General features: G+C 43.0%; 1 protein-coding gene across 3 annotated transcripts; it reads left to right on the top strand.

Annotated features, from left to right (window-relative positions):
- Window positions 1-2,616: 2,616 nt before the first annotated feature.
- MBD2 (methyl-CpG binding domain protein 2) lies at window positions 2,617-70,452 on the top strand. Of its 3 annotated transcripts, XM_025273438.2 has the most exons (7): window positions 2,672-3,313; window positions 18,662-18,821; window positions 36,809-36,946; window positions 60,873-60,963; window positions 62,259-62,436; window positions 67,221-67,359; window positions 69,980-70,452. In XM_025273438.2, exons 1-6 carry the CDS (start codon window positions 2,763-2,765, stop codon window positions 67,345-67,347), a joined length of 1,245 nt encoding a protein of 414 aa, XP_025129223.2. In that variant the 5' UTR covers window positions 2,672-2,762; the 3' UTR covers window positions 67,348-67,359; window positions 69,980-70,452. The 3 variants fall into 3 exon arrangements, 1 of the variants encoding a protein (XP_025129223.2); XR_006547783.1 differs by lacking the exons at window positions 60,873-60,963; window positions 62,259-62,436; window positions 67,221-67,359; window positions 69,980-70,452 and adding an exon at window positions 20,701-21,041 and having other exon boundaries at window positions 2,617-3,313; window positions 36,809-36,931; XR_006547782.1 differs by lacking the exons at window positions 36,809-36,946; window positions 60,873-60,963; window positions 62,259-62,436; window positions 67,221-67,359; window positions 69,980-70,452 and adding exons at window positions 20,701-21,041; window positions 33,730-34,876 and having other exon boundaries at window positions 2,617-3,313.
- The last annotated feature ends 73,727 nt before the right edge of the window (window positions 70,453-144,179 follow it).

Below are 144,179 nucleotides of genomic sequence, written 5' to 3' on the forward strand. Positions count from 1 at the left end.
AAGGAAACGGCACCCCACTCCAGTACTCTTGACTGGAAAAATCCCATGGATGGAGGAGCCTGGTAGGCTACAGTCCATGGGGTTGCAAAGACTTGGACACAACTGAGCGGCTTCACTTTCTTTCTTTCTTTAAAACTAGCCACTACTTCACATTCTTTGAAGTTTCATTCCCTGAATTTGTTCCATTTTTCTCAATAAAAATGCAAACTAACACCTATTTTCTTGAAAACTACATTACTGTAGTGGCTTAATCTCAGCTCTCCCTGGAAATAATGCAAGGAGAATATTTTAAAGAATAGTCTTCCAGGGGTGACAGCTGGTGTTTCAGCACCTGCTTCTACACCTGAGAGTAAGAGAGCCAAGGTGATTAAATCTCAGTTGTTTGTTTAATTGGCCAGATTTCATACATAATCCGCTCTGGTGTTGTCTTTCACTTTTTCCATAAGGTGAAGTTAGCAAGAACTTTTCCACTGTAAGAGAGATAAAAATTGAAAAACTTGGTCACAGCTTTCTTGCCTCAGAAAGACAATGTTGCTATTCTTCAAAGGGTGATAGAAAATGCATTCACCCAGGGTTATAAAAGGGTTATTATTTGTCCAGTATTTTAAGGGAAACAAAAGGATCTATCTCTTAGGTGTTAGCATTTATCCACAATACTTTTAGGTGTCAATCTAGTCCCTGCAAGAATTTAATGTTTTCTTAATTAGATAATTTTCTTCCTTTAGTGGTAGAATAATTACGTACTTTTGTTTGTTTTTATCCTTTGGTTTATGGTATCACAGCAGAAAAATTCAAGTTTGACCAGAAAAGCTTCTGAAATGCCCTAAATGAGTTTTTTCTTAACTAAGGGAGCACCCTACTTTATCTAGTGGGATTTAGCAAATACAATCTGGTAGTAGAAGTCAGAGCAATTATCTTAAATTGATAGTAATTTACTCTTTTAGACATGTTTTTATATCCATTGCATCATTTGATCCACAGCCTTGTTAGACACAGCATGGAAAGGTAAGAATTTCCAACAGTATATCTTTTCCCATCTATTATCTCAATAATTAAGTGTGAAAGTCAACCCCTTCCTCCTACAGGGTGTTTGTTATCCAAATTTTTTTTTTTTTTGGTCGCACCACATGGCTTGGGGATCTTGGGTTCATGATTGGGAATCGAATCCTGTCCCCTAGCAGTGGAAGTAGAGTCCTAACCACCAGACTGCCAGGGGATTCCCTGTTATCCAAACTTTGATCTCATAAATCTCTGACTTTAACTCCTTCACCTGAGCCATAAATGTATGTGTTCCTTATGATTCAGTTCTTGATTCCTCTCTTTTCTTTAAATTATCTTTAAATTTTAAATTAATTATTAATTTACCATGCATGCTCTTCCTTGGAGATCTTATTTACTTGCAGGGTTCCCTTCAATTGTCACTTTCACAAGTTGACTTCTAAATGCGGATCTTCAGAACTGACCTCTCTCCTGAGAACTTGACTTTCCAACTCTTTGCTAGACACAGTTCTAGACAGACTTCTTGGAAGAAGCTATAGCTTAACGTATCTCAACTCAAAGACATTAAAAGCAGTCTAAGGTCAGGCTCAGAGGCAAGTGTGTGTGCTTGAGTTGGTGTTTGTCTTAATAAACTCCAGAAGCAAATCAAATAAATAGAGATTTTCCACTACTTTATGTTCATCAGTTTTTTTCTATCCATTAAACTTGGCCCTCAACTTTTAGGTCCTGTATGTTCAAAATCTGAAGATAGCGTAACACTATTTTCAGTAACCCAACATTTCATAATGTATTCAAAAGGTTAAACAAACAGAAGTTGTGCTCCTCTGAAATGGAAATCAGTTTTCTTAATCAATTTGGTTTTACTCTTTAAAAATCACTCCTGAATAGTTGGCAGGTGCAAGTGAATTCCACGCAGATTCCTTAAAGCTAGTGATTAGATTAAATGGGTCTTTTAGCATCAAGGTGCGTTAACGAAGCCAAAGGCCATGGATATTTGTCAAAGGTCATTAGAAAACGAAGTATAAGTTTAAGAAAAGATCCTAAGAAGTTTGGTCAATTCTAGGTGGATTCAGGAATTCTGGTCATGTAGGAACTGGAGGGAACTTTCCGGGCTGTCATTTCCCTTCCTATGGCCTTACAAAGTTCTGGGATGATAATCAATCCAGAATTCTAAAGTTCTGAAAGCCGGACTCTGGAGGCTAGTGATACTCTGCTATGAGGACACTTCAACTCACTCCATCAACCTGAGCTCCCCGGCAAGCTATGACGTCGAGGCAGGAAAAGGTATCTCCTGTTCATTAAATGAACAGTCGAGGTGGTAAATATAAAATAAGAGATACACTTTGTTGCTCATTAACTGGGAAGCAGACGTAGGTGAGATTGCACCGTGAGCGAGGGTAACCCACTCGAAACAAAGGAACCACAGGCCCCCTGACGTCTCTCTGCCTGCAGCCCTGGGCCTCGACCATGCGCCGCGTGGGGGCGGGGGGCCGGAAGGGCGCGGCCGGAGGCGCGGTGGGTGGGGCCGCGGGAGGGGGCGTGTCCTCGAGGAGGCGGGGACAAGATGGCCGCCCGGGCCGCTCGGAGGACCTGAGAGGCGGTGGCGGAGGCCCCGCCCCCCGGCGGGAGGGCCGCTCTGTGCGCGCCCGCTCTATGATGCTTGCGCGCGTCCCCCGCGCGCCGCGCCGCGGGCGGGGCGGGTCTCCGGGATTCCAAGGGCTCGGTTACGGAAGAAGCGCAGCGCCGGCTGGGGAGGGGGCTGGATGCGCGCGCACCCGGGGGGAGGCCGCTGCTGCCCGGAGCAGGAGGAGGGGGAGAGCGCGGCGGGCGGCAGCGGCGCTGGCGGCGGCTCCGCCATCGAGCAGGGGGGCCCGGGCTGCGCGCTCGCCCCGTCCCCGGTGAGCGGCGCGCGCAGGGAGGGCGCGCGGGGCGGCGGCCGTGGCCGGGGGCGGTGGAAGCCGGCGGGCCGGGGCGGCGGCGGCGGCGGCGTCTGTGGCCGTGGCCGGGGCCGGGGCCGTGGCCGGGGACGGGGCCGGGGCCGGGGCCGGGGCCGCGGCCGTCCCCCGAGCGGCGGCGGCGGCCTTGGCGGCGACGGCGGCGGCGGCGGAGGCGGCGGAGGAGGCGGCGGCGGCGCCCCCCGGCGGGAGCCGGTCCCTTTCCCGTCGGGGAGCGCGGGGCCAGGGCCCCGGGGACCCCGGGCCGCGGAGAGCGGGAAGAGGATGGACTGCCCGGCCCTCCCCCCCGGATGGAAGAAGGAGGAAGTGATCCGAAAATCTGGGCTCAGCGCCGGCAAGAGCGATGTCTACTACTTCAGGTACCGCCTTGGGGGGCGGCGGGGTCAGCCCGGGGTCGGGGAGTCGAGCTCTGACGTGGGTAGGGGGGTGTCAGCAGGACAGCGGATGGGCCCGGGGCGGGCCCGCCCGGTGATCGGAGGCCCGGGCCCTTTGCTGAGAGGTGACCCCCCACGCCAACCCCCCAGTGCAGTGACAGTCACAGCGTCCGAATGATGCGAGCCCCTCGGAGGGCGTCTTCATGGGGTAGGGTCCCGGGGAGTGATGGTTTGAGGGGGAGGAAAACAGGGTTATACTGCCAGGGATGACTGGTCCACCGAAGGGTTAAAAGAAGGTGCAATTCATCGAAACTATAAAACCAGCTACTGTTGGCTGCCGTCCCAAGCCCGTCCCAGATTCATCATCGCAGAGTGTTTAATCACGCACACGTGGAAGAAAGGAGCCATCTATGACAGTAAACCAGGTTTTAGTTACTTTGTTGGGATCCCCGGGGCAGTGTCATACAAAGTCACCATTGGGGATGCCGGTAGTTTTCTTGGAACCGCCCTTGTTGTTGCAGAATTCACTCTCCTTTGGAAGCAGACACTGTGGTCAGTTTTCAGGCTCCTGGACCAGAGTGTGTCCTCCCAGGGGACATTTGGCACTGTCTGGGGACGTTTTTGGCTGTCACACCATGGAAGGGGGATGCTGCTGACATGTAATGGGTAGAGACCAGGGATGCTGCTAAACATTCTGTAATACATAGGGCAGCCTTCACTGCAAAGAATTAACTGGCCCAAAATGTCACAAGTGCGGGATTGAGAAATCTTGGTCCGAACGATGAAAGGTTTTCAGCTTGATCCTGTGGTCATGCTGTCCGTGTCGTTAGTTTGGATGACCCAGTAAGCTCAGGACAGGGTCTGTGGCTCTTGATACCAGTGGAATTTTCTTAACAAATTTGCTAACTTTTCTTATAAACTGTCCCATTTCTAGAAGAGAACATAAACATGTTATACTCAGTGGCTTGGAGAGCAGCGTTTGTGGGTTCATTGAGTCATTTTCAGGGACTATACAGAGGTGTGGGAGTAGTTGTCATCTGCCATTTAACCATCAGAGTGTGTTAGGAAGGATTTCCTGTTTTCTGACATCAAGTAGGTTTGATTCATTACCCTTGGGAAAAATGTGTGTGTGTGTGTGTGTGTGTGTGTGTGTGTGTGTATTATAATACACACACACATGCACACACAAAATACCATGTTTATGAATTGAGAATACTCTTAAATAGATTTAAGAGGTTAAAAAATCTGTACATGTATATGTGCATACGTGTACTTGTATACATACATCCAAGTATGATCACTGCTGGCATAAAATGTAAATACAAACACATTCCTGATGATTGCTCAAATATATGGATGAGGAATTTTAGTAAAATTATTTCACCTATTGAAGTAAAAAAAAAAAGAAAGTGGTATTGTTATTAGAGTTTGTTTTGACGTTTAATCTGAGACCACTCATCTTGAAATCTTAAATGATGCTTAGAAAGCTTATTTTAAACATACAAAGGCACTAATCGTGTTTTGTATTTCCCCATCATTACATATTAAATTATACTTGGGTAGTACTGTTACTTTGGAGCAAATTGCTACTCCTCTCAGGCTCGCTTGTCTCATGTAGTGCTTTTCACGGTTGTGCATCTTTCCATTAACAGCGCCTTTTGTTTTCTTTCTAATCGAGTAGCTTGCCTACACTTCTTCAGGGAAGTCTGTTTTGATGTCTTGTAGCCAACGATGTTTGACAAGAATATTCCGTGTCTGGGATTGACCTCCTTGAGGAATGGGTGACCAGTCTGTTCTCAGTAGAGCATCTTCAGCTTTGAATTTCACCCCTTTTGACTTTTTCCTGGGATATGCTTTGTTTGGTTTTGGGATGATGTATTCAAACTAACTTGGTTCTTGCAGAGCTTTTTTTGTTGCAGTTCTTGCAGCAGCTGGAAAAGTTATTTCAAAAAGGCAGATTGCCGTAGCGCTCCTTCTGGCGTGTGCTCACCTTTGTGTATGGGTGTGTCATCAATTTTTGATGTTAAGTTTTTTATGTTAATAGATTATTTTATGATAGAAAAACTGATATAATCAATTTGAAAGTCTCTTTATGAGACAGTGCAGAATGATGTGCTATTTTTTGTCTGTGCGAAATGAAAACACACGTCGGATAGATTTGTGCCCCATGCACTTAGTTCAGGGCTGGAGGGAGTGTTGTCTGTCGTCGGTTGTCTGCCTACAAAGCCCAGTTACACTACAGAATTTCCTTCTGAGAGGTTACGAGGCAGGAGGACCCAGACAGTGTGATGTGACGCCTGTGATACAGTGCTTCCTCTGACTTTGACTTCTGCTTTCAATGATGGATGACGGAAGTTACCTACTCATGTTAGAGGTGAACACGTAGGGCTTCCTTGCCGGTCCAGTGGTTAAGACACTGCCGTTCCACTGCAGGTGGCCTGCCTCCCGTCCCTGGTCGGGGAGCTAAGATCCTACATGCTGCGTGGCGTGGCAAATTAAAAAAACATCAAACACACTATTTTTCAATCCACAGTGTCAGTGCTTTGCATATTAGCATCCCTATATACATGCCACTCATTAAAAAGCGAATAGCTCGCCCAGTTCTGGCCATTATCTGTTAATATGCAGGTTGCGTTAACTCTTCCGTTGGTGACTATGAACACCTGCACACAGTTGTTCGCACAGATTCTAATAATGCTAACTCCTTATTTAGCTTGCCCCTGGGGAGATTAAACAAATCTGTGCCTGTTAACAGAGGGTGTGTCTTACACTTATTAATCGGACTTAAATTAAGCTCATTTGAGAAAGCCTCAAATTTTGATAGAATTTTTCTTTTTTTTCCTCTTTCCTGAGATTGCCAGGTTCTAATAGGAAGGTGTGCCTCTGGTTGCCAGTTAAGCAGTGTAGTTATGTCTTCCGTCAGGATTACTGGTAGTGCTGGGGCAGTTTGTATATTATCATCCAAAGTTTGTTTTCTAAAAGGGTGTGGCTTGATCAAGTGTTGGATCTATTGATAGAGTTTCTGAAAAAGTTCATTGCCATCATATGAGCCGATTATTTCAACGATACTTTTCTTACTGGTCTACTTGATTCCTGTCATTTCTAGCTTTTGGTTCTGTGCACTTGCAGATTTGTATTTTTTGAAATATCGTTTTCCTGGGCAAAGGAACCTTTTAGTAGCTGCCTTATGCCTTTTTGAAAATCAGTTGTCTTTCTTTGAGCTCTGTATCAATATCCTGTTGGGTTCTAGACTACTGGTTATAAGTAGGTTAAAGGCCTGAGAGTTAGGGTAAACAGCTACAGCTGCTGCCATAAAGTATGATCTGGTTGGGTATTGGAAACAAAATAGTAACCGTTTTTGACTCTTGTATCAAATTATGATGCATTTACACCTGATCACTTCTCTGAAAAGATAAAATGGAACCAGAGGACATTTGAAATAATCACCAGGGAGTAGGTGCGTGATGAAAGACTAAAGAGATTTCACCTTGATCTGCAAAGAAGAGGACTCAGAGGCAATATAATTGAGAGCTTTAAGTCATGAGTGAGATGTTGAAGGTAGGAGTCTCTAGGGAAGGCAGCAGGGCCCGGGGTGGAGAGGTCTGGAGTTGGTACCCACCTCTGCAGTTACCGACGCAGCCCTGAGCATGTCACTTATTTCCCAGGGCTGTGGTTTCTCCGTTTATGACGTGGATAGTGTGTTTGTACCTGTGCCTCAATAGTGGGCTCAATTCTAGAGCAGTCAGATAAATATATAGCTCTCTTAAAACTTTGCATACATTTAAGGACTAATTAGAGGAAATTTAACTCATTAACTCAAGTTCATTAACTCAAATTGTATGGGCTGAACATATAAATAGGTTTTAAAAAGTTGGCATATCTCATTTGTTGTGAAAGGCTGGTATGCTCTTTGAAGCCATGAATTCTGAATCATTGAGGATGTCAAAGTTCAAATAGGGCCTGTCTGTCTTTTTTTTTGTCTTAAAAATATAGACTCTTCTACACAGTCTTTGTAGAAGAGTCTTGGAAAAAACTAGCTCAGTGGACCAAGGGTCACAGTTCTTAATTGAAGTCTCATTGGTGTTCAGTGAACTGTCATTGGTAACATTTTCTTTCTGGTCATCACCATGGAGTTAAATGTGGCGTCTCCTGTATTACTGTCTTGTTCATTTCCCCAGAACGTGTCTTCCTCCCCATTCCCCAGACATAGTGCTAAACACACAGATGCCAAATAAGTGTTTACCCATTGATATGACGCTTAAAACTTCGCGAAACAAGGCTTAAAGGACTTCCTTGCCTTTGCTTTGTTACTATGCTGTACAGTTATCTTCATTTTACAGGTGCGGAGTTAGGCCAGGGAAGCTAAGTGCTGCTTGAGGTACTGCTAGAAGGTGCAGGGTTAGAATCCTGACCCGGGTGCCTCAACCCCCCACAACTCGAAACCACCCTGCACTGCTGCTGCCTCGAGAGATCCTGAGCTGTATGCTCAAGCATTGCGACTTGGGCTTCCCTGGTGGCTCAGCCTGTAAAGAATCTGCCCGCAATGCAGGAGATGTGGGTTCGATCCCTGGGTTGGGAAGATCCCCTGGAGAAGGGAATGGCAACCCACTCCAGTATTCTTGGAGAATTCTATGGAGAATTCCATAGATAGGAGTCTAGTGGGCTACAGTCCATGGGGTCGCAAAGAGTCCGACCAGACTGAGCAGCTAACACTTTCACTTTCAAGTATTGCAACATCTCATGCTTAATCTACTTTGTTAAGCTTGGGGTACAGCTAAACTAACGTATTTATTTACTGTTATGCCTGCATCCTGAAGTTGACAAGGGGTACATTTTAAATCCTATTTTGTAGTGAAGCCATTGAACCAAAAGAATCTTCCAAGTTCTGTATAATATCGAAGGGGGAAAAAGCGGAAAAATTGTGATAAATTAAGCAAAAAGCTTTGTTTCTTTCAGAGTTGAGACACAGTTGAAATAAACTACAGACCAATTTTTTTAAAAAGCATTTTTTTCTTGGGTAATAGAAGTGACCATTTTGTTAAGAAATATTTCTTTCTCTTTTTCTTGTTCACCCTAGGATTGCCCCTCTTATTTATCAGATATTCCGATAGGCAACACATTACCTAAGGAGCCTTTTAAAAGCTTTCACTTAAATTGGAAGAAATCACATTGTAACTTGCAGGCTCAGTGTGGTTTATGAGGTAGTTTTATATAGTTCCTGCAAAAAGCTTTATTAGTTTCTTTCAGAATTGAGACCCAGTTGAAATGTACTACAGATTAAAAAAAAAAAATCCTTTAGCTGGAGAAAGAAACAATATGCAATATTTATTAAATGCTTATTGCATAATTGAAAGTTTGCCTTGCTTTTAGTTTCTTGATAATGCTTCTTATCAAACTAATGTTAGCTTTTTCTGATTGAAGCCTGGATCCAGAAATAACGTAGAAATATAGAGCCTAAGTATGGTGGAAATTGTGCTCGGATACTTCTTTCTTAGCTGTACCATCACATCTTTTTGTGATGCGCTAGAGGGATTTTTGTTAGGTTGCAGCCTTACCATCTGTCCTGCATCTGATTTTTAGAGTCTGACATGCAAAGTCTCACCTGCCAGGAGGCTCATAATACCTGTAATGAAGGAAATACTTAGCTGAAAAGGAACTGATACACATACATTCTAAAAATAATCTCTAACAGAAATTGATATATGATCTTTTTTCAGATTGGTTTTAAAATTTCACTTGGGAGATTTAGTCACGATTTTTTTCATAATTTAATTGATGAAACAAGCAGGCGATTTGCAAAGTTGATGGTGACTGTTTTGTTTTTGTTTTACACTTTATAGTGGGACTAATAAAGATTCATAAACTTTAGCTTGTGTTTGAGGTTTCTCAGACCTGCAGGATGAATTAGAAATAAATCATCAGCTCTTTTTTCATGCACTTACTGTTTGACTTGATAGAAATTCCCCTTGCAGCTCTTGTCTCTTGGTCTTTTGTTGGTGTTTGCCATTGCCACTAAGGAATAACTAGAAATTGAAAATGAAGTTTAACTTAATTTACTTCCTAAAAACTAAAACTTCTCAAGGAAGGAGAATAGAACTATGAAATAGGGTAAAATTTGAATAATATATGTGTATCTTTTGATTTTGCCTTATCTTACTATAAATTCAAACTTATTTGTTTGGAAACTGAACTATATATAAGCAGTTTAAGTAAATGCAAATGATAGTAAATGTAATTTAAAATTAGATCCTAAAATCGAGTACTTATCATTTGTCAGGAACAATTATTAGTGATTTACAAATGTTAGAAAGAAAAGCATCATCCTCTTGATGATTTTTGAATAATGTATCTTGGAATTGTTTTCTTTTTATACTGGAAGGCTCCATAGATTAAAACAAAGATGAATGTCCTTAGAATTATTTTTAACATGTATGCAGGGATGTATGTATCTCTTAAAAAAAAGAAAGATCTTTTTTGGAGGCCCCTAGCAGAAATGGGCAATATAATACAAAAGTGGACATATGAAATACATGTTGCAACTTTTTACTCTTAGATACTACAGACTGTAAATTTACTATGTCAGATTACCATAGCAGTTTCTGAATGCTTTCTTTTCACTTCCGTCCTTACTTAAATACTGTGTTTGAAGTAGGTCTGTCCATAAACTCTCTTGCATAGACCTGGCTTAATAGAAAAGTAGGGACTCTGAATCAGAAGACTGGGACTTGAGTCTTGCTTTACTGTTTTCATGTGGACAGATTTTTAAACTTCTGTAAGCTTCCAATTCCTCATCTATAAATTAGGGATAAGAATTCTGCTTCATGGAATTTTTTGAGATTAAATAAAAATACGTGTAAGGCATCCAACAAATATAGTAGGTGGTCAGATCAGTAAAATCTCTTCGCTTAATTACCCAACATAAATAGAGGTATGTGCTTGTTGATTACGTGAAGATTCCCAATATTTTATTGTATTTTGAAATGTGAATAGGGTAGAGCTTAGGTTATACATGTTCATAAGAGTTTTTAAAAAATATTCCATAGTTCCCCCTGATTATAAAAATAACCTATGTTCAGTGTGGAAAATTGGGAAGATATTGAAGAGTATATAAAGAGAAATGACTGTCTTTATATAGTTCTAAAGAGAATCACTGTTACTATTTTGATATAATATTTTGACTTTCATCCTGCTTCCTGGATATGTTTGTCTGTGCACACACATAGACACACACACACCCCCCCACACACGTATTTATGTTCTTTTATAGTTCCTTTTATTTTGGAGGAATCCATAGATTAAAGCAAGGATAGTTAGTGTTAGTTGCTCAGTTGTGTCCGACTCTTTTGAGCCCGTGGACTGTATAGCCTGCCAGGCTTCTCTGTCTTCGGAATTCTCCAGGCAGGAATACTGGAGTGGGTTGTCATGCCCTCCTCCAGGGGATCTTCTCAACCCAGGGATCAAATCCAGGTTTCCCACTTTGCATGCTGATTCTTTACCATCCGAGCCACCAGGGAATAAATGAACTTAAAATTCTTTTTAACACGTATACACTGGTGTGTGCATTTCTTTTAAACAGCCTTTCCCAGGGACCCTTAGCCTCTTTTTAAAAGAATAGTTTGTTTTTTTGGGTGTTCTTATCTGCTAAGTCACTTAAGTCGTGTCCGACTGTATGCAACTCCATAGACGGCAGCTCGCCAGGCTCCCCTGTCCCTGGGATTCTCCAGGCAAGAACACTGGAGTGGGTTGCCATTTCCTTCTCCAATACATGAAAGTGAAAAGTGAAAGTGAAGTCGCTCAGTCGTGCCAGACTCTTAGTGACCCCATGGACTGCAGCCTACCAGGCTCCTCTGTCCATGGGATTTTCCAGGCAAGAGTACTGGAGTGGGGTGCCATTGCCTTCTCCGATTTTAAAGAAAGTAACCAGTGTTTTTCCTTTTTCAGAAAGCGAGTGCTTATGGCAGTGGGATGAGATTTTGGGAGAATTCTACATCCATTCATTCATTTTTTAAATTTTTTAGTGGCCCACCCTGACTTTTTAACTGTTTTCTTAACCATGATACAGAGATAATAGAATTTGCTACCAGTCATATACTCTTTGCATATAATTCTTGTTAAATAAATACTAGTTTATGGAATGATTGGTACAGAATTCAAATTCTACTGAAGATCTTTCATACCATTTAAAATTATGTGGTGATTCCTTAATTACTTAAGTTGAAGGAAAACATGGAATGTTGTCACATCTTAAGAGTAGCCAGATTGTTAATATAATAAAATTTTTTCCTTACTGATACTTTAATTCTCCACCCAAAACCCCACCCCAACAGTTAGGGAAATTATTTCATGCTTAAATTTACTTGCCTAGGCTTTTCATATTTTTAAAAAACTGCTTTTTGATTTTTAGGGGGAATTAGCCTGTATTCTTCAATGTTTATATTTTAAAATTGTTACTATAGAACATTTCAAACATACATAGAAATAGAATTAAATACAAAACTACCAAGTATCCAGTTAACAGTTGTCACCCTTGTTCCATCCACACTCAAATCTACTACCCCTGACTCAGCCTTCATTGTTTTGAAGCACATTTGACATTCTGTCATTTCATTTGTTAAATAACTGCACTTCAATATGCTATTTAGAGAAGGCAGTGGCACCCCACTCCAGTACTCTTGCCTGGAAAATCCCATGGACACAGGAGCCTGGTGGGCTGCAGTCCATGGGGTCACTACAAGTCAGACACGACTGAGCAACTTCACTTTCACTTTTCATTTTCATGCATCAGAGGAGGAAATGGCAACCCGCTCCAGTGTTCTTGCCTGGAGAATCCCAGGGACGGGGGAGCCTGGTGGGCTGCTGTCTATAGGGTCGCACAGAGTGAGACACGACTGAAGCGACTTAGCAGCAGCAGCAATATGCTATTTGTGAAGATAGAATTTAAACTTGTAGACGTTTTACAGCTATACAGAGCTCAGTATTTCAAACTAGAATACAAGAGAAGCCAGCAGGCAATTCATGATTATTTATGTAATTGCTGTTGTTCATACTTTGTTCTATTAAGGTGTTATGGAAGAGGCATAGGATGGACTGGGCTTCCCTGGTGGCTCAGTGGTAAAGAATCTGCCTGCCAGTGCATGAGACAGAGTTCAGTCCCAGGGTCAGGAAGATCCCCTGGAGAAGGACATGGCAACCCCCTCCGGTATTCTTGCCTAGGCCCATTGGCAGAGGAGCCTGGTGGACTGCAGTCCATGGGGTTGCACCACTCAGCCACTAAACAACAGTGAGGTGGATTAGTGTTTCTGGACTCTTGGGAATTTGGGGTGGCAACATGAATGCTGGACCAAGCGAAAGACGTGGTTTGTATAGGGCTGAAGAGCGAGATTATTCAGCCTGTTGATTCAGCATAGACTTGAATAAACCAGTGTGGCAGGGGCAAAAGTCACTGGGTAAGAGAAGTGCAGAGTAGGGTTGAAAGGTTAGGAGAAGATTAAATGAAAAAGAATCTCAGATGCAGGGCTGAGATGTTTGGCTCCCTTTTGCTATTGGGTTGAAGTCCATTGAAGGCTTTTAAACTGGACCTGGGGTGATAGTGGTATTTGAGGAGGAACAATCTGGAAGGTTTAGGAGGCAAAGAGACTAGTGAGTAGAAAATCAGCCTATTGTAGTGGTTGAGATTTGGGGTGATGAAGACTTGATTTAGGCAGTGGCAGTGGGAATGGAGAAGGAAATGGCAAGCCACTCCAATGTTCTTGCCTGGAGAATCCCAGGGATGGGGGAGCCTGGTGGGCTGCTGTCTGTGGGGTCAGACACAACTGAAGTGCCTTAGCAGCAGCAGCAGCAGTGGAAATGGAAGAGGAAGGATGGATTCAAAGGTGATTACGAAGGAATTGGATTTCGTAATTGATGAGAGATAGGAGATAATAAGTAGGATACTAAGTAGGTAACTTCTTCCTGGGGCAGACTGTAGAGTGGGGCTGAGGACAGTTGATTTTAGGAAAGACCTACCCCTAAAGTTTAGGAGGAAAGAAGTCGAGGGGGGCTGGGGCTGACTTTAGATAGATTTTCCTCTGTGTGTGTCATGTGGTTTTGAGGGGGAAAAATGGTATATATATTTTCAAATTAATTGGTTTGGCAGTTTTCTGATTGTGCCGAGGTACAAAAAGATCATTTTAATTTCAGAGTTTTAGTATTAGCTAAAATTTGAATTCTGGAGACGATTGTTGTTTCAAGTTAGAGAAATCTTTCTTTCAGTTCTTACACTTTTGTAAGTAACAAGTAAACTTGAACACTTAAAGGGATTAAAAAAAATAGAAAGTTGATTATTTCTTTATTCTCAGCCTTTTCCATTGCTGTAGCTTATAGGATTCTTCTTATCCCCCGAAAAGCCCTTCCTGAAGTTCCTTGAGAGTGGCGAGCCTTGGATCTTGGTCTTGAGCCCCGACCTAACTGCGTGGCCATCCACAGCGTCCTTTGCTGTCTCAGGCCAGTCCGTCTTCCTCGGCTCTGGTTGCCGCCGTCCCCGCAGGTCATCCTGGTGCGGACTGGTTTGAAGAGATACTTGTGTTTGCTCAGACCTCTGGGCTCCTCACAATGGTTTCACTGAAGCATCATGATTATCCGTGTTCCAGAGTACCATGAAAGCACGTGTTCTGCTCTGCCACTTATTTTCAGAGCGCAGTTGCACGTGCCCGCAGTGGGTCTTCAGAAGAGTTAATTCTCAAATCATAGACCGGCAGTCGTCTAAGGTGATGCAGATGAGTTGATAGACTGACATCATGGGAGTACTACTGAGCTTTTTTTTTTTTTAATGTATTCTTTTTAAAAAAAAATTTAAGCTTGGTTGTGCGGGGTCTTCATGGTTGCCTTCAGGCTTCCCCTGCTCGCGGCGTGGCAGCTGCTCTGTGCAGAGGCTAGGCTTGAGGTGCGTGGGCCCTAGTCGCAGCCCAGGCCCAGGAGCGCAGGCTCAGGAGCTGAAGTGCACAGGATTAGTTCCTCCACCGCGTGTGGAATCCTCCCGAACCAGGATCAAACCTGTGTCCCCTGCTTTGGCAGGCGGATTCTTACCCACCGCGCCACCGGAGAAGTCTGGGAATACTGTTTAGTTAAGGTGGCTGTTATTTAAGTCTTTCTGAGATCCCAGTAAAGTTTTTTTAGATTTGAAGGTCAGATGCCAAATAAAATTTCTTTCTTTTTGATAATCTGTAGTTGGAAACGTCTCAGGTAGAATTAGGTTTAAGAAGTGCTTTAAATCAACTGTACTTCAGTAAAAAAAAAAAAAAAAAAGTTAAAAAAAAAACTTGCTTTAAACAGCTTAATCAAAATGAAACAAGCAAAGACATAATTCTAGTGATGGAATGTTCTTATATGAACTGGAAAAATGTAACTCATGCTTTTAATTTTCATTGATAATTACTTTTCTTCAGGGTATTTAGTGGGGAGGACAAGTAAAGGTGAGATCACAGGTCGGTTCAGGATAGGCAGATTAAGGGGGCAGTTGGTAGGGAATTTTTTTGTGGTTGAAAGTGAAATACTAGTATTTCATTACTGGGACTAGAAGTAATCGCTTTGGGCAGAGAAAACTGAAAATGACTAATATCCTTCACTAGTCTACTAGAGTTTAAAAAAAAAAAAGTAATTTCCCTGAGTTGCAGTTTGATGCTTTTAGAATAAAAGCTTAGTCACGTTAAGTCGTGGGGTGTCTGGCTGTTAGCTGACAGCAGCCATCTTGGAGAGCAGGCAGATGATGACTTAGTCACTCCAGCGACCCACAGTCATTTTGTTTATCTGGCCTTGACTTCCTCGGCCACTTCCAGAGTCGTTTTGCTGCTGTGAAGACGGCCCCTACCTGACGGACAGAATTTCTGCTTCCCCTTAAGCTCCCATGGTCCTTGCCTTTCTACTGGGCTTGCCTTCGTCTCCTGCAGAGGAAGGTCCCTGGTCTTGAAGTCCGCTGGGGCAGCCAGGTTGACTCTCCTTAAAGCCTCGAGCGCAAGCTCTGGCAGTTACGGGCAGGAAGGCAGCCTGTACCGTGTTCTGAAGGCAGCAGCGTGTGAGACCGGCGCTTACAGCTGTGCAGCGCACATGCTTCTGCGTGTATGTCAAGTTGTTCAGCGGAATCTTGTTTACCAGTAGCTGGAGTATCTGGTTATACGACTGTGTGGCTATTACAGCTTAATTAAAATTAATTGTAATTATATTAAAGTGACATAATAACAGGGTACTCTTTACCAGTTTTTCACTAAACTTGGAAGTTTTTTTTTAGTAGTATTTCCTTTGTTACGTAGTGTCAAATTAACCATGAGAAAATTTTCCAGTTCAGTATTTTAAATTCCAGGCAATATATTAATGTTTTAAATAAGCATAGACTTTTCTGTTCCCATTGTGTCTGCGAATCAAAACCATGTTCTTAACTCTTCATCTGATATTGTTCAGTCACTGAGTCGTGTCCAACTCTTTGCAACCTCATGGACTGCCGCACGCCAGGCTGTGTCCTCCACTCTTCCCCTGAGTTTGCTCAAAGTCATATCCATGGAGTCGGTGATGCTATCTAACTATGTCATCCTCTGCCTCCCTCTTCTCCTTTTGCCTTCAGTCTTTCCCAGCAGCAGGGTCTTTTCCAGTGAGTCTGCTTTTCACATCAGGTGGCCCTTTGGAGCTTCAGCTTCAGCATCAGTTCTTCCAGTGACTATTTGGGGTTGATTTCCTTTAGGATTGACTGGTTTGATCTCCTTCTGTCCAAAGAGACTCTCCAGAGTCTTCTCTAGCACCACAGTTTGAAAGCTTGAGTTCTTTGGCACTCAGCCTTCTTAATGGTCCAACCCTCACATCTGTACAATTCTACTGGAAAAATCATAGCTTTGACCACATGGACCTTTGTTGGGAAAGTGATGTCTCTGCTTTTTAATATGCTGTCTAGGTTGGTCATAGCTTTCCTTCCAAGGACCACGCATCTTTTAATTTCATGGCTGCAGTCATTGTTTGCATTGATTTTTTTTTTTTTAGCCCAAGGGAATAAAATGTCACTGCTTCCACTCTTTCCCCTTCTGTTTGCTATGGAGTGATGGGACTGATACCATCTATCTTAGTGTTAAGTGTTTTGAACGTTGTGTTTCAAGCCAGCTTTTTCACTCTCCTGTTTCACCATTTTTGCTCTCAGAAGTTACTTTAATACTAGCCTATATAAGTTTTGTTTGAGAGTTTTAATAAGGGACATAGTAATTTTGGGTTGTTTGACTAATCAAGGAAATGTGTAGATTGTAATAAAGTAGAATTGAGGGATAGTAGAATTATTTCTAACTGGGCTTACAGAATCACAGATAACTTCACGGTTGCAGTGACATTCTACCTGGGCCTGGAGGATTTAATAGTTTTATGATAGGCAGAATATTGCTTATGTTCACCCTTCCTCCTGGAAAGACATAGCTGGAAGTCAAAGGTACATGGCATGTTTTTGGTGTCATTGAGTTTAGAATGTGGGGTGTCTTGACGTCTGGTAGGAAAAAGTCAGGAAAAAGTATTTGAACAGTTGGAAGGCTTTTGATGTTTTACCAAGAAGGCCAAGCTGTTGTGCCAGCATTGAAGAGTCTCTGAATATTTAGAACTTGGTACTGGCCGTGTGGGCTGAGGCATGGCGCCCTGAACACTGTTTGTGGTCTGCTAGCCGGAAGATGAATTGCTGGGTAGACAGTGATGCTGCGACACATGATGCTCCAGAGGATCAGGTTGGGGGATGAAGTTTGCAGTGGCCAGAGGTGATTCAGATTTAGACAGTATTGAGGGTTGTGTGCTCTTTTATTCTGTGATCTTGACCATGTCTGGAGATCTGTCCCAGAATGGGAGTTGAAGTTCGTTTACACATAACTGTGTATTCTCTCCTCTGCTGTGTTCTGGTTGCTCCTTGCTTCCTTCTATTCTGTTATGTACTGGTCTTAACTGGTTGTTATCTTCATCTGTGGGCTGAATTCTATACCTTGAATTGTGTTTCAGGAATAGCCACGTCATATGATTGTGGAAAAAGAACGTTGATACGATCTTCAGCTGTCTTGAGGTCTGTGGTGGCTGGTGGAGTCTGTGGCAGACTGGGGTGTGTTGCTTCCGACGTGACCCCGAGAGAAGTTTTTGCTATTCCAGGGAAATGTAAATTGCTTGGTTTTCCAGCCTTTTCTCTTTTGTCTCTGGGTTGAATTATTTTTCTTTTATTGTGGTCAGTTGGAGCAAGGTTAAGTTCTCAGTATGACATGTTGGCTTTTTTGAAAGGTTTTCTAGAATTCTCACAATTCTCTTCTGGTGCCATAGCTCACTGAAGTTTATTCTAGCACATTTTGGGTCAGACAATTTATTAGATAAGACTTTGGGGCGTTCTTCCTCTGAATTTTTTCTTACAGTTTAGTGCCACATGGGAAATTTTTTTGTTTTAGGAAAGATTAGTTTAGTTCAAGCCTCTGTATAATTCTGGCACTTTTGTAATATTCCAGCTTTGACAGTTTTTCTTACAAAAAGTAAGTTATTCTTGATACACTTCTCTCAGATAGGAGTTAGGCTAACAAAAGTCACGTCAGCATGATACAAACACATTAGCAAATGTTTACCTTGTTTTTTCTCCTTTTAGTAACATGAGGCAGCATTTATTATTGTCAGAATTCAGGTTTTTTTTCCTGTTGTGCTTTGAGTTCAAATCGGTAGCCCAAAGGTTATATGGATTACAGGTGGTGTGTGTGTGTGGTGTGTGGTGTGTGGTGTGTGTGTGTTTGGCTGTGCTCCATGGCTTGTGGGATCTTGGTTCCTCTACCAGGGATAGAACCCAGGCCCCGTGCAGTGGAAGCATGGAGTTTTAACCGCTGGACCACCAGGGAAGTCCCTAAGTGTGCTTTTAACAGGAATTGTTGACATCAGAACAATTTGTTTTGAAGTTCTTTCTAGTTACTCTTGGCATTGTGTACATGTAATACAGGAAAAAAAGCATTTCAAAAATCAGTCTGGAAAATGGGTAAAATAGAAGCCATTTGCAGTGTGTGCTGTGCGTGCTCTTTGGGTTGGCGTTCTGTCAGTGGCTGCTGGGTGAGTGGCCAGCGGGATAACCTGTATTCACATCTGCTGTGTGTTCCAGCAGTGTGTCTAGGGGTGGTATGGTAGGTGGCAGACTCACTGTCTCTTTCTTTAGGAAGTTAAGATGTTCCTTTAAAACTTTTAATATTTCTTTGGAAAAAAATAAACATATGTAAAGCCATGATGTGATACTAATTGGGAGCAGAAAGGCAGGCAAGAAAAGGTTTAGGTAGCGATCTGGGGTATATATTGTTGCCTTTTGTACAATTAATGTTATCTTTCTTCTAGTCCGAGTGGTAAGAAGTTCAGAAGCAAACCTCAGTTGGCAAGGTATCTGGGAAATACTGTTGACCTCAGCAGTTTTGACTTCAGAACTGGAAAGATGATGCCTAGTAAATTACAGAAGAACAAACAGAGACTGCGGAATGATCCTCTCAATCAGAATAAGGTGGGTTAATCAGATGGGTGCTGTTTCAGAAGCTCTCCCCAAAGTCTGTTACGTTGTTTTGTGTCACTGGAGTTTTGGTTGTCTGAATGCCCCAGTTTTGTTTTTGTTTTTTTTTTTTTTCCTTCCTTCTCCCCACTGCAAAGCAGTTTAACTTAATAAATCTGATTAATTTTCTGGCAGTTGGCTTACAAAGAGAGAGAGCCTAAGTAATGATGTTGAAAACAACATTTCAGTATCTCCCTAGGCCAACATATATCATACTCTGGGCCCATTGGGACTGTTGACAAAAAATATTCTGTTGATATTAATTGTCTGCTTTTTGCCCCCCGTTAAAATAGTTCGTGTTGCCCATAAAGAGGCAAAAGTTTATTGTGGTGCAAGTACCCTTACCACATAGTTTATTTATATGTCCCTGTTAATTTTCAGGATTAGGATTTGAGAAAGAACCATTTTTATTATGACTTTTCGATGGTATTGAAGAATAATATTCCTTTAGGAGTAATATTCACATTCTAATACTGTGATTGGAGATTTTTCCATTAGCTCTTACCCTTAGTGAGTTGCTTAGTTGATGATATATAAGAATTTACATGAGTAGTATTTGAATTATGCTAATTTAATTGTATTAAAGCCCCCAAAGAAAGTGCCCACCTCCCCCTGTCCCCCAAACAACTAATCTTATAACCACCCCCTCCACCCAGTTTTTTTTCCTGTAAATTTCAGAGAAACACGTGTTACGTGTGTTACCACACGATTGTCTTACAATGACTGTGAAAGCAGTGGAGGGAAGAGGAAGGACCTTCTTTCTAGGATGTGACTGGTGTGGGCGTGCGCGCCCCCTGGGAGCGCGGTGTGTGTTTGAGGACCGGGAGCCTGCGTGTCGCAGGGCGGGCCGTGGGTCCAGGCAGTCATGCGCTCATGCTCTGGCTCTGCCTCTTCCTCGCTCACAGTCACTGGCACCTTGATTAACCTCTGATGGCCTCAGGTTTCTCATCTGTAAACTTAGGATCATAAAAGCTTTCCCTTAGTGTTGTTGTGAGCAGTAAACAGGAGTTTCCGTGAAGTCACCTAGCGTGTTCTTTTCCTTTTCCCGTTATAGCTTCCTAAGCACCAAGTTGCCTCAGTGAACGGTGTCGCCCGGTGGCCCGCATGGGAAACTTTCTGACCCAGCCGCCCTTCCTCCTTGCCTTTTACTTTTTCTGGAGAATATGGGGTCTCTGCTTTATATCCCTCTTTTTTTCAGAATTTAGCTTAATAGTTTTTTGTTTTTTTAAACAACAGCTTGATTTCCAAGAGCATCGTGTGGAGGTGAGAATGCACTTGTCCTCACGTATTGCGTTAGTTACCTGGCCCGGTTTCCAAAGTGGTGTTGGCAGGTCCCTCGTTTAGAGACGCAGAGCTGGAAAGGGATGCTTTGAATTGCCTCCAAGTTGCCCACCTAACTATGGTGTCGATGGTTCTGAAGGTGTTCAGGGGCTGGGATATAGTGGTAGGAGTAGAGGGTGCTCAGGTTAGGACCTTGAGTGCAACTAGGGTCATTAGTAACTAGGTCACTCGTGTAACTAGGGGTGAAGCTGTGTGATTTCAGCTTAAGAAAATGTTGATTCTGGGTTTATTTTGCTTTTTAAATATAAGAGGAAATTTAAGATATATTTTTCTGAAACTGCCTCTTTAAAACTCTAAACAGTCCTGGACATCTTTTGAAGGGGCTAAAATATTGATGAAATGAACGGAATGCTTCCAAAGCACCCCGTTGTTAGCAGAATCACAGCTCAGCTGCGCTCAGTGTAATATGGAGATATACCTCCTGCTAGTTACGGTTCACTACAAACCTAAAACTAATTCATCTCTTTAGTTTGTGTGCACCTTTCCGCTCTAGCTGCGCTGGACTTCTCGTCATCCTGCACCGTGGCATGTGCTTTCAAGACTCTGCTTGCTCATGTGCTGTTTCCTCTGCTTGGAATGTGCTTCCCCCCTTCCCCTCCATCTGGTGACCTGCTCCTCATCCAAGGCCCAGCTCCATTGTCTCCATCTCTGTGAAGCCTGCCCTGCACCCTCCGCCCGGAGCCAGGCCTCCTCCCGTAGGCCTCCCTGGTGCTTGGCCACGAGGTCTGTGGCTGTCGGTCTGCTGCAGCTAGACTGAGCTCCACGAGGGCAAGGCCCATGTCTCTCGTTTTGCTTTGTTTTGGTATATGTATATAATCCAAAGCCTGGCACACGGTAGGTACTTAATAAATGTTTGCTGAATGTTTATTTATTATTCACATCATTCCAGAAGTTTATAGTGGCCGTGAATGTTGATTGAATAAATTAATACACCATACGTATTTTGGAAATGCCTTTTGTTATCGTTTTCTGAAAGTGCTCTGTCTGAATTTTGGGGCCCTGATCTTATTTTTGCATCTGATTTTATTTTAGTTAAGACAGAAAATGGAGTTTTTCCTTTTTTTCTAAGTAAGTTCCCTTTTGGAGTAACACCAACATTAAATATCGCTATAAAGCAGAAAACATATTTGTGGGTAATTAATAGTAACTATACCAGGTCTTTCTAAAGTAATAATGCAGTATAGAGAAAGTTGAGAGATATAGAGATTAAAAGAGATTTAAACAGGAATCTGAGGTAGAGTTTGGCTTTGAAGTCAGATTGTGAAACTGGCTGAAGTTCATTAATTACATTAATATTTTTTAATATTCACTAGTTTTATTTTTTAGATTCCACATGTAAATGATATGTGGAACAGTATTTGTCTCACTTTTTTCACTTAGCATAATGCCCTCCTGATACATCTATATTGTTGCAGTGCCAAAATTTCATTCTTTTTTTTTTAATTTTTTTTTTTGTGGCTGAGTAGTATTCTGGAGTGTGTGTGGTGTGTATGGTGTGTGTGTCTATCTATGTGTACATTTATATATCAGATCTTCTTTTTCCATTTATCAGTTGATATACACTTAGGTTGCTCCCATGTCTTGCTTACTGTAAATAATGCTGCTGTGACCATTGAGGTGCATGTATCTTTTCAAATTAGTGCTTTTATTTTCTTCAGCTACATACTCCAGAACGGGATATTTTTTAAAGACTCTATATTGAAAAAATTAGAAATGTAAAGAACAATATAAACTTTGAATTATAAGCAATACAATTATAAACAGTACAAATTATAGTTTATATTGACTGGTATATTGATTTTAGTATATCTTTTGTATCAGAGGGGAATTTACTGAGTGAATATCTTCAAGTATGTTTGGAAAGATACCTTTTGAAGAACTTTAAAAATGCTTTTTAATTCTTCTAGGATTGGTGGATACAGTAGAGTGAAGATTGTCTTTCAGTTGATATTTACTAAGGCTTTTGCAGTACCTCTTCCTGTTTGTCTCAAACTCAGTCTCAGACTCACCCTGGAAATCTGTTCCATTCTAGATTACATTGTACCTTATTGATTTTCTTGCCACTCTCATAATTATTTCTAGCCCCTGCTTCCATCTCTTTAGTTGATAAAGTCAAATTAAAATAACCAGTTTGTTACTGAACATAGTCCCTTTGGCTAATGGAAGAAGACTAGAGAGTGCTTTGGAAGTCATCAGCCTCGAGCTGATGTTTTGAAGTCCCGAGTGGCTTCCTCGGAGCTCACTCAAAGGGTGGAGTCTAGGAGGGCAGCGCTGTCAGTAGCAGTTTTTGTGATGATGGAACTGTTGCAGCCGCCAGCCGCACGTGGCTGTTGAGTACTTGAAAGGTGCCTAGTGTGGTTGACTAACTGAACTTGTAGTTTTATTTAATTAAGTTTAAATAGCCACATGTGCCTAGTGGCTACCATATTGGACTGCATGATTCTGGAGTGTGCCTCTTAAAAATGACTTTTGCTCTAAAATCTAAATACTGTTTAGGTGTTTATGCAGGCTTTGTTTTTCCAAAGAGATGTTTCAAGGTTTTAAGAAATAACGATCCTTAACCTTTTAAGAAGGAAGTTAATTTCTTAAGATACTTAGAGAACAGTCTTAAGATTGGATAGAGAAGAGTATGGTGATCCTCAGTGCGTGATATATTTAAAGAACTTCAGTAGCTTAGTTTTCCTGCTAGAAATTTATTTTAATGTTTCAGATGTGTAAATATTAAACTGAATTCTGAAACATTTATTAATTAAATCTACAAAACTAGTAAAATTCAAGTTCCCTAACGTTAATGTGACATATATTTTACAGCTTGCTCACTCACACTATGGATCTGGTATAGAACAAATTATATTTCAGCCTGACTTGTCAATGCTGCTAATACCTTGGAAAGACTCAGTTCTTTCATCATATTTCTCTAGTCACACAAATAGGATGTATTTGGTAATAAAGAGCATTATGGTCCCTTGAAGGAATTAATTGTATAAGTCTGCCATTATTTCTTTTCATGAATTATCTTGGTTTATGGTAGTATACTGGGCTTCCCTGATCGTTCAGTGGGTAAAGAATTTGCCTGCCAAGGAGGAGACACAGGTTCAATCCCTGGGTCAGGAATATCCCCAGGAGAAGGAAATGACAACCCACTCCAGTATTCTTGCCTAGGAAGTCCCACAGACAGGAGCCTGGCAGGCTACAGCCCGTGGGGTTGCAAAGAGTCAGGCATGACTGAGCAACTGAACGTGCGTGGTAGTCTACTACTGTGGCTGTGACCACAGTTTGGATTCTGTGTGGCCCTGTCCCAAGTACTCAATCAAATCATCCAGCAGGTGATTTGCTCTAATTATCTTCAACAAAATAATAATAACAAATTCTTGAAGAGAGCTGATATTTCTTGAGGGCAGTAGCGTTGCACATGGAAAACTTCAGTGAGTTGGTGGTAGTGGTGGGAATCAGATTGGGTGTCGGATGTAGAATGGGTACCATTTGGGAAAAGTGGGGTCTGGAAGCAGGGAGAGCAGTTAGAGCAGTTTAGTCCAGAGAAGCAGTGAGGGCCTGGACTAACACTGTAGCCCAGAGGTATAAAAAGGTGAGACTCAATCAAGACAAGTTAGTAGATGAGTCCCTGATGATTGTAGAGCGTGGGAACTGCTGATGCCTACTCCAGTTCTGGGGTGAGTCCCTTGGGACAGTGGTCAAGGGGGAATAGGGCAGGAAGAACAAGTTTGGGGAGAGGGTAGGTAAGGAAGACTGAGTTAAAATACTCTTATTTCTTGGACTCTGAAAGATCTCGTAGACTTCCAGGGATTCCCGGGTCACGCTATGAGAACTCCTGTCATAGTGGTTTGCGAAACATTGACATTGCCCAGTGTAGGGGCAGATAGAGAAGTATACTTTGTAGTGTTCACTGGATTTTCAAATAAGTTACCTGGTGACTTAGAATCTAACAAGCATCAGAGGGGTAGAAGGACCAGGAGTCATATTTAGAATGCCAGAAACTTCCTGGGAAACCAGAAATTATGAGCAAAGATGTAGCCTGCCATTGTAAAAGTTTTAAATTTTTTTACTTAGTCTTACTTGATTACGACCTGCACACATGGTGGAAAGGATATCCTGTGAGACGCATCTCTCTCCTCTTTGAGTCTCTCAGGCTCAGTCTCTTCCCTAGAGGAATTATCGTCAGCCAGTTTTGTTTGTATACCCTTTCAGAGCTTCGGTGGACTTACTGAGCGTGTACGCGTACGTGCATTTCTGCCTCCGTCCTCATAAAATGGTTAGACTGCTCTTGCGAAGTTTGAATGAGAGATGGAGGAAAGAGGACAGTGTTTGGAAAAGAAAGCACGATCATGGAACATTATCTGTTGTTGTTTTTCCTTTAAAAGATGAAAGAGGCCAGCTTGGAACTAGTAGAGTCAGGAAGATGTCTAACCTGAGAGTCCACATTTCAGGATGCTCTCCAGGAACCTTTGAAATGTGTATAATATAATGTGTATAATTGTTTTTTCCTAAGGAGAACGTCATCTTTGCCAATTTCTCAAAGGAGAATGTAATTGAAAAAGTTAACTACTGTTTTACAACAGGAGAGGGAGCAAGGCTTTGGCAAAAAATGTTAAGGATCATTTCACTTGCTGTAGCTCACATTAGACCTTTGTTTAACTGATGAGGAATTTTTTCAGTTATTGAAGTAGCACCTTAGTGGGGTGATTTATTTCAGAACTAGGGACCCCGTTGTCAACTAAAGGGCCCTGTGATAGGATCAGTTGATTACCAGCTCCTGGTATTGTGGTAAGATCTACAAGTTGGCTTCTACTTTCCTAGTATCTTTCCATCTAAACTGAAAACAGAGATCCCATTCCTTCTGTAAAACATTCCTGGCTGATAGGAAGGTAGCTGAAATCTTTTCCAAAGATGCTGGTGCTGTTTTCATAATTTATTAAGCCTGTGGAACAGAGTGGCTTCTGGTCTTTCTGTTGGACACGTTGGGGGTGGAAAGGGGAGAGAGTAGATCACAGATGATGAATCCAGCATTTCTAGGCCTTGAAGTCCTTATAGGGGATCGCCTCACTTAAGTGTGGGGCACTCTTAAGTACAGGTTTTGTTCAGTTGAAAGAAATGGACAAAAGCAGAAGTGAGGAGTGAGTATCTGTTACAACGGTACAGTGAGGAATAATGATGGTCTAGACATACATGCTGGAGAAGGCCATGGCACCCCACTCCAGTACTCTTGCCTGGAAAATCCCAAGGACGGAGGAGCCTAGTAGGCTTTGGTCCATGGAGTCGCTAAGAGTCAGACATGACTGAGCGACTTCACTTTCATGCCCTGGAGAAGGAAATGACACCCCACTCCAGTACTCTTGCCTGGAAAATCCCAGGGATGGAGGAGCCTGGTAGGCTGTGGTCCATGGGGTCGCTAAGAGTCACACATGACTGAGCGACTTCACTTTCACTTTTTACTTTCATGCATTGGAGAAGAAAATGGCAACCCACTCCAGTGTTCTTGCCTGGAGAATCCCAGGGACGGGGGAGCCTGGTGGGCTGCCGTCTATGGGGTTGCACAGAGTTGGACATGACTGAAGCGACTTAGCAGCAGCAGCAGACATACGTGGTAATAGAGGTGAAGGGATCCTAGTCTTGTTCTGAATATGGGATTGACAGAATTCACTAATGAACTGGGTGTGAAAGAGAGTACCCAAGTGTGAGCCCTTAGATTTTAGGTAGATTAAGTGACTAGATGAATGGGGTTTGCCATCTACTGAGATTGCCTTAGGAAAGAATTTATATGGGTGAATACAATGAATTCAACTTTGAGTGGCCAGAGTTTGAGATGCTTATTAAACATCCAAATGGATTTGTCATGTCATATGTATATACTGATTGAGAGGTCTGAGCTGGAAAGTCATTAGGTAGAAAGTTACGTAGGTAGTTTTTCAAGTAATGGGCCTGGAGCTTATAGACAGAAGGATCCAGAATGAAGCTCTGGGAAAATCCAGTGATTAAAATTGAAATAGAGTAGAAGGAATCAGCAAAGTGGATTGTGAAAGGTAGGAGAGACACGGGAGAGGAGAATGTTTCAAAAAGGAGAATGGTCAGGTATATTGATTGCCACTGAAACGTTGAATGGAGGAAGACAGAAATTTCCATTGAGTTTGGCAGCAGGAAGGTCATTAATAACCTTGATACTAGTGGTTTGGGGGGAAAGAGAAGCCAGATTGGATTGGGTTGAAAGTGAATGAGAGTTAAAATTGCTCATGGTGGACAATTCTTTCAGTAAATTTTCTTGACTAGGAAGGAGAATCACTAGATGGTAAATGAAAGGGATGCTGATTCGGTTAATTTCCCATTTTAAATACTGTGGAAAGGTAAGAATGGGGCCTGTTGCACCAGTGGAAAACCACAGAAGTTTAAGAACATTGACAGTGTAGTGATGGACCATGGAGTCTATACTAGGTGAGGAGGGATGTGGAAGAGGTTTTGAAAGAGTAAGAAAACAGGTCAGCCAATGGGCAGAGGGTATTGATGGGTTCAAAGAACCTGGAGGGCAGTCCTCAGTGAGTTATAAGGGCAGGAAGTAGAAATTGGAAGGTTGGATGCTTGCCTGAGATATTGGACACTGTATAGTTACCAGTGTAGACAAGCTTGTGCCTGTAATGTTAGGTGGGTGAGGCTGGGTAGAACAGGTCAGAGGACTCAGGATGTTGCGTGGATTATCCATGTGGGTATTGAGGCCTCTAAGAATGAGGACTAAGAGCTGGGTTGGGGAAGAAAACATGAAACAGAAACTAAGGTCTTCAGTGAGTAAAGGAGAAATCAGGGAGGAGGGTAGAAACTCATACAGTCAGACCCTATGAGCTTCAGGGGAGCTCTGCTTTTTGAAGGAGGAAATAGAGAGAAATGATATGAGAAAGTAATGGGGAGAAAGGAGGAAAGCAGAACCACTTACTGGGCCTTAGAAATGTAGTTGTCAGAGAGGAAGAGGGGAAAAGCCTCTATCTGGAAGAACTTTAGGGGCATAGGATCTTTGAGGGATGGCAAGTTTAAGGAAGTCCAGGAACTGGAGAGAATGTTCAAAGAAAATATTGAGGATATAGGAGAGCCTCTCTGCTGACCAACTTCCCAAGAGTGTACAGGGCAAGGACTGGCAGGGGGAGTGACGGGTAAGGTTAGGGGTTGGTTTTCAAACTCAGCTGGGAAAGAATCCTCCTGCAGTGCGGGAGACCTGGGTTCGATCCCTGGGTAGGGAAGGTGCCCTGGAGAAGGGAACGGCTGCCCACTCCAGTATTCTGGCCTGGAGAATCCCATAGACTGTATAGTCCATGGGGTCACAAAGCGTCGGACACGGCTGAGCGCCTCTCACTTGGTCTCGCTTGTCCATGACTAGCGTTTTTAAGATACGAGACAATGGGATAGAAAACAGTACACATCCCATTTAGTAAGGCTAAGTATTTTAGGTGATTTTTGTGATCTATACACCCTTGTGTGTACTGAGTCATGATTTAAAGTATGTATTTCTACTCTTAGTTGAAGTCAAAAAAGTTTGAGGGCCACTGAACTACAGGGTGGACGTACAGAATATTGTAGAGATGAGTACTGCGTGATGACGTATGATCTGGGGGACTTGGCTATTTGGTTATTATGAAGATAGGATGTGGGGTGTGATGGGATTAATTTTGATAATTGCTAGAGCAGAGTATGCAAACATTTGGAATATGATTGTCCTGATTTTTTAGAAAGGAGGTGTGTGTACCTCTGCCAGACAAGTATTATGAATGAACTTAGAAGCACTGTCTTAGGCAAGTAGGACTTGTTTGGATCTCTGAGCCCCCAAAGAACTGACTTTATTCCTGCCTTAGTTCTCAGCCCCCCTACACGCCTGATATGTTACAGGACTACTCAGCGGAGTATGGGCTCCTTAAACAAGCACCTTTGCTCAGCTTCCTGAGAGAACAGTTTTACCATTTGGGGCAGGCTGAATTCTCAGTAAAGTTTTTGGAATCCAAAGTTGATTAGCTCCGTTTATCTCCTTGTTGTCGTTTAGTCGCTCAGTCGTGTCTGACTCTTTGCGACCCTGTGAACTATAGCCCACCAGGCTCCTCTGTCCATGTGATTTCCCAGGCAAGAATACTGGAGTGGGTGGCCATTTCCTTCTCCAGGGGATCTTCCTGACCCAGGGATCGAACCCATATCTCCTGCTTGGCAGGCAGATTCTTTACCACTGAGCCCATGGAAGCCCCTAGTTAATATTACCTGGTTTATCACCTAGTTAATATTATTCTTACAGATTAAATTGTGTAACTCAATCAAGTGATTACCTGTCTCATCTCTGTTACTTAATCTGTTGACATCTTATTAATTGACCTTATATTTTGTCCCAAGGTTTTAATTTCCATACCAGTCTCCTCTGTCTAGAACCACTGCTAAATTTTAGGTTATTTTAATATACAGATGAGAAGTTGTTATAGCAAGTTATACTGAGATGATAAAGTTTTCAGATCCATAATGAACATTTTTCCTGAACCATGGCTGTCTAAGAGCAGCATGGCATGCTTCTTGCCAACATACATAGATTGTTTTGATGTCTTAATCTCATCTTGGCAGTCTACTGGGTTATACATTGTTTGTACTCTTTATTTCCCATTATTTCATGATACAGCATCACTCTAATTGACTTTGCCAAAAACACCATCTGAGGATTATTTTCCCATGGGATACTTTTGTAGGGCTGGCTATGTATCTATAAGCATAACTTCATGTTATATAGTAATTAATGGAACAAGTCTGGGGGTTATTTTACATTAGTAATCTTGAGGTATATAGTACAGATGATTATGTTTGATAATTTTGACATGGATGTTGTAGACCGCATTGAATTAGTAGCTTCCACTTAACATAGCATGTATAAGTTTAAGACTGACAGTGAGACTATTGAGGAGTAAGGGCTGCATAACTTAAGATCTTACATGTAACAGACCTTTTATGCATCATTTACTCCATAAAATTTTTTTTTAGCACATTCTGTGTGCACAGACATTATTTCAGATTCTAGAAATAATATAGAGGAAGATTCTGTGTTTGTGGAACTTATTATTCTAGTGTGATGACTAACACAATTTAAATATTAAATACTACACAGTTAATTAAGAGTGGTTGAGACTGACTTGGTGGCTGTGTTAGGCCAAATGATCAGAAGGGAATGATTTTTGGCCAAGAACTGAATGAGAAGATTCAGCTCTACAAAAACCAGAGGGTAAAGTGTTCTAAGCAGAGGGAATAGCCAGTGCAGAACCCTTAAGGCAGGATACGGTTAGCATGTGAGGACACGTAGTAGTAGCCTGGAGGTTAGTGAGTGGGAGAGAGGTACTAGGTGAGAACAAGGAAGCAGACAGACCTAGTCGCTGGACCTGGCCCACCAGGATGAGGAAGGGTATAGGATGCTCTTGTGGACTTTATGTAGGGGGCAATATGATTTTTTTTTTTTTTTCTGCTGTGTGGAGAATGTACTATAGAGGTGCAGGAGTGGAAGTCAGGGGCCAGTTATAACAGGAGGCTATTTACCCAAGCTGGAATGATGGTGGCTTGGACAGTGCTCATTTAATGAATAATTAAAGAAGGAGTAAGATGTAGCAAGAGACACTGTAACTAAAGTTGACCTTTGAACAACACGTTTGAACTGTACGCATCCACATATATGCAAATTTTTTTTTAATAGTAAATAACTGCAGTACTAGCGGTCAGCAGTTGGTTGAATCTATGGCTACAAAACCACAAATCAAAGCTTTCTTTGTGTGAAGGGTTGACACTCCAAAGTCCCACGTTGTTCAAGGGCCATTCCAGAGAACTTCTAATTTTCTCATATGCAGAAATCTTCAGTTGAAAAATGAAGATAAGTAAGAAGTTATTATAACTAAAAGCACTGTTCCATTTTTTGGCTAATTTGAGCCAGGTGTTTAGATATGGGGGGGATAAAGATTTCTAGGAAGCAAACAGTGAACAGAACTTTAGCCACGTTAGCAGACAGACTTGCTGATGAGAGTAGTCTGTTCAGTATGAGTAGGTTTAGCTTGTTAAAAGTTAGTTCCTCAAAGATATCAGAGTGCACGGGACCTTCTGAGAGCTTCTGGGCTTGACCTTTGTGCTAATGATGAGAGTAGATGTAGAGACATAGTTGCCCGTGGTATGGTTTTGTCAACGTTTATTTTGGATGTTGGAGTTTCTGTCTGTGGTTGTCAGTTTCACTTAAGTTTTATAGGTCCTGCAGAGTTACCTGACTTTTAGACTCTAGGTCAATGAGAGAATGAAGCCCTGCAGAAAATGATTTGTGTGACTGTTTTCATAATTCTAAGGTTGTGTACTCAGCTTGTGCCAGCCCAGATGTAAAGGAGATGATGAATTCCATGCAGTGGAAGCCTTAGTTTGAGCAGAGCTGCTCTGTTTGAAACTCATTAGCCTTTAGCCATCAGTCCTTTTATGACCTCATATTAACTAAAGTTCCAAGTTACTTTTCAAACAAAATTCTTCCAAACTTGATTTCAGTGATGAATTTCAAACTGCTTCAATTAACTACATCCTTTTTTAATGAACTCAAAGTACAGTCCACCCGTTTTATTATCTTCTACATATTCAATATTCCATTGATCTCCTTAAAAAGGTATTATCTTATTTACAATATTACATGAAATGGACTTTCATTACAAAATCATAAATCTCAGATACATATTTTCTTTACTTTTTGCAAAAACCTTTTTGCAAAGTTGCACGACTTTGTCAATATACTAAAAACCACTGAATGTCAATATACTAAAACCCACTGAATTGTATAAAATGGTGGATTTTATGTTGAGTGAATCATATAAAAAAACTGAAGGACTGTAAAGCACTTTATTCTGTTGGCTTTTGACTTTTGTGGAAATGCATTGGCTACCGTGTATATCCGGGAGCAAATCCAAGATTAGGTTTTGAAGATAATCTTGGTTCCCCCTAAAGCTCAGGCTCCTCTTTGTGTTAACCAGGAAGTGACTTTCCTTATGGGGAAGCTTAATAGGTAGGTTAAGGTTTTAAATTTCAATAGCATGTTCAATAAGATGCTGCTGCTGCTGCTGCTTCTGCTGCTGCTAAGTCGCTTCAGTCGTGTCCAACTCTGTGTGACCTCATAGACGGCAGCCCACCAGGCTCCCTCATCCCTGGGATTCTCCAGGCAAGAACACTGGAGTGGGTTGCCATTTCCTTCTCCAATGCATGAAAGTGAAAAGTGAAAGTGAAGTCACTCAGTCGTGTCTGACTCTTCGAGACCCCATGGACCGCAGCCTACCAGGCTCCTCCGTCCATGGGATGTTCCAGGCAAGAGTACTGGAGTGGGTTGCCATTGCCTTCTCCAGATAATAGAGATAGCTACTATTTATTCAGAGTTTATGTGCCAACATGACTATAAGCTATACCACTGTTTTGTCTCCTCGCTGCCCTGTGAGTGTAAGCTCTGAAGGATTTTGGTATTTGTGAATGACTATACACAGCACACGGTCTGTACCTGGCAGATAGTAGGCATTCAGTATTTGTTCAATAACTGACTTAGTGAAAGCTGCTTGAGCAGCAGCATCGCACATGCAGTATCTTGTTTGATTTTTGTAAGAATCTTAAGAGCAGTTACTGTATTTACCTCGTTTACAGATGAGGAAAGCGACTTTAGAAAAAGAAAGTCTTTGCTTCTCAAATTGGGACATGAATATCTCCTGGGGTATGCAAAACCACAGAATTAAGATGATACGTGGAAGTGTCCTGTTTTCTTTCTTTTCTCCATTTTAAAAATTGAAGTAGGTGGGGGTTTATCTATTTTCAAAAAAATTTAGAGGGTAGCAATGAAACAGTATTTGAACGGTACAGCTTAAAGACACGTGATCTGCGTCACCGCTTTAGTTTCCCTCTTCTCTAGCATTGTGTGCTTAGTCGCTCAGTCGTGTCCGACTCTGCGACCGCATGCACCAGGCTCCTCTGTCCACGGGGATTCTCCAGGCAAGAATACTGGAGTGGGTTGCCGTTCCCTTCTCCAGGGGATCTTCCCAACCCAGGGACTGAACCCATGTCTCCACATTGCCTGCAGATTCTTTACCAGCTGAGCTACCACGGAAACCCGTTCTAGGATTAACCACATTAAATCATTGAAAGGTTACGCGAGTCAGGCCGCTAGTTTAGTCCTTTTCAGAGTCGCCTTCAGTGAGTTGCCCTTTAAATATGTTCTTGGCTTTTACGGAAGGTCACTGGAAAAAGAAAAAGCATTTGAAATCTGTTTAATATCTGTCGTGATGTTAAATGTCTATTTTTTTTTTTCTAGATTTAACACCAGCTTTTGTTTTCCTCTTTAATTGGTATGCTTCCTCCTTTCTGAATATGAAATCTATGTCATTGAATGTTTCTTTTTTTGCCCACACCCCTAGAAAGTTCAGATCCACATCAGATGGTTAAGGCTAGAATCAATCACTGTTAACCATTTCAAAAGGAAATTTGTTTCTCCTTGTCCTTGATTAAAATTAATTTTTATTGTATATTTGTTTTTTGACGTTTTAAGAGCCATCTCAGATATTTATTAGAAAGATATAAAACTTTAAAAAATTTTTAGAAAGTTTTATTTTTGTATTTATCCCAGGGGGGATAGAATAAACTGTCAACAATTATTTGAGTTATTTGAAAACTTCACAACTTAATATACACATTATTATAAAATACACAACTTTTATTTGAGTGCTAGCCTGTGTACTGAGAAGATATATCAAAGATTGAAAACTGTTAGAATGGAAACTGTTAGAATATGTGTTTCTGTCAGTTTAGTTTTATAATATAAGGAACTTTGTTTCACTTACTTCTGTATCGAAAGGGAATATTTCAAATACACGAATAGCTTTAATCTTGTCCGATTTGGAAAAAAGTACTTTAAAGGCAAAAAATAGTAGCAGTCCCTTTTCTGATCTGTTTATACAGTAAGGTTAAAATTTTGCTGTGATTTTCCAGACAACTTTCTATTCAGTAATTCACATTTGCGTTTTTAGATTGTTATGTAGCAATACACAGATGTATTAACCATGTTTCAGTATTGAACTCACACATGTGCAAAAGTCTCAAAAAGAATGCTAAAATAACCACCACTATAATGACCATTATTGTATCCACCAGTGTTTATGTGGGTATATTTCCTAAAACTACAAATGTTAGATTTTTAATCTTTGGCAAATATGATGTTACAAAGAAATTGCTCTGCTTCTGTTATTGTTCAGTTTGGTCATCTTCATATATGCTTAATCCTTACTAGTCACTTGTGTTATTTCATTTTGTTCTTTTTTTTTTTTTCATTTCCCTTGGTGTATCAGTGTCTTTGTTACTGGTTTCTAAGAACTTATTTATGACTGAGGATGTCATGCAGTACAAATGAAATACCATATTTTATTGCCATCAGTCTATTATAATGTTTTGTAATGTGTTTTGTATTTATATTAAAATATAATCATGTGTTTAAAAAAAATGTTTGCTTTATAACTCCTAGGTTCATGGCAGATTGGTAGTTATTTAGAAAAACTCAGACAACTGGGTGTGAATTAACAGTGACTCTTTTGACAGTCCTCAGGAGAGAATGGTAATAAAATTTACTTTTTTTGTGACAGTTTCTGGGTAAACCAGTTAGTTCAGCTTCTCAGGTTATTTTACATGATACTATTGTAGAATATCTGGGTCAGGAAGAGCCCCTGGAGAAGGAAATGGCAACCCACTCCAGTACTCTTGCCTGGGAAATCCCATGGACAGAGGAGCCTGGTAGCCTACAGTCCATGGGGTTGCAAAGAGTTGGACACGACTGAGCGACTACTTTACTATTGTAGAATACAGAATTAATTAGTAAAAAATTCTTTCTTCAGGGCTTTCAGGCCAGTTTAAAAGAGGAAAAATGATAAAATATAAATAAGATCAACAGAAGAGCAATGCTGCATACTCTTGAAAAATCTCGCTCTGCTTCCCTGGGCAGTAAGCTGTCATTGTTAGACAGTGACATTTTTTAACCAATAGGTTAATTTTTTATTGTATCACAAACATAATGAAAAAAAAAAATTAGTCTTAGCATTGTAGCACCAGTAGTTTTACATGTTTCATGCTTCCTTCCAGTCTGTGTGGATTCAGGATTTTATAGTTTTTTCCTTTTATAGTTTTGAATAGTTTAAACTAGTCTCTGCTTCCTCCAGTCATTCTTTGTAACAGAACCTTACAGGCTCGACTGTGTTTGTTCATACAAATAGTTGCTCTGTATTTCTTTGTCTACTGATCCCATCTTTGTTCTAATACCAGCAGAGTATATTATTCTTTGTTAAAGTACAGAAACGTTAAAAACCAAGCAAGGTATTGTTTTGTGGTAGATACTGCTTATAACAAATTAGTGGCAGGAAGAGTTCTTTGTAAGCCATTATGTGTTAAGCGTCTTTTGGACTGAATACTGACTGATACAGGTTGGTTGGCTTCACTCAGGGTCTTAGAATGCTCTTGATGTCATAAATCAGAGGGATCCAAACCTTCTGCACATCACAGAATTACCAAGAGAGTTTTAAAACTACACATTCCTGGGCCTCACGCTCTTTAGAGATGGAATCCTAAGTGGTTATTTTGCAGCCTGTTGGCCAAGTTTCCACACCTGTAAATCAAGTTTTTTTTTTTTTTAAACCATAAAGATAAGAAAATGAAATGCCTGGGAAGTGGTATTGTTAGAGTTTTTTAAGATGAATGTACTTCTTAAAGGTAAGCACATATGTCGGAAGAAAAGTGAATGAGAGAAAGGAATGCCCAGCATGCCCAGCTTGTACAGAAGAGCAGTGTGTGTGGGGTGGGGTGGGGGGGGTGGGGAGTGCAGACTCATTGAATAGGGCACCCAAATAACATAACTGTAATAATGATCAGATTAATTTCTGATGTTCTTTAAGCAGAGGTCACAAACTCAATACCTGTAGGGCTCAGACAGGTATCACAAATGTGAGCTGAGGCCTTTTGCAAAACGACAACCCTGGACACCTTTAGTGGCCGCCATTACTAATCAGTCATCGCCTGGTTTGGCCACATTAGTCCATTTCTAGATCTATGAGTTGTTAAGAGAAGCTAGAATTCTCGATTTTATGTGAATTTTATTTGTGGCTCTTAGCTTCATTGACTCAAGAGACTAAAAACTGGAGCAGAACTCATCTGTGGGTTAGACCTGGTCTCCCTGCCGCCAGCTTGCAGTCTTTGTTTTAGAGCAGTGGTGCCCAGGTGTGGTCCCTGGACCAGCATCGGCATCACCTGGATCTTAATTGTAATGCAAATTCCCAGGCCCGACCTCAGACCTCCTGAATCATCATTTCTAGGAGGGAGACCCAGTAATCTGTGTTTTCATAAGCCCCCTGGGTAACTCTGATGCATGCTCAAGTTTGAGAAACACTATTTTGGAGTCTGGAAGTTGATACAATTTTTATTTGGAGATAGTTAAAGTTCATTGACATCCTGTAGATGATTTATCAAGTACACTTCTGTACTAAAAATATCTAATGTAATATATATTGCTTTTGGATATATTTGACCCTTTCTATTTTTTTTGCCCAAATCAGAATGATGTTGTTTAGTCATTAAGTCATGTCCAACTCTTTGCGACCGTATGGATTATAGGCCACCAGACTCCTCTGTCCGTGGGATTTCCCAGGCAAGAATACTGGAGTCGGTTGCTATTTCCTTCTCCAGATAATCTTCCTTACCCAGGGATTGGACTCATGTCCCCTGCATTGCAGGCGTGTTCTTTACCGCTGGGCCACCAGGGAAGCCCGAATGAGTCAAATCACATTTTGTTCTTTTTCTTCACCCCCACCCCCAACGCCTTATGTTACAGTACTTCCTGTGAATTTAATAGCAATTCTGTGCCACATTTTCATTTCATTAAGAAATAAAAATCTTATATCCTACTTTTTTTTTTTACTGGTTGATTAAAAGTCTGTAAGTATGTTGCTTGCTTTTCTGAAACTTCAGTTTAAAGTTTCTTTTTAAAAAGTAAATGTGTTATAAAATTAAAGATACAGAATATTTCATTACATTTTCCTAAACTGAGCTTTGTTTGTGGGAATTAGAGCTTTCTAATTACCTTTTTTAAAAATATATATAAAAAAGGGAAGGTTAACCTTTGTGGTTTTATGTAAGCCTGGATCCCTAACAGTTGAGGAGGTAATTTATATTTTAATAGCCAAGAACGCCATTATTTTCCTCCATTCTCAGAATGTAGAAATGATTGCTTTCCTGGTTATTGACCTGAAAGCCCTCCTTCCTCTTGTATAACCCAACCATAAATATATATTTGTTTGCTTTAAAGTTGCTAGTATCTTGTTAATCAAATCAATTATGAATTTTATATAGAGAGTTTTTTGACATTTTAAAGAACACGACACTTTTTATTATGAAACTTTACATAAGTCTTAGATAATAAAGTGTTTAAAATGTACTTCAGAGTATTTAAAATGCTGAGATTGGGAAGTTGGCAATAATGCAAGTTAAAGTAATAGATAATTAATAAGTAATTAATGATATTTATATATAGTATTTATTAATTAAAACACTTATATCCACAGGGTAAACCAGACTTGAATACAACATTGCCAATTAGACAAACAGCATCTATTTTCAAGCAACCAGTAACCAAAGTCACAAATCATCCTAGTAATAAAGTGAAATCTGATCCACAGCGAATGAATGAACAGCCACGTCAGGTAAGGATCTAGTTGGTTCTCCAGTTTTATTTTTCAGAAAATTCTGGTATCTTTACCAGTCATAGTTCAACTTAACTCTGGCTAAAATGGAATATATTTGGAAAGAAAATTGTTTTATATCCTAGGCTATTACATGAATGCTGGAGAATAGCTCTAAGACAATATTTAGATAAAATGTTTTAAGAAAAAATTAAGTTAATTAAAAAAAAATAAAAAATTAATTTCACGGACTACCTTTTTATGCTTTTGTGTGAATGTACCTCAGACTTGGTTCTGCTCATCTTAGCTATTTTTTTAAAGATTATCTTTCCAGGGAGAATATTTCCGAAGGGGAAGAAGCATGCAGTTTGTGTTGCTAAGTTTAAAAATATTTTCTATTATTTGAAAACGACTTTTTGTTCTGATTTCTTATTACATGAAAGCAGTCCCTCCCCTTTGGAAAAACAGAAGTAAATAAACTTTGTCAATAGGGTATATTGTCCTGTGACTTCCATTTTTGTATAAATGGCATTTATTTTTCTCTTTCTTTATTGCTTCAAGCTGTATTCCACCAGAATCTTTTCTCAGAAAATAAGTATTACCTGAAAGGCCTCCCTGCCGCTTAATAATGCCACACAGCCCGGGGAGGGAGACTTGGCAAAACGCTTAAACTCTCCAAGTAATCTTGTGCACTCACTCCCTAATTGTGGTAAAAAAAAGTTCAGGTGCTTGGTGAAATTTTAGTAGCAATTGGGGTGAGGGAGTGGAGGGAGAAACCTTGGTGCATTTTTTTCCTCTCCTTTCTCTTCCTCCTCCCACTTAAGGATTAGAAACGCTGATTTACCTACGACCATTATCTTTGACTCTTGTATTCCCCTTTTGGATGTCTCACTCCACCTTTTCATTTGAATTTTGTTTTTCACTAGTCCCTCAAGTGTCTCATCCGCAGACTTCATAAAGGACTGGGCCAAAACTTTCAGACAGTTGCTCTAGAAGAAGCTACCTAAAGAAATGCAGTTCCCACATCCTCTGTAGTGTTTTTTCCTCTTCAGGTGAGCCAGGAAAACAGAAGATATTTGGAGCCACATTGGATCAGCATCTTGCTATAGATGTCTCAAGATTTGAAGTTCTAGACTTGCTTTACTGTTGGTCCCCAAGAGATTCAACAGGGGCCATGTAAGTGTATCACATCCAATATAAAAGATGCGTACCTGCATGTGCCTTTAGGTTCTTGTCACCACTCAGGTTTCCTGTGGGCCATTCAGCTTACTGTGCCAGGCTTTTCCCTTCTGTTTGACCACTGCACCCACTGTTAGTCACCCAGCCACGGGCAGTTTAGTATATTCATTCCAACAGGGAAGGAACGCGGCCATTCTGAACTTTGCCCACCTTGACAAAGCCATTCCCTGATTGTGTTCTTTCTTAGGTACTGTCTAAAGTCTTGAACATCTTGTCCTTTGGCTTTTTGGTGATTTTAAAATTGTTTCTTTGTAAAGATTTTTTTGTTAATTGAAAATTCCACAAGTATGTAATTGGGTAAGACAGTCTGCTTCAAAAAGCCACAAAGATAAAGAAAGTGGAATAATGCGTAATGTTAGTTCCATATCGAAAACTTGAGTTGTCTCATTGAGAACAGATAGCGTTTAGTAAATTTTAACCCCCTTTGCCCTTGTCAAATCATTCTCAGTAGTCTCTGAACAAATATTTTGGTTAAAGACAAACCAAATAGCAAATTATGGTCATTTTAACAGGAATTTGTTTTCTGCACCTAAGTTCAGTCACAGATTTTAAAAACTGTACTTATTATATTCACTGGGTGTTTATCTGGTTATAGAGGTATTGGCAGCCTAGATGTTTACAGCTGAAGTAACCAGATTAGTTGCTCCTTACTCTTTGGTACATTGAGGAGTTTTTAAGTTTTCCTTCTTTAATTAAGGTTTATGAGATTATTTTCAAGTGAAAAGATCTATCAAAAAATCAAATCCCCCCCCCCCCCAGCCCCCATACAAAAACACTTATATCATTTTTAACCCAGATTTTTTGAGGGTTTTATCTTCACTTTACTGCTTTCATAGACAGAAAGTGGTAAAAATTTTTTGGGAGGTTACTTCTTCAAATACTTGGACTGTTTTTCACATTGTCCTCTTGTCATTTGACAGTTTTTGCTGGATGTTTTTGATTATACTGAGACACTAGTTGTCTCTCCCCCTTCATCTTGAACATAAGAACTGAGGTCATATTTGACTGCTGTCCCCCTAGTAGGATTTCAAAATATCAGACTGTGCCTTGAGTAAAAGTAGGAAAATGGTAAAGAGGCAACTTTGGTGTTAATGTTTTCAAAATCATGATCTTGTCATCCTGACTGTTCCAGTTTAGATGTGGGTCTTTTGGTAAAGGAAGATGCTGATTTTAATTATATTTTGACATTAATATGGCAAATGACTGCTAATGAGCTATTATTGTTGAGGAGATAGGCAAAAAAATACATGGGCAAAAATTCTTCCAGTTTTTCCACCTTTTGCATAGCTTCATCGAACTAGATTAGTAATATGAATTGCCAGATATTTCATTTGGAGGAGTTATTCTGATCATAGAGTAAATAAATTAGCCAGTGAGGTGTCTGTTTTTTGAGGTTCCTGTAGATATAAGTGTTTTTTATCTTAGCTGTAAATATTTATTTGGCTGTGCCAGGTCTTAGCTGTGGCATGAGGGATGTGTTCCCTGATCAGGGATCACACCTGGGCCCGTTGCTTTGGGAGCACAGAGTTAGCCACTGGACCGCCTGGGGAGTCTCTACCTTAACTGTACCACATTCTTTTAGGATATTTAAGCTAGTGGTTTTGTAATTCCTTTTGGAGTCTTGAATTTTGAGACCTAGAATTAGGATTTGATTTTTGGATCTTTTACCTTGAATCAGTTTGAAATGTTTAGTCTACATGTGAAGTAATCATAGAAATTAATAATTCCTGTTTTTTATAACAAAACTCCTATGCCTGAGTCTATCTATATGGCAGTCTATTTTTAATTCTTTAAAATATGTGAATTATTAATTTCTAATATATTAACTCCTTGAAAATGCCATAATTTTAAAAGTGCAAATTAGGGTACAACAAAAGTGCATTAAACAGAACTCAGCAGTGATTTCTGCCTGTAATTAATTATAAAGTAAAAATAACTTTTGTAAAACCTGGTTATGATAGTGTAAGTAGCTAGCCAGTTTTATATACACTATAAACATATCTAGCACATGCTTGTCTTTTTATTAGATTAAAAAGAAATCTAGGGTGGGGATGGAGGGAACTCTACCAACTGTAAGACTGTTATTCCAAACAGTAAGATCATTGAACTGTCCTTATCTGGCCAGATACGTAAATCTCATCCTAAATTCTTTTTAATCCAATTGAATTGTGATTTTGTTATTAAGGGTGTCTTTCCTAGCATCCTTCTTTCAGTATATGAAGATCTCATATGTCTGTTTCTTATTTCTTTAATGCTGTCATCTTTGACACTTTCTGGTCTCTTGCTTTTTCTCTTTTTTTAATTCACCAATCAAAGAAATTTCATCTTTGAGCTTCATCTTTTACTTCTTCCTTTTAATTAAACTTGCTGGGCTTTAGGTGTTTCTGATAGTCTTTGAATATAAATTACATTTCTTACAGAATATTAATTTTTTTTTACCCAAAAGTAAATATTTAAATCACCGAAGAAGTGGGCTTAAATCTCCCATCTGATCCTAGATTTTTTTCTGTTTATTTTGTTAACTAATTCTTTGTTCAACGGATATGAAACTTTCCTTTCCTCCCTTCCAGAAATGTCTTTTTTTTTTTTTTAATGTTTTTTTCCCCCAGCTTTATTGAGGTATAGTTGATATGTAACATCCTGTAAGTTTAAGGTGTAATACGGCGAAGGCAGTGGCACCCCACTCCAGTATTCTTGCCTGGAAAATCCCATGGATGGAGAAGCCTGGTGGGCCGCAGTCCATGGGGTCGCTAAGAGTCGGACAAGACTCAGCGACTTCACTTTCACTTTGCACTTTCCTGCATTGGAGAAGGCAATGGCAACCCACTCCAGTGTTCTTGCCTGGAGAATCCCAGGGACGGGGGAGCCTGGTGGGCTGCCGTCTCTGGGGTCGCACAGAGTCAGACACGACTGAAGCGACTTAGCAGCAGCAGCAGCAGCATACTTTGCAAAGTGATAACCACAAAAAAAATTAGTTAATACATCTATTTCCTGTTATAATTACCATTTTTTTTTGTTGTGGTCGTGATAGTGAGAACATTTAAGATCTCTCTCAGCAACTTCCAGGTATAGAGTACAGTGTTGTTAGCTGTAGTCACCAGACTGTACTTTAGATCCCCCAGATTTATTCATCTTCTAACTGGAAGTTTGTATCCTCTGACCAGCATCTCGCCATTCGCTACCCTTCTTCAGCCCCTGGCAACCCACCATTCTGCTCTGTATTTCTATGAGTTTGAGTTTTTGAGATTCTACATATAAATGAGATTATGCAGTTTGTGCTTTCTCCTTTTGCCTTATTTCATTTAGCATTCGATCTCAAGGTTCGTCTACATTATCACAAATGGCAAGATTTCCTTCTTTTTATGGATGATAGTATTTCATTGTGTCTATATACACATCATTCATTTGTCCATTGATGGACATTTAGTTTGTTTCCATGTCTTGGTTACTGTGAATAAAGTTGCAGTGAATATGGGGGGTGCAGTAGGTCTCTGAGATACTGATTTCATTTCCTTTGGATACATACCTGGGGTGGGATTGCTGGATTGTAGGGTGGTTCAGTTTTTGATTTCTTGAGGAATCTTCATGATGTTTTCCATCATGGCTGCACCAGTTTACCTTCTCCCCAGCAGTGCCTGAGGGTTCCCTTTTCTCTTCATCCTTGTCAGCACTTAGAGCTCATCTTTCTGATAATAATCAAAAGGGACTGTTTTTAATTGTTAGAAGAAACTTTCTAGATGAAAGATAAATTTTAAAGCCATGCATTTTTAAAGACATTCTATGTGAAAATTCATAAGATACTTTAGTATTCATTTATTTTGACCCTGAGAATTTCTTCAGTCGTGCCAAAGAGAAGTTCAGTGCTCTGCAGAATGTCTGCTCCTCCTTCATGGTCTTTTTTTTCCCCCTCTGAAAATGTTTAGTATGTGTGTGAGATAAAAAAAATTCACTGACATGTGTTTGTAGGCCTTTTTTAATTCACTGAGCAGTTAGTAGGCGATAGAGGGAAATGTTTACCCTTTGCATAGAAAATGTTCTTGTCATTTTTTCCTCTCTTCTGCTGAATCCCTTATCTTTTCATTCTCTCTTTGTATAAGTTGTGTATTAGCCATCTTAGAATTTTCATACTTCTACTTTTGTATTTTTTCTCTTATTATGATTGTTGTTTTACTTTCCAGAATGTTTTCTTGATTTTAACTTTTTATCCTTTTTTTTTTATTTTGGTGATGTTATTTTTAATTTCCAGCAGCAGGTTTGTACATAAAGTTTTGCTATTCTTATTTTATAGCTACAACCTCTACTCTTACCTCTCTGAATCTATTAATTTTAAGGATATTTTTTGTTTGGTATTTGGTTTTTCTCTGTTCCCTGCATTGACTATTCTCTTATTGTTGTTAATTTCAGTTTCTGTCTTTCTTGTTGACTGTTATGGATGTTGCTTCAGTGAATATTCTAGTACGTGTTTTTGATTTGGGGTTTATACCAGAGTAGAGGTTTCGGGTCATAAGAGTATGCATACGTTCAGCTTTATTAAATGCTACCATCTAGTTTTCCAGACTGGTTATACAGAGTTACCACCCTTCTACCAGCAGTGTGCACTTGCTTCCAGTTCTTGTTAACACTTGATATGATCAGTCTTTAAATTTTGAACATTCTGGTATGTGTTTAGGGATACTTTCAGTTTTAACTTGCATTTCCTTGATATTTAATGATATTGTGCACTCTGTATGTCTGTTGGCTGTATAGATATCCTTTCTTTTGAAGCGTCTACTCAAGTCTTTCACACTTTGTTGTGTTAATGGTGTTTTTCTTTTCTTCATTGACTTGTGGGAGTTCTTTGCGTATTCTGCGTATTCTGAGTATCAGTACTTTGTCAGATCTGTCACACATATCTTCTTCCAGTTTTCGGCTTAACCTTTTCCACTTCCCTTATAGTGTTTTTTCAGTAAGTATAAGTTCATGATTTTAAGAGACTTGGGAGGTGGGCTAGAGACTGGGTGAGTGTGGCAGTGGGGGCTTCTAAGTTGCTGGTGATATTGTTTCTTGATCTGTGTGGTCGTTACATGAGTGTGTTTACTTTGTGAAACTTCAGTGAACTGTAAACGTATTTTTTTTTTTTTTACATTTTTCTATATGTAATACTTCAAGTTATGAGAAGTAAAGAATATACTTCATCAGTCTCTTCCTTTTATTTCTGTGACATGTTTAAGAAATTTTTGCCTACTTAAGGTTATCAACATATCCCTCATACCATCTTCTGAAAGCTTTGTTTTACTTTTCCATTTGGGTCTTTAATCCATCTGGAATTGACTTTTGTATATATGCGAGGTGGACTGACTTTTCTCCTGAATGGATATCCAGTTGGCATTTACTGAAAGACCGTTCTTTTCCCACTGCGTTGTGTTGTCACCTCTGTGATACATGAAACGTGTAAGTGAAAGTCTTGTGAAAATCTGTTTGTGGTCCATGCTGTTCCTTTGGTCTGTTTGTACATGTGAATTTGTCTCTACACTCTGTTCTGTTTCATTGGTCTGTTTGTTTTGTTGAACTTGATATCTAGTAGTGTAAGTTTTCTAGCTTTGTTATTCTTCATTTGAGATTATCTTGGTTAGTCTTGGCTATTGTCATTTCCACGTACATTTTAGACTCAGCTCATCTGCTGCTGCTCCTAAGTCACTTCAGTAGTGGCCGACTCTGTGCGGCCCCATAGATGGCAGCCCACCAGGCTCCCCCATCCCTGGGATTCTCCAGGCAAGAACACTGGAATGGGTTGCCATTTCCTTCTCCAGTGCATGAAAGTGAAAAGTGAAAGTGAAGCCGCTCAGTCGTGTCCAACTCTTTGCGACCCCATAGATGGCAGCCCACGGGATTTCCCAAGCAAGAGTACTGGCATGGGTTGCCAATGCCTTCTCCGTCAGCTTGTCTAGTCTTCTTTAAAACCTGCCAGGATTTAAATCTATAGACCAATTTGGGGGCGAATTAGCATTTTTGCAGTATTAAGTCTTATAATTAACTAACCTCATATGGATTAACATTTTATAGTTTTCAGTCTAGAGATCTGTTACATCTTTTATTTGTTGATATTTGTTGTTTTTTGATGCTATTCTGATTACATTAAAATTTTTTCTAGTTGTCTGTTGTTAATACGTGGAAATAAGCTAAATTTTATATACTATGTGTTCAGTTATCTTCCAAATTAACTTATTAAATAATCAGTGAGTCTCTCCAGCCTTATTCATGAACAAGCAAACATATCATCTACACACAAGAGTTTTATTTCTTCCTTGCCAGTCCTTAAACATTTGATTTTTTTTTCCTTGTCTCTTTTCACTGGCTTGAAATGGCAGTATAATCTTGAATAAAAGTGATAGCAGATATCTTCATTGGTTATTGTAATATCAGGGAATATTTTGAGTGATTCTCCATTAAATATGCTTGTTATAGGTTTTTTGTTTTTTTGTTTTTTTTGGTAAATATCCTCAAATTAAGCAAATTCACTTTAGTTTACTAAGAATATTTTTCATGAATGTATATTGAATTTTATCAAATTATTTTCTCTACCTAGCTAAATGATAAAATGTCCTTTATTCTGTTAACATAGTGAATTACAGTGATTGGTTGATGTGAGAAATTGCAGTGCTTGATTTTTTGATTGGAGAACATACCTTGAATTCCTGGATTAATAAGCTCAGTGTAGTCATGATGTGTTATCACTGTTTAGATTTACTGTTATTTTGTTTAGGATTTTTTGCAGTCACAAAGATTATAGTCACAAGAAAGATTGACTTGCATTTTTCCTTTCTCACAATTTTCTTCTCAAGCTTTAGTATCAAGGTTTTATTGGCCTTGTAGAATAAGCTGGGAGGTGACCTCTCTCAGTATTCTCTGGAAGAGTTTGTGTAAGGTTGCTACTTTTCTTTAAATGTTTGGAAGACTTAATTGTGAAGTCATCTCAGCCTAATTTCTTGTTGTTTTTAAATGGGGAGGCTTGAAATTGCAGATTCAATATATTTAATCAGTACATGGATGAATAGTCATTGTTTCTATTTCTTATAACAATTTTGAGAATGTGTTTTTCTAGGAACTTATGCATTCCATAATTTTCAAATTAATGGTATACGTTGTTCACCATTATTCAAAGTATTCAAATGGTGTTATATTTTCTAGTAATGTTTTTCAGTTTTGTAGTATGTGTTGTATCATCTTTTCTCTGATGCTGGTAGTATCTAGATGAAAGGTGGAATGAAGTTTTGGGGGGAGCTTTCTTAGCAAGTTTTGAACTCAGTCTATACATGCCTATTTCCCCATGGAAAGCCAAATTAACTTATTAAGATGCTATTTATTTTATAGAAGCTAGTTACACAATAGGTTAAGCTTTGTCTTATTTCCCACTTATTGCCTTAAAGTAATTTTCTGGTAATATTGAGACTTCTGTTTTCTCATTCTATATTTGCTTGCTATTTCTTCATTCTTCATTGTCATTGTCAGGTTTTTGAGTCCCTTTATCTTTAGAGATTTTTTTTTTTTTGCATAAAACATGCAGTTGATTTTTTTTCTATCTGATCTGATGGTTTTTTATAGCTGAGTTGATCATTACATTTATTTATTTTATAGATATGTTTGGTCTTGATTCTATTGTTCTATTTATATACTGTTTTTTGTATTTTATTGTCATTTTCTGGTATCAATATTTTTGTTTTCAGGTCTGAGCTTTCCATTTAAATTCTTCTGATAATTTTGAGGATTGGTAACCTGATTTTAGTTCTAGTGGTTGTTCAATGTCATGCTTTAAATAATATGTATATACTTTTATTTCTTGATTTATTGATATTCAAAAGGAAATAGAATCTATTAATGCCCCACTATAAAATGAGGAATTAATTTGTACTATTGAAATTAGTTTCAGGAAAGCTCTTCTGAAGGGCATCTTTTCCGATAAACAGCTAATGATAGCTTCTTATCTATCAGGGACCAAAGTTCTTGTTGTTGAATGGGGTTTTGAAATCATTAATTCATTTATTCAACAGCATACACTGTTGCTTCTCTTACGATGCTGTGTGTGTGAGTGCTCAGTCGTACAGTTGTGTCCGACTCTTTGCAGCCCCATGGACTGTAGCCCACCAGACTCCTCTGTCCATAGACTTTTCCAGGCAAGAATACTGGAGCAGATTACTGTTTCCTCCTCCAGGGGATAGGGATCAAACCTGTGTCTCTTGCATCTCCAGCACTGGCAGGCAGATACAAACATACAATTCAGTCATGGATCCTATCCTTATAAAACTTCTAATCTAAGAAGGAAGACAAACACTGAACAGATAGTCTTAGCTGTGTGGAAATGTGACACAGAAGAAATAAAGGAGCATACCTGTGTCCTCATACGAACTCTTATGTATTAATAAGATTATTGTTACGACTTTTCCTGCAGGAGTGGCACATGAAAAGCTTAGGGGCCTTATGAACGAGTGTTGTGATTCCATGGTCATCTTAGCACAGTAGTCCCTTTTCAGGTATATTACCTGCCCACTTTGTGTAAGTTGTGCTCATGACAAAGTTGAGATGAGCAGCTGCAGCAGACAGCTACTGCACCTCCATCCTCTTCAGCTCGTTTTTGCCTTTTGCTTCCTCCTTCCATCTTCTCTTAGCCCAAATTGTTATCATTTGCCTTAGCAAGAGATCTCACTATAGTTTGTACAGCCACATGAATCAAGCTTTTCCTTGATTTACATAATAATTTTCTTGTCATTATCTGGCCTTTTCTTCCTAGGTTACTCCCCCAAAATAAGAGGGTAGCTCATGTTTGCCTTTTGATGTTTGCAAGCCATGGTATTTAAGTTAAGCTGTTTTTGCTGACCCAAACTAGATGACTTGGATATCATACAGGGTTGGTTTGAAATACAGCGGTTTATAAACTGGACAGCAAATTCCTTCTGGGCAGGAAGCATCATTCTTCTGTGCAGCTCTAACCCCGTGTCTTGCATTTTTAGCTTCTCATGAGTCACTGAATATAAAGTGAACATTTTTGGGGTTTTGCTTTAGTCCGCAAATACATGACAAGATCCTTTGTTCTTTGATCAGATTTAGCAAGAGCCTTAGAAAAGTGAATAAGATATTCATTGAAATTATGAAATCCTAACATGAGAAAATACTCTGGGCAATTCAATAAAATGCATATGTTTTCAAAGAACTTCCTCACTTTTTATCAGTGTTTATCTTCTGAGGTATCAGTCCAGTTCAGTCGCTCAGTCGTGTCCGACTCTGTGACCCAATGAATCGCAGCACACCAGGCCTCCCTGTCCATCACCAACTTCTGGAGTTCACTCAGACTCAGTCCATCAAGTCAGTGATGCCATCCAGCCATCTCATCCTCTGTCATCCCCTTCTCCTCCTGCCCCCAATCCCTCCCAGCATCAGAGTCTGTTCCAATGAGTTGATTCTTCACATCAGGTGGCCAAAGTACTGGAGTTTCAGCTTCAGCATCAGTCCTTCCAAAGAACACCCAGGACTGGTCTCCTTTAGAATGGACTGGTTGGGTCTCCTTGCAGTCCAGTGGACTCTCAAGAGTCTTCTCCAACACCACATTTCAAAAGCATCAATTCTTCGGCACTCAGCTTTCTTCACAGTCCAATTCTCACATCCATACATGACCACTGGAAAAACCATAGCCTTGACTAGACAGACCTTTGTTGGCAAAATAATGTCTCTGCTTTTGAATATGCTATCTGGGTTGGTCATAACTTTTCCTTCCAAGGAGTAAGCATCTTTTAATTTCATGGCCGCAGTCACCATCTGCAGTGATTTTGGAGCCACCAAAAATAGTCTGACACTGTTTCCACTGTTTCCCCATCTATTTCCCATGAAGTGATGGGACCAGATGCCATGATCTTCGTTTTCTGAATGTTGAGCTTTAAGCCAACTTTTTCACTCTCCTCTTTCACCTTCACCAAGAGGCTTTTTAGTTCCTCTTCACTTTCTACCATAAGGGTGGTGTCATCTGCATATCTGAGGTTATTGATATTTCTCCCGGATCTTGATTCCAGCTTGTGCTTCTTCCAGCCCAGTGTTTCTCATGATGTACTCTGCATAGAAGTTAAATAAGCAGGTTGATAATATATAGCCTGGACATACTCCTTTTCCTATTTGGAACCAGTCTGTTGTTCCATGTCCAGTTCTAACTATTGCTTCCTGACCTGCATATAGGTTTCTCAAGAGGCAGGTCAGGTGGTCTGGTATTCCCATCTATTTCAGAATTTTCCACAGTTTATTGTGATCCACACAGTCAAAGGCTTTGGCATAGTCAGTAAAGCAGAAGTAGATGTTTTTCTGAAACTCTCTTGCTTTTTCCATGATCCAGCAGATGTTGGCAATTTGATCTCTGGTTCCTCTGCCTTTTCTAAAACCAGCTTGAACATCTGGAAGGTCACGGTTCACGTATTGCTAAAGCCTGGCTTGGAGAATTTTGAGCATTATTTTACTAGTGTGTGAGATGAGTGTAATTGTGCGGTAGTTTGAGCATTCTTTGGCATTGCCTTTCTTTGGGATTGGAATGAAAACTGACCTTGTCCAGTCCTGTGGCCACTGCTGAGTTTTCCAAATTTGCTGGCATATTGAGTGCAGCACTTTCACAGCATCATCTTTTAGGATTTGAAATAGCTCAACTGGAATTCCATCACCTCCACTAGCTTTGTTCGTAGTGATGCTTTCTAAGGCCCACTTGACTTCACATTCCAGGATGTCTGGCTCTAGGTGAGTGATCACACCATCATGATTATCTGGGTCGTGAAGATCTTTTTTGTACAGTTCTTCTGTGTATTCTTGCCACCTCTTCTTAATATCTTCTGCTTCTGTTAGGTTCATACCATTTCTGTCCTTTATCGAGCACATCTTTGCATGAAATGTTCCCTTGGTATCTCTGATTTTCTTGAAGAGATCCCTAGTCTTTCCCATTCTGTTGTTTTCCTCTATTTCTTTGCACTGATTGCTGAGGAAGGCTTTCTTATCTCTCCTTGCAATTCTTTGGAACTCTGCATTCAGATGCTTCTATCTTTCCTTTTCTCCTTTGCTTTTCACTTCTCTTCTTTTCACAGCTATTTGTAAGTGCTTCGCAGACAGCCATTTTGCTTTTTTGCATTTCTTTTCCATGGAGATGGTCTTGATCCCTGTCTCCTGTACAATGTCACGAACCTCCATCCATAGTTCATCAGGCACTCTGTCTATCAGATCTTGTCCCTTAAATCTATTTCTCACTTCCACTGTATAATCATAAGGGATTTGATTTAGGTCATACTGGAATAATCTAGTGGTTTTCCCCACTTTCTTCAATTTATGTCTGAATTTGACAATAAGGAGTTCATGATCTGAGCCACGGTCAGCTCCTGGTCTTGTTTTTGCTGACTGTATAGAGCTTCTCCATCTTTGGCTGCAAAGAATACAATCAATCTGATTTCAGTGTTGACCATCTGGTGATGTCCATGTGTAGAGTTTTCTCTTGTGTTGTTGGAAGAGGGTGTTTGCTATGACCAGTGCATTCTCTTGGCAAAACTCTATTAGCCTTTGCCCTGCTTCATTCTGTATTCCAAGGCCAAATTTGCCTGTTACTCCAGGTGTTTCTTGACTTCCTACTTTTGCATTCCAGTCCCCTATAATGAAAAGGACATCTTTTTTGGGTGTTAGTTCTAAAAGATCTTGTAGGTCTTCATAGAACCGTTCAACTTCAGCTTCTTCAGCATTACTGGTTGGGGCATAGACTTGGATTTCTGTGATATTGAATGGTTTGCCTTGGAAACGAACAGAGATCATTCTGTCGTTCTTGAGATTGCATCCAAGTACTGCATTTTGGACTCTTTTGTTGACCATGATGGCTACTCCATTTCTTCTAAGGGATTCCTGCCTACAGTAGTAGATATTAATGGTCATCTGAGTTAAATTCACCAATTCCAGTCCATTTTAGTTCGCTGATTCCTAGGATGTCGACATTCACTCTTGCCGTCCCCTGTTTGACCACTTCCAATTTGCCTTGATTCATGGACCTGACATTCCAGGTTCCTATGCAATATTGCTCTTTACAGCATCGGACCTTGCTTCTATCACCAGTCACATCCACAGCTGGGTATTGTTTTTGCTATGGCTCCATCCCTTCATTCTTTCTGGAATTATTTCTCCACTGATCTCCAGTAGCATATTGGGCATCTACCGAGCTGGGGAGTTTCTCTTTCAGTATCCTATCATTTTGCCTTTTCATACCGTTCATGGGGTTCTCAAGGCAAGAATACTGAAGTGGTTTGCCATTCCCTTCTCCAGTGGACCACATTTTGTCAGACCTCTCCACCGTGACCCGCCCGTCTTGGGTGGCCCCACGGGCATGGCTTAGTTTCATTGAGTTAGACAAGGATGTGGTCCGTGTAATTAGATTGACTAGTTTTCTGTGAGTATGGTTTCAGTGTGTCTCCCATGGACGGAGGAGCCGGGTAGGCTGCAGTCCATGGGGTTGCTAGAGTCGGACACGACTGAGTGACTTCACTTTCACTTTTCACTTTCATGCATTGGAGAAGGAAATGGCAACCCACTCCAGTGTTCTTGCCTAGAGAATCCCAGGGATTGCGGGGAAGCCTGGTAGGCTGCCGTCGATGGGGTCGCACAGAGTCGGACACGACTGAAGCGACTTAGCAGCAGCAGCAGCCCTCTGATGCCCTCTCGCAACACCTACTGTCTTACTTGGGTTTCTCCAGCAAAGCGCAGCTGCTGCTCCTTACCTTGGACGAAGGGTATCTCCTCACCACTGCCCCTCCTGACCTTGATCATGGAGTAGCTCCTCTCAGCCCTCCTGTGCCCACGCAGCCACCGCTCCTTGGACGTGGGGTTGTTCCTCTCAGCCGCCGCCCCTGACCTTGGGCGTGGGGTAGCTCCTCTCGGCTGCCGCCCTGGCCTCGGGGGTGGGGTGGCTCTTCCCAGGCCCATACTTAGCCATAAATTCATCCCCCAAAATTTGAGTGTCTGGCATCATGCTCTTGACAGAGATGAAGACTGTGCAAGTTAAAATTCATGTAATGAATAGATTCTAAAGGTAACTTTTGTTTCCTCTTCTTTACAAAGTATTAACACTTCTGTCTTCAAGTACTTTAAAAGGTATATTACATCTTACACATTTTAAGTATCTTCTTTCAGTAGAAGAAAATGCCTGTAGTCCCATTTCTTTGACAATTACTATCAGGGGTATTAATTTGTTGCTTAACAGTGATAGAAAATACAGAAACATACAGAAAACCATCATAAAAGGCAAACTTACATAAGTTTTCGGACAGCAGGCAATGGCAGCAGGGAAGTAAGGCAGAAGAGGGTTGAATCAGGAATTGGATTTGTTAATTAGAAGGTTACTGTGACCTTGGGCAGGTCAGTTAACATAATATTAGGAGTAGAATCCAGGTTAGAAGGAAGGAATGGAAGATGAGGAAATAAAGTTTCTCCCTTAGTAGAAGGAAGAAGACAGGTGGTTTGAAGGAGATGTAATAAAATAAGGGCTTCCCAGGTGACTCCATGGTAAAGAATCCACCTACCAATGTAAGAGACATGGGTTCTATCCCTGGGTCAGGAAGATCCCCTGGAGAAGGACATGGCAACCCACTCCAGTATTCTTGCCTGGAGAATCCCTTGGGGAGAGAAGCCTGGCGGGCTGCAGTCCATGGGGTCTCAAAAAGAGTTGAACATGACTTAGTGACCAAGCAACAACAATAAGTTAAATAAGGACACTTTCTCTGTTAGCCGTGTTCCAGTGTATCTGCCCCATCAGGGGAAGAAGCCCGAGGAGAGGAAGGAGTAAACTGGGACGTGTGAGAGAAGGATTTGGGCGTATCTATGGGCAGGATCAGAAGGAGGCATCAGGTGTAGAGAAGCCCTTAGAAGGAGCAGGATCCAGGAGACAGGAGGGAAGTGACGGAAGGGTGAGGTGGTCCAGGGGTGATCTCCAGGGCAGAGCGGTTTGACTCATTAGCAATTTTAGATGAATTTAGTTTCATTATTGAAATCTCTGTGTGTTTCTTTAAAAAAGTAACAGTCATATTTTAAGACAAGATATGAAACGTATATGAAGATCTGAGTTTTAAGTTTTCATCTGGCTCAGTTTGGCAAGATGCTGTTTCCCTGGACTTTTAATTTGGAATTGTCCGGGCCCTATGGATAGCTACATACTAAGAATTTACGGATGTTAAAATGGTAAAAATCAGCTCATGGTTCTGTTCTGTTGTTGTACCTATACTTGAGCATCTGAAGTCATTCCGAATGGAGCTATGTTGTTCTTAGTCATCAGTGATGTCTTTGCACACACGTGTGTTCTCCGATCCTGTGGTTATAACAGGGAACTGCCTCTAAAATCTGTACACACAGATGCTTTTCAGCTTGCAGGTTGAGATATAAAATGTCATGTTTCGGTCGTTTGGAACTCCACATCTTCCAGTAGAAATGATCATTATAAATGGTTCTAGGGTCCCAGACCAGCCCATAAAAGACCATTAAGTCTAAAGTGAAAGTGAAAGTGTTAGTCTCTCAGCCAGGTCCGACTCTTTGCGACCCCAGGCTCCTCTGCCCATGGGATTTTCCATGCAGGAATAGTGGAGTGGATAGCCATTCCCCTCTCCAGGGGATCATCCCGATCCAGGGATCGAACCTGCATTTCCTGAGTGTGTCTGAATTATTAAAAAAAATAACTACTGCTTATAGCCATCTTTTTATCAGGAAGCGTGTTCAATTTCAGCTCTTTCGGTAAGAAGTGTTTCTCCCACTTCTGCTTTATCTTGCTTACCCCCTGGCTGTCTGGCAGTGACAGAAGGGGCTCTCAGCCCCAGGCCACTTAGTTCGGTTGTGATAAGGCCCAGGAGTCAAGAGCTGGGGCAGAGACTCCGGAAGTGGAGGCAGGAGCTGGCGGGGGCGATTTGTGTGCCAAGGGCGGGGTCTCCTTTCTGTTTGAGCTGCGAGATCTGGGCCCCTGCCGCTGCAGACCTTCTGTTCTCCCGTTCCCTATCTCTTTCTCTGGACCCCTGGTTCTCAGCCAAACCTGATTTTATCCTCCCTGTCCCAGCCACAAATACCCCGGGGAAATTTGGCAACATCCAGAGACACTTTTTGTTGTCACAACTGGGGCAGTGCTACTGGTATCTGGTGGGCGTAGACCCCAGATGTCGCTAAACATCGAGAACCCAGAATTATCCAACCCTAATGTCAGTAATGCCAAGATTGAGAAACTCCACTCTAGGCCACTGCTGCTGGCTTGAGGTTTTGTTTTCCCCCTTTTTGCTTCACTGCAGAACAGAAATGTAGTTTGTTTCCAGGTTTTCTCTGACCTTCTGTTCTTGAAACAAGCTCAGAGCCCTTTTGAAGTTTTTCTGTTTTTCTAAGGGCTCTGCTCTCATCACAACATGGAAGTAGATGGGGTAAAAATAACAAGGAAGTTACAGTTTCAGGAAAAGCTTCCATGTTATCCACTGGCCTTTAAATAGAACAAACTTCCCATCCATCTTTAGATTCCGTCCTTCCCCATTGTGGTCTCGTCATTCGCCGGGTTTCCCCTCTTCCTGCCCTACAGCTGAACTGCTGAGTCACTGGCAGGCGGCCTCTCCGCTGTCCAGATGAGGAGCCACAGTGGGGAGGAGAAATCCTTGGGCTGCTTTGACGAGAAGGGAGGGAAAGGTTCCTTTGTTATTGCGTAGATCTGGCCAGAGCGACTTTCTGTTGTCTTGCTTCTTATAAGGAAGTCACAGAATGAGATTACACCCCTAGGTACCCTCCACAGCACAGGGGTCTCCAGTCTCCGCTGGTCTTGCCTCCTTCCCAGCCTGCTTAGTACTTGCCACCTCGTCTGGCTTCACGGACTCGTGGCCCGGGCGCTCACTTCCTAGGGCTCCATGCCTGCTCAGGGCTCTGCTGTCATCCTGAAACGATCATCAGGGTTTCTGGACAAGAACCTTCCGATTCCATTTTGTACAGAGCCCTGCAACCTGTGTAGCTGCTCCTACTTACTAGAGTTCTCCCAGCTAGCCTTAGACCGAGAGGGAGGCAGAGGGGCTTGCATGAGAAAAGGAAAGGGAAGGGTTTTAAGATACTTAGAGGATCAAGAAAGCACCCCCACTGAAATTCGGGGCTGGATGGAACAAAGGCCATGCCTCAGTCTTCATTTGTGGATATGTGCCTTTCAGAGCCGACTCTCTTTGCTCTGTTTATATGTATTAATTTTAATGCATAGTAGGTGCTATGATGTGATCAGCAGTGTACTAGATGCCATGGGCAAACGCTAAGTAGTAAACTGCTGTTTGCTGTCTAATGGTTATCTTCAAGTATTGATGAAACCTCCTCCTGTCCATAACCATTGAGATTGCTTTTATCATCCCATTCTCTAGGGCAGGAAGCCAGAACATATTGTGATAGTTGTCTGAGTTTATAAAGCTAGTGAGTGACATAGCATGGATTTGAATCAGGGTCAGTCTGACTCTGAAGGCCAATCCCAGTTCACTCAGCTTCTCAGAAGTTCAGTCTTCTGCCCTCCAGGCTGGCTCTGAACTTGAGGTCGTGAGCATACATGGCAAGTCAGTTTCTTTTCATTGGTGATTTTTTTTTAAAAAACACTACACAGTACTTTTCAAATGAAATCTAATGGTGGATGAAAATGTATGTTTGATCTAGATGCTTTTCCATGTGTTTATGAGAAATCAATATTAGCATAAGAATAACCTTATACAGTATTATAGAAAAAACTCAAGCCTTCCATTCTATATGCTTCATAAAGCACTCCATCTCTCCTGTTTCATGAAACGTCTGCTGACACTCCATTGTTAGTGTGACTTCTCAGAAAGTGCTTTCTTGGAGTAGAAATCTCGCTCTTTAATTTCTATCCACCAAATAAACAAAACGGGGTGTTCAAATGTCATTGATATTCGCAATTAATTCCGAGAAAGCTAATTTGTAGAGGATGTGTTTTATACCAGTTCTTCAGTTTTCATCATGTGAGCTTCTCCCACGTCTCTTTTGAGATTGTTGTAAAAGTCTATGCCAGCTTTAGCCTAAATAACATCACACAGATGGGCTTCTTAATTCTGCTTGAGGAAGAGCGTGGCCTCGGCACGGATCGCCTACAGTGCACAGTTAACACAGCATCACTTCGTAGGTAAATGGATTAAAAGCAGCCTGGTAATTTTCTCAGCAATTACTGGTCTTTCGTCTGCCTTTGATTTCATGACTAGAAGGGTCTCGGGCTTGTTAAACACAGAGCCATGCATGTAAATACTCTTCTAGAGCTTTCATTTATTAAGACTGTCTAATCACTGACCTGGGTTTTAATTCCAGCTGCACCGCTGACTAGTCGTGCACCTTTGATGAGTTACTCCGAGGCGGTGCTGATAATGTCGTCTTCAAAACACTTTAGCAAAGATTAACCGAATTCTGTATGTGAAGCCCTGAGCACAGTGCCAGGCTGGAGGGAAGGGCTCGATGGGTAAGCGGGAGTCGTCCTCCTCCTCTTATTCTGCTAGGAGAATGCGCCTGGGCACAAACAGATCTTTGGGCGAGCCCTTTCTCTGCTTACCCCTAAACAGTTTGGTATACTCTTAAATATGCTTTGACATATCCTCCTGCAATGAAAAACAGAAAAGCAAGTATCTTCCTCTGCTAGAAGAGGATAGTGTGATACGTTTTTTAATCGTCTAGCATGCTGCATGTGGAGTCGCTTCAGTCATGTCCGACTCTGTGAGACCCCATGGACAGCAGCCCACCAGAATCTCCTCTGTCCAAGGGGTTCTCTAGGCAAGAATACTGGAGTGGGTTGCTATTGCCTTCTCCATCTAGCAGAATCGGGAATAACTCGGAGATCTCGGTGATTGGGGTACACAGCCTCCTGTGTGCACTGCCGTGCTCTTAGCACAGACCAGACCAGTCTTTCTCAGACCGAGATCCCCCGCGTCCCTCAGAGTTACCTAAGACACTTGTAGAATATCATAAAACCAGCTCTCTAACCCAAGACCTACTGAACAGAATCTTTAGGGCTGAGGTCTCAGAATATGCCTGTACAATAAGCCACCCTGGTTATTCTTATGTGTAAAAATCATCTAGAAAGACTGACCCACACTCTCTGTCTCACCTCCTTGCCTTTGCTTAAGCTGTTTCCTTGGCTTGGAGAAGTCTTTCCTCTTCTACAGAATTCTTAACACATTTTTTCAGAGTTGCCTCTTCCTAAAAGCCTTTCCAGATTCTCCCAAATTGAAGTTAATATTGTATCTTCATTATTGCGGTTAACACGTCTCCCTTCTAGAGTTTTACTAGAAAACAGTTTCATGAAACAGTAAGCAGCTAGTGGGCAGTGATTGCCGGCTATCCTAATAACCATCCCCAGCAAAATGCTTTGTGTCTAATGGGCACTAAAAGAGCATCTGCTGAATTTGGATCGATTCTCTACTTACTTTTTCCCGGTAAACCATTCTGTTCTGACATCCTCCCAAGAGCACAGGCTCCTTCAGAGTATGTATTATTAAGCTCAGGGTGGTGGAGGATGGTCTGAATAAACACGATCAGCCTTAATTCCCAGCCCATCAGAACAGGGGCGTGTGTGTGTGTGTATGTTGTGATGAGTTGTTTGAGATCCCGGTGTCCTCATTTTCATCTTGGATATCACTTGTAAGGTATTTGTCCAACATGCAGCTGTTAAGAAAAGAAAATGGTGTAGTTGTATTCTGGGTTGGTTGTCTTTTCAGGAAGCAGATTTGATCATTCACCAAAGCAGCATCCACCGTCACGCTTGTCTTCTGGGGCCCTTAGATAAAGTACGTAGAGCAGTTGTTTCCAGCGATGTCATAGAGGTACTTCCTACAGTCATATGAGGAGCAAAGGTGTGGAGATGAGCTCCACTTTCTATTAAGATGGTTTCCTCAGAGCTGCACTGTCCCTGTCAGTGACATTTTAGATACTTTTTTGGTTTTGTGTGATTGTTAATCCTATCCTATGCTTCTCCATCAGCTGGTTGGCTGGATAGGGTGTTGCCCAGACCATTGGCCCTAGAAAGTACATGTGGGAGCTCTCCAGTTCTCTTCTCTACTGCAGGGTGATATCAGAGGAGGGCCTGATCAGTGGGGCTTAGGGAGGAATGTACTCACTTAGAGTGAGAGCACATTAAAGAGTTTCTCCAAATATTAGATCACTGGTCCCTAAATTACGTTGATTATTTGACCTCACGCCAGGCAGCAAAGTGAAGCTGAGAAAATCATGGGATGTGGCCGGTGAAATCAGATTTTCATCGGCTCAGTTAGGATTTATGAAAGTATGGTGGACAAGACAACTGTCCTGCACAGAGGACTCCTTTCAAATGTAGGGAGCCTCGTCTTTTCCATATTTCTGTCTCAATTTCTAATGTTAATGCAATAGGAAGAACTTCAGATGACCACAGTCAGTCACCTAGTAATCCCACAGAATACATAAACGAGATCTGAGACCCTAATGTCAGGCAGAGGAAAACCCCTCTCTTTCCCTGAACCCCTCAGTACATTCAGGGCTCTAAAGTGACCAGAGACAATCAGGAAAGGTCACTGCATTTGGTGAGAGGAGCTGACTAACCTTTAGAGTAAATGTAGTGGAAATTCATGGAATAGGGGGTAGGATAATAAAGTTGAACTGGGCCTGGGAGAAAGGAGATAGTGCAAATTGATCGTTCTTTGAGCAGTTTGCTTGGAAAAACAAAAAAAGAAAATGGTAATTATATCAGCTGGATAAAGTTTGTATTTATGGAAAAAAAAACAAAGTACAGTTCCAGCACCCCCAAGGAATCCCCTTGTGCTGACCCCTTGCAGTGGGATCTTCCCTCCACCCCTGACTCCTGGCAACCACCCTTATAGTTTTCTTCTTTTTCATACACATTCGTTCATACAGTATGTAAAAGACTGGCTTCCTTCCCTTGGCCTAATGCCTGCTTGATACAAGCTTTACACATATTTTAAAGTGCGAAGAACCCCTTCTTTCCAGAACAGAGCAAATAGGCACCTGAGAAGATGGATGTGAGAAGGTGGATTAGAGACACACTGAAACGTGAATAGACGTGCAGCTCCCCTGGCTGAGCGCGTTAGGGCTGAATGCCAGGCGGGGAGGATGGGGGGAGGGCAGTGGCGACCTCGGCCAGTTAAATGTCTTCTTTTCTCAAACCAGCCTCCATTCCTGCTCTGACCTTTCCCACTTCCCAGGGAGTAGGGGGTGGAAGAAAGACACACACACATATACACACTTACACATTCAGAAATACGTGTGCCTCCGTTTTCATGGCATAAGCGCTTCATTTACAGAGAGGTCATCAACCTGTCAGGCTCAACTTCAGACTTTGTTGAGGGCTGTCTGATGATGTGTGATGATACCAGGACTTGCAATCTAGAGCTGTATACTTGTTTCTCAAGCCAAGATTTATTTTGCAAAATATTTCATTCCAAATTTGTGTTTTCCTTCAAAATAATGGAAATTTAAACATTAAAAATTATAGAAGGTAAAAAATTTAACTTTTGATACCTAGAATTGGGATTTTTAGATGTAATTTATTAGTAATCATCTCTGTATGTAGTTTTCATAATGTTTTTGATAGTGTTGATTTATTTTACAAACTAAGTTCTATATATAATTTAAAAATTATAATTTATATAATTATAAAATTATGTAATATAAAACACTTACTAATCTCATATTCACTGACTCTTCTCTTCACTTTTTCATTAGGAATTAACTGCATTTTAATTTTTGTTGGTTTTTCTTCCCTATAGTTGTGATATTCAAAGCGTAGACGATTGTGATTTCCCCAGAAGAGCAGGCAGATTTTCTCAGGACATTTATCCCATCCATTAACTATTACTTAGAAGAACTAACTACTTCTCCCTCATGATGTTTAATGGTTAATGTATTCATGTCCTTATACGTGTTGACCACATATTCTGCTGCTGATAGAATTTATATGGAGGTATATGGAGATGTTAGCATATACTAAAGGTCTTAAAAGGACAGTAAAGAAGTTACTCTTGGTGCTAGCACTGTGGTTATTATATAATCTAAGCTATTACTGTTCTGCCATAAATAGAATTATTTTACTGTATCTTCTCATTTGTCTGGAAAGATGCTGTTTGACGCTTTTCATGTATCCAGAAGTTAGAACATAAGCTTGGAAGTCCTCAGAGTGCTCAAAAATCTGTTAAAAGTAAACCTAATAAACCTTATGCCTACTATGTGATAGGTGTTTGTATATATTGCTTTATTTAACCTCCACAATCATTGTATGTAATAGTCATTCTTGCCACTTCCACAGAGGACATTGAACATCTGAGGTTATAGAACTGCTCCAAGGTCATATGTCTATAGCTGGGGTTTCAACTTGGGTGCATGTGTCCCTCAGGATCCTGATTCTGAGCCCGTTTATTCCCACATCAGTCATTCACACAAATATTTTTTCAATATTTACTATATGACAGGCCCCTGGGTATCCAGGATTAAAGACAGATTTATCAAATTTCTAAGGAATTCCTTCATCTGTTTTTTGGACTGCAGTAAATATGAAACAGAGTAGAAAAGAGATGAGGCTTGAGGACAAAGACACTCTATCTTATCCACTGTTGCATTCACAGGCCAAGCAGAGCACGTAGTAGGAGCTCAGTAAATACATTCATATGGATGAATGACATTAATGACGAGTAATACCCAACTGGGTTTCCCCAGTAAAGAGTTCTGCCAATTCAGGAGACATAAAAGACACAAGTTCTATCCCTGGGTTGGGAAGATTCCCTGGAGAAGGGCATGGCAACCCTCTCCAGTATTCTTGCCTAGAGAGAACCATGGACAGAGGAGCCTGGCAGGCTACAGTCCATAGGGTTGCAAAGCGAAGGACACAACTGAAGCGATATAGCAAGCATGTGCACAGTAGCCGACTAGGAGAGAGAATTAAGTGTAGAAAGGATTTAAAATCAAGCAGCAGAACTGTCCTGGCCTGCTCAGTGTATGAACAAGCAGTTGCATATCTCGCTAGACCCATAGGGTAGGAAGAGTCTTCAGCGTGCTCACTGATGCCAGAATGATGCCCTGGGGCCACCTAGTGACTGAGGAGACCCAGGCTCTGTACCATGGAAGGAGAGGCACTCATGAATGTGGCATCCTGTTTAAAAAGCAGGGAAGTATGCAAAACATTTTAGAAAAGTTTCCATAAAAAATGGCGTTTGTTCCCCTTAAAGTAGGCCAAAGGGCTAAACTTCTGTGTCTTAGAAAAATCACATAGGTGGAGAAATTCTTTCCCTAACGCTGTTGGATAAAGAGGTATTACATAATACAGTATTTCCTTTTCCATATGAATTGTAACATTAAATTTTCATGCCAAATGAAACTTTGAAGAACTCAAGTTAATACTCTTTGGAAGATACCTTATGTCTTCCAAAGGACTGTTATCTATTTAGGACTGTATCTCGCGCATAGCACATAACTATCAGATGTAACAAGTGAATAGGCTGCCTAGAATGACAAAGCAAAGTTTTTTGAGTCATATAACTTGAAAGAATTATGATGCGTTGAAGTCATGTTTGAAGTATCATTTAGCTCTTTGTAAGGAAAAAAAATGGGGACATTGGGGAACTACTGATGTGATTTCAATTTCATCATTCAGCAGCATCGATGCGCTACTTTCTTGAACCGAGAATGTATCTATTAACAGTGATGTTTTGCCTTACAGCTTTTCTGGGAGAAGAGGCTACAAGGACTTAGTGCATCAGATGTAACAGAACAAATTATAAAAACCATGGAACTCCCTAAAGGTCTTCAAGGTATTCTCCGAGTTCAGTTGAGCAGTCCCTGCCGCATGCCAGGCTCTGTGTCGGAGGCAGTGGAGGCAGACGTGACGAGGGTGACAGGTCTTTGCTGTGGGGACTGTCTGCCTCCTGGGGGATGCTCCCCTTGGGTTTCAGTAAACCCAGAGGCAGTGTGCCTGAAACGCTTTGTAGGTTGCAGAACGCTTCCGGGCGGTGTCTTACCTAAGTGTTTTTTTCTGCGTGTACCTTTTGGCTTAAGGTTAATTAGGCTCATCATGTAAATTAATCCATGTTACGTGTTTAGACCCAAATGCAGCCTAAGTGGCAGACCATCCCCAGCTTCCTGCTCGAAGCCACATCAGGCCCCAGCACTTGCTTTTTTCTCCCTTCCTCTTATCAAAAGAACAGCCAACATCTCTAATCCTGTCTCTCCCTCTGGGACCTGCTGCTGCAAGCCTCAGATGCCCATGGGTCCAGTAACAGGAGCGAGCGGGGTCCAGGGTGGAGAACTCAGCTGCTGGCGTGCCTCGTGGTGTCACACGTTCACTCCAAGTTCTAGAGAAGTTCTAGAGAAGCATTAGTTTTTGAGTGTTACAACTTTGGCTTCCAAATCTTGATACGTTGCGGGTTGCTCAAAAATCCTCATAATTCATGGTTAGAGTAGTGTCTCATCCCTCTGTGCTTTTGGAAATTATTGCTTTAACTGGTCTAACCAGTTTCGGACTAGAAGCAATGCACTTCCATGTAGCTGTGGTTCCAGTCTCCTAACGTGCAGTCAAGGTGTACAGGTATTAATCCTATTCATGTGGATGTTTTGTTAGTTGAAAAAGCTGTTAAAGGTGTAGGTACAGCCTACTTGCATTGGCTTTTCCTTTGAAATCCCTGCACAAGAAAGAAATGTTGAGACATGGCAAGCTACAGGGGAAACGATTCCAGGACCCTAGGGACACATTAATAGGGATATTTGAATGTAAGATGACTTTAGAAGGGACTTAGATCATTAAGAATAATTGACCTTGCCTGAGGAAATGTAGCCAACTTTTTAAGACGTTTAATACCCTGGAAATGTATTTTTAAATTCTGTTTAAGTTTTATTAAAATACTCAAGTATTTGGTTACTGTTTCCTTAATGTTAATTCTTTGTTGTTGATAACTAAGTAAATGTGCTGTTATCTTTTGCTGCTTTGGCTTGTCAGTTTTAAATAGCTGATCTCAGATTAATATAAAGATAATCAGTTGTTTTAGGCTCCACAAGGTTTGCTCAGCACAGCTAGAAACGTCCTGGAACTGACGCATGTTTCTAATTGCAGGAGTTGGTCCGGGTAGTAACGATGAGACCCTTTTATCTGCTGTCGCCAGTGCTTTGCACACAAGCTCTGCACCCATCACAGGGCAAGTCTCTGCTGCTGTGGAAAAGAACCCCGCTGTCTGGCTGAACACATCTCAACCCCTCTGCAAGGCTTTCATTGTCACAGATGAAGACATTAGGTGAGAGCAGAACATGACTTCAAAAAACTTGTCTTCTACACTTGATGCGTTTTTTATTGCTTGTTAGGTTCAGTGACAGTCCTAGTAAGTGATGACCCTTCTTTGCAAAGCTGCCATAAAACAGATGATACAGGATGTTTAAAACAAATGCATGCTGGAAAAGGTAGCATTGTATAAGGTGTATCATCCTGATTATCCCCGAAAGACAGAGCAGTCGTACTCTCTCCACATGATTTTTGCGGTATCTTATGCAATCTGGGGTTCTGCCTTTCTGCTCTGAAGAGTCCGTGCATTCATTTATGCCTGTTCTGATTGCTGTCTGCAGTAGATCATTGCTGTGCTGCTTTGAGTTCACTTGTGTTTTCAAAATTCAGTTTACTTATCTTGATTTTATTGATCTCACATAAACTCAATTTAGATATTTATTTATCTCTACTTCACTTTGTTTCAAGTAAAGGTTTAAGTGGCTCTGAAGAGACACACACACACACACACACACACACACACACAGTGAGACACATATGTACATACATCAAGCGAAGCCAGATGAGAAGCAAATGAGAAGAAAGACAAAGCAAAAGGTAAAGCTATTATGTAAAACAGAGCCGAGAATGAGAAGCAGACACAAGCTGCATCCATTAACATCTTTTACTCTTTTTACGGCCGGGCCACGAATTAGGTTTATAGCAGCAGATTATGAAGGGAAACCGTATCTCTCAGATAGATAATGCTCAAGGAGTATAAGCAAGCCATTGCTCAGGAGAAACAAAACTATTCCAGATACTAAAACCACAAAGAAATTCTTACATGGGATTTATGGATTTCAGTATTATTCTTTAGAATGATTGTGTTTTGGTAGTGGTTTAGTTGCTAAGTCGTGTCCAACTCTTGTGACCCCATGGACTGTAGCTGGCCAGGCTCCTCTTTCCATGGGATTCTCCAGGCAAGAACACTGGAGTGGGTTACCATGCCCTCCTCCAGGGGATCATCCCAACCCCGGGATCAAACCCGCGTCCCCTACATTGCAGGCTGTCTCCTGCACTGCAAGTGGATCTTTACCACGGAGCCACCAGGGAAGCCCAGAATGATTGTGTACTATACTGTATTTCCTTTAAGAATAGGACAGGATGTATACTTCATTATTTCTGTCCTCTGAATGTAAACCCGAAAGCTGTACTATTCCTAGACCGAGCCAGCAGATGACACTTCTGAATTTTAAAAAATATGTATTACATTTGTTTTTTTGTTTTTTTTTCCTAATTCCGTGAAAGTTGGTATGAGACTGTTGTTAAATGCCTGCGTCTAGCCAGGTTTATAATTGGAAGGCCTTTCCTGGATTTTAAAGTAGTTCTTTTTGCAAAGATGTAGAGCGGTTCACAGTTGCATTCGGATGCCTTGATAATGTAGAATTTATGATCAGTGTTATTCTTCTTTTTTTTTAAAAAAGTGTGAAATCAAGGAAAGGAATCAGCTTGCTCTTTGGACTGTTCCTACCCTTGAGGAAGGAAATTACTCAGGAGGCTAGCTCCCCTCTGTCCTGGAATGAGTACCCAGTTCATCAGCCTGGGTCCTGCTAGGTCCCTGAGGGTGTTAACTGAGGTCTTCTGATGACAGGGGCCCATGGGGACATCTTGGGGTTGTGTTAGAATCCTGCTTAATACATCTGGTAGAGGCTTTACTCGGTTTTCATAAATGTGGGAAGCCTCACTCAAGACAGAAGAGACGCGGTGGCCAGTGTCAGATTTTCAGGCATACTTTCCAGCCAAGCCGGATCTGGATGCTTTTCTTTTAGGGTAAACTCATCTGACAGATTGTCCATTTGATTGCATTGTCATAACAAATCATCAAGCCAAACATTTCTTCTCCAATTAGTACATATTCAAAATAAACGACTGCAAGTGGAATTACCACCTTTTCTCCAGTTGTGTCACCAATAATGTGTTTGTGTTAAACCTTCAACTAAGGATCTCAACATTGAGCACATGTTTTTTTTCAGCCAGCTTGATAACTATTTTCATTCACAGGCGTATTTGTTTTCTGATGCCCAGTGATAAGTTCTCACAAACCTCGCTGTTTAAAGCAATAGCTGTTCATAGCTCTCAGTTCTATAGGTCGGAAGTCCGGGTGGGCACGACTGGACTCCCTGCCCCGGGTCTTACACAGTTGAAATCTGAGTGTCTGTAGAACTGCGTGGCCTTCTGGAGCCTGGGCTCCTCCTAAGCTTGTTGCAGAGTTCGTGTCTTTCTAGCGGGGATGAAGCCCCTCTTCCCTTGTTGGCTGTTCTCAGTGGCAGTTTGAAGCTGCCAGCGGCTCCTTGCCCCGTGGCTCCCTTCACATTCCCTCTCCTGCTGCTTTCTAGAAGGGCCCAGCCCCTTTTAAAGCCCCTTCTTTCTTACTAGGTCAGGCCCTCTACGATAATCTCTTTCGATTAACTCAGGGTCAGCTATTAGTAACCTGATCATAGAATGACATCCCATCACGTGTTCCTAAGTCCTTTCTGCCCTTAAGGGGAGAGAATTCTGCCTGGGATGTGACCAGGGACCCGTGGGGACATCCTGGGGCTGTGTTAGAGTCCTGCTCGCCACATCCAGCAGAGGCTTTACTTTCAGTTTTCATAAATGGGGGAAGCAGCGCTCAAGACCGCAGAGGAGCGGTGGCCAGGGTCAGATTTTCAGATGCACTTCTCCAGCCAAAAGCGCTCTTCCCATTTCCTTCATCTTCCTGATGGGGTGATGCTAGGGGAGCTGTGCAGACACTCCGTTATGAGGCATGAGAGATTGCCCATGACCGATAACGCCATTTATCATAAGCCTGGAGTTACTGAGCCAGACGTTAAGACTGACTGTAAGAAATAAACATCCTGTTTTTCATGACTCTGCTCCACTGTGTGAAAATCTGTTGAACTCCAGGGACTTCCCTGGCGGTGCAGTGGTTATGTCTTCACCTTCCAGCGCAAGGAGTGTGGGTTTGATCCCTAGTCCAAGCGCTAAGATCCCACATGCCTCACGGCCAAAACATAAGACAGAAACAGCATTGTAACACTTGCAGTAAAGACTGTAAAAACGAAAGTGGTAGATGCTCAATTGTGTCCAACTCTTTGCGACCCCGTGGACTGTAGCCGGTCAGGCTCCTCTGTCCATGTAATTTTCCAGGTAAGAATCCCGGAGTGGGTACCTATTCTCTTCTCCAGGGCATCTTCCCAACCCAGGGATCGAATGTGAGTCTCTTGCATTGCAGGCAGATTCTTTACCATCTGAGCTACCAGGGATCAAAACATCTCTTAAAAAAAATCTCTTCAACTCTAGTTTCTGTGAATATGATCGAGGCTACAGAGCTTGACTCAGTGGTTGCTTCCCTCTTTTCAAAAATTCATTTAAAAGGTGGAAGTCTAAACCTTTTATCTCTTAGTGCTGTTTTTAGAGTTTGGTAAAGATGATATCTAAAGTTTTTGTGGTTACACAACATGTTAATTTTGCTTACCTTGGACATAGACTACTGAGATAAAGAGACGTGGGGAAGAGACTGTAGCAAACGTGACTTCACAGCTGGTTGAGGACCCAAGGGGCAAATGCGCAGGGCCTCTTAGTGGAGTCTTCTGGAACATCACCCCTCTACCCTTCTGCTTGCCCCGGTGTGGGGCAGTGCCGTGATTTGTCTTCCTCAATGATGGATGGAGAAACTTGGCACTTCTTCCTTCAGCAGAGCCCTCGAGATCCCTCGCTGTGTCTCTTCCTCGTCCCGGGGCTGCTCCCCCTCCAGTCTGTATCCATCCCCCAACCTTTCCTGCGGCCTCTGGAGGCAACTCGTCCTGTTTCTAGTCAAGGCTCGCCCTCCCACCTGGGCCTTTGCCTCTGTTCCTTTCTTGCTTCTTTTCTAAGCCTTTTACTTCCACGCTTGTCCCTTCTCTCCTGTTTCTTCAACCATTGCGTCCCCACTGGGTTCTGGAGGTGAATTGCTGTTTGCCATCTTGGTTTGCTGGAACTGTTCTAGGAATCTCTCCTTGCCCTGTCAAGTAGCTGTTCTCCATTTTTTTTCCCTGCTTTTTAAGGATGAAATGTGATACCATTGGTGCGCTCCGTTCTTCATGTCATGGTTCTGCCTCTTCTGTGTGACGTGGTGTTTTTAACTCTCACTTTGGAGGTTCCCTGAGAGTCCCCAGGACCCAGAGGACCTTGCGTGTTCTTCACTTACTCGGCTCATCTCGAGGGTCCGCTCCTCCTCCGCCCTTGGTGCACAGGGCCGTGTGCTCTCGGCTCCGTTGTGATGGCCTGTGGTCAGCAGGCTGCGGACCCAGGGGAGAGCTCCAACTACCCTCCCCGATGCCACCAGAGGCAGCGGCTGAACCGGCCCATCTCGCCTCCACCTCCTCCGCCCTTCTCAGTGCTTCACCCAGAACATCTCTTTTCCTTCCTATTTTCCGATATCACTTCCCACTTTTATTTCACATTATCCCTTATAGGAATAACCCTGAACCTTCACATATTTGAAGTTTTTGAAGTTGAAGAAAAGGTCCCTGAAATAAACCTCCTCCTGCCAGAATTCTCTGTGAGATGAGGGTTTCCCTTCCTGTCTGAATGTCCCCCTTTTTGAGCAAAGCTCATCTCCCACGAGACCTGGTTTTTTTGAGGGTTAGAGGCCGCTTTTGCAAAGTCTAAGGAGAAGGAAGTGTATGTTTCTGAGGAATTTTCCTGACTTTGGAGTAAAGATAAACCACGTCGTCGGCAGCATCGTTGTTCCAACACTGGCCAAATTGTTAGTGTTTTTTTACTCTTGTTTTTACAAAGGAAACAGGAAGAGCGAGTACAGCAAGTACGTAAGAAATTGGAAGAGGCGCTGATGGCAGACATCTTGTCACGAGCTGCTGACGCGGAGGCCGTGGACCTTGAAGTGGACAGTGGAGATGACGCCTAAGACTGGCATCAGGTACAGCAACACCGGGACGCGTGGGCACTCCGGGCTTTTATTTCCTTGCTCTTGCCCTTGCAGCCAGCTTCAGCAGCGCCTGCACAGCCTTCTGCACTGCGTATCCTGTGCACGTGCTGTTGTCGGGCCCCCTTTGTATTTAAGGACCATAGCAGAGTGCATCCTTTTCTTCTCATGATGTGAAAATGTTCACACCCCTGTGGCTGCTTGAGAAGGACCTGGGCTCTTTGTCACTGGAGCAAAGCAGAGGAGGAAGGAAAGGACTCTGCCAGGGAGAGAGGCGCTGCAGGAGGTGAAGCAGCCGTCGCCTCCACCACGGTCGCTTTCTGGGGTGACGGGGTCTCTTGTCCCTTACATAAAAGTATGGTCACAGAGTAGGCAAAAACCCCTCCCTTTCCCCTCCTTTTCTGATCTCTGTAGCACAGACTTGATGCAGGGAGACCAAGTTAGGAGCTTGTAGCTTAGCAAGAGGTGACGGTGGCTTCATGAGGGTCTTGGTGTCGGGGATGCAGAGAGAAATGGAAAAGCCAATCTGAGATGTATGTGGAGGTAGAATCGACTTGACCAGGCGACTGACTGACAGGAGGGTGGGAGAGTGGGACGGATGACCAAGCCCAGGTTTTTACGGGAGCCCGCTGGGTGGATGGGAGGCGTCCTGTTTGGTTCAGGGGTAGACTGGCGGTGTCGCCCGCTGGGAGGAGTTCACTGTTCACTCGGTCTTTCCTTCCCATCAGTGCTTTTGTCTTAATTCAGAGTGGCTTATGCCACAGTGGCACAGAAATCAGATAATAATTACAACTTTTTACATTAACCTGGTCAGCGGCAGCAGTGACCTCTGGCCACACAGTCTCCTGACCATGCAGAACCATTTAAATCCAGTTTGGTGCTATTTTAAGTGGTTTTCTTCTGGTTTCTGTATCGAGGACAGGAAGATGCCGTGTTGACGCTGAATCTTGTCTGCCGTTCCAGTAGGGGTGTGTTTTCTGGACTGTGATGAGCACACTTTATATGTGTAAAGTCTCTCAGGGGGAAGTCTGAAAGTGTATTTTTTTTGTCCAAAGACTTCAGCACAGTGTGGAAATCTGAGAACTGATTCCAAGAAAGCCCTCTTCTTCAGAGCTTTTAATTGTTTTCCAGACTTTTCCCCTGAAAACAATGTAGGAAAAATCAAGGGTAGTGTCGTTGAGGTTTTACTAGACCTCTGCCTACTTTGCAGATTACTTTGCAGGCTGACGTCAAGGCAGCACCCTGGTTCATGTAAGCGGCCTTGCGTTCTAGGGACTAGGTGCTTGGCTCACATAAAGGGTGGCATCGCTCATTGCTTGGCACAAAGGTGGTTAACGTGGAAAACAAACTAATTAATGTTGAATGATTAAAGTCTTAATGTATATTTAAAAAGTAGCCAACACTTCAGCATGTTGGGTAGGGAGAAATTGGTATTATATATATCATAAACTTGAGAATGGCATTAGACCAGGCCATTAGACTTTTGGGTTATAGAAGATTTAGAAGTACATCTTAATTATCAAAACTAAATTTACCTAAATCATTAATTTAGCTCCACGTACACCTAGAGTGTTTAATAAACCAGAGCACGGCCACATGACTTAATTAGGGGTTCATAATTAACTGTGGAATAGGTAGGACTTAGCTTGACTAAAGGTGGGGCATGGCCAAGTTCAAATGCCTGGTAACATGCAGCACTCTGTAGCACGCAGTTCTGTTTAGGTATGTTCATTGCATTATGACAGGGCTGGTCTGTCTAATGATCCTTCTTAGCAGGATGGACCTTTATTTGTTTTATACTCACACACAAAGTCCATGGGTCGCAAGAGTTGGACACAGCTTGTGACTGCACGCACACACATGAACACACATGCACACGCACACTCATGCACATGCACACACATGTACACACGCACGCGCGCACACACATGCACATGCACACACGCAGCCCCGCCAATAGCAGGTTGAGGTTTGCCCTGTTACTTAAGATTTTACACTCAAGAAGAGGGCCTAGGTTGCTGAACATTTTAGGAGTGATTGCAAGAAGATAATTATAAAAACAAAAAGTGTTAAGATTTAAAGCTATAATTGAGATGAGTATCAAATGCATAAATAATTGAATTGGCAGTTGTACAATATAATTTCATCCAAGTTAAGTAGTAATAAGACTTCACTGTGTTTCTATCTATAAATTCTCTGAAGTAAAATAAATTATGATGAAACAAAATAAATCATTGTTAGTAGAAATCTTCCTAAATTTTCTCAATATGTTTGGATTTGGCTATATCTTACGATTTTTTTTTCATTTGTATGCCCTGTGATTTCCCATTTTATGCTGATTTACTTAATGATAGAAATTTTTTCATAAGCATACAAAAGGGTCCATAAGATTTCTTTGAAAATGAAGTGAAGATTCTTTCAGAATTAAAAAAGTTGAAACAATAAGGGGAGCTGTTGAGTCCTTTTTATGTACAAAGTGCTGTAACTAAATACTATCAAGGCTTTAAAAATCTATTCTACATGAAATTTGGTCTCTCACTGCTTTTCAAAGTTTTGCTGACCTCACCTGAGAAATCATTGAATTACTTAAGTCTGTTTGTTTGTTTTCTTGCAGGTAACTTTTGACCGACTTTCCCCGAGAGCAAACTCCTAGAATTGAGCAAAAACGTTTCCACTGGGTTTTGCCTGTAAGAAAAAAATGTACCTGAGCACATAGAGCTTTTTAATAGCACTAACCAATGCCTTTTTAGATGTATTTTTGATGTATATATCTATTATTCAAAAATGATGTTTATTTTGAGTCCCAGGACTTAAAATTAGTCTTTTTGTAATATCGAGCAGGACCCTTAAAATGAAGCTGAGCTTTTGATGCCAGGTGCAATCTACTGGAAATGTAGCACTTCCATGAAATACTTGTTCTCCCCCCAATTTTAATATGAACAGATCAGGAGTACCAAATAAATTTCCCAATGAGCGCTTATTGTGACTTCACTGTATATAAACAGATTTTTATACTTTATTGAAAGAGGACACCTGTACATTCTTCCATCATCACTGTAAAGACAAATAAATGATTATATTCACAGACTGATTGGAATTCTTTCTGTTAAGGAGCACACACCATGCATAGTCCCTTCTTAGGATTTCTGATTGACATTCAGTTGTCTTCCCTGGGCCTTAAGTTTGAAATGAAGGTGGTGGGAAATAGTTCATACATTTGCAATATGCCTCTGGATATCATGAGAATTGTGCTCAGAATTCTAAATTGGCATGAAGTTTGGGTAATTTTTATTTTCCCTTGCCTGTAACGAGTACTTCTGTTACTTCTATGAAAATAAGGCATTTTCTTCCCTCTGGCGTGAGTTAGGTACACACGTGCCCTTCAGATGTTGCTGGAAGTCTGTGACTGTTTTTTGAGAACATTTTGCATTTTCCAATGTCTGCTGGCTTACAGAGTTAACAGGTGCAGGTGAGCCCCTTTGCCACAGAGACAGGCAGCATTCTGGGCAGACTCGCTAAATGAACCAGATTGTAACGCTTTGCTAATTATGACCCAGCCTCCAAAGTCTTAACATTTTTTTTTTCCTGTTGAAACTCATAAGCATTAACTTCATTACTTCTTGAATTCCTTGATATCTAATTGCTCAAACTGGCACAGCATTAAGAAATGAGTTTTAAAAAGCAAAACAAGGTAATCTGATGCCAAGAAATGGAACTAAGCAAATTTAAGTACATTTTGAAAAAAAAAGAGCAAAAATAATATCTTTCTATAGGAAGGGCTTATGCACTTCTTAACTCTGAGTTCTTTTAAAATTAGATAAAAAATGATGTGATCAAGGATGTGACCAGTTCCCTATAAATGTCACCTGTGTGTGTGTGTGTGTGTTTAAATGAGTGTCTCCAGCACCCTTCCAGTTCTTGAGGAAAGAAAAGGAAATAGTGAAACCAGTGTGACTGGCTTGGTTGGAGCTGCTGTTTCTCTGGACCGCACGCCAGACTGCATAGATGGTACCTTCTTGGAATTCCTGATTCACATTCAACTTTGATCTTTGGGCCTGAGGCCACCAATGTCCTCAGAGTAATTCTGCTGGCAAATAAGTAAAGATACTTGTAGACTCTGGGAAGACAAGTGGCAGAGGCTCCCTGCCCTAGGCCCTTCTGACTGTCCCCAGTTGGGGTGACAGTGGGAAGTTAGTATTGATTCTTTGTAAAAGCTATCATGACTAGTTAGACTGAATGCCCGAAGGCTTTTCTTAGACTCCTCTAAGTCCACGAGTCTTCATTTGTCATTAAGCTTGGGGTAACTTCACCTTGGCCATCATGGGTTCATTTCACAAAGCAGCCCAACCAAGACATACATGCTTTTATAAGCAACTTTTGTATTCAAAGGAAAACCACAATGTACCCACATACAAAATGTTGATTTTTGTTATTCTGTGCGTTGCTCAGGTAGAGAACAAGGTTTGAAAGCCATTCCATGGTGTCCAGCTGAGAACCATAAGTCCATGTGTTCGCAATGCGCCCACAGGACATGTCCAAAAGTACATTCATCATCTTATTTCCCCAACCTTCCACCATCTTGCATTCCCTAACTCAGGGGATAGCAGATCATCTGATCCCGCTGCCGAGGCAGACCCCCAGGAGTGATCCCAGAGGCCACTCTTGTCCTTGCTGCCAACATCCCATCAGTCCTGTTAGCATTACTAACCACCTTTCTCACATCTATTTATCAATAAATAAACATGTCAACACGTGTGTCTTCCCCATTCCCACAACCACTGCCTTCATGCAGCCCCCTCTCTTCTCTGCACTCGGCACCTTCTGCTTTTCACCTGTCCCCTTTCCCTCCATCCGTCCTTTTCCTCCTCCATGGAGGCATCAGTAATGGTCCTGGAAGCATCTGTGATCTCACCGTTTCCCTGCTCAAAATCCCTCCCTTGTCTTGTGTACGCGGTTTAGAATCCCACTTAGCACTTTGAAGTGGAGAGCACCTGTGTTTGAACCCTTCTTTTGCCATTTGTGTGACTTGTCAGGTTTACCCAATGTCTTTGAGCCTGTTCCTCCTCAGTGAAATAGTAATAATACCTACCTCATAGAGTCGTCGTGAGGACTAAACGAGATGCTGTTTGTCACGTGTTAGCACAGTACCTGGTGTGTCGTGGCGGGCTCTGCAGGGGTCAACTTCCAAGAGTCATTTGCTGATAACCCTAACTACCCTCCACTTTATAAATACCCCCAATACTCTATTTTCTGCCTTGGCACTCTGTTCATTTCCTTTGTAGAAATCTTCTAAATCTGTATTTTATTTATTTGTTGACTTTTGTTTGGTCTGTCTATCTTAGAATGTAAGCTCTTTGAGAGCCAGGATGTGTCTGCCTTGTTCCCTGTTATAATCCCAGCGCTTAACCTAGTGCCTGGCACACAGTAAGCACTCTGTATGGGTGCATTGAGTAGATGGACGAATGATCAAAAGGCTCTTCAGGATCTGATAGCCGCCTGCTTGTCTAGCTCATCCTGCCACTGTCCCCGCTGCACCTTCAGCTCAAGGAAAACCGCATCACCTGCTCCTTCGAAGTGCCGCTTGGGCCTCTGTGTCTTTGCCCCTGTCGTCCCCTCTGCCTACCTGCCTGCACGGCCGGTTCTCGAGCACTGGTCCCGTCGCAGCTCAGTGTCTACCTCCTCTGTGAAGCTGTCCTTCATCCCCTCCAGGCAGATGTGCTTTTCCTCTCTTCCAGATTCCTACTGCACTTTGTAAATACCTCCACGGAAGCACTTTATTGTAAATTTGTTTGCATGTCTGTTTCTACTTTTAGACTGTAAGCACCGTGAAGCAGAGACTGCATCTTTCCATGTTTGTGTCCCCAGAGCCCAGGTCAGCGCCTGGCACAGAACAGTGTCAGTAAATACTTGTTGAATGAATCTGTGAACACTGAGTCTTGCAGTTGGAAAAGTCCTGCAAGACGTCTGTGTTACCATGGAAAGGAATGCCCCTGCTGGCTTCCAGGGTAGTTTTATTTTATTTTTTTGTCCTAGAGAGGAGATCAAGAAAGCATTATGTAATCTCTTTGAATATAAGATGACTTGTTTGAATTTCTGAAGTTGAACTATGTAGATCTTCGTTAATGATTGCGAAAGATGTCAAAAAGCTTTGTGATCCCTCAAATGCTACAAAGTCCAAAATAAATATTTGCACTATTAGTATTTCCATAGTCAATGCTATGCGAAAATGTACAGCAATAAATTTCGAAGCTTTAAAAATGTTTGTGTAAGTCATCTTCAGTGACTTAATCTATGGAGGAATCTCGGACCTGTGTTTCATGGACACGGGGCGGGCTGGCGGACTGGGGTTAGGGCCCCAAAGCTTTCAAGCTTATCCAGTGACACTGCTTGCCGTCGTTACTGAGACGCTGGCTCAGCATTCGGCCGGTGTGTCTAGCGAGCAGAAAGAGCTGGAAGGGTTCTCAGAATCAGGTAGTGGCCACGCTGGACCTTGCGAGGCCATAGCCTCTGGTCCTCCCCTGGGACTGTCGCAACTCCCTTGTCCTGCCCGCCTTCACGGCTGGGTTGCACATAGGACCCCAGTGTGGAATCTGCCTCAGTGGCTTCCACCGCTTACACAGGTGGAGCCGTCACATCCATCAGAACGGGATTAGCTTCGGGATTGCGAGTTGCAGCAATGACTTAACAAACCTGCCCGTCTGAAAGGTCTGGGGTGGACTTTATTTTTTTAAGGAGGTGTTTTTTTGTTTGTTTTTCTATTTATTTTTTTATTTGGCTGTCCTGGGTCTTCACTGCTGTGTGTGGGCTTTCTCTAACTGTGGTGAGTAGGGGCTACTCTGCGTTGCGGTGCTCAGCCTTCTCGCTGCAGTGACTCCCCTCGTTGCGGAGCCTGGCCTTCCCTTCAGGAGTTGTGGCACGTGGGCTCAGCTACCCGGAGGCTGGTGGAATCCTCCAGGGCCAGGGATCGAACCCGTGTCCCCTGCATTGGTAGGCAGGCTCTCCACTGCTGGACCCACCAGGGAAGTCCCTGGGGTGGACTTGAAAATTTCAAGTTGCATACTGATTTTTCCAGAAGGGCCCATATAAGTGAAAAAGTGAAAGTGTTAGTTGCTCTGTGTCTGACTCTGCAAATCCCATGGACTGTAGCCCGCCAGGCTCCGCTGTCCATGGAATTCTCCAGGCAAGAATACTGGAGTGGGTAGTCATTTCCTTCTCCAGGGGATCTTCCTGACCCGGAGACTGAACCCGGGTCTCCTACATTGCAGGCAGATTCTTTCCCAGCTGAGCCATTCCAGAAGAGTCCATATAAGTGACTCTCTTAATTACTTGGCTTTGGTTTTTATGGCAGGAGGACACAAGTTTTTGTTTCATTTATAGAGCAGTTTATGATGTTCGGAACAGGTTTACCTCCATTAATGTCACGTTTGAATTGCAAAGCACAAATAAACCACGTCATATACACATGCTACTATCCCCAGTTTAAGAGTCGAGCAGTCTTAAGAAGCAGACTGGTTAAACGACTTACTCAAGCCAGTAAGGTGCAGAGAGGGAGCAGATGAAGAAAGAGATCTGCTTTTAGAACGCCATGCAGCCTTTCAACACTCTTCCCCACTCACATCTGAAGGTGCCTTTCTCTCTCTGACAGAACAGAACAGTCTGGTTTATCAAGTACAGCACGACTGTGGCCTGAAAACTTACACAGGGCAGAGTGGCTCTTCAGGGGAAGCTTGGTTCTTTTCACACTGAACAGTCAAAGCTTTTCCATTGAATTCTTCGGCTGAGAAATCTTGACATTATTTATCTTCTATAAGAGGTGGAAAGAGCGCAGCTTCTCAGTCTCACAATGTTGGGAGTTATTTTTATCTGAGGGGATTAGCATTTCCCTTCTGCTGTAGCACTTTCAGTGTTTTGCTTCCTGAGCTTGCTGCTGTGAAAAGTCCAGCATCAAGATGCAGCTGGACTGCAGGGCCTGGGGAAGGGGCTGCAAAGTGGGGCGCCTGCCTCTAGGGCTTGTGTATAAGCATTCACTGGGGGTGGAAACGTTACCGAACCAACGTTCACACCCATGGGCAGTAAAGCCAATCTGTTGACATTGGGTTGTGGTGAAGCAAAGTGCAGCGTTTATTGCAGGCGCCAAGCAAGTCGTCCAGAAGAGCTAGTGTTCAAAACACCCAAACGCCTCGTGGGTTTCAGCAAAGCATTTTCAAAGGCAATGTTCCAGGGCGCGTGATCAGCTTGTGCACAGTTCTCTGACTGGTTGGCGGTGAGCTAACAGGACTGTGTCACAGGGGTTAGCATTATCAGTCCTTAGGCTCCGGTAGATCTGGGCTCTATGTGCTCATGATCATTAAGTAGTTAATTTCTTCCACTGGGTGGCGGTTTTAGCATCTGAAAAACTCAGGAAATATGCATCAGATACTATTATCTAGATTCTTCAGAGAGGAGCTGCAGCAGGGGATATGGGGGAGGGGTCTCTTCCAGGAAGGCTCCATAGGGTCCCGCATGGCTGTTTCCATCTGATCTTTTTGAGATTTTAATTTTTGAGTAATTAAAGACATAATATATTATCAGAGTATAGACATGAGTTTGAGCAAGCTCCAGGAGTTGGTGATGGACAGGGAAGCCTGGCGTGCAGCAGTTCATGTGGTCGCAGAGTCGGACTCGACTGAGTGAAGAACTGAATATTATCAGAGTAGTACATGTATATAATTTGTAAGTAAACATCTATAAATTGAGAGCTTATGCTTTTGTTTTTTAAAGGGCTTGAAACAGGACGGAAGGGGGCAGGCCACAACCTCTGAAAGAATGACATATAGCCCTCGAGGATACCACATAAACTGGTTAGAACCAACTAGGTCCAAGATGACAGAAGATGTTACTTCCAGAGGACCTTGAACCTCATTATACGCTTATTGTAATACGTCAGCGTCTAAATGACACACCCACCTGCGCCTTGACCATTCTGAGGCTCATCATAAAAGGCCAAAAAGTGGACCATGGCCCAATTCCTAAAAATCCCTGCCCGTCCCCCGGAATAGTTGGAACAGTCCTCCTGCTCATTAGCCTGTGAAGTTACCCAGCTCAGAAAAACTAACCAGCCCATGTTCTGGGAACTCTTGCCTTCTGAGATGGCCCGCACTCTGTCTGTGGATGGAGTGTGTTTCTCCCAAGGCCATTCTCACCTGTTGAGTCAAACCTCACTGTCTATGGAATGTGGATCTCTCTAAAAATTACACTTCTTACACTTGGTCTCCCACTGAATTCTTTCTGCCAGGAGACTTAACGAACCTGAACTTAAGTCCTGAGATCAGGGGTGTGATCTCATTCAGAAGACAGTGGCTTCAAATCCCAGTCTGGGTTTTGGCTGGGTTCGAGTCCCGGCCCGTGGGTTCGAGTCCTGGCCCGTGGGTTCGAGTCCCGGCCCGTGGGTTTGAGTCCTGGCCCATGGGTTTGAGTCCCGGCCCATGAGTTCAAGTCCCAGTCCGAGTTGCACTATTTCAGGCTTATTAAAAGGGTTTATTATTAAATTCTTCTTGTTAAAAGAGGTTTGAGACCAGTACTCCAGTTCAGGACTCCTCATCTGGGGTTCACGTACCCTGGAGTCGAGGAGCCTGGGAATCTCTTGCCATCAAATACAAAGCTTTGTGACAATGTACTCTTCTCCTGGGTTAGTATCCACAGCTTCTGTAAAACAATTCTCAATAGGGAAATACATTTCACATGCCTGGTATGTGGCCTGTATTTCATAGATGGTAACAATCCCTTTCCTCAAAACACACCCTGGGGATTTTTTTTGAGATTGGAATCTGCTCCGGGGGGTAGTTATCTTGAATTTTGCTGACCGGACAGATACCTCTTGAACCTAGAGAGAACCAAGGTGAGGACTTGTGTGTGTGAGCGGGGGAGGTTGGGGGCCAGCTGTCAGTTGCTCACAGCATGACTTATACTCAAGGGCCTTGGACTCAACAATAGCCAGTTGTGTGAAAATAGAAACATTTGGAAACTTAAAGATACGAATAGCAACTTCGTAGAAAGTTCTATTTATGATGAGACTGAATGCCTTATTTTAAAGCCTTTCTTTCCTCTGTCTCCCCGCAAAATGTAGAGTCACTTGATAAAATGCTGAAAATGAGAAAACCACACGCTTACAGCTATGACTGTTATTTTTAAAAAATAACACTGTGACTCTTTGGAACAGGCCAGATTTTAGTTTATCAGAAGCTGCTGTAGGATGGATTAGTCACCTAACCCTAAAAATACTTGACACTGCAGGGGGGAAGTGCAGTATTACTCAGAGAGTCAAAAACATACTCAACTTTCCTGGAACTTTAAATTCATTCAGGGAATAGTCACTATCTTTGTTCTTCTAATTTTTTTTTTCTTTTAATGAAATCCCACAGATGTAGAGAACAAACGTATGGACAATAAGCGGGGACAGGAGAGGGGTGGGATGAAAGATAGGGATTGGCATATTTACACTATTGATACTATGTATAAAGTAGGCAATGAATGAGAATCTGCTGTGCAGCGCAGGGGACTCGACTCAATGCTCTGTGGTGACCTAAATGGGAAGGAAATCCAGAAAGGAGGGGAAATATGTATACGTGTATCTTCACTTTGCTGTACAGCAGAAACTAACACAACATTGTAAAGCAATTGTACTCCAATAAAGATTAATTTTAAAAAGTGAGATCTGGTAGGCTCCCTCACCATATCCTTAAAGACCAATAGAGAGAAAAGAGGAAATATGAGAGAGGGTTAAACAATGGAGAATAACTGGAAACACTTGAGGAGATTCCTGCCTGGCACAGAGATATCTCAGAGGACATTTGGGGAAGAAATAAATGTGACAACGAAGAAATGTACCCTCTCACAAACACGTCCACTTAGTACTCATTTATTAATTCAAATGTCTATAGCAGTCTTGGCTCATATCCTCAAATGAAAAGGGAAAACCTCTTTTTTGTTTATTTAACCATGTGCTGTAGGGCAGACACAGAAGTTTGGCTAATCCAGTAGCCATTCACAGATGTACTGGTACCACCTTTGTGCTTCTAATTAGACTCTGATACCTGGATCTTCAGCAGCCATTGCTAATTGGTACACATCCAAACTTTATTTTTTTTTCTTTTGATTGGAGGCTAATTACTTTACATTATTGTGGTGGTTTTGCCATACATTCACATGAATCAGCCATGGCACATCCAGACTTTAGACTCAGCTTTGAGCACTAATATTCAGCTAATTGCTGGAAGCCCCAGCCAGTTTTCTTTCTCATCCTCGTGGTTTCATATGCTGCCAATCATATGTAGGCTTTTGTGAAGCCCTGTCTGGTTTCCTACAGTGACATCTATCTGCTCTGTAGGCCTCTGGTTTTTCCCGTTCTGTTCCATTTGGCTGTTGCTGCCAGATCTTACATACCTCTCCAGTTCAGTTCAGTTCAGTCGCTCAGTTGTGTCCAACTCTATGCAACCTCATGGACTGCAGCACGCCAGGCCTCCCTGTCCATCAGAAACTCCTGGAGTTTACTCAAACTCATGCCCGTTGAGTCAGTGATGCCATCCAACCATCTCATCCTCTGTTGTCCCCTTCTCCTCTCACCTTCAATCTTTCCCAGCATTGGGGGTTTTTCCAGTCAGTCAGCTTTTCGCATCAGGTGGCCAAAGTATTGGAGTTTCAGCTTCAGCATCAGTCCTTCCCATGAACACCCGGGACTGATCTCCTTTAGGTTGGACTGGTTGTTCCTCTTAGATGATCTGATGTTCTTGGTCACTTTTACTGTGGGCTTCTACTCTTTTGGACCAGGTCTGACTCCTCAGATGACCTCTGGCCCTCAGTCTACACACCTTACCTGAGGATACTCCCAACTAAAACCCTTCATGAGCTCAGACACTGTGTATTTGTTTTCCTGTTCCTGGGGTAACAAATCACTGTAGTTGTAAAAATTTAAAACAGCGTCCCTTCATCATCTCATGGTTCTGTGGGTCAGAAATTCTGGCACAGTGTGACAAGCTGGTTCTCTGCTCAGAATCTTATGGTTGAAATGGAGGTGCTGGCTGGTCTGAGATTTTGTCTGGAGGCTCTAGGGGAGACTTTTGCTCCCAGGTGCCCTTGGGTCATCAGCAGAATTCAGGTACATGGAGTACAGGACTAAGGTCCCTCTTTCCTTGATGACTGTTAGCCAGGGATTATCTTCAACTTCCAGAGGCTGTCCACATTCCCTGGCTCGTGGCTCCCTTCATCTTTAAAGCTAACAAAAGGGACTTCCCTGGTGGTACGGTGGTTAATAATCCACCTGCCAACGCAGGGGACATGGGTTTGATCCCTGGTCCAGGAAGATGCCACGTGCCGTGGGACAAGTAAACCCACGCACCACAGCCACCGAGCCTGCGAGCCGTACAGGCCGTGCTCCACAACCAGAGACGCTGCCCCAGTGAGCAGCCAGGCACCGCAGTAGAGAGGAGCCCCTGCTCGCCGCAACCGGAGAAAGCCTGTGCGCAGCAACGAAGACCCAGCGCAGCCAAAAATTTATGAATAACTATTCTTTAAAAGCCAGCAAAAGCAGGTCAGATTCATTCTATGCTGTGATCTCTCTCATTTACCTTTTTACCTCATGTCTCCAACTCCAGCCAGAGAAAGTTCTCTGCTTTCATGATTTGATTAGAGCGAGTCCACCCAGATAATCGAGGATGAATTTTTTTCTGTTTTAAGGTCTTCGACTTTAATTGCATCTGCCAAGTCCCATTCACCATGGAACCTAATCTACTGATGTTACTAACAATGACAGCATGGACATTTTGGAGGGGTCATTCTGTCTGTCACACACTGTTAGCTGCAAGGAACAGAAAAGTCAGTCTTAAGTGGTTTGAATAACAAAATATTACATTAAAGGTATCTAAGAGACAATCCTCATGGAGGACAGATACCCAGGGCAGACCATCAGGGCTCCAGCTCTGCTTCTGCGTAGTCTTCTCACTCTGGTCTCCTCTCTACGTGTCAGCTTCATCCTCATCTTCATCTTCACCCTCAGCAGCAGGATTGTTCCAGATGACCTGTTTAGATGTGACACTGGCCAGAGGAAGGAGGTAGATTATTGCTTCCTATGTGTGTGTTCCATTTCTTTAATATTTATATATTTATTTGACTACAACAGGTCTTTGCTGTGGCGTGCAGGTTCTTTAGTTGTGACGTGCAGCTTCTTGGTTGCAGCATGTGGAATCCAGTCCCCTGAGCAGGGATTGAACTCCGGCCTCCTGCACCGAGAGCATTGAGTCTCAGCCACTGGACCACCAGGGAAGTCCCATATGTCTGCACTTTAAAAGCCCCCTCCCCCCCAAACACTTTTCTCCATGCCTCATTGGCTAGATTTGGGTATATGCCCTTTCCTAGACCAGTCACTGAGAAAGTGAAAGTTGCTCAGTCATGTCCGACTTTTTGCAACCCCATGGACGATACAGTCCCTGGAATTCTCCAGACCAGAATACTGGAGTGGGTAGCCTTTGCCTTCTCCAGGGATCTTCCCAACCCAGGGATCAAACTCAGGTCTCCCACATTGCAGGCGGATTCTTTACTAGCTGAGGCACAAGGGAAGCCCAGTCACTGAGAAAAGGGGTTGGAATTACCCCAAATGGCTTAGATTAATCATATGGGACTAATGTGGCTCTTAGGGGTCAACCACAATATCTGCTTCAAATGGCTCGCTATTCTTCTGTGTCATGCTTTCCCCACTTTTATGCTTTCATTTTTACTTTTTTTTTTTTGTAAAAACTAGCTTGTCTTTTTCGCAGTCAGTCCAAGTTCTATATTTCCTTTAGCCCAAGAACATCACATTTCTTTTCAGAATGCTTGCCAAACACTTCCCTCGCTCCAATGTATCCCTTGTGGGTAGCATGACTCTGTCTGACACATTGTAGGTGACTCCATATGGCATGTTCCTCCAGTGTTTCTCATCTTAACTAAGTGATGTTTCTCCTGGATGTGACCAGTGAGTTTCACAAACTGAATTTGGGGGTGAGTTCATCAATTTCATCAATCTGGGGCTTCTCTGGTGGCTCACAGGTTAAAGCGTCTGCCTGGAATGTGGGAGACACAGATTCAATCCCTGGGTCAGGAAGATCCCCTGGAGAAGGAAATGGCAACCCACTCAAGTACTCTTGCCTGGAGAATCCCATGGAGGGAGGAGCCTGGTAGGCTGCAGTCCATGGGGTCTCAAAGAGTCGGACACGACTGAGCGACTTCACTTTCACTTTCATCAATTTCATACCTGGCATTAATTACAAAGTTTGAGGGTGCAGTCCACATAAGTCCACTTGCACTTCTGATACCAACTGCAAGTTCACGGGCTCCTGAAACCATGCTCAGTTTTGATAATTTGATACAAGGATCCATGTGCTAAGTCACTTCAGTCGTGTCTGACTCTTTGCTACCCTATGGACCATCGCCTACCAGGCTCCTCTCTCCATGGGATTTCCCTGGCAAGAATACTGGAGTGGGTTGCTGTTTCCTCCTCCAGGGAATCTGTCTGATCCAGGGATTGGACCCAAGTCTCCTGCATTGGCAGGTGGATTCCTTACCATTGTACCACCCACTTTTATGACACAGGAATACTTCCTTGAACTCCAAATGCAAAATAAGCAGGAGTATCTCTGTTGTTTTTCTCCACAAGTTATAAGGTAATTAAGACGTAATTGCTTTCTTTTTTCTTAATCTGGAGCAAATAAATGGCACAAGAATAAACAACAAGGCCACAGACTGAATAATCTTGCAAACACTTTACCTCCTGGAAAGAAAAAGCAGTAATCTCCATTAAACTTTAACAATAATGCTTAATTATTGGAGCAATTACCAAGTCATCGGTATTTCCTGCCTCTACCTTAATATTTTTAGACCTTTTACAAAATCTATCCTATTATCTATATCACATTAGTGCTTTCTTGATGCTAATCTTATATGCTGGTCATAAAAATCTAGTAAAAGAGATAAACCAACTAAGTGAGGGTACAGGAAAGGAGAACAACTGTTGACACATATTATTTCTACCGTAGAGTCATGATCTCTGGTCCTGAGGTTCCAAAATATAAAGTGTCAAGGGACTTCTCTGGGCCAGTGGCTAAGACTCCATGCTCCCAATGAAGGGGACACAGGTTCCATCCCTGGTCAGGGAACATGATCACACAAGCTGCAACGAAAGATCTTACGCGACGTAACAAAGATCAAAGACCCCTCACGCCACAACGAAGAGCTGGTGTGGCCAAATAAATAAATATATATATAGAGAGAGAGAGAGAGAAAGAGAGAGATGGCGGGGTGAGCGGGAGGGAGGGAGAGAGAGAGAGCGTCAGAATGTGGAGATATCTGAGCATTTTAACTTGCCTTTCAGGTAAATGTCTCTCTCTAGATGTGAAACGGAGTGGGTGGATGGGTGGGTGCGTAGAGAATTCTAAAGTGCTCCTGATTGCCTGGAAGATTACATTATCATTGCTTTTTTAAAAAAATTATTTATGTTAAAAATTATATACACCAAAATTCAGTCCTTTTGATGTGCAGGCCTATGAGAATTGGCAAAAGACTAAAGTCACAGGCCCGCCACCAGAGCTGACACAGAAACACGCTGTCATCTTCAGCCTTCCGAATTCCTTGTGCTGTCCCTTTGATCTTAGCCACGTCCCTACCCCAAACCTGTCAACCGCTGATCTGTTCCCCGTCTCCACAATCTTTTGCCTTTCCCAGAACGTCTCATGAATGGAATCATCGTCTCATGAATGGAATCATACAGTGCGTAAGCTTACGGGACTGGCTCTCTCCACCTAGTATAATGCATTTGAGAATACATATTGAAAGTTCATTCTTTTATTGTTATGGATGCCTATTTATCCTTGGTTATCCATTCATCTGTTGAAGGACTTTCCTTTTGAGACTATGTTTTAGTATCAAAACTTGATCATCTTAACACATCTTATGGTTGAGACAAGTCCACAAGAGAGTAGCCTCCTACTCTCTGCATATATAGTGAGGTTCCAAATTCAGTGTAAGTCAAATACAAACAGGAGACAATTCCTCTGTTTTTAATCATTTGGGGTTTTGTTTCAGAGAGCTGCACTTTGTATGCTCAGGATTGTGCTGGATACAATAATGAAAATATGAAATACTCTCCAAATGCAACACGTGAGTTAGATATCCCCTTCGTTCTCTGGCCTAACCCGACGTACTGTGGGAATTTCGCTGGCCGCAGAAAGCAGGGAGATGAGCTTTGCAGAGACTGGCCCTTTTTCCATGTGGTTGTGCTGGCACAGAGGGAAGTAACAGATCAAACACTTCCAGGAGAAGCATTACTTTCTTTCATGTAACAATCCATCTTTCTTTCCATGAGAAAGGCTTATCAGTTCTTACTGAGCTGGAGAACTCTCAGAAAACAGCTTATGAAACAACACACAATAATGACAGATGTAGGGGCCTCGCTGGCAGTCCAGTGGTTAAGACGCCACGCTGCCAATGCCAGGGGCGGGGGTTCCATCCCTGGTGGGAGAACTGGTAACTTGCATGCCCCACAGGGCGGCCAAAAGATAAAAACAAAAACATTATGACAGATGTATATATATACTCGGCCTTCCCTTGTGGCTCAGCTGGTAAAGAATCACCTGCAGTGTGGGAGACCTGGGTTCGATTCCTGGGTTGGGAAGATCTCCTGGAGAAGGGAAAGGCTACACACTCCAGTATTCTGGCCTGGAGAATTCCATGGACTGTATAGTCTATGGGGTCGCAAGGAGTCGGACACGACTGAGCAACTTTCACTCACTATTCATATACTCATTTTAGACTCACAGTACCCACTGTGAAAGAGACGATACTGTCCCCATTCTGCAGATGGGGAAATGGAGTCCTAGAGGAGTCATGAAGGTCACCCAGCTGGTGAGCATCCCAACCAGAGCTCAGATGGGGGCAGCCTGGAGCCAGAGTCCATGAGGTCACCACCTTCACCCCTCCACTCTGTCTCTGCGGGTCCAGTTAGCCTATTCACAGAAAGAAGCATGAGTCAGCGCCCCTATACTAGAGAGGGATGGATTATGTTAAAGTGGGAGGACATACTTTTCGACAACATTCCTGTGAAAATCCCTGAACCGAGAGCAATGGCGTGAACTCACATGATTGAAAGCAGGGAGATTTCGGTGGAGTAGTGGACCTGGGAATGAGAAAAAAAAGAATGAGAAAGTGGAGAAAATATGACTTGAAATTAAAATAGGCTTATATTTTGCTTTATCTTTTTCTGTGTTAATTTTTTGTAAATTTTTAAATTTTAAATGGGAGTATAGCAGATTAGCAATGTTGTGATAGACTCAGGTGGACAGCAGAGGGACTCAACCATACACATATGCGTATTCTTTCTCCCCCAAACTCCCATCCCATCCAGGCTGCCACAAAACACTGAGCAGCATTCCCTGCACTATACCGTAGGTCCTTGTTGGTTATCCATTTTAAATACAGCAGTGTGGACATGTCCATCCCGAACTCTCTCCTCCCCCCATATCTCCCCTCCAGCAACTGTAAGTTCATTCTCTGAGTCTGTAAGTCTGTTTCATAAATAAGTTCATTTGTAGCATTTCTTTTTAGATTCCACACATAAGGGATGTCTTATGATATTTCTCCTTCCCTGTCTGACTTTATGTATATGTTTTAAAACAGGGAATGGTAAAGAAAATTGTAAAGAAAAAAGCCCGTGTCAAAATCTGGAAAAAAAAATAGAAGAGTCCCATGTTGAAAGAAGCCGCATTTAGATACTTTAGAAAATGTTGCTTCTTCAGCATTTTGCATCTTCGCTCAAATGGCCTGCTTTATTTCTTTAATGCTTCACTTTTCCTAGCCTTTGGTTGGAGAGGCAGCGTCATTACCTTCATTTTTTACTGGCTGTCGAGATAGCTCAGGTTCAGTTGGACCAAGCCGAGGTAATGACCCAGGCAGGGTAAATGCGAAGCTTTCTGTACTCTTGGCAATAAGTCCTCAATTTAAAACATTTCCTGAATGCTACATTCTTCCTAAAAATGATATATAAAATCTATGCAAGCTAGATCCTGAATTGTTTTTATTCAAGAAAATTGAAGAGCAGCATTGCCTGCCTATGTATCAACATCCGAGAACCACCATGATATTGTAGTCTCCAATTATAATAAATAAATTAATTAAAAAAACATTTACAATCAAATGTGCTCCAAGAGGCAGGTGTTAACAAGTGCTGAGTTTCCAAGAGACCTCTTCTGAGGTGCTATGGACCAGATTCTTTCTGAATTTTGTCCTGAGTCCTCTCTGGAGCTGGTAGCAATTCTTGCTACCGAAGGGAAGCGATTCCATGATGGGGCTGCTCATCCTTCTTTGCTTTTTCTCTTGTTTTCTGTCTCTTTCTCTTTCTTCTCATCAGTCATCACCACAACATGCAAAGTTTCATTTCAGGGCCTGCGCTAAAAGAGACAAAAATGGCCAGCGTTGGCTCACAGAATTGGGCTGTTATTTTCTCAGAAGCAGCATCTGGGGTGACTTCATGTCCTGTCTGCCTGTGGGAGCAGCCCTCCCGTGACCCTCAAGTATGTGTGGCCAGAGTTCAACTATTCTGCAGGGAGACTCCATTTCTGCTCTCTGGTCAAACATGAAGAGTGTTTTGACAAAGGACAGCTATAGTGTCCCCCAACCAGGAATACCTATATCTACATCATTCATGTTTACATGCACTTGCCTGCCTATGGAATCTTTTCCTCTTACTACATAATTAAATTCACCTGGATATGAAAGCTCTGAATTAACTGCTGGCTTATCTGGACATAGGGTCTCATAGGGTCTCACATGATATGATAGATTAGGAATTCCAAAGGATGTGCTTCAAAACAGGATCTCAGCAGAATTCATAAGAGCAACTGTTTTTCTTTACCTTTTTTCAATATCCACACATCAAAATGTAAAGGGGGACTTCCCTGGTGGTCCAGTGGTTAAGAATGCAGGGTGTACAGGTTGGATCCCTGGTCAGGGAGCTAAGACCCCATGTACCTTGGGGCCAAAAAACCCAAACATAAAACAGAAGCAATATTGTAACAAATACAAGAAAGACTTTAAAAAGTTCTGTGTGTGTGTGCTCAGTCGTGTCTGACTCTCTGCAACCCTATGGACTGTGTCTATCCAGTACATGGATACACGCTGCTCCATCCATGGGATTTCCCAGGCAAGAACACTGGAGTGGGTTGCCATGTCCTTCTCCAGGGGATCTTCCCCAGCCAGGGATTGAACCTGCGTCTTCTGCATTGGTGGGCAGATTCTTTACCACTCTGCGCCACCTGGGAAGCCACATCAAAACAAAATCTTTAAAAAAAAATGTAGGAGAATAAGAATTCTTCCTCTTTCTTTGCAACCCCTTCAGCTTGCCAGTTTGGCACGCCCCGGTGCTCGCCCTGTTCCTGTTACCCCATGTGTCAGTTTGCCAGGGCTGCACTCCAGACTGGGCGTGGGGAGGGTGGTTAAGCAACAGAATGTTGTTTTTCCCCCAGTCCTGGAGGTTAGGTGTCCAAGATCAAGCCGTCAGCAGGTCTGATTTCTCCTCAGGCTTGCCTCCTTGACTTGCACATGGCCACGGTCTCCCTGTGTCTCCCGATAATCTTCCCTCTCGACCTGGCTGAGTTCCAATGTCTTCTTATAATGACACCAGTTCACATCGGATTAGGGTCTGCTCAAATGACCTCATTCTAAGTAATTTACTTCTTGAAAACTCTACCTCCAAATGAGTTCATTCTGAGGTTACTAGGGGGTTGCGTCTAGACATACGGACCAGTGAATTTTAGGGGAAAGGGACAGAGTCCATGACTCCCTAAATCCTTGATAACACATCTTGCTGCTGCTACTGCTGCTAAGTCGCTTCAGTCGTGTCCGACTCCGTGCGACCCCACTGACGGCAGCCCACCAGGCTCCCCCGTCCCTGGGATTCTCCAGGCAAGAACACTGGAGTGGGTTGCCATTTCCTTCTCCAATGCATGAAAGTGAAAAGTGAAAGTGAAGACGCTCAGTCGTGTCCGACTCTTTGCAACCCCATGGACTGCAGCCCACCAGGCTCCTCCATTCATGGGATTTTCCAGGCAAGAGTAACATATCTTAGATTTTGAAATTAAAAAAAATAGGTTAGTGTTCACTGTGCCAGTATGTTTTCACTGTAAATCTGGTTCCAGTTTAAGGCAAGGCTTCTTATCTAGAGTCCATGAACTACGTGGGGCTCATAACCAAGCTGAAATCGTAGGCCGGAACTTGTGTTGTATATTATGAGCATACTTCCATCAGACTCTTAATGCATTTGTAGTGTGACAAATGTTATGATCTAATGGCTAACATATGGGTGTTGTTGCCAGAATCTTGACCCCCTGTCCCTCAAAGCTGAATTAAAAAAAATACAGAGACAGAGCTTAGAGGAAATAGAAAAATGGCTTTATCTTTGCCTGTCAAAGGGCAGTATGCAGCAGGCTAGAACTGTCTCCATCCCCTGGGGACTAGGGAGAGGTTTATTAATATAGCCTCAGGAAGGTGTTGTATATTTTTTTTTCTGCAAGTTTACAGCCAAAAGCTGGGATCATGTGGCTAAGCAACCCGGTCTGGTATCCCTGAAGTTATTTGCTGTGAGCTTCTTTGCTTTGAGATGCAGAATCCTACCAGGGCGTGTAGGTGGAGAATGCCGGTTGTGAAATATAATCTACATGGAGCCAGAGAGTAAGCGGCTTTGTGAAGGCCAAGTCCAGGTGCAAGTGTTTGTTAGTAGTAACAGCTAAAGAATAACCAAGATTGTACTATCCTTGGGAGCCTCTTTGGCTGGTATGTGCCAAAGGCTGTTTGTTTTTGCTGCTATAATGTTGCCAGCAGAATACCTTTCCTTTAAGTAACAGGCTCGGTATGTTCTGTCTCCACATTCAACATGCACACAGAGAACATTGTACAGCCCTGATAATGATAAAACACTTCACACTATGAACTCGGTTAATCCTCACAGGCACTCTATGAGAAAGGTAATATTTATAGATGAAGAAATCAAGGCACACAAAAGTTAAGTAACTTGGGTCATAAATCGAGCAAACAGCAGAGCCAGGATTCAAACCCAGGTGATCTGGTTTGAGAGTTCTAACTGCTACACTCCACTGATCCTCTGGTCTCATCTTGTGCATTGCGAGTTCCAAGCCATGTTATTTGCACTCATAAAACCAGAGATCTTCTCAATCCTCTGGGTAACTTACATTTTTACCCAGAACATACAGTAGGAAGTAAATTGAATGTGATATAAAAGGCGTTGCAGTGTATGCATGCCACTCTGGACAACCTTTAGCATTAATACCATTTAGTCAATAGTTCTGTGTGTGTTTCTGCAATTATGCATTCAAGCAATTCTCGTATCTTTTAAATTAAACTCTTTGGTTGGACTAGGATGTATAGACAGTGATAATTGCTTCTAAATGGACCAACAGTCACGATAGTGTTAACAATACAAATAATAATCTTGAAAACTCTACCAGGCTTTCTACTGTTCCATAATCATTTGGTATTCACCCAACTTTGTGAAGGGAAAGAAAGACATTTGCAATAGAATTCTTACTTTCCCATAGGCTGAGGAAGAACAATAGTTTTGTCATTGTTGCTGCTGCTGCAGCTAAGTCGCTTCAGTCGTGTCCAACTCTGTGCAACCCCAGAGACGGCAGCCCACTAGGCTCCCCTGTCCCTGGGATTCTCCAGGCAAGAACACTGGAGTAGGTTGCCATTTCCTTCTCCAATGCATGAAAGTGAAAAGTGAAAGTGAAGTCGCTCAGTCGTGTCCAACTCTTAGTGACCCCACGGACTGCAGCCTGCCAGGCTCCTCCGCCCATGGGATTTTCCAGGCAAGAGTACTGGAGTGGGGTGCCATTGCCTTCTCCAAGTTTTGTCATTAGGCTTCTTTAAATACAATTGGAGGAGGTCAGAGAGAGGGTGTGAGTGCCAGTTGACCAACATAAGCAAAGGCTCCTCATCCGTCCCCTGTCCTTGAAGGTATATGTTCCACCCACTGTTCTCATACTAACAGCCATTGCAAAAAAAAAAAAAAAGTAAGTCTTGAGAGAATAACATCTTGTTGAGATCACCTGGACTTTGTATGTGACTGAACTGCATTAAGGACTCTATAAAACCTTTTAAGATTTTGGTGGGCGGTGCCGAGATATGCCTCGTAGGTAAATTTCCTTGCTTATTACGCCTGCCACCTACCAATCTGGAGTCTCCTGGCTGTGGCCCCTCCTTGTGCTCTGCATTCAGGGGCTGGTTGTGAATTTCATCAGGGCACCTCCAGAAGGTGCAGACAAATGACATTCTATCACTTCTAGGCGAAAGATGAAATTAAAGGAGCAATTGCATCCTTGGGCTGGGATGGGAATAGGAGTTAGCCAGCCAACACTTGCTTTCCGTCGCTGTTGGCAGCTTTATTTTCTACTTTCTTCAAACTTCCAAACCAGGGAACAACTAGAAATGCCTTATTCCCTTGGACAGAAGGCGCTTAACCTATAAAAAAAAAAAGAACGGAAAAGGAAAGTATACAGTATAAATCACCTCTTCTTGTAACTTGGGAAGACTGGTATTCTCCCAGTTTTTTAAAGAAATTATAGATGTAGCGATAAAGCCTTACAAGTTGGTAGCAGGTACTTGCTCTGATGCTTTTTAAAAACTCAAAATACACATGGGGAAAAGGGATGTATTTGAAGGCACAATTAGTGCTATCAACCTTAGGACTGACTATGTCAGGTTTCCTTGTAAATGAAAATGGGACTGGCAGAAACTCAGACCGGCAGGAAGGTGGATACATTTGACAAAGGCTCACATACTTACGTATTTCTTTGGCTTGGCTTCTTGACATAACTTTCTGAGTGACAACTTCAGTGGGGCACTGGAAGATTCTGTGGATAATTACGGTGCTGTATGACTCTATTGAAGGAAATGCATGAGATCCTTGTGTGCAAAAGATGTTGTGTCATCTGTGGAAACTGTCAGTCCAGTTATTGCAGCTAGTCACCCATCAAATCAGATCACTGCCTGGTCAATTACTACACTATCGGTAGTAAAGCCTGAAATTCCAAACGGCTAGTGTCAAGGACAGTGATTCTAACAGCTGTCATTTTCAGGAAATGGGCAGTTGGTTTAGCCAGAAAACATGAATTGTTTAATTACATTCCATGTTTCTATTATTGGTGTCAAATCAAGTGTCTAGAAGAGAAGTCACCCCTTCCCCTTCATAGGTACTCATTTTAAAAAATGTATTGGAGTATAGTTGCTTTATGATGTTGTGTTAGTTTCTACTGTACAGTAAAGTGAATCAGCTATACTATACAGGTTATTTCCTTCTTCCAAGAGAGAAAAAAGTCACCCAGGTAATTTGCAGGCTTAAAATTCCTTCTTCCACAATTCGTAGGGATAAACAGATTTATCTGAGATTATATTTCTCAGGCCCACCGTTTTTCAATAAATTCAGCTTCTTCCCCGGTGTGTGCTCTGGAGAGGCTGGCTTTGCTTGAGATGCTAACAATCACCACCGCTGAGGAAAGGAGTCTCAGGGTAGTGATATTGTAGATGAGGCTATTACTGCCCAGCAGAAAATCGATTAGAAGCCTCATCCCAACTCTTGCCTTCTCAGACCCAGACAATTGAGGACCGAGGCGTGGACACTATGCTGCTCTCACTGACCGCCGTGACCTGTCCAGGTTAGTTGGCAAGCCCTTTGGGGAGCATCCTCCGCTTCCTATCAGGGAGCCCTGAGCACCCAACTATGCCCAGGTGCAAACAAAGCTGCTTGAAAAACCCCGGATGTTCTGGAAGGGGAAGGCCCCTTTAGGTGGGTCTGCGCTGCTTCATGGAGGAGGCAATGGCAACCCACTCCAGTACTCTTGCCTGGAAAATCCCATGGAAGGAGGAGCCTGATGGGCTGCAGTCCATGGGGTCGCGAAGAGTCGGACACGACTGAGCGGCTTCACTTTCACTTTTCACTTTCATGCATTGGAGAAGGAAATGGCAACCCACTCCAGTGTTCTTGCCTGGAGAATCCCAGGGACGGGGGACACTGGTGGGCTGCCATCTCTGGGGTCGCACAGAGTCCTACACGACTGAAGTAACTTAGTAGCAGCAGCAGCAGCAGCGCTGCTTCGAGGACTAAGAGGCTTTACAGGATGTTTAGAGAGTGATGGAACTACTGTTTCAGAACTGTTTGTTTCCAAACTTCCTTATATTTTTCCTTTGCTCCTATTTGCGATACTATGTAAATGTCCTGACCCTGGCGGAGGATCATTTGAATGTTAGCATACGGTCCCATCCCCTTCTGGAAAGATGGGCGTGGGCTGTCTGCCCATAGAGGGGTTCATTCCTTTCTGCAACCTTCCAATCCACCCCCAGCTCTCCTGTCCCTCAGAGCTGCAGACTTGGGATCTCAGCTCCCTCGATATTCCATGTGCTTACTTTCCTTCCTTCTCCCCATACCCGTGCTAGTCGCTCAGCGTGTCCGCCTCTTTACAACCTCATGGACGGTAGACCACCAGGCTCCTCTGTCCATAGGATTTCTCAGGCAAGAATACTGGAGTGTGTTGCCATTCCCTTCTCCAGGGGATCTTCCCGACTCCGGGATCGAACCTGTGTCTCCTGCATCGGGCAGTCATATTCTTTACTGCTGAGCCACCAGGGAAGCCGATTTGCGTGTTAATAAAAATTCGAAAACTTCAGTTGCCAGAGTGTGTCATTAAGATTCTTAGGAGACCCTGACACGCCCCAGGCCTCCCTCCACCCTGTGGCGATGCCGCAGCTTACGTCACCCCCAACCCCGCCCGGGGCCCCCTCCCGGGTTCGCAGCTCCCCGCCGCCCTTCCTGGGCGGGGAGGGACTGGGGCGGTGAGCAGCCGGCCTGGGGTCTCAGCTGCCACTAAGGGCAGGAAATCAAGGATGCACTTTTAAAATGCAAGCGCTGGTTTCCAATCTGTCTGACGCACACAGCAGCAAGCCGAACTCTGGTGCTCCAGGCAGGGGAAATACGCTGACAAAGTTTGCTCCTATTAAGGCCGTTTGAATTGATGGCTCTTAGCAGTGAGATCCGGCTCTCTGCTTTACCGCTCCTCTCTCCTCCCTTTTTGATTTTAAGAAAGTAAAGCAACCTTTCCCTCTTATTTTCTTTCTTTCTTCTGCTTGGGGCCAAATGCCCAGCGCGTTCTGAAGCAAATGAAGAACCTCTAGGGGTCAGTGCAGCGTAAAAAATGGCCAAGCCTCGCAACTGAGCTGAACCTGGAGGTTTCAGTCACAGCTTTATCCCTATTCCATTCTAATGAAGTCCTATTCCTTCCTGCCTAACCTGGCTCCAGAACAGTCCTCCTGATCACCACTTTCCTTTAATATAACTTTAAACATCTGCAATCAAAAGCAGCTCTGATTTGAAATTCAGGACTATTTGTGGTGTTTTTAAAGACGTCGTAGCTTTTCAGCTGTTCTGTTTGGACCTGGAAGGTTCTCTGCACCCACTGTCCTTTCCAAGCCTCATCCCAGGATGGGCAGAAGCCTGCTGTCCTCTCGCCTCACTTTAACTCCCCTTTTTACCTTGTAGTAAAATAACGTGTGTGTGTGTGTGTGTGCGTGCGAGCCTGTCCTTTTGTATCCTGTGCTGTGCTTAGTCTCTCAGTCGTGTCCAGCTCCTTGCTACTCCATGGACTCCTCTGTCCATGGCTTCCCCAGGCAAGAATACTGGAGTGGGTTGCCATGCCCTCCTCCAGGCGATTATCCCGACCTAGGGATGGAACCCATGTCTCTCGCATTGCAGGTGGATCCTTTACCATCTGAGCCACCAGGGAAGCCCACGAATACTGGAGTGGGTAGCCTATCCCTTCTCCAGGGGATCTTCCTGACCCAAGAATCGAACCAGGGTTTCAGGAGGATTGTTTACCAGCTGAGCTACCAGGGAAGCCCTGTTTTTTTGTATACATTTGTCAATTGGGCTGTTGTCTTTCAAAGTTGAAAAGTCCTAATTTCTTTTGTCTTTTTATTGAAGGATATTTCAGTCTTCAGGCCTGCTGGGGGTGGTGTGGGGTATGGGGGAGAGAATGGTAGAAACGCACAGGACATCCTGGAATGGCAGGTGGGGATGGAGAGCTGAGAGCCCTGGAAACCCTGCAGCGTGCAAAGGATTCTGGGAATTTCTTGAGCCATGGTCCCTGCTTATTGAGATAGTTATGACTCCTTCCGTTTCCTCCTCAGCCTTCCTCAGTTCTGCCTCCACTGCATCACCGAGAACTCTCAAGTCACAGGTGTCTGAACTCCAGCATCCCCTTTTCAGCCCTTGATTCTATTAGCGCTCTCTTTTCAGCCGTTGATCCTACGAGCTCTCCCCGGGGGACTTGCTTCTGTCAAACATTTCTTTTGGAAGGGCTTTCTCATTGGATTTCTGCACCGCTGTGCCTCACAGCCTCCTAAACCTGGGATGGTGGCCACGTGGTACTGGAGCCACCACTCACAGCCTCAGGAGTCCACCCCAGCTCCTGTCTGTGGCCCCAGCACCCTCCCGAGGGGCTCGCAGCTGCCACAGCTGTTGATCAAAGTTGACTGAATGAGTGATACCTCCCGTCCAGCCTGCCTGAGTCCTGCCTCTCCTACAGTCTTTGATTCCATTTTGATAGCCATCCTTTCCCTGGGTGACGCCGTCTCTTCCCACAGTTCCCACGAGTACTCATATGCTGAAAACACCCCAGTCTCTATCTCTGGAACACATCTTCCCCCATCACTAACACTGATATTTCTATAACCTATTAAATAGTCCCATCTGGACTGCTACAAGTACTTCCCACCCAGCGTGTCCCAAGCCAAACGCATCATCACACCTCCCCAAATCTGGGCCTACTACTTTCTCCAGCTTTGTTAAAAGCAGCGTAATCCACCTGGAAGCCCAAGCTGGAAGCATCTCTGTTTCCTTCGATCCTCACCCCCCGCCCTCTGCTCTGTTCACTACTGCTGTCCTCTCAAAATCCACCCAGTAACACAGACTGTATGTGTGATAAATAGCAAATGGGTATTTGGGTAATTATCAAGTGGATAATTACCTCATGGATAATTATGTGATGGGGAAGGGCTTTAACTTCTCCACAGTCCTCCTTAAACCATCACTCCCATCCTGCCATCCCCTGTAACATACTCTCTAAGTGTACTTACTGGTATACTTAATATCCAACCTCTCCTTACAGGAAAGCAGCCCTTAGCCCCCCTTGTATATGAATTTCTGAGTTTTCTACAAGAAAGCCTAAATCTAATCACATCTTTCCCCAACTTAATAAACCTTAACTGGTTTCTCTTTGCCCATAAGATAAAGCCCAAAACTCTGAACATGTTTTCCTGGCTCCAGTCCACTTTTTCAGCCCTGTTTTCTGCCCTTTCCCTTTCCATATCCAGCCCTCATGCCTGGCATATTTATTATACACTCAGTTAGTTCCTGTTTCCAGGACATTGTTCTTGCAGTATCTGCTGGTGTAGCTTTTCTTCCTAATCCTCTGTTTGGTTACTCAGCTCAAATGCCACTTCTGTGAAACCTTCTCCAACTCAGCCCAGCAGACCAAAATCAGAATTAGGTATTCTCTGCTCTGTGTCCCCCAGCACACAATACATTTCTCAATAGCACATGCCGCACAGAATCCTGAGTGGGTGTCTTTTCTGCCACCAGAATTCTAAGTTCCTATAGGGAAGGAGGTCTGCTTATTTTCTTGAGTCCATAGCATCTCGCATGATGCCTTGCACAGAGCTGATGCTCATCCATTGTTTTGCGAATGAAGGAGGCAGTGTGTGCTCAGTCGCTTCGGTCCTGTCTGACTTTTTGTGACCCTATGGAGCATAGCCACTCAGGCTCCTCTGTCCATGGGATTCTCCAGGCAAGAATACTGGAGTGGGTTGCCATGCCCTCCTCCAGGGGATCTTCCCGACCCAGGGATGGAACCCGCATCTCTTGTCTCCTGCACTGTCAGGCGGGTTCTTTACCACTTAGCGCCACCGCGGAAGCCCAAAGGAGGCCGTGGATGTGCTAAAAAAGAGAAACTACACGTCATCAGTGACAAACTGCTAGGATTTGGTTTCAGACCAATCCCTAATACAGACATTTAAAATCGAAACCTTCTAGGTTTTGCTGGACGCATAGGAGCCCCGCCCCTGGCCCTGCCCACGTGAACGGAGGCGCGCCGTTAACACGGGTCTGCGGATGAAGCTGGAACGTGTACTGTGGCCGCACCGTGAGTGTGTGTGCCTGTGAGTGTGTGTGTATGGAGGTGAGTAGAGTAGGTAATTCCCCACAGAGTGATCTGTTGGGCAGACCGTCTGTGACAAAATAGGCATTCCTGGCTTGCCCTTTGTCCAATTAGACCCTGATTTTCAAGGGCTGTTTGAGCTGCCACTTTGGGCAAATGTATAGCACCTACCTGCAGAGGGGTCAGGTAAAAGTGAAAGTGAAGTCGCTCAGGCGTGTCTGACTCTTTGCGAGCCCATGGACTGTAGCCTACCAGGCTCCTCTGTCCATGGGATTCTCCAGGCAAGGATACTGGAGTGGTTGCCACCTCCTTCTCCAGGGGGATCTTCTTGACCCAGGGATTGAACCCAGGTCTCCCGCATTACAGACAGACACTTTACCATCTGAACCTCAGAGGCATGTGATAAAATTCTCATGTCTGAGTCACTGAGAGTCCTGCTCGGGGAGATTCTTGCGAAGGCGGGTTCGATAAGTAGGATGATCACATTTCATCATCTAGTTGGAGACTTTTTTTGAGCGTGAAAGGGGGCAGAACTATTAAGTGAAATATTGAATATTTTACCAGGAATATAGATGCAAAACACGAGCATCCCCCACACGCTGGGTCACACTCAGAAAGCCTGTCAGATATTTAATGCGGCCTGTAAATGTCATAGTTTCAGAGGAGGATGTAATCATAAGGAGGTTGGGGGTCTTGGATTCTCTGGAGAGGGTCCGTTTGTTTAGGTCTTGAAGCAGGAGGAGGCTTTGCTGAGGGGAGAGGAGGTGGGAGACGATGTTGAAGTGTGGAAGAGGGAGTGAGTGTGAATATGATGGTGCAATATCCAGGGGTTTGTGTAAGGGAACCAGGAGCAGGTGCATTTGTCTGGATCAGAGGGTCCCTGGGAGGTGGTGATGCGTGGAGTGGAGTGGGGCTGCAGAGAAACCAGAGGGGAAGGTGAAAACTGGGTTGGCGGGAGGACTTGGTCTATCAGACTAGAACATCTGGATTTCTTACTCAAGGTGGTGACAGTTTTGAGTGGAGTGATTTGCTCAAAGCAAATGTATATATTTAAATTAAGGTTAACTTTGCGATTTTTTAAGGATGTAGCAGGGTTAAGCTAGAGGTGAAACAAAGTTGCAACTGTCTAGACTAAGGTCATAAGGGTGTTACAAGGCAGAGGAATGGAAAGAGATGTTTGCAACAGACTTTGTGAGGAGAAAAAAAGATGAAATCTGAAGACTGTCTGCATAGGGGAGGCAAGCAATGGGGAGAATCCAGGAAAGGTCAAGGTTTGGGAAGGAGTGTTTTTTCGTGTTGTTTTTTGACGGCGCTGGGTCTCAGTTGCAGCATGCTGGACCTTTTGATGTTTGCTGTGGCCTGAGGGATCTTTAGTTGCTGCATGTGGGATCTAGTTCCCCAACCCTGAATCGAACCTGGGCCTGCTGCACTGGGAGCAGGCAGTCTTAGCCACTGAACTGTTAGGGACCCAAAGTCAAGGTTTCGACAGTAAGTGACTGGGAGGGTGGTGGCACCAAGTTAACAGAGAATAAAAAAGGAGATGGAAATGGTTTGGGGGAAAAACAATTAAGCTGGGAGAACTGGGAATATTTTTGCTTTCATTGTTCATAGTAGCTGCATGCTTACTTTTGAAAACTTGGATAGTGCAGGAGGTATGGAGGCAAATGTCAGCATTTTGAGATTTTGATGCTCCCACTCCTGGAATATTCCTGATGGCCTCTTTATTCTAAAGAAACAGATGGGACAGCTGGAGGTGGGGGTGAAGGTGAAGCCTATTTCTGTGGGAGTTTTTCAAATGGTTTGCTTTCTGTGCCTTAAAAAATATTTCACTCATAAAAATAGGCTTATTTAAAATGTATTGGTCCCTGACTCTGCACCAGGTACTGCGGAGGAAACAGCATTTAAAAGTAGCATGGGAAGATTTACAGGTGGAAACGTGGGGGCCGGTAAGGCAGGAATGGTGATCGAGTTTACAGAATCAGGTACCGGAGCCGAGAGTCCTATTGAAATGTGCTCACCAGACGTGAATCCCAGGGGTGGGAACAATTAAATACAAGGAAGATGCTGACAGGCTGCTTGTGTATTTGATATTTAGACAACAGGAGTTTCTCTAGGGTTTAGCCTCTGTGAAGCCTGAGTTGTTCCATCCTTAACCAAACTCGTTTCTTACAGCCTCTGTTTCCTTCATTTTTTTAAAGCAGATGTTTATTTGTCTTATTTATTTATTTTTGGCTGTGTTGGGTCACTGTTTCGGTGCACGGGCTCTCTGTTGCTGCTCGTGGGCTTTTTCTAGTTGCAGGGACTTTTCTTGTTGCAGAGCGTGGACTCTAGGGCATTCAGCTTCAGGAGTCATGGTACATGGGCTCAGGTGCCCTGAGGTGTGTGGAATATCGGTTCCCAGACCAGGGATTTGAACTCATGTTCTCTGTATTAAGACTTCCCTGGTGGCTCAGACAGTAAAGCATCTGCCTGCAATGCGGGAGACCTGGGTTCAATCCCTGGGTCAGGAAGATCTCCTGGAGAAGGAAATGGCAACCCACTCCAGTATTCTTGCCTGGAGAATTCCATGGACAGAGGAGCCTGGTAGGCTACAGTCCATGGGGTCACAAAGAGTCGGACACGACTGAATGACTTCACTTCACTTCTCTGCATTGGCAGGCAAATTCTTAACTGCTGGACCACCAGGGAAGTCCCTGTCTTCTTCACTCTTGATCTAGGTTCGCTCATCAAAACTGTTTCTGTTTTATCAGCAACAATATTTGTGCTGGCTACCAGTGAGTCGTGACAAGGCTGAATTCCATGACATCATCTAAAGGTTCTCAATTGTGCCCACGACTGATGTCACTTTATCATGTCACATCAGTTGGAGCTTAAAAAGATGCCAATGATAATAGTAAATACTACTCTTCTGGCTCTTTCCTACCCTCCAATTTAAAAATCTCCCAGTTATTCCAAGGGGTCTTCTGAGACTCTCATGTTGCTTATGAGTAGAATCCTTTTTGGGCTTTTCTGGTGGCTCAGCTGGTAAAGAATCCGCCTGCAATGCAGGAGACCCTGGTTCAATTCCTGGGTCAGGAAGGTCCCCTGGAGAAGGGATAGGCTACTCACTCCAGTATTCTTGGGCTTCCCTGGTGGCTCAGATGGTAAAGAATCTGCCTGCAATGCAGGAGACCTGGGTTTGATCCCTGGGTTGGGAAGATCCCCTGGAGGAGGGCAAGGTAACCCACTGTAGTATTCTGGCCTAGAGAATTCCATGGACAGAGGAGCCTGGCTATAGTCCAGAGGGTGACAAAAAGTCAGACACGACAGAGTGGCTAAACACAGCACAGCAGCAGAATCCTTTAAGCCCCTGCAGACACCCTCATGTCTCTTCTCTGAACACACACCCAGACGTTTTCTGCCCAGGCTTCAGGTGTTGCTCTAGTTTCTAGTGTTGCTGCTGGCAGGGCTGCTCTGGGCACCAGCACCTGCTAATGCCCCTGGAGTTGTGCTCTGCCAGCTTCAAAGGGCCCTGCGGCATTGCCTTCTGCTAAAGCACGGATGCTACTGAAGCCATTTGATGCCCAGCCCCCTCGATGTGACGGTGGCGTGCTGCCTGGACAGGTGAAGTGAGAGGACCTTCCTCTAGCGCCCTGCCACATCCTCTTGGTTCCGAGGCAGTGCTACCTTCTGCTTCCCACACAATATGGAAAATAGATCCTTCCGTTTTTGTAAGCAACACATTGCTTTCTAAGACCCTAACATAAGCCTGGAGCTCCCTGGTCCATAAGACCATCTGAGTGAAGGATCTCTGCTGAACTCAAAATTCTTCCTCCCGTCGGATTAGGACACCCCCATGTGACCAAGTGTAGGGCCTGTGGGCTTCCCACAGCATTCACTGTTTCTCACGCAGGATTTTTCCATTTCTGGTGTAACTCTATTTCAGCAGAGCTGATTCGATTATTCTGAAAGACACCCCCAGCTGTGTCTTTGACATCAACTCAGGATGGAATCACACTCTTCCACTGGCTCCATAAAGATGTCCCTCTTGTTGCAGGCAGATTTCTGCAGCTCGATCCAGAAGAGTGGTGCCCGATGTGCTAAACCCACCTTTCCACCAGATGGCAGGTATGTCATAGCTATTGAAACTCTCAGGTGATGTTTTCCAATAAAGAAAGACCAGGTAAATACAAAAGAACCATAAAAATTATGTTCCTGTGTCTTTCTCGGGCTTCCCGGGAGGCTCAGCGGTAAAGAAGCCTCTTGCGATGCAGGAGACTCGGGTTTAATCCCTGGGTTGGGAAGATCCCCTGGAGAAGGGCTTGGCAACCCACTCCAGTATTCTTGCCTGGAGAATCCCATGGACAGAGGAGCCTGGCGGGCTATAGTCCATAGGATTGGAAAGAGTCAGACAGGACTGAAGCAACTTAGCGCACATGAATGCACCGGGCATATTAATACATATAAAACTGATATCTATCCTAAGCGAATGTGTGTAGTTTTATGGCAATTTTACTTGTACTTTCACTGATAGAGGCTTTATGGATCTGGAAATAGCATTTAGGAATAGATAATGATTTGCGTTACCCAGATTTCCTTTGAAGCATAGAACATACATCCCACAGGAGATTTTAAGACGTGAATGTAGAACTAACTGGTATGGCATGCCATTTTGCAAGAATATCAACTGTCCTGTCCATACTTTTGCTTAATATATATTTGAGGCAACAGTTCTGATATACTGATTTATTTCTGCCTCAAGATTTTTGTATGCCATTTCTATGTGGGAGTATTTTGATTTTGAGTGTCCTTTTCGCTAATTTACTTCTACGATCTGGGACGTTAAATTCTGGTGAACGTTATGGCTGATTTTGTGGCTTTAGGAAATTCTCTAAACCATGCACACATGGAAACCTTACAATGGCAATGTGAAGCACATCTAATTGTGTAATTCTCTTACTCAATTGAGGAAACCAAGGGGTAGAAATTATCCTGAGGCCCAGAAAGGGGAGGGTCTTTTTAAGCCTTTGTTTGGGCCAGGGCTCTATTTATTTGTTTGTTGGCTCACTGTTATCTCCCTTGCTGCACTCCGGTTTTCTCTAGTTGTGCTGAGTGGGTGCTACTCTTCACTGCGGTGCACGGGCTTCTCTTTTTGCAGAGCGCCGGCTGTAGGTGCAGAGGCTTCAGTAGTTGTGACACGCGAGCTCAGTAATTGTGGCCCATGTGGGATCTTCCCCAACCAGGGATCGAACCCATGTCCCTGTATTGGCACACGGATTCTTACCACTGCACCATCAGTGAAGTTCTGGGCCCGAGCTTTTAAAAAACTTGTGCAGTAGCATACCTGCAATTTTTTCAGTAAATATGTGTTTCTAAAAAATATAGAGCTCTAGTCTCATTGTTCGTTTCAAAGTTCATGCTGTGCTTAGAGCCCAAAGGTGTTCTGGGGCTTACGTGCTCCTTTTGCCTTAGTTCAAAGGAAAAACTTTCCATGTACAGCACTATTGTTCCAGAGACATCTCAGGAGAGGGAGAGAGCCAGAGTGAAAGACACTGCATTAATTTTGCTCAAAAGATGAGCATTGGATGTCTTAGAGAAATGATATCGTGTGAGATCAAAGCTAAAACCTTTGACCAGCTCCAGTGTGCCCTGCCATTTCGTGGCTGCTATGAAAAACCAGGAAGACGCTGCAGAAGAATGTGATGGTAGCAGATTCCCTGCTCCAAATAAAGCCATCCCCAGCCAAAGTGAGGGTGGGGATGGGAGTGCAGCAGAGAGAAAACAAACCCTGAGGAACAGGAAATACTGTCGCAGTGAGTTCCTTTCTTCTCTTGATCTTTTTCCTTCACTAATATGGTTTGAAGACCTCAAAGTCATTTTGCCTGGAGGTTCAAGTTGCTGATAAACTGCATAGCATCAGGCATGCTGCTGCTGCTGTTGCTAAGTTGCTTCAGTCGTGTCCGACTCTGTGTGACTCCATAGACGGCAGCCCACCAGACTCCGCCGTCCCTGGGATTCTCCAGGCAAGAACACTGGAGTGTGTTGCCATTTTCTTCTCCAGTGCATGAAAGTGAAAAGTGAAAGTGAAGTCTCTCAGTCATGTCCGACTCTTAGTGACCCCATGGACTGCAGCCTACCAGGCTCCTACACCCATGGGATTTTCCAGGCAAGAGTACTGCAGTGGGGTGCCATTGCCTTCCCCAAGGCATGCTTTTAACCATCTATTTTAGAGACTTCACTTACATCCTAGCTGCTTGACTTGTGGTTCATGGCAGCAGCAGCCTTGGCATCACCAGCAACTTGTTAGAAAGCAGAACTTCTGGGTCTCACCCCAGGCCCCCAAATCAGAATCTGCATTTTAACAAAATTCAGGTAACTCATATTTAAAAGCATAGACAGCATATGAAAAAGCAGAGAAATTCCTTTGCCAACAAAGGTCTGTCTAGTCAAACCTATGGTTTTTCCAGTAGTCATGTATGGATGTGAGAGTTGGACTATCAAGAAAGCTGAACGCCAAAGAATGCTTTTGAACTGTGGTGTTGGAGAAGACTCTTGAGAGTCCCTTGGACTCTAAGGAGATCCAACCAGTCCATCCTAAAGGAAATCAGCTCTGAATATTCATTGGTAGAACTGATGCTGAAGCTGAAATTCCAATACCTTAGCCACCTCATTCGAAGAACTGACTCATTGGAAAAGACCCTGATGCTGGGAAAGATTGAAGGTGGGAGGAGAAGGGGACAACAGAGGATAAGATGGTTGGATGGCATCACCGACTCAATGGACATGAGTTTGAGTAAACTCTGGGAGTTGGTGATGGACAGGGAGACCTGGCATGCTGCAGTCTGTGGGGTTGCAAAGAGTTGGACATGACTAAGCGACTGAACTGAAGTGAAGTGAGGTGACTCATGAATGCATTAAATTTTAAGAGGTGATGAGCTAGATCATCCCTTTTCCTTCCTCTGCCCCTCTTTCTCTGCCTTTCTTTCTTCCCTTCTTCCTTCCCTCCCTTCCTCCCTCCCTCTCTCCTTCTCTTCTTCCTACCTTCTCTCTCTCTCTCTTTCTAGGGTTGTCTGCATCTTCTTCCTTCCTTCTCTCTCTCTCTTTCCAGGGTTGTCTGCATCCCAGTTTTCCCCTTCCTAGTCTGCCTCTGTCCTGAGATACTGGTCTACCTCGTGCAAGTTATTTAAAACTAGAACAGCTGATCTCACCAACTTGATGACTAAAATGGATCTGGAGATAAAGTCAGCCAGGTGTGCTACCATTTCCTTCAGAGTAATTATTTTCTTCTCATAAACTAGAAGGTGTGGGTTGCCTTGCATTAGGTAGACTTGACAGAACTCCAACTTACAAGACATAAAATGAGGAAGTGATTATTCACATTGTAAAACAGTCTCTGCTTTAGGAGGAGATTTACTAAATTATTTCTTTAAATTGCCCGGGGGTACATCTGAAATAGAATTTGACTCAAACATTGATTCTCAGTCCAGTCTCTTAGATGGCATGTAATACATAAATTAAGGCACGATTGCACAGATAGTAGTTTGGGGATATCTTATTAATACATTTCTGAAAGAGCTCTTGACCACCCTTCTCATTTCTTTTCACCATTTTATTTTAATTTCTCTAAGTCTACAATATGGAATGACTTCTTTTTATTCATCTCCCAACTCATATAAATCTATCACTTCACATCCCTATGAAGTCAAAGACTTCACTGAGATTGAATTAGCAGAGAAGACACCTAAAAGATGACTCCAAGAAAAATGACCCTTTAGCCCGATGAATAGTAATAGTGGTATTATGCTTGGTCTGAGCCTGTAATCCTCTCTGGTAGTAAAATCCTGCACAGGGAAAGTGGATATGTTCCTGCAAAACAATAAGCAACAGCCCAGAACTGTTTATCAGACCCAAAAATGTTATCTATAATTGGGAAACCACATTGGAATAACTGCTCAGATCACCAGCTTCTCCGTGTACTCATGTCTTTGTTCAGATCTCTATTATGGTGTTAGTCACTCAGTCATGTCTGACTCCTTGTGACCCCATGGACTGTAGCCTGCCAGGCTCCTCTGTCCATGGAATTTTCCGGGCAAGAAGACTGGAGTGGGTTGCATTCCCTTCTCCAGGGGATCTTCCTGACCCAGTAATTGAACCTGGCTCTCCTGGGCTGCAGGGAGATTCTTTACTATCTGAACCACTAGGGAAACCCCTATTATGGTACTTATGCTTCTTTAGTGCATTCTGTGTTTTTGACACTTTTCCTTAAAAGTTTTGAGCAATGGGAACTTTATTTTTCTCATCTTTATGCACCCAGTGCCTAGCACGTGGTAATAGTCGGCACAAGCTTGTTGGATGAAGGATTTGGGAATCAACTGCACAGTTATTGATACCTTTAGAAAGGAGCTGGGATTCGACATCTGAGAGAGCCTCTACACCAGTGGGGGAAACAATGATAGGTTATTTCTTTTCAGACAGGCAGCAGTAACATGGTTCCTCTAAAATATCAGATAACAAACATTAGTATTTGGCTTAGAAATCGTGACTGTATTTGAATATTACTAACTGTGATGCACTGGAGACACTAAAGACAAGAAGGAGGAGGAGGAGGAAGGGGAAGAAGGGGAAGAAGGGGAAGAAGAAAACTATGGCTCTTTCATTGAAAAGCTTCGCCTGTTCAGTTACTCCTGGAGACTGTGTTTATCTCGGGGGCCGATCCCCTTTGTGAACTGAGTCACTTCTTAGTCCAGTACACAGAACTCCACTTGCTGAAACCTGTTCATATAGGCAGATCAGGTTTTAAAATATAGGACTTCTCTTTTTCTAGGCCTTGCTCAGAAAGAAGAATCAGAACCTCATCTTTGTCATCTAAGTACCAAACTAAATGCAGAGAGGATTCTTAGATTAAACTCACTAAATGCAGAGAGGATTCTTAGATTAAACTCCTGCTAAGGAAACATATGGGCTTCCCTGGTAACTCAGTTGGTAAAGAATCTGCCTGCAATGCAGGAAACCCCAGTTCAATACCTGGATCTGGAAGATCCCCTGGAGAAGGACTAGTCTACCCACTCCACTGTTCTTGGGCTTCCCTGGTGGCTCAGGCAGTAAAGAATCCGCCTGCAATACGGGAGACCTGGGTTCGATTTCTGAGTTGGGAAGATCCCTTGGAGAAGGGAACTGCTACCCATTCCAGTATTCTGGCCTGAAGAATTCCATGGACAGAAGAGCCTGGCGAGCTACAGTCCATGGGCTCGCAAAGAGTCAGACATGACTGAGCGACTCACTTTCACTTTCAAGGTAACATTTTAGAAAGCATTGACATTCTAGAACATTATTCTTTATGTAGTTTGTACCTTCCCCACCAGGTACTAGAATCCTGACTTCTGCAGTCATTTGGGTCCACCATATTCAAGATATCTCTTCATGCCATCTGGAGGTAGTATTAATTCATAAATATGTGAAGATATATTAATTAATAATTACTGAACTTATACTTTTGGATGAAAGCTACGCAAGTTTTCTAGACTTAAAACAATTATATATATAGCAAATCAAAAGTGTATATATATACATATAGTAGTATCTGGCATGCTAAGTCACTTCAGTTTTGTCTGATTCTGTACGACGCTATGGATTGTAGCCCTCCAGACTCCTCTCTCCAGGGGATTCTCCAGGCAAGAATACTGGAGTGGGTTGCATGCCCTCTTCCAGGGTATCTTCCTGATCCAGGGATCGAACTCGTGTCTCTTGCATCTCCTGCATTGACAGGTAGGTTCTTTACTGCTAGTGGTACCTGGGAAGCCTATATATATATAGTAGGGCTGTGGTCTAATTCTTTCTCTAAAGGAAATGATGAGTGAGTGTGAAGAGAAGTGGCCCTGCTCTGGTCTAATCTGGACATCTCTCCCACTATGACATAAACTATGGTCATCCTCTAATGTATTTTTTATACTGTACTTTTTCCATATTGGTATATCCAGAGCTTTTGTTCTATCATGACCCTTGCTGGTAGAAAATACTGTTTCTGTTTTTGAGAAGAGGTCCCAAATTATTTTACTTACAGTATTTATCTACTATATTCCTAATGAATATTACTTTCAGAAAACTGTTGGTTATTGATTATTATTATCCCAAGAATGAGATAATAGCTGTCTGTTCCTATAGTTTTCTCATCCTCTACTCCAAGTGTTCTCAAGGCTTTGGCCATTTGCTCTTGTGTTTTCCATGATCTTCACTGTAGTTCTAGGAAGAAGAATATTTCATTACTGTTGATAGAAAAATTAGCTTTCTGATCATAAGTAGAGCTGAAAGTGAATCTCCTATTGGGTAGAAATAGAGGCCCCCAAGTACTTCCCCGGCAGCACTGAATACCTTCCTCTCCCCAGGGTAGCAGCCAAGTAGTGAATACCATACCCAATCAGTAAAGAATCCACCTGCAAGGCAGGAGACACAGGATTTGATCCCTGGGTCTGGAAGATCCCCTAGAGGAGGAAATGGCAACCGACTCCAGTACTCTTGCCTGGGGTTTCTGGGGCCTCTTCTATACTATGGACTGAGGATCTTGGTGGTCTACAGTCTATGGGGTCACAAAGGGTCGGACACAACTGAGCGACTGAGCAAGCAAACAAGCAATATCCCATAGGGTTTCGAAATGGAGTTGGTGGCAAGAAGGATTAGGAATGACGGAATACAGAAGAAGATAAAATATAATGGGAGTAAATAAATAAGCAGAATAATAAGGTAAGGCTTCTTCATTAGTGATTCTTGGAATTACGTGACATGCAGCCCTTTTCCTCCCCCTTGGGAAATCTGACGCTTGAAGATGTGACACTGGGAATATTCACCTTACTCAGGTCTGGGTTTCTTTTTTCTTTTTTTGATTTTAAGAACTTTTAAGCCACCTTTAACTGAGCATTGCAGAAGTGAAACTAAACATACATTTGATAGATCCCCTGGAATGTCAGTCTTCTTTTTGCTTGGGTGATGCGTGGGTAAAGGATGAGCCCGGGTGCTCTAGGCTAAGACTTGGGAGGGAAGGGGTGCGTCTGAGATGGGCAGCTGGGTCCTCAGCATCTTCTTACTCTGGTCCTTCCAAGCTGCTTGATTCCATGGACTTTAGAATAAGCTTGTGCCTCTAGGGAACTCTTTTGGTGGCTGTCAGAGAATGACCCAAATTGTTACGAAATGTAGCTCAGGCAGCCACCAGCGATAACAGTCTCTAATCTTTCAGGGGCTGTTTGAATACTCTCAGCACTCTCCTGAAGGAAGTAGGAAGCAGAAGTATTGATTTTTGCACCATCTGGGGGAGGTGAGGCTGGACTTGTATTGACAGATACTTTTCCCATGGGAACTTGTCAGCAGGAATAAATACATCTCTGGATCTGACAGGCCCTTTCTCTAGAGGGTTCTAATTAAGAGCCAACATGGAAATATTCCTCAGACTTTTGTGTTTTATACTACAAAGGATTGCCACCACTTAGGTGAGAATGTTGGCTGTTACTATTTCCTTTGCTAAAACAGATTTAGAATCTTTGGGATTATCTAGTAATTTAGGGTCATCAATCTCAATTATCCAAACAACAGAACCTCTTGCCATTGGCTAGAATAATTGGAAGAGCTGTCTGATCATGCATCCAAGTTCTTCGGCGATCTGCCAGCCAATCTAGAATTACTACATGTGTCTATAATTGTTGGTCTCAATGTTCAAATTGTTTCCAGCTAGGAGGAAGCTGTTTGGAGTACATGATGTACTTCCTGGAAATATTGATAAAAGAAAAATCAAGCTTTAGCTTATTGGAAGGTGTATACAGCCAGGTCTGACTCATGAAAAAAGCAGAGAGGAGCACAAAGATCAACTTTAGCACCTTGCATAGTCTCTTTGGGTGTTTATTTCCCTTTTTTATGTTCCTCGTCTGGCCTGGCGACACCTACCTTTTTTTAAACCTTAATGATAAATTGTCTCCATCTTTCCATTTCAATAAAATATAGGTATTCATCAACAATTTTAATGGCTGCTTATTATTCTGCTGGATACATGTTTTAACCAAAAACAATGCCCGAACTGATGGACATTTAAATTACTTCTGATTTTCTTTTTCCTTACAATGCACAGATGGGCATCTTCACATATACAACTTTGTATTCTTATCAAATTTTTTGAAAGGATGATTGTGTGACCCTGTTTCTGTTTCATATATAAGTTCATTTGTGTCATATTTTAGATTCCACATATAAGTGATATCATACAGTATTTGTCTCTCTCTTTTTGACTTCATTTAATATGATAATCTCTAGATTCATGTATGTTGCTGCAAATGGCATCATTTCATTCTTTTTTATGGCCAAGTAGCATTCCATTGCGTGTGTGTGTGTGTGTGTGGTGTGTACACATACACCACATCTTCTTTATTCATTCATCTGAAAATGGAAATTTCTTAATCTCTCTTGATTTTGGAGAATGACATGAAGTGAGTTTGTGGTGTGGGACTCAGCATAGCACTGTGGGCATTATGCATCTTTTATTTACTGTTGTGTGAAGAACAATCTAGGTCAGGCAAAATTGTGGACAGAGAAAAGATTAGACTTTACTTACTATTGTGAGCAAAACCATCATAAGACAAATATGGCTTGAATTGGAAAGAAGCAGGCACAATCCTTAAAAACATAGGCTGCTCAGTCAACTTCTGAGTGGCTTTCAAATAAGAGAGTGAAAGTATTCCAGGATGTGCAGTGATCCATTGGTGTGTGGAAAAATAACATTGACATTTATTTTTTAAACTAATTTCACCTGGTTGAAAACATTTTTTCATATGGTTTAGAATATGTCAATGCAGTGATACATGTATATATGTTATAATAAGAATCCCTATGTTAAAAGCTTATGCTAAAATACTTGCTTGATTGTGGTGAAAATAAAAAAAATTGGAGGCCACTGGTCTGATTTTGTTTTAGGCTATCTCATTTGGTCATTCTCATGTATTTCCTTGATTTGGGGGCACATCTCCATACTGATTTAATTTCCGTGTAACTTGAACCCAGTTACTTGGCCATCCAAGTTCACGTCTTTTTGGTTAGATGGGTCACTGTTGACAGCTGAACTTTCTGGCTCCTATAAATGAATGGTTGTTGGGAGACTCTGAGTCCTGACTATAGGGGAAGGTAGTTTTGTTTGTGTGAGGCAGAACAAGTTGTAATATTGTTGCTGCTGCTACTGCTGCTAAGTTGCTTCAGTCCTGTCCGACTCTGTGCGACCCCATAGACGGCAGCCCACCAGGCTCCCCCATCCCTGGTATTCTCCAGGCAAGAACACTGGAGTGGGTTGCCATTTCCTTCTCCAATGTAATATTGTTATATAATGGTAATATCTTGTTATAACATTTTATATAACGCACTTTTAGCAAATTATTGGCAACTACACACCTTTTCCTTCATCACTGGGTAAGAGTAACCCTGCTTTTTAATGTTCAAATAAAAATTGGTGAGTCATATAATTTCCAAACTCAGAATGTGTATTGTGGAGATCATATTCTTTTTTTAAAGTATTCATTTATTTATTTGCCTTGCGTCGGGTCTGAGTTGCAAGATGCGAGATCTTTGTTGCATCCTGTAGGGTCTTTCACTGCAATGCATGGACTTGCAGGCTCCAGAGTGTGGGCTTCAGTAGTGTGGCTCTCGGGCTTAGCTGCTCTGAGATATTGGGGATCTTAGTTCCCTGATCCAGGATGGAACCCACATCCCCTGTATTGTACAGCAGATTCTTAGCCACTGGACCACCAGGGAAGTCCCATTGGAGACCATATCCTTTAATCCAGTAACTACATTCATAGAAATTTATCAGAGATTTTGAAACCCTCCAAAACACTAACAGTGGTTAGCATTCAGTTAGTGGGATATATTTTTATTGTTGTGGTCTGTGTATATCTTCAGAATCTTAAAACTTTTCAATGAAAAGAAATTTTAAGTTATAAAAACCTAATTAAATGGATGTTTTGAAAAGCATCGTGCAAACAATAACTAAATAGAAGTCACCATGAATAACACTACGAGCCATTAGGTACACAGGTGGGTCATGGTGGAGAGGTTTGACAGAATGTGGTCCACTGGAGAAGGGAATGGCAAACCACTTCAGTATTCTTGCCTTGAGAACCCCATAAACAGTATGAAAAGGCAAAATGATAGGATACTGAAAGAGAAACTCCCCAGGTCAGTAGGTGCCCAATATGCTACTGGAGATCAGTGGAGAAATAACTCCAGAAAGAATGAAGGGATGGAGCCAAAGCAAAAACAATACCCAGCTGTGGATGTGACTGGTGATAGAAGCAAGGTCCGATGCTGTAAAGAGCAATATTGCATAGGAACCTGGAATGTCAGGTCCATGAATCAAGGCAAATTGGAAGTGGTCAAACAGGAGATGGCAAGAGTGAATGTCGACATTCTAGGAATCAGCGAACTGAAATGGACTGGAATGGGTGAATTTAACTCAGATGACCATTATATCTATTACTGCGGGCAGTAATCCCTCAGAAGAAATGGAGCGGCCATCATGGTCAACAAAAGAGTCCAAAATGCAGTACTTGGATGCAATCTCAAAAACGACAGAATGATCTCTGTTCGTTTCCAAGGCAAACCATTCAATATCACAGTAATCCAAGTCTATGCCCCAACCAGTAACGCTGAAGAAGCTGAAGTTGAATGGTTCCATGAAGACCTACAAGACCTTTTAGAACTAACACCCAAAAAAGATGTCCTTTTCATTATAGGGGACTGGAATGCAAAAGTAGGAAGTCAAGAAACACCTGGAGTAACAGGCAAATTTGGCCTTGGAATACAGAATGAAGCAGGGCAAAGACTGATAGAGTTTTGCTAAGAAAATGCACTGGTCATAACAAACACCCTCTTCCAACAACACAAGAGAAGACTTTATACATGGACATCACCAGATGGTCAACACTGAAATCAGATTGATTATATTCTTTGCAGCCAAAGATGGAGAAGCTCTATACAGTCAGCAAAAACAAGTCCAGGAGCTGACTGTGGCTCAGACCATGAGCTCCTTATTGCCAAATTCAGACTTAAATTGAAGAAAGTAGGGAAAACCACTAGACCATTCAAGTATGACCTAAATCAAATCCCTTATGATTATACAGTGAAGTGAGAAATAGATTTAAGGGCCTAGATCTGATAGAGTGCCTGATGAATTATGGAATGAGGTTCGTGACATTGTACAGGAGACAGGGATCAAGACCATCCCCATGGAAAAGAAATGCAAAAAAGCAAAATGGCTGTCTGGGGAGGCCTTACAAATAGCTGTGAAAAGAAGAGAAGTGAAAAGCAAAGGAGAAAAGGAAAGATATAAACATCTGAATGCAGAGTTCCAAAGAAGAGCAAGAAGAGATAAGAAAGCCTTCTTCAGCGATCAATGCAAAGAAATAGAAGAAAACAACAGAATGGGAAAGACTAGCGATCTCTTCAAGAAAATCAGAGATACCAAAGGAACATTTCATGCAAAGATGAGCTCGATAAAGGACAGAAATGGTATGGACCTAACAGAAGCAGAAGATATTAAGAAGAGGTGGCAAGAATACACAGAAGAACTGTACAAAAAAGATCTTCATGACCCAGATAATCACGATGGTGTGATCACTGACCTAGAGCCAGACATCCTGGAATGTGAAGTCAAGTGGGCCTTAGAAAGCATCACTACGAACAAAGCTAGTGGAGGTGATGGAATTCCAGTTGAGCTATTCCAAATCCTGAAAGATGATGCTGTGAAAGTGCTGCACTCAATATGCCAGCAAATTTGGAAAACTCAGCAGTGGCCACAGGACTGGAAAAGGTCAGTTTTCATTCCAATCCCAAAGAAAGGCAACGCCAAAGAATGCTCAAACTACCGCACAATTGCACTCATCTCACACACTAGTAAAGTAATGCTCCAAATTCTCCAAGCCAGGCTTCAGCAATATGTGAACCGTGAACTTCCTGATGTTCAAGCTGGTTTTAGAAAAGGCAGAGGAACCAGAGATCAAATTGCCAACATCTGCTGGATCATGGAAAAAGCAAGAGAGTTCCAGAAAAACATCTATTTTTGCTTTATTGACTATGCCAAAGCGTTTGACTGTGTGGATCACAATAAACTGTGGAAAATTCTGAAAGAGATGGGAATACCAGACCACCTGATCTGCCTCTTGAGAAATTTGTATGCAGGTCAGGAAGCAACAGTTAGAACTGGACATGGAACAACAGACTGGTTCCAAATAGGAAAAGGAGTTCGTCAAGGCTGTATATTGTCACCCTGCTTATTTAACTTATATGCAGAGTACATCACGAGAAACGCTGGACTGGAAGAAGCACAAGCTGGAATCAAGATTGCCAGGAGAAATATCAATAACCTCAGATATGCAGATGACACCACTCTTATGGCAGAAAGTGAAGAGGAAGTCAAAAGCCTCTTGCTGAAAGTGAAAGTGGAGAGTGAGAAAGTTGGCTTAAAGCTCAACATTCAGAAAACGAAGATCATGGCATCCGGTCCCACCACTTCATGGGAAATAGATGGGGAAACAGTGGAAACAGCGTCAGACTTTCGTTTTCTGGGCTCCAAAATCACTGCAGATGGTGACTGCAGCCATGAAATTAAAAGATGCTTACTCCTTGGAAGGAAAGTTATGACCAACCTAGATAGCATATTCAAAAGCAGGGACATTACTTTGCCAACAAAGGTTCATCTAGTCAAGGCTATGGTTTTTCCTGTGGTCATGTATGGAGGTGAGAGTTGGACTGTGAAGAAGGCTGAGTGCCGAAGAATTGATGCTTTTGAACTGTGGTGTTGGAGAAGACTCTTGAGAGTCCCTTGGACTGCAAGGAGATCCAACCAGTCCATTCTGAAGGAGATCAGCCCTGGGATTTCTTTGGAAGGAATGATGCTAAAGCTGAAACTCCAGTACTTTGGCCACCTCATGCGAAGAGTTGACTCATTGGAAAAGACTTTGATGCTGGGAGTGATTGGGGGCAGGAGGAGAAGGGGATGACAGAGGATGAGATGACTGGATGGCATCACTGACTCGATGGACGTGAGTCTGAGTGAACTCCGGGAGTTGGTGTTGGACAGGGAGGCCTGGCATGCTGCGATTCGTGGGGTCGCAAAGAGTCGGACACGACTGAGCGACTGATCTGATCTAATCTGATTTTACATCTGGGCTTTGCTACTACATACCTTTTTGATTTTGGACCAGAGACTGTCTATACAGGCCTCACTTTTCTGAACTGTATAGTGGGGACATTTACTGAGCATGTACTGTATGCCAGAAACCATCTACAGTGATAAAGCAGTGAACAAAACAGACAGAAACCTTTGCATTCTTAGATCTTACCCTTGTCTACTTTATCAACTTGTGAAATTTGAGTTAAAACATGTAAAGCAAATAGGATAGTGGCGATAGAGGATGAGATGGTTGGATGGCATCACCAACTCAATGGACATGAGTTTGAGTAAACTCTGGGAGCTGGTGATGGACAGGGAGGCCTGGCGTGCCGCAGTCCATGGGGTTGCAGAGTCAGACATGACTGAGCGACTGAACTGAAACTGAAAACTGACACAAGAAAGCATTTAATAAATATTATAGCTACAATTGTTGTTATGAGCACTGTACTGTTTTGTAATGGGAAAATGAGAGCTTTAGAGCAAATAGCTGGATTAAAAAAAGAAAGAGGAATGTTGATAAAAGTTGGGAAGCCAGGACTTGATATGATGGGAGCTGTGTCAGGGCCTAATGAGTGATTCAGATGAAATCATTCTGTCATACTGATTAACCCAATTGCTCTGAGGGCCCACAAACTAGGTACAGGATGGATCCTGAGAGCTTCTTATTCCTCTGAATATAACGTAAACTCAGAGGACTGGGGCATTTCAGTGGAAAAGTTTCCCGTCACTCAAGTTAGTACCAAGGGACACTACACAATCTATTCTGTCCACATTCTCCCTTACGTACATTTTGAATTGCATCTGTTTCATTGTCTTATTATGGCATATATGTGGAGCACCTCAGGGGGAGAGAAATCTTTCAAGAAAAATGATGGCTGGCAAAGTTGCCCTGGGGGAAAAAACAAAACAAAAAATAAAAGTGGTCTTTGCAAATGCCTGTCAGCGTGCATTTTCCTATGTACCAGTTATTGTTTGAGAGAATTGTTTTCAAAACCATGAGCAAAAAAAAATTTTTTTTGCCATCTCAGATTTCCATTTTAGCAGCCCCAAGTTCCTTGCATAATTGTTTGTAAAAGATTTAAAGAAGAAAATGAGGGACTTCCCTGGTGGTCATTGATTAAGACTCTGCGCTTCCACAGAAGGGGGTGTGGGTTTGATACCTGGTTGGGGAACTAAGATCTACACGCTGCATGGCAAAAATATAAAATAAAAATATGGTAGTTCAGTTGCTCAGTTGTGTCCAACTCTTTGAGACCTGGTGGACTGCAGCAAGCCAGGCTCGCCTGTCCTTCACTGTCTCCCAGAATTTGCTCAAACTTGTGTCTGTTGAGTTGGCGACACCATCCAACCATCTCATCCTCTGTCACCCTCTTCTCCTGCCTTCAATCTTTCCCAGCATCAGGGTCTTTTCCAATGAGTTGGCTCTTCGTATCAGGTGGCCAAAGTATTGGAGCTTCAGCTTTAGCATCAGTCCTTCCAGTGAATATTCAAGGTTGATTTCATTTAGAATTGACTAGTTTGATCACCTTGCAGCCCAAGGGACTCTCAAGAGTCTTCTCCAGCACCACAGTTTGAAAGCATCAATTCTTTGGTGCTCAGTCTTCTTTATGGTCCAACTCTCACATATGTACATGACTACTGAAAAAAACCATAGCTTTGACTAGATGGACCTTTGCTGGCAAAGTGATGGTTCTACTTTTTAATATGCTGTCTATGTTTGTCATAGCTTTCTTTCCAAGGAGCAACTGTCTTTTAATTTTGTGGCTGCAGTCACCATCCACAGTGATTTTGAAGCCCAAGAAAATAAAGTCTGTTACTGTTTCCATTGTTTCCCCCTCTATTTGCCATGAAGTGATGGGACCAGATGCCATGATCTTCGTTTTTTGAATGTTGTGTTTTAAGCCAGGGTTTTCACTCTCCTTTTTCACCCTCATCAAGAGGTTCTTTAGTTCCTCTTCACTTTCTGCCATTTAGAGTAGTATCATCTGCATATCTGAAGTTGTTGATATTTCTCCTGGCAATCTTGATTCTACCTTGTGATTCATCCAAAACCCAGCATTTTTCATGATGTACTCTGCATATAAGTTAAATAAACAGGGTGACAATATACAGCCTTGATGTACTCCTTTTCCTATTTGGAACCAGTCTGTTGTTCCATGTCCAGTTCTAACTGTTGCTTCTTGATCTGCATACAGATTTCTCAGGAGACAAGTCAGGTGGTCTGGTATTCCCATCTCCTTCAGAATTTTCCAGTTTGTTGTGATACACACAGTCAATGAAGAAAAAGTAGATGTTTTTCTGGAATTCCATTGCTTTTTTTATGATCCAGTGCATGTTGGCAATTTGATCTTTGGTTCCTCTGCCTTTTCTAAATCCAGCTTGTGTGTCGGGAATTTCTTGTTTCATGTATTGTTGAAGCCTAGCTTGAAGGATTTTGAGCACTGCTTTGCTAGCGTGTGAGATGAGTGCAATTGTGCTTTAGTTTGAATATTTTTTGGCATTTCTCTTCTTTGGGATTGGAATGAAAACTGGCTTTTTCCAGTCCTGTGGCCACTGCGGAGTTTTCCAATTTGCTGGCATATTGAGTGCAGCATTTTCACAACATCAACTTTTTGGATTTGAAATAGGTCAGCTGGAATCCCATCAGTTCCACTAACTATGTTCATAGTAAAGCTTCCTAAGGCCCACTTGACTTTGCATTCCAGGATGTCTGGCACTAGGTGAGTGACCATACCATCAAGGTTATCTGGGTCATTAAGACCTTTCTTGTATAGTTCTTCTATGTATTCTTGCCACCTCTTCTTAATCTCTTCTGCTTCTGTTAGGTCCCTGCCATTTCTGTCCTTTATTTTTATAAAATAAAATTATTTAAAAAAGAATAAAACCAACCCCCTCATCCACTTTCTTCCCCTTCTCCACCAAACTTTTGCCAGTCTGCAGCTTCACTGAAAATGCTATACTTTTAGATGTTCATTTCTGACTCAAAGCCTTTGAGAGTCATGCTGTGTTCTGTGCTCCACCACATCTGATGCTTTGTGACCCCATGGACTGTAGCCCGCCAGGCTCCTCTGTCCATGGAATTTTCCAGTGAAGAACACTGGAGTGGGTTGCCATTTCCTTCTCCAGGGGATCTTCCCGACCCAGGGATCGAACCTGGGTCTCCTGCATCCCCTGCATTGGCAGATGGATTCTTTTCCTCTGCACTCCCTGGGAACCCTGCCCTTGAGAGGGTTCTGTGCAATTTCAAGGCTATTATAAACCTTTAGGATCCTGTTGTTATTATTTATAACAAGCTCTCATTAGTTGGGGGATAAGTTTCCTACTGCTGCTGAAGTCATCTTTTCCTCCTTCTTTGGGGGAAAAAATATCTTAGCTCTGTTGACAGGAGAATTAGATCATAAAGCACAAAATGGGACAGTATAGTTTATTTTGTAAGCAGTACCTATTTAAGAGAAACATTATTTAATAGGAATTTTACAGCACTTCTGGCTGTGTTCTCTCCTGTCATATTTAGTCAGGAAGTTTACAAGCCAAGCATTAAACTCCTTTAGGTTTAGCCTCAGGCTTCATGTCTCTCTGGCACAGATCTCAGCAGAGGTCAATATTACTGAATTTTATGTAGAGTTTTGTTTAAGGCAATGAGCTGAGGGTTATTGAAAAGATTTCTTCAAACAAGCCTTATAGGTAGGAATCTTAAAAGGCAGAAAGGAGGTGTAATTTTTGTTTTTGAACAGGATTATTGGGCAGAATGCCAAGAACATTGAACAAGGAGTCAGAGTTGCTAGACTCTAAGTATAGCTCATGTTAGCTGTGTGTCTTTGGGCAAGTTGCTAAACTTCTCTGGGGTTCAGTATACTCATAAAATGGGGGCATTAGGTTGCATCACTGGTAGTTAGATGTTTCTGGTTACAGCTTGAAGTAAGAGATATATTTTATGTTATAACACAGTGTGCATATACACATATATGAATAGATGTACAAATGTAAATTAAAATTTTGTGAAAAAATAATCACTCTGGCTGTGACTGATGCTCTGATATCATCTAATTCATTTCATTCCATTCTATCTCATTTAGAGAAAAATGCTGGTTGAGACTCACTGAATTCATTTCACTCATAGTTGGCTACAATCAAGTTTCCTCAACACTGGGCTGGAGAGAGTGATTAAGGTCTATTTTTAGGTAGAAAAACACCAAAGTAGACTAACGAGGGATCATGGAATTGCTCTTAAGTAAGAAAATACCTCTTTGCAGTGAATGAATAGCTCTTTTCCTTCTGTGAGGCTTGGCAGCACATTTGAAGTCATCAACTAGATTTTGCCAGATAAGAACGTGAATTTCTGCATCTTCTCTTTGATGGGAGGCGTGTTAGCTCCTGGAAGCCTGGATGTTAGTGGTTGCTCACTGGCCACCAGGCCTGCTTTAGTTGAAATCCTGAAACGGGACACATTCATTTGCAGAATCTTCTCCTCTACCTCTGCAAGCCTTCTCCTCCAGATTCCTGCTTCATTCTAGAAGGTCCAAGAGACAGACATGGTCCCTGTATATTGCAGGTGAGCTTGGAGCCCCTGGTGGTTCAGGTGGTAAAGAGTCTGCCTTCAGTGTGGGAGACCTGGGTTCGATCCCTGTGTTAGGAAGATTCCCCTGGAGAAGGAAATGGCAACCCATTCCAGTATTCTTCCCTGGAGAATCCCATAGATGGAGTAGCCTACCAGGCTACAGTCCATGGAGTTGGAAAGAGTCAGACATGACTGAGCAACTTCACTTTCACTTCGGGGCAAGCATGTCCTTGGGAAGCCAATTAGGTTCCATCTTTTTTACATCAAAGGATTTGGTAGAACACAGACTGAAGTTTACCAAGTTACTTAGGCATGTCTCATTTTCTCTGTGTAAGCCTTTCTGTCACCATCTTTACTGTTGGCTAATAATTCTTGGAGCTATTTTAATCCACATCACTGTTTCTCAGGGTTCCAGAAGAGTTCTTGTGTCTGCCATGCAAAAAAAAATCTCATGAGTTTGAACCACAGTGATAAGAGAGAACAGGTTTGTTTACTGCTAAGGAACATTGTGAATCTCTGATAAGGGGATCTTGGATGCAGTATTTACCATACTTACCTGATCATGAAACCCTTTTACAGTCTCCTCCTTGGAAGAAAAGCAATGACAAACCTAGACAGCGTAATTAGAAAGTAGAGACATTACTTTGCCTACTATACTATATGATACTATACTATACTTCCATATAGTCAAATCTATGGTTTTTCCAGTAGTCTTGTACGGATGTGCTGCTAAGTCACTTCAGTCGTGTCCGACTCTGTGCAACCCCAGAGACGGCAGCCCACCAGGCTCCCTGGTCCCTGGGACTCTCCAGGCAAGAACACTGGAGTGGGTTGCCATTTCCTTCTCCAATGCATGAAAGTGAAAAGTGAAAGGGAAGTCGCTCACTTGTGTCCGACTCTTAGTGACCCCATGGACTACAGCCTAACAGGCTCCTCCATCCGTGGGATTTTCCAGGCAAGAGTACTGGAGTGGGATGCCATTGCCTTCTCCGTACGGATGTGAGAGCTGGACAATAAAAAAGGCTGAGCGCTGAAGAACTGATGCCTTCGAACTGTGATGCTGGAGGAAGAATTTGAGAGTTCCTTGGACTTCGAGGAGATCAAACCAGTCCTCCCTACAGGAAATCAACCCTGAATATTCACTGGAAGAATGGATGCTGAAGCTGAAGCTCCAGCACTTTGGCCACCTGATGTGAAGAGTAAAGGACAGGGGAGCCTGGCACGCTGTGATCCATAGGGGTTGCGAAGAGTTGGACATGACTTAGCAACTGAGCAACAATAAAGTAAGCAGGTGTTTCACAAATGGCCTTGTATTTATTTGCGTTAGTGTCACCTGGGAACTCTCGGAGATTCTTCGGAAACGAAGTCACATAAAATGTTACTTTTTTTCCCTACTGGGAGAAAATATCCTAGAAGTTGATAATATTCACCCTCAGAGCTGTTTATGGCTCCCCAGATACTGGTGACCTAGAAACTAAAAGAACAAGATCCTTGTCCCTATGCATCCAGTATACGAAGATGGAACAGCTGATCTTCTAAAGCTATAAACCCTCTTTTCCTGTTTTCTTTCCCCCAGGACTCTGATCCCCTGGCGAGAGGCTGGAAAAGTGGGTAATGTAAAGTGAAAGTGAAGTCGCTCACTTGTGTCCGACTCTTTGCTACCCAAGCTCCTCCGTCCATGGGATTCTCCAGGCAAGAATACTGGAGTGGGTTACCTTTTCCTTCTCCAGGGGATCTTCCTGACCCAGGGATCGAACCTAGGTATCCCATATTGCAGGCAGACCTTTTAACCTCTGCACCACCAGGGAAGCCCTTAAATACAAGAATACAGTCTCTCAGAAAACCTCCTATAGAGACACAGAACTTCAGATCCAAGTACTAACATCAAAGATTTCAAGGGAGGAAAGGAAGCCAGGTTGAAAGAAGAAGGGGGAGGAGGAGGGAGAGGGGGAGCGAAAGGGGTGGCCTTATAGACGTCTCCTGCCACCTACAGATACCCAGGTGTTATGGGACTTTTCCCTGGGCCTCCAGTGAAGGGAGGACTGGAACTTGGCCCTACCAGAAATCAGACCAGACCAGAACCAGAATTCGAGTTCTCTGCCAAGAGGAGGTAATCAGTCTCCAATCCTCGGCTCAGGGTGAGGGCCCTTCAACCAGATTCCTGCGTCCAGGACAGGGGGACTAGAAAAACGGGGAAGGATAGGAAGGGTTAAGTAGAGAAAAGAGAGAGGGAAGGGGAGAGAGGTCAATAAAGTCTCTTGTTCCTTACCGGTCGGGGCACTCTGGCCAGTTGTCCGCATCAGGAGGAGACCAGGGACAAAAGGGTCCCAGTTGAGGCCGCTGGATCTGGTCCATTGGCAGGCAGGCTAGCCCGTGCGTACCCCGAGTGGTCAGGATGTCAGTCTCAGCGAAGAAGAATCCCACCAGAGTCGCCATTTGTTGCAGGAAGGCGGACCCCTTCCAGGGCCTGAAACTGGGCTTTTGTCTAACACTCGGAAATTGTCCGAGGAGACACATGTGCTGACAAAGCAAGAGATTTTATTGGGAAAGGGCACCCGGGTGGAGAGCAGTAGGGTAAGGGAACCTGGGAAAGCTGCTCTGCCACGTGGCGCAGTCTCGGGTTTTATGGTGATGGGATTAGTTTCCTGGTGGTCTTTTAGGGTGTTAATGACTGAGAATGGTCTCTTAAGTTCTCTCTTCCAAAGATTTGCCTTGCAAGTAGTGTTGTTCTCTATTGTCAATCAAGGAAACGACTCATTTTGAATTTTAGTTCTGGGCTTGAGAAAAAGATCTGGAAGAGTTTGCGTAAGAGGCTGCTAAGTCATCCAGGAAAAAGGCTGGCCCTGCCTGGAAATTTCACGGACAATGGGATTTCGGGATTCATAGACAGGAACAGAACTGCGGTAACTAATTAGCTTTACCCTCTTACTATTACTACTATTTGGATGAACCAAATACAAAATTCTTAAAAAATCAACATATTGAGTACTCTGCTCAGACTGTGTCAGGGATAGTGACAGAGAGGATTGTGCAGTAATTACAATAATAGTTGTTTAGTTGCTGTTTTTCAGTCGCTAAGTCACGCCCGACTCTTTGCGACCCCATGGAATGCAGCACGCCAGGCTTCCCTGTCCTTCACCATCTCCTGGAGTTTGCTCAAATTCATGTCACTGCTGCTATCTAACCATCTGATCCTCCCACCCACTTCTCATTTGCCTGCAGTCTTTCCCAGCACCAGGGTCTTTTCCAACAAGTTGGCTCTTCACAGCAGGTGGCCCAAGTATTGGCGCTTCAGCATCAGTCCTTCCAATGAATAATAGTAGTAACGCTGCTTAATTTGCGTAGCAAGTTACAAATTGACAGACTGTGTGTATACATTGATTATATATGTAAATATATATATATATATACATATATTGCTTATATACTTAGCCATATTTAACCCATCTATCATGTACATGTATGTTATTCTTGTAAGTAAGTAAATCAAGGCTCTTTAAAAATTTTGTTTGGACTGTAACTGATTTACAAAATTGTGTTAGTTTCAGGTGTGCGGCCAAGTGATTCAACTATGCATCTGTGTATAGCCTGCCTTTTGTTTGACGATCGTATTTTGTTTACTGAATGTTCTTTCATGTCCCCTGATATTCCTTCGTTTGTGGAATCCTCTTTTTGTTTTACGAATTAAATATCCCTTCAGTCTCTGAAATGCCAGTGATTCTTTTCCAGTTCTAGATTGTTCACGTCAAGGCTCATTTAATATGATTTGCCCATCCAAATGCATCTCAAATGTGGAAGAGTTGGGATAGTGTCATTTGTAGTTAAAGGCCTGCTTGAGGTTGCTACTTAAGTATGAATTTCTTTTTTTTTTTTGTCTGCTTAATTTTTGGCAAACATTTTAGCAGAGGATAACATATATAAATACAGTGTTGATACAAAGAGTTTTCACAAAGTGACCACAGTCATGAAGTCAGCACCAGAACCCACCCAGTCCCTCAGCGGACCCCCTCATGCCTCATCCCAGGTCTGGACCCTCCCTACCTCGACCACCAAGAAAAGCCACTGTCCTGTCCTTCAATATCATGTACTTACACGCGTGTGTTTTCAGACATTATGTAGCTGAAATCATAAAGTATGTATTTCCTTGTGTATGTGTGTGTATATATAGGTAGATATGTATATATATACACAAACATATATTAAGGGAATATTAGGAGCTTACAAATATTTCTTTAGAGGAACATATGTGTTATCTCAGATGATGTTAATTGGTTCCATATTATGAGGTGTTTTGTTCTCCTCTGATAATTCAAGAAGTCTGCCTTTAGATGAAGATGAATATACTTCTGTCAAAGGGAAGTTTTTCTTGATTCGGAGTTCTGTTTGAACAGGTCAATTAATCAGATCGTAGTTGTAAAATATTGCCACTTTCAGGAATCATTGCAGGTGGTATTAAATTATAGAGTCTAGTCTTGATGTTTATGAATAACTCATAATAAATAAATAGACAGCGTTTTTACAGAGTGACTAATCGAGTTTGACTTACTCTTGTAGGCTGATTTAATGTGTTCAATCAGCTGCCAGGAAAGACTGCCAGAGAAGCATTGATGGTGAACAGAGTCAGAAAGGGGCATTTCTATTAAGGGAGGATGCGGTCTTGCTCTTATAAGATAAAACCATCAGACCTTTTATATAAACCATGTGGGTTTCATCAACTTGGAGATTCTCTTCATACACTGGACAATTGGCTTTAGCAACTAAATTGGTTTTTTGATGTATCTAGAGAGTTACTGCTATGATTTAAGAGGAAGTCACACTGTGACTCAGTGGATCTCAGTGCCTCAGTTTCCACATCTGTTAAATGGGATTGATGATTAGATGCGCCTCCTGATCTTGTTGTGAGGATTCAGTGCGATAGTTAGTTCATGGTTTGGACTAGTCCCCGATGCAGTCAGCACTCAGTCAGTGTTAGCGAGTAGAGATAGGCTGATGTATATGTAGATATATGGCTGTGCGCATGGCATCATTTGAGCAGCACCAAGAGAGTTCCACCTACAAAAAGAATTTGTGACAACCCCCATCATCCCTAAGAGACTGACTGTCAGTTTTGTCAAATGTCAGGGCAACACTTTGGAGGCCAAAGATGTCAGACCAACCCATTGCAACTCAGTCTCTTCTGACACGTGGCCTCCGTCTTCCTACCTTGTAGAGACTGTCTCTTTGCAGTCTAGACACGTGCCCTTGAGCCTCGTCCAGCCGTATCCAACTGTCTCTGAGGTAGCTTGGGCTTCCCTGGTGGCTCAGCTGGTAAAGAATCCACCTGCAGTGCAGGAGACAAGGGTTCGATCCCTGGGTTGGGAAGATCCCCTGGAGAAGGGAAAGGCTACCCACTCCAATATTCTGACCTGGAGAATTCCGTGGACCATATAGTCCATGGGGTTGCGAAGAGTCGGACACGACTGAGCGGCTTTCTCTTTCACTTTTGATGAGGTAACTTTAGTAGAATATCCTATGGCCACCTCAAGCTGGACATGTTTGAACCCGACTTCATCATCTTCTCCCCTTCTTCTGGACTAACCAACGCCTCACTCGTACACTCTTCATAAATATATTAAGTGCCAGCGCTATGTGAGGTGCTGGGAACACGGTGTGCACACCTTGGACTTGCTCCCTGGCCTCCTGGGGCTTTCAGTCCTGTGGAGCGTTTGGACAAGTCAGTGCCGTGACAAGAAAACAAATTCATCCAGATATGAGCAGGCTGGAGGTCTTTCTGAGGAAGCCATGTTTAAGGACAGACCTGCATGACGTCAGCTGGGCAGAGAAGGGTGGGTCAACACCAGTGCCTAGGCGAGCACAGAATGGCACTGGTCTTATTCCCTGTCTCTCGTTTCTCACATGTATGCACAAAAAGCCTTGTGACTCATATACACATGGTGTGATTGTGTGTGTGTGTGTGTATATGTTGCAGTTATTTTTCAGTTGCTCAGTCATGTCGACTCTTTGTGATCCCATGGACTGCCTCACTCCAGGCTTCCCTGTCCTTCACCATCTCCTGGAGTTTGCTCAAACTCATGTCCAGTGATGCCATCCAACCATCTCATCCTCTGTTGGCCCCTTCTCCTTCTGCCTTCAATTTTTCCCATCAGGGTCTTTTCCAATGAGTCAGCTGTTTGCATCCATGGACTTCCCAGGTGGCTCAGTGGTAAAGACAGTATTCTTGCCTGGGAAATCCCATGGACAGGGGAGCCTGGTGGGCTACAGTCCATGGGGTTGCAAAGAGTCAGACATGGCTTAGCAGCTAAACAACAGTAACAATACAGGCTGCACAGTTTCTTAACATTTGATGCATTTAGTATTCACAACCTAACAAGGTAAAACTTGTAACTCTTCTCATTTTTTTTTTAAAGAGAGGAAACTTTTAAAACAATTTTATTTTTCTTTCTTTCTATTTTTATTCCTCTTCCATTCATTTCTTTCAATTTTATTTTTGGCTCTGCTGGGTCTTTGTTGCCGTGCGGGCTTTTTTATCTGGTTGTGGTGAGTAGGGGCTACTCTCTAGCTGTGGTAGCTTCTCTTGTTGCTGAGCGCAGGCTCTCAGAGCACGGGCTTCAGGAGTTGTGGCTCAGCTGTTGCAGTCCCGGGCTCTAGAGCGCAGCTCAATACTCGCGGTGCACGGGCTTAGTTGCTCCTGGGCATGTGGGATCTTCCTGACCCAGGGATCGAACCCATGTCTCCTGCACTGGCAGGGGGGTTCTTTATCGCTGAGCCACCAGGGAAGCCATCTGCTGGTGTTCTTGCTCTCTCCACACAACCCCCTATACCATCCCTGGGGTAATCTTCCTGAAAGATGACTCTGATCGTACAGCCCCACTCTGCTGACATTCTGCAGTGTTTTCTCCAAGCCCGAAAAGTCAGGTTCAGAGGTCTCATCTTGCACCTCTGACCCTTCATGGGCAACGGGTCCCTAGTTCCCACCCCAGCATCGTTGCTCCCCGCGTGCATCCCAGGGTTTTCCCACCAGTATTCTTGCCTAGAGAATCTCATGGGCAGAGGAGCCTGATGGGCTACAGTCCACGGGTCGCAGGGTCGGACACGATGGAGCGACTAACACTATGTGTTCAGTCTATGAAATTACCCTCTTGCATTAGTGGCTCAGCACAGTCTCGTGTCCCCTTTTTGTTGGACTGGTTCTTACATGTGCTTCAAAGCTGGTCTCCTTCTTTAGTTCCTCAATCCCTCCCAAGTCTGGGCTTTATTGCCTGCTCTCTGAGCAAGTGTTCCCCCGCCCCAGCCCCGAAAGACTTTCCACATTGAGGCACTGCCCACATGCTAAAGATCATTCCATTTCTTATCTTTCTGCTCCACTAGATTTTGAACTCTGAGTAGGCAAGGACTGCCCTTATTTATTTTTACATTTCCAGCCCATTGCCTGGCCCACAGTAGTGCTCAGGCAGTGACCGATGAACGAGTAAATAGAAGGATGTCATGTGGAGAGCAGGGCCCTGGGGCTGTGGGACTCAGGGTGGGAAGGGCTGGGCTGATGGAGGAGCAGGGGGTGTGACTCGAAGATCAGGGGGCCCCTTGCCAGTCGTTGGGTGAATATAGCAGAGGGCAAGATGCCACGATGAACCAGTCAACGTTGTGACCAAGCGATATGGAGAGAAGCTCGCTGAGCTGTGTTGCTGGCATCTCCATGCTCATTTGATCAGTCATAGTTTTTATTCCTCTTCCATTCAGTATGTTCCATGGCCTCATCCAAGGGGGCTAACAGTAAAAAAAAAATCAGTCTCACCATCTTTCCTTCCTTCTTTCTTTTCTTAACATGATCTTTTAAAGCTTACAGAATGACATATGTGCTTTGTTGAAAGCAAAAACTTAACAGATCAGCCAAAGTTTGAAAAGTTCCACTCTGCTGGTGTCTTAGGGCTGCTGCTACAAAATACCATAGATGGGGTGGCTTTATTAAAACAACAGAAATGAATTTCTCACAGTACTAGAGTCTGGAGTCTAAAGTTCAGAATCAAGCTATTGGCAGGATGTCCCTTTGACAAAGATTTCATGCCCTACAGGGAAACCCGCAGGGGAGGATCCTTCCTGGCCTCTTCCTAGTTTCAGACCATTCTCGTGCTCAGTTGTTCAGTTATGTTTCACTCGTTGTGACTCCCATGGACTGTAGCCCGCCAGGCTTTTCTGTCCACGGACATTTTCAGACAAGAATACTGGAGCGAATTGCCATTTCCTCCTGCAGGGGCTCTTCCCGACCCAGGGATCAAACCCAAGTCTCCTGCAGCTCCTGCGTTGGCAGGTGGGTTCTTTACCACTGTGCCCTCTGGGAAGCCGTGCTTGCTCATTAATCCTTGGCTTTGCTTGGCTTGCAGCTGCGTCACTCTAATCCGCCCCTGTCGTCACTTGGCATTCTCCCCGTGTCGCTCTCCTCTGGGCTTCCTCTTTTTTTTTTTCTTTTCTGGATGCATCTCCTGACATGTGGGATCTTAGTTCCCTGACCAGGAACACCCTTACACTGGAAGCCTGGAGTCTTCACCACTGGACTGCCAGGGAAGGCCCTCTCCTCTGCTTCAAAGAACAGCAGTAGATTGGATTAAGGGCACACCCTCCTCCAGCATAAACTTCTCTTGATTTATATTAAGTTAATTACATGTGGACGAACCCTATTTCCAAATAAAGGGCACATTCTGAGGTTCTGGGGTTAGGACTCCAACAATTTTGGGGGGCACACAATGATTCAAGCTGTAACAATTTTATATTTCTATCCTTCAGAGATAACCAATGGTAATAATTTATCATACATTCCCCCAAATGTTAGAAAGTACTTATCTATATCTAGGCATGCTTGCTGAGTCTCTTCGGTCGTGTCCGACTCTTGTGACCCTATGGACCGTAGCCCACCAGGCTTCTTTGTCCATGGGATTCTCCAGGCAAGAATGCTGGAGTGGGTTGCCATGCCCACCTTCAGGAGGTCTTCCTGATCTGGGGATTGAACCCTCGTCTCTTACATCTCCTGAATTGGCATGAAGGTTCTTTACCACTAGCGCCACCTGGAAAGTCCCATCTATATCTATACAGATACACACCTGTATATATTTTCCCTCAACTTAAGAAATGCACATATTCATACATATGCAGTTTTTAATCAAAATAAGATGATACTATATGCTATTTCATGAGCCTGCCTTTTTGTTTTTCTCTCTTTTTTTCAATTAATGATCTAAGGAGATTAACTTTTATTATCTGATTTCTTTTCTTTCACTTTGCAACCCTTGTTTTCAGGCTTATTTCCAGTGGTTTTTAGCCTTTATATCTGAAATGGATCCTGTAATGCTGTTTTGAATTGCTAAGCATATTTTCTGATTATTAAGGAAAGTTGTTGGGTTCCCTGTGGGGATAAAAAAGAAAAGAGAAACAGATTTAAAGGACCCATTTCATTATGTAAAATCCACGTTAGCATGTCTCCTGGACATTTCGGCTCTAATTGACATTCCGGAATCCATGGTCAGGCAAAGCTTCTATTCTCCACCCAGTGGAGGAGGCCAAGGTCAAGTGTGACCCTCATCGGAACCTCTCCGATTAGATTCAGTGAACTGTGTGCCTAATGAAAAGCTTCATCTAATGGCTCATTTATTCAGAGGAACTTTTTCTGAACATTTCTTTCCTCTACCTAATGCAAAAGTCTGCAAGGAAAAGCCAAAAGAAGGAAGCTTTGCTGTTTAAGCATAATTTAGATAATTGTGCAAGTGCACTAAAATAAAATGAGACACATTAGATAAGAAGATCTTATTTAATCTTTACTTTCCATCTTTCTTTCTCTCCCTTTTCCTGCTGACCCTGGGGCTTTCAGAAATAGGAACGTGTTTTCTGCCAAAAAAAAAAAGTAAGAATACATAATGTTTGTGATGGTAGTGATGACTGAATAGGAGCTGTCTTGCTGGGCTAATGGAAAATTGATCCCCTAGTGATCAGGTGCGTAATCCCTCTGAGACAGGGGCTTGACTCTGAATGTTTTACAAAGAGATGGTGGCAATCACCCATGTGGGAGGATTTATGAGACACTGGGAATAAGCTTCCTGCCCACAAATAATTTTTTCCCACTGACCCACCAAGATGCCTGCAATTATGACATAATGTACTTCTCAGGGTGATGTCACTGAAGGGCAAGTTTAGAGCCCAGGTTAGCTGAGCTCCTTGTACATATAACCGTTGTCTTCAGTCATGCAGTAACTGTGTGAGCCGGGGACCATCAGAATCAGCTAACGCATAACACAGCCTGGGAGGGTTAAGCTTTGCTGGGTAATGGGGACTGAGTGTATGCAGGCGTTTAATTGTGAAATGCTGCAGATGAGTGGGTGTCATAATAGAAGCAGAAATTGAAGGGCTCAGGATGGAAGTGAAAGGGAAGATGTGGCTGTAAGAAAGCAGATGTAATGCTACCGATGGCAATGTGCAGCCCTGTCTCATGGAGCCAGGCTCAGTTCAGTTCAGTCGCTCAGTCGTGTCTGACTCTTTGTGACCCCAGGGACTGCAGCACGCCAGGCCTCCCTGTCCATCACCAACTTCCGGAGCTTACTCAAACTCATGTCCATCGAGTTGGTGATGCTATCCAACCATCTCATCCTCTGTCGTCCCCTTCTCCTCCTGCCCTCAATCTTTCCTAGCATCAGGGTCTTTTCAAATGAGTCAGTTCTTTGCATCAGGTGGCTAAAGTATTGGAGTTTCAGCTTCAGCATCAGCCCTTCCAATGAATATTCAGGATTGATTTCCTGTAGGATTGACTGGTTGGATTTCCTTGCAGTCTAAGGGACTCTCAAGAGTCTTCTCCAACACCACACTTCAAAAGCATCAGTTCTTTGGCACTCAGCTTTCTTTGTAGTCCAACTCTCACATCCATAGGATGACTGCTGGAAAAACCATAGCTTTGACTAGACAGAATTTGGTTGGTAAAATAATGGCTCTGCTTTTTAACTTGCTGTCTAGGTTGGTCATAGCTTTTTTTCCAATGGGCAAGTGTCTTTTAATTTCATGACTGCAGTCGCCATCTGTAGTGATTTTGGAGCCAGGCTACTTGGGTTCAAATCTGAGCTCTGTCACTTACAAAGTGTGAGACATTGGTCTGGTTACAGACTTAATATCTCCATCTGTAAAGTGTGGGTAATAGCAGAGCTATCTCACAGGGTTATGTGAGGAGTAAATAAACTACTGAATGTAATATGCTTAGTACAGAGTTTGGAACATAGTAAATTCCCAATAAATACTAGCTACTCTTAATACTGGGCTTCTCAGGTGGCTCAGTAGTACAGAATCCACCTGCCAATGCAGGAGACATGGGTTCAAACCCTGAGTCAGGAAGATCCCTCAAAGTAGGAAATGGCAATGCACTCCAGTATTCTTGCCTGGGAATTTCCACGGGCAGAGGAGCCTGGTGGGCTTTCAGTTCATGGGGCCTCAAAGAGTCAGACACGACTGAGGGACAGAGCACCCAAGCATGCACTCTTAACACTAATGTTAATATGTTAGAGGAAATATGTTCAGCACTAACCTAGAAATGCTTAAAGTGGTGACTTTTAGTGACACTATAACTTTTAATTCTCATAACAATTCTTTGCCATTCTCCCCTTTTAGAGAAGGCAATGGCAACCCACTCCAGTGTTCTTGCCTGGAGAATCCCAGGGACGGGGGAGCCTGGTGGGCTGCCATCTATGGGGTCGCACAGAGTCGGACATGACTGAAGTGACTTAGCAGCAGCAGCCCCTTTTACAGAGATGAGGACATTGGAGCCTACGAAAGTTACAAAAATTGGCCACTTTCAGGTATTAATAGCTAGGAAATCCCAGAAAGGACTGGGAATCTGAATCCCTCCAAGGTTCTCTGCATGGGGTGTGGACCCTGCACACCCTCTAGGTCGGTGTCTTAGGCTGAGTTCCTGAGACACAGAGTCCAAGATGGGAATGTGGATAAGAGAGACTGAATTCGGGAGAACGTTTCAGGAAAGAACCCATAGAGAGGGAGAAGGGGAGATTGGAGGAAGAAGGGCGCCCAGTGGGGATGCGGTCTCAGGGGAAGTCTCATCTTGGCGTGGTCCATGGTGGGGAAAGACAGTCAACAAAAAAATAAAGTCATGCATCAGCGTTGTCCCTCCCAAAGGTAAACCGGGCTGGTCTATGTGCCCATCGAATCGGTCAGTCTCTGCCTTTGGCTCCTCCTCCATTTTTCCCCCACCTTCTAGGTTGGGAGGGCTCTCTAGGAAAGACTGAAGGCAAAAGGAGAAGGGGATGACAGAGGATGAGATGGCTGGATGGCATCACTGACTCAATGGGCATGAATTTGAGCAAACTCTGGGAGATAGTGGAGAACCGAGGAGCCTAGCGTGCTGCAGTCCAGGGGGTCACAAACAGTTGGATGTGACTTAGCAACGGAGCAACAACGACGACAATCCAGAGAAGGGGGCATCTGTGAGCCATTGGCTTCGAGAACTCCCAGCAGCCAGGATGGGCCCGTCAGCCAGCACAGGTGATCTGGGTGGGGTGCCAGTAAAAAACACCAGGCTGGGAAGGTCAGATCCCTGAGCCACACGTAGAGGCAGTCTGGGAAGAGTGTTAATTTGAGGCAACCCTTGGAAGCGTACCATCACTCGGAATCAGAACCTGATTAGAAAAGCTGTATTCATTAAATGAATCCAAGAGTCAAAATGAGGTATAATGAAAGAATAATACGTGAAGGTATTGCTAAATCACATCATTGTGAAAGAGCCAGTGGGGCCAGGTGAGGAGTGAAGGCTGAGATCAAGGATGACCCTGCGTCTCCTATAGGTGCTGATCTGCAGACTTAAGGAAACATCAGGGGCCATAAAGGGAGAGAGTGACCCTGTAAAGTAACTCCCAGCATATCCTGCAGGGCAGGGTGGTCTTGCCTAAAAGTAGACCAACCTCTCAACGAACACACGTTAGTCCTCCCTGAGAACAGGTGGAACCAGCCTCAAACGGAGGCAGGGACAGAGGAGGCAATGGGATACAGCAAAGCTCCAGCTCTGTGTCTTCGATACGCTCATTTGGCTGAGCCTCGTTACCCCTGGAACACGGGTTTCTCACCCGGAAAATGAGGGCATCCCCTCCAGCTCTCCAACTCAATTCCATTTTGTTGGCACTCAAGCCAGACAGCACTAAAGTGTGGCTTCCACGCAAATTAGATGCCACATTCTCTACATGCTTCACCCGTGATGAAGGATGGGCTTGCTGCTGCTGCTTTGGGGTTCACTTTGAGAAATCAATGAAAAGCTTTGAAAAATTACTTTTAAACAGCACTTAGAGAGGACATTTTTGGTGAAGGTGGATGGTCATGGCATGGCAGCATTCTAGATTGGGAAGTGAGAGAGGCCATGAGGCTTACTGGTCCATGGTCTTTGGGACAGGCCACACAGGTAAGAATCACACATTCCCTCAACTCTGTGCAAGGCCACTGGATGGGTCTTTGCTGTTTCATAGCAAAAGGGTGCCCCCAAGTGGTGACTGCTGAGCACCACAGTTCTGGAAGCAGCGCTGTGCTCGGTCTCTTCAGCCGTGTCCAACTCTGCGACCTATGGACTGTAGCCCACCAGGGTCCTCTGTCCATGGGATTCTCCAGGCAAGAATAGTGGAGTGGGTTGCCATGCCCTCCTCCGGGGGATCTTCCCAACCCAGGAAATCGAACCCATATCTCTGGCGTCTCTTCCATTGTAGGCAGTTTCTTTACCCACTGAGCCCTCTGGGAAGCCCATTAGCACACTAAGACCCCCTAAACCTTGTTCCCATTAGCTCACGGTATCAGCGAGTGGAGAAGTAAACCTACCGATCTGTCTCCTAACGCACGTAGCCGCTCTGTTATCAACTGCACACAGGCCTCCTGAAGGCATGGTTTCTCCAGCCTCGCAGATTCTTAAACTGCGGCTGCCAGCCACAGATGCAGTAAACAAGGGCACCGGTATAAAGACAGATGCTGACTGAATAGTGTCGGGGCACCACGTCACATACTCCCATCAAACACAGGATACGAAGTAAGTGAAGAACAGAACCAGGAGAAATCATGTCGGAAATCTGGAAGCAGTACTCGAGCAGTATTCATGGAATGTTTGGTGACTGCATTGATTTTTAGGATCTCTGCTGTTGCCGTGCTCATTTAACTTTTACTTTTAAGGGGACAGGATCCTCTTGGTTCTGTGTTCACAGTATCCTTTTTTCCTGCTCTCTGTCCACCTGACTCCAGTCTGCTTAGCCTCAACTATGGTGATTGAAAAGCAGCACCTGGATACGTGGTCTAGCCCTGGAGTGGGAAATGGCAACCCACTCCAGTATCGTTGCCTGGAAACTTCCACGGACAGAGGAGCCTGGAGGGCTACAGTCCATGGGGTTGCAAAGAGTCAGACATGACTGAGTATACGTGTGCACGTGAAAAAAAAAAAGTGAAAGAGAAGGTCACTCAGTCGTGTCCAACTCTTTGCGACCCCATGGACTATACAGTCCATGGAATTCTCCAGGCCAGAATACTGGAGTGAGTAGCTGTTCGTGTCTCCAGGGGAATCTTCCCAACCCAGGTATGGAACCCAGATCTCCTGCATTGCAGGCGGATTCTTTACCAGCTGAGTCACACGCGTGCACATACACAGGGTCTAAATCATGTGCAAATATTTCCCTCGTGTCTACTGAGAGTGACCCATGGAAACTCAAAAAGAGACAGCCAGAGGACAACCTTGAGGTGACATCTGGTCTCCTTGGATTCAAAGATAGCCCTTGAGTTCACAGTAGTAAACGGCAGGTCTTATATAGGTTGGTTGTTGTTGCTGTTTAGTTGTTAAGTCGTGTCTGGCTCTTTTGAGATCCCATGGACTGTAGCCCTGCCAGACTCCTCTGTCCATGGAAATTTTCAGGCAAGAATATTGGAGTGGGTTGCCATTCTCTTTTCCAGGGGATCTTCTCAATCCAGGGGTCCAACCCGAGTCTCCTGCATTGGCAGGTGGTTTGTTTACCTCTGAGTCACCTGGGAAAGCCATGTAGGCTGAAGTACTTTCTTAATCTTCTTCTGAACCTGAAGTCTTCTTCAGTAATAGACATAGTACCACACTAAAGTTGTTTTAAAAATTTTTGTGTTTTTCCTGCCATTGCTATATGTTTGGAAACTGTTTGATACTCCCAGAGAGATATGGGTTTCTTGATTGCGTTGACTTTTGATGATGAAAAGAATTTTCAGCCCCCAGAGAGTGTTGGGGGGTGAGCATATGGGATTCTATCTCTCAACAGCTCCAAGGACACAGATCTTTTTCTCCCCAGTTAACTCTTGCGAAAAGCTTTTGGGCTCAGAATCCAGGGTTAGGTGAGCTGTTCATTCAATAAAAATGTACTAAATGGTAGGAAGTAAACCAAAGTCCACTTACATAACAAGTAAAATTTAGATTGGAATTTTAAAGGAAAAAAAAAAAGACTGAGATGGCTCTATAAACGGGGTTGTTTCACACTACACAGACACAGTCTGTCTATCCCCGAGTAAAAGCAGTGCTCCATCCCTCCCCAGGCTCTGTGGGTTCCACCTTGACGCAGCCCCCAAGGTGCTCTGACACCTTGCCTGGATGTGACTGTCTATTAAGTCAGTCCTATCTCATTAAGTTCACATTAGTCTCATTAAACCCTTCAGTTCTTTTTGGTTTAAAGGTTGGCCTGCTACAAAGATCTGTCTACCAAACTACCATGAACTCTTTGTCAGCTCTTAGGTTTTAGGCATGGGAAAGGACAGACAACTCAGGCTTATCCCTCCAGGGGGCTCTGTTTTATCCACCCCAGACCCTGAGGGGAACCCTGCTTCCAGAACCACCTCCTCTGCAATTGAGGTGTTGGTATTTCTTAGCTGGACCAATAGCAAAGCATTTAAAAAGCAGCTGGACTTACTTTGTTGCCAGTCTAAGGAATGGGAGGGCTTCCCAGGTGGCTCAGTGGTAAAGAATCTGCCTGCCAATGCGGGTTCGATCCCTGGGTCAGGAGGATCCTCCAGAGGAGGAAATGGCAACTCACTCTAGTATTCTTGCCTGGAAAACTCCGCGAACAGAGGAGTCTGGCGGGCTACAGGCCATGGGGTTGCAAGGAGCTGGACATGACTGAGCAACTGAACACGCAGGCAATGAATGGGAAGTAGGATTTATAGAAAAGAAAATAAACCAGGAATGGTTTCCTCTATAAGATAATTTTATTTGGAATTTCCTTTTAATCACAACCATGGACATAAACTTGATTCATTGTTAAATTAGCTCGACTTTTACCAAAAAAGCTGCACACTCTCACCCAGTAAAGGGCTCCATTAGAACTCAGAACAAAATTTCTGCTGTTGCTGCTTAATAAAGACAAATAGTCATAAGCGAAATCATAGGTAATTTGTTAATAACTTGTAGGAGACCAATGGCCCATTACTGTCTCTCGCGAAGCCTAAAAATACCCTCTAAAGGAAAAGTCAAGGCAGGAAACATTATTATACTTAAACAGACTATTGTAAAACATCACTGTCAGAAGCCTGACCACCTGTATTGGGTTGAAGAGAGAGAAAGAGAAACTAAGACAATTTTATTTTGAAGCAGGACCAAAGTTAATCATGTCTTGACACCTGGACTAATGCCTCACCCTGCAAGAGAGGGAGGTCCATGATGATGATGGAAACACTAGCAAATGCTCATTACTCATTTCTGATGGTTTCAAATATGAATTTTGGTGGTTTTATTGACCAGAGCAGAACTGGAAATGGAAGATGAAACCTGGCTACTTCACACCTCATCTACAACGTTAGACTTGCCCCATCGGCACGTGAAAAATCCGGTCATGTAGAGCTTGGCCCTTAGAGAGGGAACAGGAAGGGTTCTAGTTTTTAGAGGAGAATGTTGAGACCCAAATAAGAGTAACTCGTTAGTTTAAATGTCTGATTTAGGAAGGGAACAGAGACGCAATTGTTTAATTTTTTTTCAATCATTGCCTTCGACCATGTTTAGCTGGATCTTCCTTTAACATCCCTCTCTGACGTCACAAATATCCCAGAGCTTTCCAGTCACTTCCAGTTATTAATAACTCCAGTCCAGTCTAGGCCAATTGAAAACAATCTTGATACAGTTCAGCTGGCTGTCTTTCCCCCGCCCTCCTAGCATGAACAGGGCGTGGTTCTGAAGGGCTTGAGAAGGGGAGATTGGGTACAGTTGACCATTACAAGCTCTCGTCCGCCTCCCCCCACTGTGTCCCCAGCTCCTTAGGGGTTGGAGATGGCAAGAAGGGAACAGGACTTTTTTAACTGGGCAGGGGGTTGCAGTCCTGTGTTGGGTGTGGGTTTGCGATGTGCCGTCTACAGCAGATGTCCAAGGGCTGGCTCCCTGAGGGCAGGGAGTTCTTTGGGGGATTTAAGGAGATCTTGCGAGATCCTGACAGATCGTGTGGGATCTGTCCGTTGCTATGTATGTACAGTCAGCACACCCAGCTTCCAATGCTGGTGTTTACTCCATAGACTTTTTTTTAAACTTTCTATTTTGTATTGGGGGAATAACTGATTAACAATGTTGTGGGAGTTTCAGGTGAACAGCGAAGGGACTCAGCCATCCATGTACATGTATCCATTCTCCCCCAAGTCCCCCTCCCATCCAGGCTGCCACATGACTTTGAGCAGAGTTCCATGTACAGCACAGAAGGTCTTTGTTGGTTATCCATTTCACATATAGCACCATGTACATGACCTTCCCAAAGTCCCTAACTATCCCTCCCCCTTGACCACCATAAGTTCGTTTTCTAAGTCTTCTACAGACTTTTTCCATGCAATCTCCTTGCTGATGAGCAAGCTCTTGGGTGGAGTATGACCAGAGTGCTCATGCTGGTTAGCATCTGAGGGTCCATGTTGCCCAAGGTATACGGGTCCTCTTTGTCCCACTAAACCTTGGGAATGCTGACTGCCCTGCAGAGAAAGTGAAAGTCTCTCAGTCCTATTGGACTCCTTGCGACCCCATGGACTATGGTCTGCCAGGGTCCTCTGTCCATGGGACTTCCTAGGCAAGAATTCTGGAGTTGGTTGACATTCCCTTCTCCAGGGGATCTTCCCAACCCAGGGATTGAAGCCGGGTCTCCCACATTGCAGGCAGATTCTTTACCATCTGAACCACCAGGAAAGGCCTGCAGTAGACTTATCTTTATCCCACCATCTGAAACACGGGGTATATCAACCAGTCTCTTGGCCAAGCAGATGTCCAACCAGGGAAACCAAGGCCAGAACCCCTTTCTTGAAAGTCCTTCTGGCTCCTTCCTGGCTCCAGCACTCCTTACAAAACCTTGTACTTTGTGACTCTTAGGGTTTTCTTCCTCCAATTCCCCTAGCCTGTTGGTAGGTAGACCTGAGGAGAGTAACACAAACCTAAGTGATGCAATCCCAGTTCGGAGCTATAAGACACAGTGAGATGGAAAGGAAACCGAAAGATACTATTATCTAGGGTGAGTTACTATTTCTTAACTGTATGGGAATTTTCTCGATCAAAGCGTGTACTCAATCTTGCTGCTGCGACTGTTTCAGAGGCCAGCTTTGCCTGTACTTCTCAGTGATTTATTACTGTTGGTAATAAATGTGCTGAAGTAATGAACAAAACGTAATGGACTGTGTTGGCAAGTGGCGTGGCTTGTGACTGTCCCACTTAAGGTTTTTTAAAATCAATGCAGTGCTGCTCTGGTTCCTTGAGAAGCTCTAATCTTGTGTATATAGATAAATTGTAATATCTTCTTGAATTTGTACATGTAAAACCTTCTCAGCACCTTTTCTCAGGCTCTTTTTAATCATTTGCCAAGAATATAAAACTCAAGGTAGTCCTCAGTTTCCAGGCCAAAAAAGAAGAACTGGTATTTATGGTAGGTTTACCATTGTTTTCACATATTCTCATTAAGGGTTTTGCAAATAGGATGATGCATTTACATCAGCAGTAATGTTCAATGGTTTGGTCTATTGAACAAATATTATTAAAGAATAGCTGTGAAACGCCTTTTTTCTAAATATAGAGCTTATGATTGGACTTCATACAAAATTTCATTGTTTCTCCAACTTTATTTTAAATCAGACTCTTACCTTTCTTTTAAATGAAAATGAAAGTCACTCAGTCGTGTCCGACTCTTTGCAACCCCATGGACTGTACAGTCCATGGAATTCTCCAGGCCAGAATAATGGAGTGAGTAGCCTTTCCCTTCTCCAGGGGATCTTCTTAACCCAGGGAAAGAACCCAGGTCTCCCACATTTCAGGCGGATTCTTTACCAGCTGAGCCACGAGGGAAGCCCGAAACCAATTTTTAAATTTTGTTAAATAATTTTTCTCTAAATTCCAAATTGGTAAAAAAAAAAAAAGTATTGGAATCAGATATGCAAGTGTTTAAATTAGCCTCTGCTACTAACTGCTATATTATTAACCTCACTAAGCCTCAGTTTCCTTATCTGTTAAATGGGGGTAGTAGTTGTTCCCTCATAGAACAGCCCTGAGAATTATTAGAGAGACTGTGCGAGGTGCTTAGAGTAGTGCCCTGCACACCAGCAATGATCAGTTGTCACTCAGGCCTTGTGGCCTCATTTCTTCCCCCGGCTTTTACCTGTGCCGTCTGCCATGTGACCCTGCAGTTCCCTTCACCACAGGGCATGTTCATGCCACTTTAAAGGCAGAAAGTGAAGAGGAACTAAAGAGCTTCTTGATGAGCATGGAAGAGGAGAGTGAAAAAGCTGGCTTGAAACTCAGCATTCAAAAAACTAAGATCATGGCATCCGGTCCCATCACTTAACGGTAAATACAAAGGGAAAAAGTGGAAGCAGTGATAGATTTTATTTTCTTGGGCTCCCAAATCACTGTGGATGGTGCCTGCAGCCATGAAATTAAAAGATGCTTGCTCCTTGGAAGGAAAGCTGTGACAAACATTTTTTTTGCTAAGTTGCTTCAGTCGTGTCCGACTCTGTGCGACCCCATGGACTGCAGCCTACCAGGCTCCTCTGTCCGTGGGATTTTCCAGGCAAGAGTACTGGAGTGGGGTGCCATTGCCTTCTCCGTGACAAACATAGACAGCATATTAAAAAGCAGGGACATCACTTAGCCAGGAAAGTTCATGTAGTCAAAGCTATGGTTTTTCCAGTGGTCATGTGTGGATGTGCCAGTTGTACCATAAAGAAGGCTGAGGGCTGAAGAATTGATGCCTTCACATTGTGGTGTTGGAGAAAAGACTCTTGAAAATCCCTTGGACTGCAAGGAGATCAAACCAGTCAGTCCTAAAGGAAATCAACCTTGAGTATTCATTAGAACGACTGATGCTGAGACTGAAGCTCCAATACTGTGGCCATCTGATGAGAAGAGTTGATTCATTGGAAAAGACCTTGATGCTGGGAAGGATTGAAGGCAGGAGGAGAAGGAGACGACAGAGAATGAGGTGGTTGGATGGCATCACTGACTCAATGGACATGAGTTTGAGCAGACTAAGGGAGATAGTGGAGGACAGAGGTGCCTGGCAGTCTATGGGATCGTGGAAGGTTGGGCACAACTTAGCTACTGAACACATGTTCAAAGAGGCTTGAAAAGGTCCATAATGTGTTTTTATTGCCTGTCTTGATTCTCTGCCCACCCTCTGCCCTGACTCCCATGAGCAATGCCGGAGGATGATCTATGAGGAAGGCCCCAGTTGTCCCAGTCATCCCAGCAGACGCCTGCCTGGAAGAGCTGACCTGAAGCTGACTGTCATGAAATGCTATTAGCCTGGCTGGGACCAGTCTGAAATAAATCGCTTAGCTAGCTCACTTAACAGCTATGTAAATGCTGAATGTGGAGCCCTCCCTGGTGGTCCAGTGGTTAAGAATCTGCCTTGCAATGCAGGGCACACGGGGTTCAACCCCTGGTTGGGGAAATAAGGTCCCACATGTGGTAGAGCAACTAGAGTCCACGTGCTACAACCCAAGCTCCCTCATGATGCAATGAAGAGTGCGGCAACTAACCCCCGAGGTAGCCAAATAAATAAGTATTTTATATATATATATGTATGTATGTATGCTTTAAAAATGCTGCATTAGATTTCTTAGGCTCCCTGACCACTTGGCTGCCTCTGACCATCTCCTTCCGTCAGTTTCCTGGTTCTTGGATACACACCGTTCCTAGCTCTGTCTCATGCTTGGTCTGTGCCATGCGTGTTGGTTCAGGTCATTGTCCCCAGGTTGATACAATTCCATGACTTCTCTTTTCTGCAGATATTTTAATTTCTGTTGCCACCAGCTTTCTCATTTAGATTTTTTCCTGGAAAATTTTTGACTCTTATTTCTGGGTTTCCATTCCTCATTTGAACTTTTTCAGCTATTATCTTGGGTGTCCTGGCTCCTGCCTGAATGTTGTTGGTTTAGAATCTCCGGTGCCTTTAACATTGCCACTCTCTAGGTTCCCAACTGGCCTGAGTTTTCTTAGAAAATAACTACCTTGGGCATTGAGATCCAGAATTTATTAATTTGACACACATGTGAATGACTAATATATGCCAGGTACTGTTACGGATGTTAGGGGTTTAAGAGTGTTAATAATGAAATATTACCTTCTAGGTGCAGGAAAGTAGAATAGATGATGTGATATAAAGCTGTTTAAGTGAACTGGGATTGGCAATGAGGGGTGCAATGGACTGAATGTTTGTGTCTCATCCAAAACTTGTATATTGAAATCCTCACCCCTAATGTGATGATATTACAAGGTGGGGCCTTTGGGAGGTGATTAGTTCATGAAGGTGGGTCTCTTGTGAATGGAATTAGTGCCCTTATGAAAGGGCTCCCAGTGAGTTCTCTCAACCTCTTTCTGCCAAGTGGGGACGCAAAGAGAAAACAGGGATCTGTAACCCAAAGAGGGTCATCACTAGGGCTCAACCATGGTGGCACCCAGATCTCAGACTTAGGCATCCAGAACAGTGAGAAATAAATTTCTGTGTTTTATAAACTGTTCAGTCTATTGTACTTTTTTTTTTCTTTATAGTAACCTAGACTAAGACAGAGGGTAAAGCTTTCATTGCAGAGAGACTAGCACAGTCGTGGATGTAGAGCAGATTCTGGGAAAAGCCAGATGTTCATCATGGCAGAGATCTAAGGTATCGGGCATTAAGTGTTTATGCATAGCAAGAACCAGATTTGGAGAAGAAAATGGAAATCATGTTAGAGCAGGTAAGGAGTGTATAGGTTGTAGAGAAAGGGAGTCTTTTAAAGGTTTAAGTAAGGGACCGAGAGGATCATTAGAATACAGTGAATCTGGGACTTCCCTCATGGTCCAGTGGCTAAGACTCTACGCTCCCAATGCACCGGGCTGAGTTTGGTCCCTGGCTAGGGAACTAGATCTCATGTGCCACAAACAAGAGTTGGCATGCTGCAGCTAAAATCCTGCATAGGGCAATGAAGACACAGTGCAGCCATCTAAATAAAGGTATAGAAAAAAGAATGCTGTGGATTTTACACCAGCATGGAGGTGGGCAGACTCCTAGAAGGGAGATGAAAGGCATGACTAAGTCAGGGGCATGATATTGAGTCTGAGCAAAGTTGCTGCTGCTGCTAAGTCGCTTCAGTCGTGTCCGACTCTGTGTGAGCCCAGAGACGGCAGACCATCAAGCTCCTTCGTCCCTGGGGTTCTCCAGGCAAGAACACTGGAGTGGGTTGCCATTTCCTTCTCCAATGCATGAAAATGAAAAGTGACAGTGAAGTCGCTCAGTCGTGTCCGACTCTTAGCGACCCCATGGACTGCAGCCTACCAGGCTCCGCCATCCATGGGATTTTCCAGCAAGAGTACTGGAGTGGGTTGCCATTGCCTTCTCCGCTGAACAAAGTTAGGACAATGGGAATAAAGGAGAGGAACTGGATAAGAGAGCTATTGTGAAGCCAGAATCAACAGAAATTAGCCTTTTCTGACATGGTGATGGAGAGGAAGAAAGAAAATGTGTATGACTCCCAAGTTTCTTTATGGGCAACTGGTTAGAAAAATTTGTTGAAACCCAGGACACGAAGAGGAGAATGTTTGGGAACAGAGAAGCTTTAGCATGTATCAAGTGCCATGAAAATAGTAAATGGTATTAATACTAGACTAATAGCTATGCTGCTGCTGCTAAGTCGCTTCAGTCGTGTCCGACTCTGTTCGACCCCGTAGACGGCAGACCATCAAGCTCCTTCGTCCCTGGGGTTCTCCAGGCAAGAACACTGGAGTGGGTTGCCATTTCCTTCTCCAGTGCATGAAAGTGAAAAGTGAAAGTGAAGTCGCTCAGTCCTTTCTGACTCTTCCCGACCCCATGGACTGCAGCCCACCAGGCTCCTCTGTCCATGGGATTTTCCAGGCAAGAGTACTGGAGTGGGTTGCCATTGCCTTCTCGGAGACTAATAGCTATAGCAGCAATGAAAAATGGAATATTCCCAGCTGAGATGCTATGCTAATGAATCACAATTATATATGCACATATTCGGCCTCCCAGGTGGCGTTAATGGTAAAGAACCTGCCTGTGGGAGACAGATGTGGGTTCCATCCCTGGGGGGATGTGGGAAGATCCCCTGGAGGAGGGTATGGCAACCCACTCCAAGATTCTTGCCTGGAGAATCATATGGACAGAGGAACCTCACGGGCTACCGTCCATAGGATTGCAAAGAGTTGGATATGATTGAAGCAACTTAGCATGCACGGGTGCATATATTATTCCTTAATATGTGGCATGATGTTAAATTTACTGAAATGTAATCTGCAGACATGAGGGCACCAGAAAAAGGGGCAGGATCTAAAAGGCGGATGGAAGAAATGTTTAAGTCAGTGGCATCTGTGACTCAGTGTGTTAACATCTCTATTTATGCAGTGACTCCCAGACAGGGAGTCTGTGTTGTTGCTTGGTGCATAAAGATGTATGGCTGGGTAAGGCTGTAAACATTTTTTTTTTTTTTTTTGCGGCAAGTTACTACATTACAAGTCATAATAAACCTGTATTTTGGCAAGCAGAATGAACAAATTTGTCTATGTGATTAGGAGAAAACTAGCAAATCATCAAGATATACAGGATTTGGCAGTGTGTGCATTTTGGGGTTGTTTTCAGAAACATATTTATTTCTCCTCAAAGGGAGAGCAAAATCTAAATGATCACAGTGCCAAAAATAAGTGAAGATTAGGTGCTTTTTCTGCCTACCGTGAAAATGAGTTCTCCATCTGTATGCCACATGTTTCTTGTTCTGCCACGAAACTACACTGTTAATAAGGGGAAAATGTGTGAGAGAGAAATATCTTCCAAATTATGATTCACAGTTGGAAAGGATAAGCATTTAAATGTGAATGACAATAATACCATTAGTGTTCTGCCTCAGAATAAATCGAGGTACGGTGATTAAAAGATTAAAAGAAATTAAGTTAGCATCAGGTTTCTGCTTAAAACTCACCCCTCCTATGAAATGTCAAGGTGACACGCTAGCCTTACTCTGTTGCTTAAAGTGGCTTTCAACAAAATCTGATCAAGAATAGGATGGTCTAGCTTGGAGTGAACTGAAGATTGAAATTTCTTTTCATAATGATTTCCTGAGTTATTTCACTTTTTAAAAAGAAAGCTTCAAACTGATGTAAAGGTTGCAAAGAACTCTGGGATATTCTCGGGAAGGCCCTGAACTGTTGTCATTTTACCGCATTTGCTTTATCATCCTAGCGCTCTTTCTACAGATGTGCGTGCGTAGTATTACCATACTTTTCCTTGAGCCACAGAGAGTATGCTGTGTGTCACAGCTGAGTGCTTCAGGGATATTTCCTACAAAGACTGTCCTGTGTGACCACAGTGTTGTTTGTTTCGTTGCTCCGTTGTGTCTCTTTGTGACCCCATGGACTGTAGCCCGCCAGGCTCCGCTGTCCATGGGATTTTCCAGGCAAGAATCCTGGAGTGGGTTGCCATTTCCTTCTCCAGGAAATCTTCCTGAGCCAGGGATTGAACTCAAGTCTCCTGCTTTGGCAGGCAGATTCTTTACCATCTGAACCACTTAGGAAGCCCAGGAACTTTGGGGTGGAGGTGGGGGTGGGGCCCAGAAGTTTATATTTTAATAAGCCCTCAAAGTGATTTTGACAATGCATACTTAAGTTTAAAAACTAGTACAGTCCAGTGGTTGGGAGTTGGCTGTTTCACTGCCGGGTCCAGGTTTGATCCCTGGTGGGGGAATTCCCCAAGCTGCATGGTGTGGTTAAAAGCAAACTACTCATCTATTGATGAATTACATATGTGTACATGTGTGTGTGTCAGGAGGAGATAAATGGATCAGTGAATTGGTTATATTTAAACAGGGAGGCCTGGCGTGCTGTGATTCATGGGGTTGCAAAGAGTTGGACACGACTGAGCGACTGAACTGAATTGAACTGAAACATAAGCACTCCCCAGAATATATATATATATATATAATGTATATATATTTGCATCTACATTTATTTCTATATCTGGGGCTTCCCTGGTGGCTCAGATGGGAAAGAAGCTGCCTGCAAAGCAGAAGACTAGGGTTCAATCCCTCGATTGGGAAGATACCCTGGAAATGGGAATGGCAACCCACTCCAGCATTCTTGCCTAGAGAATTCTATGGACAGAGGAGCTTGGTGGGCTGCAATTTACGGAGTCACAAAGAGTCAGGCGTGACTAAGTGACTGACACTTTCACACTTATTTCTATATCTTTCTATACACATTGAAAACCATGATTTCACCTTGCTACCTCCAGTTCTAATCCAACACTAGAAGGTTTGTTCTAGACTGCTCTTTTCCATATTTATAACTCTCTTCTTTTGTTAATTTAATTGACAGTGTTTGTTAATTGACATTAATTGAATGCTCACTCGATTATCAACTGATGAATATCAATGAGCTGCTCTATCTTTAGTTGGGTAGAGTTAGTTCCTCAAGGTCCAGCCTCTTTTACAGCCATTCATTTCTCTTTTTCCTTATCTCCACTATTTTTATTATCTGTTTACTGTTTTCATTAAAATTGAGATGTGCATAACTCACTCAATTAAGTCTATGATGTTGCCCCTGTACACAGAGATTTGCTGTTGCAGCGGTTGATTCTTACAACTTGCTCTCTCTTTTCTGGGCTCATTTCTCCTGCATGGATAGAATTTTGTGCGGGTATTGCTACTTTCGTGCATTCATTCAACGAACATTATTGAGTATGTACTGAGGTGCTTTCATGACACTCAAATGTAGATGTCTACTTGACAGTTAGACATACAGTATGGGACTCAGAGGAGAGTTTTATAGGGGTGGAAAAATAAAGTAGTAGACCATCTGCTTGTATGTAGGTGGTAACTAAAGTCATGCAGTTGAATGAGATCAAGAGAAACCCTTGAGGAATTCTGTGGTCAGGAGGGGAGTGTGAAACTGTAAAGAAGACATGTAAGATGGTCAGAGTGTTAGGAGGAAAATTAGAACAGTGTGCGTCCTGTTAGTCAAAGGAACAGGATTTCAATAAGGAGGAAGTTCAGGGATGCTTGGAAGCCAAGGAAATAAGAACATGTAGTTACACAGTTTGTGTAAGAGCTGTTTCTGAGGAGTAATGAGACTAGAAGCCAGGTTGGGGTAGGTTGAGGAGTGAGTAGGACATGAGGAAACAGAGACTGCAAACATGAACAATTCTTTTGAGAGTTTGGCTTTGAAGGGGAATAAGAAGATAAGAATTAGGGGTCGGGGGCAGAGAGGAATGATTTGTCTAAGTAAAATCTCCTTTAGTAGGGGGAGAATGGAAAGTGCTTAAAAGCCACTGGGGGAAGAATCTTTTGGGGAGAAGGAAGTCAAATA

The sequence above is a fragment of the Bubalus bubalis genome, chromosome 22 (genome assembly GCF_019923935.1).
Source record: "Bubalus bubalis isolate 160015118507 breed Murrah chromosome 22, NDDB_SH_1, whole genome shotgun sequence".
NCBI classification, from domain to species: domain Eukaryota; kingdom Metazoa; phylum Chordata; class Mammalia; order Artiodactyla; family Bovidae; genus Bubalus; species Bubalus bubalis.

Bases quoted from the DNA above. Each gene is read 5' to 3' on its own strand.
- MBD2 (XM_025273438.2), top strand. From the start codon at position 2,763: ATGCGCGCGCACCCGGGGGGAGGCCGCTGCTGCCCGGAGCAGGAGGAG. The intron at 36,947-60,872 runs GTAAGGATCTAG...TTTGCCTTACAG, and splicing joins TGAATGAACAGCCACGTCAG to CTTTTCTGGGAGAAGAGGCT. The intron at 60,964-62,258 runs GTATTCTCCGAG...TTCTAATTGCAG, and splicing joins ACTCCCTAAAGGTCTTCAAG to GAGTTGGTCCGGGTAGTAAC.